This window comes from Macrotis lagotis, chromosome 1 (genome assembly GCF_037893015.1).
Source record: "Macrotis lagotis isolate mMagLag1 chromosome 1, bilby.v1.9.chrom.fasta, whole genome shotgun sequence".
Taxonomy (NCBI): domain Eukaryota; kingdom Metazoa; phylum Chordata; class Mammalia; order Peramelemorphia; family Peramelidae; genus Macrotis; species Macrotis lagotis.
This window is the reverse complement of record NC_133658.1, coordinates 788,369,649-788,513,827: the sequence shown is the minus strand read 5'-3', so window position 1 is coordinate 788,513,827 and position 144,179 is coordinate 788,369,649. Positions and strand designations below refer to the sequence as shown.

Genomic DNA, 144,179 nt, shown 5'->3' with positions numbered 1-144,179 from the left:
TATATATATGTAGCACAAATCTTACTATGTTATGTACTTTCCCTTACTCAATAAATTCCATTAGTTCCTATAACTTCCAGATCAACAACAAAATCTATTTTTTGGCATTCAAAACCTCCCCCCCATATATAATACATACTTTGCCAGTGTCATTATACTTCTATTCCCGATATGTCATACCAATGACATCGACCTCCTTGCTGTTTCCTCAAACAAGACACTCCATCTTCTGATGCTAAGCATTTTCATTTGATAATTCCTGTCCTGGAACTTCCTCAAACTCATCTCCAACTCCTGCCTTCTCTGGCCTCCTTCTAGTCCCAGTAAACATCCCACATTCCACAGGAAGCCTTTCTCAATCCTCCTTAATTCTAGTGCATTCAAGGAGTTGATTATTTCCAATTTATACTATATATAACTTGCTTGCACATATTTATGTATTGTCTTCCCCATTAACTATGAGCTCCTTGAGAACAAGGACTATCTTTTGTCTTTCTCTGTATCTCTACAGTCAAGCACAGTGTAATAAATGTGTATAAACTGACTAGTATTTGTCGGAGGCAAGAGCTGAACTCAGGGTTTCTCACTTCCAAGACCATCCTCTATCCATTATGCCTCTCTATTTATAATATGTCATTACAATAGTAAAAGATGTCCATTAAGTCCTCTTCCATTTCCTCATCTTGGATGGAGATGACCCTACATTCTTAAGGTCATAAATCAGTAGACTATAATCTCCAACCAGTTGTCCTAGATTGGAAAGAATTCATGATGTGATATATAAACAGTTCAAGAGACATAGCTTCTGGTAATTAATCATCTTCTCAACCATGCTAACAGATAATTAATAAAAGGGGTCAGTGGAACTCTTGAATACCAAAGACCCTTGAGGGAACCCTCTCTTTGCTTATATGCCCTTGGAAGAGAGGATGTTCTTTAGGGTGGCAATCAACTCTGAATTGTTAAGAATTAATGAGAAGAATGAATATTATAATGAGAGGTAGACCATTCTAATGAGAGACTGGGGCATACACACTGGGAATTTGGGCAATTTTATCCATCAGTAATGTCCTTCAGAGCTTGATTATCCTACAGGATTCTGAAAAAATCCTGGTCCTAATTCAGTAATTGATTATTAATATGAGAGAAATAATAATTTTTCTCATTGGATTGGTTCCATAATATACTGTATGTCTATTAACTTATGGAAAGAAGAAAGTGGATGAGGAAGGGAGTAAATATTTTATCCACAGAAATTTCTAAAAGACCATCAACTAAGCCAGATCTGCATCAGTGTAGAGAATATTCTGGACTGAGCAAATCCCAGATCCTTGAAAAACTGAAGGTTTAAAGCAAGATAAAAAACTGAATTGAGCATCAGTCAGTCAGCCAGGCCCTGGAGAGCCAGACAGAAGAAAACTGTCTCTGCCCTCAAAGATTAAGTGAAATTGTCTTTCCTTGAGTTCTAAGAGCTCAAAAGAAAAACATCCCACCCCTGGATTCGGTTTGCAGAACACCTCTGTCAATGGCCCTGAGATTTAAAGACTGCTCCCTTCCTAGCATCTGGCAACTGTTCTAAATTAGGCCAGATAGGCTCATTTGACATGAAATGAACATGAAATAAAAGTGGTGCTGACAAGTCGTCTTTCCATTTATCTACAGTCGCAGAGCTAGGCGATAGCCAGCCTCCCAACACCTCTGCATAAGAAGGGCAACTACGACTTGATTAGGGAGTCATAGTCTGTGTGATTATCTCAGCAGCCTCTGCTCCCTTTTCCTTAAACACCAGGTCTGAGATGGGAGATTAATTGAGCTGTGAAGCAAAAGGGCAAAGGGACATCACAGAAAACAAGACAACTAATAGAAATGAAGAGTCAATTAACTTGATGTCCCCACAACCACCAGCTTCCTATCTCTTAAAGACAATGGAATGAGAAGAGGGAAAGAGAGAATCCCTTCCATGCTTCTGCAATTAAGCCTCAAATCAAGTAGGGCTATAAGGAAAGGGAAGAACCCAAAGGTTCCCTAGAGTCTTCTAAGGTCTTTTATGACCCTAAGACACCCCACCACATAAACTATATGGGAACAAAAGACACACCCCCTCCTGAGATCATCCCTATGCTCAAATGGCACAGTGAAAAGCTTGCTGGAATTTGGAATCAAAAAGCCTGGGTTCAAATCTTGATTCTCTAATTTATTCTATGTATAACCTTGGATAGATTCCTTAACTCTATGGGTCTCAGTTATAGAGAATGTGGTACTTGAACTAAATGACCTCCAAGGTCCCTTTCATCTCTAAATTTATGATCCTATGATTCCCTTACTGAAATTACTCTGACTTTTCCTTTCCAGCCAACAAACCAAGAGTTTCTAGGATCTATCTTTTCAGGACCCTTCTTTAGACACCATGATCTTCCATATATCCTTGTTTTACAATGAGCATGAAAATTGAAGTCAGAAAGATATGATCCCCTAGCAATCTTTGAGGTAATATCTATAATGAAGTAGCATCACAATCTTGCACCACCTTACTTTTTCAGCTTTATCTTATATCAGACTCTGTGTGTCTTGAGCAGATTCATTCAGCTAGTATGTGTCAGAATAGGACTTTAATCTATGTTTCAATGTGCTGCCCCTCATGATGCTTTATCTTCAGAAAAGGTTTTTGGATTTTTTTTTTACACTTAAAAGCTATGTGACCCTGGACAAGTCATTTTCCCTGCTTCTCTCAGTTTGCTCATCTGTAAAAATGAGCTGAAAAAAATAATTCCAATTCCTTTGCAATGGGAATTTTCATTTCAATTCAGGACAAAGTAGATCCTTAGGCCACCAAACAAGGGTTCAGGTTATGAACAGTATATGAATATTCCATTACAGACTGATAAATATGCTTCAAGGACTAACTAGGGTAGTTAGATGGTGCAGGGGATAGAGCTCAGACCCTGAAGACAGAAGGACCTGAGTTCTGATACTTACTGACCTCAGATACTTACTGGCTGTGTGACCATGGACAAATCCCTTAAACCTAATTGCCTTCCATACAGTGTCATATCCAGTCACCCTGATTCATATCTGGTCTTTGGACCCAGATGACTCCAGAGGAGAATGTGAGGCTGATGGACTTAGCACACTCCCCCTCACTCAAATTCAGTTCATGTGCATGTCGTGGCCTCACCTCCCAGATGTAATGGTCTTCTTTGAGAATGAAGGGGGGGAAAAAAATCAATAAATACACTTCAAAGGCAAACTCTTTAGTAAAGAACCCAGCTCAAAGAAATGATTAATGATTTGCTGTCGACCTAGAGGAAACTTATTTGTGGAATGGTCTGAGATTTGTCCTCCACCCTGTGTGGTTACATTCAATATTTTTATCAGTGACTGCTCAGACAATATCTGGAGTCTTGTACTCAATTCTGGCCATCACATTTTGGGAAGGACAAAGACAAGCAGTATTGGGTCCAGGAGAGGAAGACCAGAATGATGAAGCAACTAGAGGTTCAAATATTCAAGGGCTTATTGGGAGGAATTGGGGTTGTTTAGCCTAGAGAAGAAAAAATTTATGGGAGACAGGATAACCTCCTTCATGTATTTGAAAGGCTGGCGTGTGAAAAGGAGATTAGATTTAGTTGCTAGGTCTCAAAGAGAAGAACTAAGAGTACTGGACTAAAGTAGTAGAAACACATTTCTATTTCCTGGGAGCAATCCTGCTAATGAGTTTTGCCAAAGCACAGCGGACTGCTTTGGGGGCCCTCCTTCCCTGGAGGAGCTTATGTGGAGTCTGGGTGACCACTGGGATGCTATGGAAGATGGATCTATATGCAGGCACATAGAAATTGGAGCTATCCTAGGGGATTCCTGAAATTCTATAATTCTAAGGGATGGCTGTCGTGAGATGATAATGTGAGATGATGGTAAGCAGAAGAGCAATTTGAAAAGGAAAATAAACATGTTTCACCCACCAAGGTTCACTTCAGAATCAGGAAGCTCTCTCTAGTCTAAGAACTTCGCTGAGGGGTCCCACGGACTCCCCATAGCAGGAGCATATGACTACACAGCTCCAGGAGGTTCTCTCATTTCAGGGCATCAATGAAAATAATATTTGAGTGGATCAAAACAGATCTTGAGAGGGAGGCAAGCATACCGAAATGCACCTATTTGACCACAAGAGGCCAGTATTTCTTCATTCAGCAATACACTATACTCCAAATAAGAGATCAGAAGAAGGGTGTCTTTGGGTTTTGATTAGAGTGGGGGCACTAAATTGTCCCTCTCCCATGTGCTTCACACACATAAAGTAGTGTCATCTCATTTATCCAGTCTAGTCTACTTCTCAGTTCTCTATGCTCCCAATATATGGGACTCCTCTACCTTGTAAGGGGTACCACCCATTTCTTTGTTCACACTATTCGCTGAAACATTATTGCCTGGAACACCCTCTCATATATTCTTTACCTGGCTGAATTACTACCCATCTTTTTTTTTTCTTTCTTTTTTTTTTGCAAGGCAATGGGGTTAAGTGACTTGCCCAGGGTCACACAGCTAGATTATTATCGTGTCTGAGGTTGCATTTGAACTCAGGTCCTCCTGACTCCGAGGCCATTGCTCTATCTACTGCACCACCTAGCTGCCCCTCTACTCATCTTTTGAAATCCATTTAAAGGGGCAGCTAGGTGGCATGGTGAATAGAGTATCGGCCCTGGAGTCAGGAGGACCTGAGTTCAAATGCGACCTCAGACACCTAATAATTACCTAGCTGTGTGGCCCTGGGCAAGCCACTTTTTTTTTTTGCCTTGCAAAAAAACAAAAACAAAATCCAATTAAAACACCACCTTATCCATAAACTGTTTCCTATTCCTCTGATCCACCTTCCTTAGATGTATCATCTCATCATATTTTGTTTTGTAACTAAAGCTTTTTTGTAGCTCAATCATTTCAGTCCTACTCTTTTTGACTTCATTTGAGATTTCCTTGATAAAAGTACTGGAGTGGGGTGTCTTTTCTTTTTCCAGCTCATTTTACAGATGAGGAAACTAAGGCAAATGGATTAAATGTTTTTTTCCCAGGGTCACATAAATTTTAAGTATCTGAAGCCAGATAATAGTTATGAAAAAAAACTTTTCTAAGGATAAATCACCATGAGAGGCAGCAATAACAAAATGATAAGGGTCTAATTTTGGAATCAGAATCATATAGGTTAAAGTTCTGATTCTGTTACATACTAGTTAAATGAATCTGGGCAAGTACACAAGATCTCAGCCCTTCCCCCCTTCCCTAGACAACTCTCTAAGACTATAAGTCACAGATCATTTGCATCAATGGAAGCTATTTCCACACTAGAAATTTCCTATGCAAATAAAAACATAAATTCAGAAGAAATGAAAAGTGTTTTATAAAGGACTCTGTAGAGCCAAGAGGTTTTTTTTTTAATAATGACCCCCCCCTTCTTTCCACTTACACAACCAATAGTCTAGCATGGACCCTCACCATCTAGTACATTTAAGAGACAAAGAATATTGGTCAAGACTTCTTGTAGGAGATGGCACCTGCTCTCCAAACTGAACTACCAGCAATTCTCAAAGCCACATACTAACTCCTGTCTCTAAGCATTCATAAGGACTTTTCTCTAAGCCTCAGACATACGCCTTCCTTGTAACTACCTTTTAGAATTCTCTTTCTTTGAAGCTCATCTCAGGTCCTTTCCATTTAAAGTGTTGTTTTGGGGGTATCTGGAGAATGCTAACTGTATCCTAAGAAAGAATTGTGGAGTTTGAACAGAGACCAAAGACTATTCCTTTAATTTAAAAAAAATTATCTTGTTATGTAATTCTGCTATATCTCATACTTTATGTTTCTTCCTTAAGGATATGATTTCTCTCTCATCACATTCAGCTTAGATCAGTGCATATCATGGAAGCAATGTAAAGGCTAATAGACTGCCTTCTGTGGGGGGGTCAGGGGAGGAAAGCAAAATTGAGGGGAAAATGTAAAATTCAAAATAAATAAAATCTTTTTAAAAAAAATAAAGTAATGTTAAAAAAATAAAGTGATGTTTTCTGCCTCAAATTTTCCTAGGACATGTAGCCTGAATCTCTCCTTCACCCTTACCAATCTCTACCTTGTATTATTAAGGGCAGCTAGGTGGCACAGTGGATAGATTTCCTAGACCTGGAATCATCTTCTTAAGATTTGATCTGTTCTCAGACACTTTGTGTAACCCCCGGCAAGTCACTTTACACTGTTTGCCTCAGTTTCTTAATCTATAAAATGAGATGGAGAAGGAAATGATAAATCATTCCATTATCTCTGCCAAGAAAACCCCAAAAGTGGGTCACAAAGAGTCAGACACAGCTGAAAAAAAAAAAACAACTCAAGCCTCCAGTAACAAGCAAAGGGTAAATCCCATCTGCCCCACCCTTCTCCATAAGTGTTTAGATCTTTTATTTTTAATTTCTGTATCCACAGGATCTGCATTGGGTGAATCTCAGTTTTGATTCTCTAGTAGCTGCTTGATTATAAGCAAGTAATTTCATCTCTTTAAACTTCAATTTCCTTAACTATAAGGAAGGAGATGATTATATTAGTGTTACCTGCTTCATGGGATTGTTGTGAGGAAAATGTTTTGCAAACCAAAAAAACTGCCCTAATGTGACTTGTTACTATTAATCAGCAGCAGGAAACAGTGACTAAACACCCACAGGGCCCATGACTCCCATTGACAGAATTCTACTGCTGCTCCGTTGGTGGGTTTGCCATGCCTGGATGTCTTTAGCTCATCCTGATATATGAAGAGGCCTGAGGCTGGGGTGTATAACTAAGGGATAGGTATGTAGGAGATGATGCAGCATCACACATTAGCTTGTATTTGCTTCCATGTTTAGTACTGGAACACTCATCCCCAAAGAGGAGCAATGTCTCACCTTGGACTCCCTGGATCTCCAGTTGACCATCCTTCCACATCAAAGGCTCCTTTCAGGCTCCTATTGAGGAATCCATCAGGGAGCTGTCCACTGTTAGAGCCACAGCAGCATAATTCCCTCTTTTCATGTTTGTGGAGTCAGTGCCAGATGCCCAGGACACCATGTGTGCTTGGGATTTGATAAAATCAGAGTAACAGCCTCTCCTTGTCCAGCTCTATCATGATAAATTGGGAAATGATGTCAAATGATGTCCTTCCCCTACCCCCAAACTTCAATATTTATTAATACAGTCAACTAGACAGGGTCAACAACTCACACATAGACCCTCTCCCAAGTACAGACAGGGCCTGGCCCTAGAAGATCAAAGACCAGAAGTTCAGCTGCCCTGGAAAAAAAACAGTTTTTCCAGAATTTTCATGTTTTCATTTCTTATTTCTGTGTATGTACATCAATCATTTTTAAAGGTACACTAAAAGAAGGGTGAAATAGAGATGGTAAAATAAAGCAGTTATCTTGGGTCTTGACTGTCATTTGAAAGACAAGGCAAACCCTCTTTATTCATTCTAGCACTTAATCCTATATTGTCAATACAATTCATAAGCTCAGAGATCTAAAGCTAAACAGCCTCTTTGAGGTCATCTTTGCCAACCTCTTCACTTAAGAGATGAGGATGTGAGGCCCAGAGAAGCACGTGATTCACCCAATATCACATATGGAACAAGTGGTAAAATCAGAATGGGCTTCAAGCCAGGGTTTCTGCCTCCAGATCCTGTATTCTTTCCACAGCACCAAAATGTTTCCCAACAAGCATTTGAATGAATAAAGCAATTGTTTTAAATATTATGAAGAGTTTACTGTGTGCTAAGGACTGGGGATACAAAAAGAAAAAGTCAGACAGTCTCTGTCCTGAAGGCCCTTCCATTATTATGACCCTTATGGAAGCTTTTAGTTGCAAGTCAGATGAAAAAGTCCCATGGTCCTTGGAGTACAGTGACAAAGAAGATGTGAATTCCCCATTTTTATATCATTTGTCCTGATAAAATCATATCAGTTCCTGGTATTGAACGACACCAAAGATTTATCCTGAATCTTCAATAGATGTGACTGTGGCAAGTGTACTTCCAGGATGATAGATAGGGGCACTGGCATGGAAGTATTGCGATTCCCAAAGCTCTTTGATTCAGTGTACTGGGTTTTCTCCATAGACATAAGAAGAGAAGATGGAAATTACAAGTCATTCTTCAGTATGGAAGAGGACCACACCAACCAAGTGATTGGTGACATGATTTGCACAATTATCTTGATTATGAAAGGTATGCTGTACAAGGCAGCCTTCTCACTTGCCTTTACCAGAACTGTCCCATCCCATGGTAAGGATCATAGGTAAGGATCTGGCTACTGTAGGATTCTCTTGGCCATTAATTGGTTTCTCCTCCTCCCATATCAGCAGGCACCACAACACACCATCAGCATGAAGATGATCAAGATGATGGTGGTCTGACTTGCCTAGAGCATGCTGTCTATTTCATCTAGGCTGGTTAGCCTCCCCCAGGATTGGCTGTGAGTGGGGATGACTGAGTCCGTCTCCACTTCCCTAGATGACTGTGAAGGTTTAGACTAGAAGCAGGAGTTGCCATTCCTAGGGCTCTGATACTTATCTGCAATTACTGAATACCTACTATTTACCCAGCACTATCATAAGAATATAAAATATAAGAAAAATGTGTGACATGGTCCCTGGTGTCAAAGAACTGAAATATACACACAGAAAACAATTCACTGTTAAATTATATAACGTGTGTATCTGAACAGAAAAGAGGAAATTTGGAGTGAGTGAGAGAACCCATGATACTGGCCCTTCTCCAAGGGAAATTCCCACATTCATAGGTCTTCCTCCCTTCTTGTGTAAAGATAGTGAGTCAGAACTCCAAGACCCACAGGTTCACAGTCTACCAGGCCTATAATAGATATCTCACAAAAGTTAGCATCAGGGTTGAGATTTGGCTGAATGGGAAGGGATTCCATTTCCTTGAGCTTCTCCTCCATATAACAGAAAACCCAGCAGCAAAAAGGTGTGGGGATCATGTTCCCAAGTGCAAATAAAAACAGTGGAAATCTCAACATAAGAATCACAGGTTTTAATCTTTGAGTTTAATATAAAAATGGGAAATTCAACAAGATGAAATTACACATGAATAAATATATTTTCACTAAGAATTCCCTACATAGAATTAGTCCAAAAAAACCAATTACATTGAATCCTAACCTTGCCATTTCCTATTTATTGGGCCTGAGACAAATCATTTAATATCACAGGAACTCAAATCATTTATCTTAGGTGGTCAAGATGAATTAACTACCATGAAATCATGTCATATGAGGATAAAATAAAAGAATTAGAGATATTTATCCTAGAAAAGAAATGTAAAATATGGGGTGTGGTCACCAGATTAAAGCATAATTTGAAAATATTTAACAAAATTAAAATGCTTCAAAAGAGAGATAATATTAATTTGTGGTTTTCTAATTCAATATGCCACCCACAGGGAATCCTTATGGAAAGCTTAGCACCCTGTTTTTATTTAAAATTGAGTCCACTGTTTTAGGGAATAAAAGGTTTAGGGGAAACATGATGAATAAATGAATGAATGAATGAATGAAATGCTTGCTGTATACAAAGTACTTTGGTAAATTCTGGGGATAAAATTAGAAAAGCAAAACAATCTCAAGGAACTCACATTCTCTTGTCAGGCTATATCTAGTTCAAATCTGACCCCAGATATCTACTACTTGTGTGACGCCCTGGCAAGTCACTTAACTCTGTTTGCCTCAGTTTCCTCATTGTTGAATGAGCTGGAGAAGGAAATGGCAAACCACTGATAGCTCTGCCAAGAAAACAGTAAATAGAGTCACAATGAGATGGATATGACTGAAACAACTGCTCAACCAAAAAACCTTCTTGTCAGATAAACTGCACAACAGACTTTCCTTCAGGTACAGGGTAGACCAAATAGCTACTATGGTGCTCTGATATGGAAGTTGATAGATTTGGACTACATGATCTCTAAGATTCTTTCTAGTTCTAACTCCAACCTTTACTTTGTATTCCAAAACAATCAGGTGTAGAAGTATGGGATGGAAATGTGACAAGACAACCATTCCTAAGAATAAGGCTTCAAGATTTTAATGAAGAGCTCATTAGAAATCAGTAGTGTATAATAATGTAACTGAGAATCAAAGAAAAAACCAACAGTTAATTCAAAGTTCAACAATCATAAATATACAGATGATGATCCCTCTGTACTCTGTGCTGATCAGATAGCATCTAGAGTAGTAGGTTTAATTCTGAACATCACATTTCAGGAGTGACATAAACAAGATGGAATGCATCTGTAGGAGGGAGACCAGTTTAGTGAAACCATGAAATCATGTCATGCTAGGGATATTTGAAGAAACCAAGGATACTTATTCTGAAGAAGAGAGAATTATAAAATCAGAGGGTCCTTAGGGGACCATCTGGTCTAACCTCATAATTTTACAATGAAGAATATTGAGGCTCAAAAGTTAGGTGACTTGCCCAAGGTCAAGTCTGAGGAAGGATTTGAACCTAGTCTTTCCTTTCCTCACAGTGGCATGATCAGTTATCAAATAGCTAGAGGGCTATCATTCAGAACAGTGTTCTCAAACTGTCTCAGGTCCCTGAATATCCTAAAAATTGTTACAGATCTTTCCCAAAAAAGTTTTTTTTTATTTATGTGACTTATATATACCAAAATTTACAATATCAGAAATTAAAATGCCTTATTATTATTATTATTATTATTATGGAATTAGTTTTGACCTCATTGACCCCTATAAAGGATTCCAGGAACTCCTGCGGGGGGGGGGGGGTTACCAGACCATATTTTTAGAATGGCTGATTTAAAAGAATTAGATTTATTCTGATTTTGGAGGAGAAAGCTAAAGAGCAAGGAATGGGGATTTTAGAAAGTCAGATTTTAATAATAGTTAGCATTTCCATAGCACTTTACAAATATTATGTCATCATGATCTTTTTTTTTTGGTTTTTGCAAGCAATGGGGTGAAGTGACTTTCCCAAGGTCACACAGCTAGGTAATTATTAAGTGTTTGAGATCATATTTGAACTCAGATCCTTCTGACTCCAGGGCCCGTGCTCTATCCACTGTGCTACTTAGCTGCCCCTATATCATCATAATCTTACCTCCACTCTGGGACAAGTAGAAGGGACAAACTTATTAGCAATTAGAACTCTCTGAAAATGTTGTTTACCTTTAATTTTCAAAGTGGACTTATGATAACACAGGATGATGTCCTGACTTGCAAATTAATTGGATTTAAGTGAGACAGAGTTGTACAAAGTTATCAGCCTCATTCTCTATTCCAGAGTCATTAAAGTACACTGGACAGACAAAGGTCAAGGTAACAGGTGATGACCTGGGATGCAGTGGATGACCTTGATGTCTTCATTGTCTGCTAATGTCTGCCACTCCACAAAGTCTGCTTCAGCTTCCTTGATGGTTGTTAGAACAAATGTTCTCATTTACCCATTCCACAAGAGGAATTCTTCGCACACTTGAGTTAGACACCCCCTAACTCACCCGTGGGTTTGAGGATTATTGGTTACCCTCAACCTAGTTTAGCTTGTCTGCCAAGAAGTTTTGACAGAAGTATGACTGTGCATACTATAGCTGCTTGGAGCCACAGATGAGAATTGAGTAGACACCAAAGATGGATGAGCAGCCCCTGAAAAGGGCTGAAATATATCTGAAAATATAATAAAACTGAAAGAGGTTAGTAAAATCTCATGTTTACCATTATACAGAAGAGCATTCTTTGTGGTAGGAAAATGCTAGAAACAAAATGAGTATATATCAACTGGGGAATGGCTGAACAAATTGTGATATATAAATGTAAAGCCATGCTAAATATCATCCTGATGGAGTTTAGTTTTCAAGTTGAGCAGAATAAAGAATTCTTGGACCCAGAATGGGGGACAGATAAGTTTATTTATGCATGAGAAAAGGTGTAGCTTCTCCAAGCAGACTAAGTTCTAAGAATTAGAAAGGTTCTGAAGGGGAAAACCTTAAGGGAAAAGGCAAGAAAGAAAAGATGAGCTAAGAAATATTGGGGAAGGCTAAGGGAGGATGCTTTCTGCACAAGAATGATTTAAGGGATCACCACAGAAATAGTCAAGGATGGTTTGCTCATTATTTGTATAGCATTGTTATCTCAACACTCTTTGTGTGCCTCAGTGGGCCAGATGGTACATGATAAGTGGAAGTTTCTAATCAGATACACAATAATGACATAGTCTCTATCAGTCCAAGGCCGGTAAGAAAGGCACAAAATAAGTTTTTCAGAGATGTTAGAAAAAAATTACATTATATGAGATGGTAGCTTTGTGAGTATAAAGTCAAACAAGTTAGCTATTTGCTTTCTTCCCAGTATTTTCACTTCATCAATACCATAACAAATGATCAGAATCAGAAATTCAGACAAATATGGGAAGATGTATATGAAATGAAGCAGAGGGAAAACAGTAAAACCAAGAGAATCATATACCCAATTAAAATATCAAATTCAAACTAATTGCAATGCCTAATATAAGACCCAGAGAAAAGTGAGAGGGTTTGGATTCAAATCCTACCTCTGATGCTTACAATCTGTATGGCATTGGTCCTTGTTGGGCTTAAGTTTCCTCATTTGTAAAATGAAGGGGTAGGACTAGATGAGCTCTAAAATTCTTTCCAGGTCTAGCTCAATGATTCTTTCATCCAAAAAGACTGAATGATAAAAATCATATCAGTTAATCACTTTGTGGCTCAAATGTTGATTAATTTTTCTTCTATTAAGAGGGAAGATTCAAAGAAATAGGAAAATATTGAAAAATATTGTGAATTTTTTTCTGATTTTTCTAAAAAAGCACAAATCAAGTTATTAATTGGAGAAAAATAAAACCAAAAATGGAAGTCAACTTCTTTGTGGCTTACAAGTTTCTTGTCACTAGAAGTGTTTAAGTAGAAATTAGATGACTTTTTTCCCCCCAAGGATATTATAGAAGGAAGGGATTCAGTTATTGGGCAGAGAGTTGGAGTAACAAATCTTTAAAGTCCTTTTCAGGACTAGGGTCTATGATTTTATGAGAAGGGAAAGATCAGTATCTGCTTAGGGAAAAAAATACATCATATGGATTTGTCTTTTTTTTTTTCTTTTCTGAATCTATTTGAATTGAATTGGATTTTGAAGAATGCATAAGAGCTAGAAGGAAGTACAGATTAGGCAGGAGTAAGCTAGGATATGAATAATGGCAAAGAGGAGGAATGAACATAATGTTCATGTCACTCTTAGACCCAATCAAAATGCACATTCCAGGAGATACGGTAGCTAGATAAGATATAGGCAGATCCTGGAGGGCCTTAAAAACCACATAGTGGAGTGTGAATTGGGTCCTTGTGAATTTAAGTGGAGGTGGGGAGAGAAGGTAATAATAAGGTAGAGATTTTGGGTATTCTTGCATAATAAAAGCTTCTGTCTAGAACCATGTTCAGGATTTTACATTTACATTGTTTCTTCTCCCTGAATAAGCAGATGTCACCTGTCCCAACACAAATCTTGGGGGAAGTTCCTGGTAGAGATAAAGACATGAAGGCTAAAAAATATATGCTTGTGTGTTTATGTGTATCTTTTTAAGTTATCAAAGGAAAAATAAATATTTGACATTGGAAATGACTATCTTGCCTCCTCTCTTCCCAGTGGTTCAATGTAATCTATGATCTAAACATCATCACTATCATTGAAGAGGTTGGTTAAAAAGGGGGAGAACATTATTCTATAGAAAGAATATTGAGTCTGAAGAAGTCCTGAATTGTAATCTTGCTATCTGTGACCTCAGCTACATTATCTAATCTCTCAACCTTGGTTCTTCATCTGTAATATAGTCTCTAAACTTCCTTCTGACTCTAACTCTTTGATCCTGTGAATTTCACAAACTAATCACCACCAACAATACTGAAGGTATAAAAAATGAGAGAAACCATGATATCATGGATAACAAATCAGAAAAACTCAGGTTCAAGTCTCTCTTTGGACTTGGACTAGTTTTGGAACTATTGTTGTGTGCAGGTTGTGCAAGGAGGACTGGCCCCCTCTGGTGTGAGGGCTGCTGAGTCCTTTTTCAGGGCTGCTCATCCAGTCTTTGGTGTCCACCTGATTCACTCAGATTTCACCTTTGACTCCAAGAAGCTGTCACAGGTACAATGGCCACACTCAGGTATAACTCTCTCTGAAGATGGGCTAAACCAGACTGAGAGTAAATGATAGACCTCAAACTCAGCAGTGAATTAGGGGGATCTCTAATCCGACCACATGAAGACTTTCCCTAGGGAATTGGGTAAATGACAACAATTTGCTCCAATGGCAGAAGACAGCAAAACAGGTTGTGAAGCACTTAGAGCTTTTAATTAGGTCAGATGTTGAAGATGCCAAGTTTATAAGCTACATCCTGGGTCATCACCAGTCATCTTGACTTTTGTCCTGCCACTGAGCTTTGCTAATTCTGGAATAGAGAGTGAGACTAAGGATTTTGTGCATCTCTGCCTCCCTTCAATGCACTCGTAAATTAAGACATCACTCATGAAGTCATTGATCCTCATCAATAATGAAGGATAAACAACAATCTTGGGCAAATCACTTAACCTCTAAGTGTCCCAAGGCAACCCTCAATGACAAAATACTTGCAGAAAATTGCTAATCTGTACTAGTAGCAAGAGTTTTCTTAGAAGGAATTCCCTAAATCAATGAAATGAGAGATGTGAGGAAGGGGGGAAGGGAAGGTAGCTTGGTACAGAAGGAAGTATGTCAGATTTAAAATCTGGATATGACTTCAAGTCCCAGACCTGCCAGTTTTAGCTAGGACAATTGAGCGACAGTGGCTAAAACAATGGTTTTGGAATCAGAAAGACCTGAATTCAAATCCTATCTCAGACACTTAGTCTGTGACTGACCCTGAATAAGTAAACTGACTTCTCTCAACCTCAGTTTCCTCATCTATAAAATGAGAGTAGCAATATTACCATAAGGCTCAAATGAGGTAAAATATGTAAAATTCTTTGCAGACTTTAAAGCAAACTATTTAAGTGCTAGTTATTATCGTTATTGGGTTGCTAGGTGACACAGTGGATAAAGCACTGGGCTTGAAATCAGGAAGATTCATTTTCCTGAGTTCAAATCTAGCTGGGTGACCCTGGGCATGTCATTTAGCCCTTTTTGCCTCTATTCCTCAATTGTAAAATGAGCTGAACAATAAAATGGCAAAACACTCCAGTATCTTTGCCAAGAATATTCCAAATGGGGTCAGAAAGAGATGGGCATGATTGAAAAACAATTGAACAACAATTATTGCTATCAGTTGTGACCTTGAACAAGTTCCTTTGATTCTCTGGGCTTCATTTCCCTTCTCATTAAAAGATGAGGATTGGGGGTGGGGTGGAGGTATCTTTCTGTATTGCCAAACTCAGAAGCTTGCAGAGGATACACAATAAAAGAGAATTTCAGGGTAGGAAACAATCAAAAGTCCCAAGCCACTATGTCCTGTACACCTCTGAATAAGGAAGAACATTTTTTTTTCTTGTAAATGATCCCACAAGGACAAAAGGTTTTGTCCTGTGCAGGCAAAAGGCATCTAAAAATAATGCCCCATGTTTACAAAACAAAGGGAAAAGAAAGAGAGTGTACAGCTAAGAAAAGGAAGAGGCCAGCTTCCCCAATCTTCTCCACTAATCCCAAGGCCAAGCCAAGGAAAGTCCTGGTAAACCTGTGAGACCTTGATTCAAGGCCTCTAGATGTATTGCATCCAATTATCTTCAGATGATCAGATAGGGACCAAGGACAAGTGCTGAGAGGGCAGGGATAAGTCAATGATTTAACCTTCCTCCTCTTCTACCTGCAACCCTCTTTACAGGAAATTTTCATAATACACAAGGGAAAGCTCTACCTGAGATCTGGGAGCTGAACCAAATGATTTCTGGAGGTCAGACTAAGATTGGAATGGCCCTCATCTTCCTGACTTTAAAACCAGTCTCATATCTTTCCATCTGTATGACTCTGGACAAGTCATTTTATACTGTTTTCCTCAGTTTCCTCATCTGTAAAATGAGCTGGAGAATGAAATGGAGTATTTTTGCCAAGTGGAGTCATGACTGAAAAACAACTGAATAAACAATGGTAGTGACATCTCACTAATGTATTTGAAATCACAGATCCAGAAGATAACAGCATGAAACTAGCATGTTCCCTACACAATGTTAAATGAAGCCTCTACACAGACATTAATGTTACAGATCACACACACACACACACACACACACACACACACACACAAAAAACAATGAAACAAGTTTTCAAGTATAGACATCCTGGAGGATCTTCAGTGAAGGTCTGTCTCTTGGGGGGCGGGGTAAAGCCCAGCTAGGCAAGAGAGTAGGAAAGCCAGTGGGAGGTTTCTAGCCACATAGCAGTCCAGGTTCCAGGACCTAGATGGCAGCACAGGTCCCAGACACTACATAGCAGACCAGCAGTAAGTGTTCCAACCCCAGACAAACCCTGGGAACATCAAGGCTAAAGAAAGGACTGGATTGGGAACAAACCACTGCATAGTCAGAAGCTGAATATCAAGAAGGCAATGCCTAGGCTGCATAAGTAACATGCTGGTCAATGACAAGCCAGGGATCACACCCCAGTCCCTGCACAAAAAGCTTGGGACTATGCGCCCTATACCCCAGCAGCAGAGCACAACAATCAAAATGAGCAAAAAAATCAAAAAGAACACTAACCATAGAAAGCTACTATGCAGATAGAGATGATAAAAATGCCAGCTCAGAAAAAGAAAGCACTGACAAATTACCTGCATGGAAAGTCTCAATGGAGCTTATACATTGGACTCAAGTCCAAAACCTCATAGAAGAGTTTAGAAAAGAATTTTAAAAACCAAAGAAGAGAGGAAGAAAAAAAATGGAAAAAAGAAATGAGTCATCCAAGAAAATTATGAAAAGTTGACCAACAAAAATCAACTCCTTTAAAAATAAAAATAACCAACTGGAAAAGGAATGTAACTCATCTAAAACTCAAATTGACCAACTGGCAAGGGAAAGCAACTCAGCAAAAAGTAAAACGAAATCATAGATCCAGACAAAAATCACCACTCAAAAAAGTGGAAAGGGTAGAGTAAAAAGAGTGAGGGATTTGGAGTGAAATGTAATTGCTTTCAGTCCCAGATCTGTCACTTACTAATTAAATACTTGATTGATTAGTTGATAGTATATGTAGCTGAAAGGAAATTCTGAGGAACCTCAGAATTCAACTAACCCAATGCACACTTAATTACAAATTTTCCCCACAGATGATCATCCAGATTATGCTGGAAGGGCTCCAGAGATAAGGAACTCACACCCTCCAGAAGCTCATTCCATTGTTAACAGCTCTTAATTGTTAGGAAAGTTTTCCCTTTATCAAGTCAAAACCTGTCTCTGCAATATCTATGCATCATTTATAACTGTGCCTTCTGATACCCCTTCAAATACTTGGGAACCACCAAATTCTCTTTTTCTCTTTCCAAACCAAACATCCTCACTTTCTTCTAGCTAATCCTCCTCATTTCTAATCTCTTAGTTATCAATAATCCTTCTTAAAATATGGTGGCCCAAAACTAAACAAAGTACAACACCATATGTGATCTGTCTAGGTCAAAGTGTGGTCAGACTTGTCCTTCTCTGGATGCTAAGCCTAAATCCATTTCCCTTTGACTTGCTACTTTAGTAAAAGAAGGGAAAAGGACCTATAAATTAAAGCATTTCTCTTTAATATATTAACTCAACCTAAATTAACTTTCTCTTTTTTGATCACATTGACACTCTGAGGCAAAGATAACTATGTCCCTTTTAGAGATGGGAAAATGGAATCAAGGTGTAATTCTACCATTTGTCACGGGATAGTCCAATTTTTAATTACATTTTGTGGAGGAATGACTATATTTAAGGATCAGATGAAAATTCAGACTTATATCAATAGACTAGAACAAAAATGCTAAATCTAATCATGTAAAACATGATAGGAACAGATGAAAGATTCTATACTCATGCACAAAATAAAGCTGCTCACATGAAAGAAAATAGAAGCATGGTCAGACAGTGGCACCAGTGAAAAAGAAAGACCTGGTGATTTTGTGTATTGCAAAAATAAAAATTATAATAATAATTAATAATAGTATCTAACATTTATAGAGGATCTACTAAGTGCTAGAAACTGTGCTTTATAACTATTAACTCATTTGATACAACAACCATAGGAGGTGGATACTGCTATTATCTCTCTTTTTTCATAGAAGAGAAAACTGAGTCAAATAGAACTGAACCTGACTCTCCCCTTTCCCTCCTGTTTATCTCCCCTCTCCCCTGCATTTTAATGGGTTATTTCATGTTTACTGTGTTAGGAAAAGAGCACATTATCAGAATTAATGTTTTATTAAAAAAAAAAGAAATGAATGCAGAAAATGTATTTTCAACAAACTCAGCAAAAGATTACAGTTTTGGATGGTTGTGGACCTAATCTCCTATTTGCTTTAGATATAATGTATCAATATTTGAGTTTTTGACTTTCATGCCACGTGTAAGAAAGTTACCCCCATAAAAGTAGATTAGCTATTATTATTATTATTAGCTATTTTTAGTTATTCAATAAATGTTCACCTTTAGATCAAAATAAAATTAAATTCTCCAGGTACATTCATCAAATGAAAGGGCCTACCTATGCATTCCTAGCCATGAAACTTGGAACATTCCTTTCTGGAGAAGAGAAAATTATGATAGTAATCACATTGGAAAGAGTCATTCTCTTAATTCTTTCTAGCTTCAGAGAACAGAAGTAAGAGCAATAGATTAAACCAATAAAGGGGGAAATTTCAGCTCAATATAAGGGAAAATATCCTAAAATCAGTGCTGTGCAAAAATAGAATGTGCTGCCTGCCTTTGGAAGGAATAAGGTCCCTATTCCAGGAAGTAAAACTATTAAGATAGAAAAGTAGATTGCTAACCAGGTATAGGATGGATATGATGACCACTGAGATTTCAGGATTCTTTAAATATGTTTAGCTAGCTTATCACATTCTCCCAGACTCTTATGTTGCTGGAAGGAAGAAAAAATTATCTTATCTATATTTATGTACTAAATATATTTTTACTTAAATACTATATTTGTCTTATTTATCTTTATTTATTATATACTTTTAGGTGACACATGGATAAAGTATTGGCTAGAAGCCAGGAAAATCTGAGTTGTATGGACCTAGAAAAGTCACTTAACCTCTATTTGCCTCAGTTTCCTCAAATGTACAATGGAGATAATAATAACAATAATAATAATAATACCTCACAGGGTTACTATTGTAAAGATCAAATGAGGGGCAGCTAGGTGGTGCAATGGATAGAGCACAGGCACTGGAGTTAGATGGACCTAAGGTCAAATCCAGCTTCAGCCACTTAATAATTACCTAGCTGTGTGACCTTGGACAAGTCACTTAACCCCACTGCCTTGCCAAAAAAAATCAAATAAATAATATTTGTGAAACACTTATCATATTGCCTGATTCATTGTAGGAGCTTTATAAATACTTATTCCCTTTGTGTCTGGATAGGTCCAAACTCTGGACTATGCCCTCCACAAAGCTTTTGGCCAAAGAGCCGCACATTGGGAAAGGAGCCAGAGCTATCACCTCCCAGAGGATTGTACATGGAGAACACCACATAGGGACATCTTTCTGATCATAAGAGGTTCTGTACAAAAGAGAATCAGGAAGATTATAACCACCATGTTTAATGCCTTCTAGGACTGGTACAGATGGCAGAAGCTACAATAGTTACAGGGAAGTGAGATGTGTGTCACCCTTCAAGAAGTTTTGTCTCCAGCTTTTTGCCTCTCTTTGTATCCCTAATGCTTACAAAGGGCATGCACATGGTAGGCACTTAAAAACATATATCCATAATGCATATTGGCTTCATGACCTAGTCAAGGCAGATACCTTCTTAGTACCCCAGGAAATCCTCTAATATTATAATTTGCATATAGGTTGCCAATGTGCATTGCTAAGGGAGTTTGCTTACCCAAGAGTACCTTACACTGTTGAAATGAGATCTAGACCCAAAAAATACCAAACATCATAGTTTGACTGATCAACTGAGCATTGTGTAGGCTAGGAGCCTGGGATCTATGGATTTGTGGGGTTGTTAATATTTTGGTAACTGTGCTTCAATAAAGTTGGTTTCTTATGTAACTCTATTGTTATTATACCTTGTTATACAATTAGAATTATTTAAAGAAAGGGTCCATAGACTTCACCAGGCTGCCAAAGGAATCCAGGACACAAAGTTAAACCCTCCTGGACAAGAACACTGTGGTAGAATGTGGTAGAATCAGTGACATAAGGACTTCATCATCAGCTGTAATTCTCATGCACAGGTACCATATTGTTGTAATCAATGTTTGGTATCCCAGTGCTGAGATTTCTAACATACTCCAAGTGCTGAAGCAACTTTTCCTACTGAGCAACTATCCCCTCACTATTTTGAGGTGACAAAAGAACTCTGGGAGCCAGTACAACTGCCTATAACCTACCTAGGTCTCTCTCCTTGCACTATGAAATAGGAAGCAAGAAGATTTGAGAGTAAGCTCATCATTGGTAAGTGGGGATGTGCTTTTTTATGGAAATTTGTGAAAAAATATGTCCTTGTGCATGGCAAGGTTGGTGGGGGAAGGACACTCCTTGTTATTTATTTTGGCATTTTATAAAAGTAATCATCTATTGAGCTGATGAAAGGAACCTCAGCAGGGGCTAATGACCTACAGTTTAATGATGCTACCTCAAAGCATGAAGGAAACATGGCTTTCAAGAATCCTGCAACTGAGGTTAGATCCAGATTACATTTATAATTACAATTTTAAGTACATTGTAATTACTCCCTATATCTAGCACAATTCTTGACATTGAAGAGGAGAAAGTCAACATAGTGGGGAAAAAAAGGTGTGCTGGAATCAAAGGACCAGATAAAATCTTAGTTCTGCTATTTACTACTGTGTGTGTGATCAATCACGTGTGGGTCTCAGTCTTCTCATTTGCAGAATGAAGAAATTGGACTAGATAATCTCTGTTTATTTTCATCTCTAAATCTATGACCAATGAATGAACAATAACCAATCATGTCACCATCTGGCAATAATGTTTGACTCTTAACTGATTAGATTCCAGTCTTATCATCTGGAAAGATAAGATACTGAAGGGCCTGAGGCCTTGTCCAAAGAATTCAAAAAGTAAGTTAAAAATCTCTTCAGAGCATTTGTTGATAAAATAGCCTACACCCAAGATTGAAGGATGGACCTTGGACAAATCTTTTGTCAAATTTAATTCTTCTGTTCTGTTTAAAAATACAAGACATTTAGGGAAAATTAAATAAAACCACAAAGGAATAGCTGCTTACTACCCATTCCATCATAGACAGATCTTTTTGATTCTCTGGACTGTTCCTTTATCTTCAAAATTAAGATGCTTTCTGAGGTCTCTTCAGACTGCAAATTTTAGGAATCACAGCTTGTAATCTTAACTCTACTGTGTCTAAATCCGATTTCTCTTCTACACATATAGAGAAGTCCTATAACTTACCCAAGGGAGTTGGAATAAAATTTCCCTACTGAGGTCCTCAAAGTCATAGGGAAGAACATAAGACCTAAGTACCTTCTCTCCATCCTAGACAACCATCATTCACACACACAAACACAAACACACACACACACACACATGCATAACATATAATACACACACATAGATATACATACATTTATCAACAGAAGCCTCTCCACCAGCTTAATGTATTTAATTTATATCACAAAGAATAGAGAAGCACCATGTCACAGTGGATGGCTAGCTGCTCTTAAAATCCCTTTGGGTTCAAGTCTCAGATCTGTGAGAAATCTATGTAATTCATTTATCCTTAGTGATCCAGACAATCCTCTAAAATTAAAATGGAAGACGAATTTCCAACTTGCATTGGCTCAGGGAATTTCCTTATCTAAGAGTTCTACTAAATTGATAAAAATCACCGGTCTAGGCCAAAAGTCTAGACATTTTTCATTAAGGAAGGTTTATTTGTTGTTCATATTCTCATTTGTTGATGATCAATAAGTTTTTCCCTTTTCAGAGTAAAAAATATCCTACATGTATGGAGAGAGAAAGAGAGAACACTATTATATATCCATATCTACATAGTTATACAGAGATATAACTTTGCTGTTCCAAAGTGTTTTACATACATCATCTCATTTGATTCTCCCAAACAACTCTATAAGGTAGCATATTTTATCTTCCATTTGCTCGATCAGAAAACCTCAGGCTTAATTTCAACTCAGCTGGACAATTTATTCAGTGCCTAAGGTGGCTAAGTGACTTGTCTAAGGTTATCCTGCTAATAAACAATAATCTAGCTGAGGGCCTAGCACATAGCTTAGTAAATGTTTATTGATGAATGAATTAAACCTGCTCTCAGAACTCAGATCTTCCACTTCTTATCTATATGACAATAGTTTCTGTCTCTCTAGTTTCCTGGTTATTCTCCCACAGCTTCATAGCAAAACCACTCACCAAAATTCTCAGAAAAAGGGAATACAACTCTGAGCATCCTTTTCATGGCTCCCTGCAAGATAAAGGCAAAATTCTTCTCTGGTTGCCATCACTTCACTCCAGACTTTTTTTCTTTTTCCTCCTGTCATCAGTTCCATTTATTATCATGCATTCCCAAACACTCTAATAGGGAAGAGAGGGAAAAGGGTAAACTTCCAGCTCTTACTGCTCATAATAGTGTTTCTAAGCACCTTTAGTCAAAATTAATCTCAGAAACCAATAGCATTTGAGATGTTAAATAAATGGTGAGTGCCCATTGCTTATCTCAGTTAAGAATATCAACAAGGTGGGGCGGCTAGGTGGCATAGTGGATAAAGCACAGGCCCTGAAGTCAGGAGTACCTGGGTTCAAATGCGGCCTCAGACAACAAGGTGGGGCGGCTAGGTGGCATAGTGGATAAAGCACAGGCCCTGAAGTCAGGAGTACCTGGGTTCAAATGCGGCCTCAGACACTTAATAATTACCTAGCTGAGTGGCCTTGGGCAAGCCACTTAACCCCGTTTGCCTTGCAAAAACCTAAAAAAAAAAAAAAAGAATGTCAACAAGGAGTGAAGACTTCTGATCTGTTTCCAAGAGCCAGGTAATGAAGAATGTTCTCAAGTTATCTGAGACAAGACTAGACCTGTGGTTTCATTGATAAAAATAATTCCTTGTGAGGAGCTTCCTCTAACCCTGCAAGGAAGCAGATCTTTGCAGTATATATATATATATATATGGCTTGGTTGCTGTTGAATTGATTTTTTTGTTGATTATTTTGTTTGTTTGTTTTGTTTTATTTACTTCCTAGCCACCTAGATATACCTCCTTCTCTGGCCAAGAATCTATTTCACTATCCTTCTGTCTTGCTAAACTGGAGTTTTCTGAGTCATGAAACTCTAACCAAAGCTCATTCTTGGTATTTCCTGTTCCACTGATTATCTTGACCTAGGATATCTTCATAATTAATTCTCCAGTTGAAGAATAAGAAAGCATTAGTCTTTGCTAGGTAATTGCAGGATTCTCCAAAGAAGACAAAGAACAATGGCTTACACTTATTTGCACACTTTTTTAAAGATTTGCCAAGTGCTTTCATCATAACCATTCTGTGAGAGTTGTGTTAAGTATTATGATCCCGATTTTACAGATTAGGAAACTATGGTTCAGAAAAGGACAATATCTTGCCCAGGATTATCCAGAGAGAAGCGGTCAGAATTGGGTCTCAGCACCTCTTGCCTCTAGAGTCAGTACACCCTTCTCCTGCCATCACACTGCTTTTTTGTCCTAGGGTGTGTGTGGGGGGGAGGGGAGGGGAGGATGTTTGTGTGTGTGTTTGTGTGTGTGTGTGTGTGTGTGTGTGTGTGTGTTTGTGTGTGTGTGTGTGTGTGTGTGTGTGGTGTGCATGTGTGTGTGTATATGTGGATTTGCTGTGACTTCATTAACCATTAACTTCATTAACAACCTCCAGTTGCAGAAACTTTGTCCTTCAACACAGATACTAACAATTTCCAACCATGGCTCCTATTCAGATGTGGAACCAAATCCCTCTTATACATAGAAATCCTTCCCAATGCTTGAAGTCAGCCCTAAGTCTTCTTTTTCCAGGTTAAACATTATCATCTTTTTCTTCCAAAATCTCTCACTCTTGAAAAGAAGTTAATTATCCACAACTTAGTAAACATAGGAATGTCGAATTTTTTTAATTAAAAGGGAAATCTGAGGACACCTAATTTAAATTCCCACTCTCCTATAAGCTCCCCCAAAAGGATATCCAAACTCTCTTTAAATAAAGAGAGTCTGGGGAGACTACGTGGTATAGTGGATAAAGCACCGGCCTTGGAGTCAGGAGTACCTGGGTTCAAATCTGGTCTCAGACACTTAATAATTGCCTAGCTGTGTGGCCTTGGGCAAGCCACTTAACCCCATTTGCTTTGCTAAAAAAAAATAAATAAATAAACCTAGAAAAAAATAAAGAGAGTCTACTTGTCAAGACAATGTATTTCTGGAAACCATGCTGTAAAGTAGATATGTTTGAAATAGCATAGTATTTTCTTATAAGGAAAGTACTTTGATTGATTGCTTTCCTGTTCAAGGGCAGAGACTGAAAATCATCCAAAAGAGAAGTCTCAAAAAATGTTTTCAGTATTTTTGAAGATTACAGAATCCTTAGTTGATTTCTGTGAAGAATGAAGATATGGATTTAAAATAATAGTAGATTATAAGTTTCATGTAGCTATCAGTTACCTTTCTACCTGCAAGTCATTTTATTTTATTATTTTTGAGGAAGTTAGGGTTAAGTGACCTGTCCAGGGCCATACAGCCAATAGGTATCTGATGTTGGATTTGAACTCAGGTCCTCCTAACTTCAGTACTAGTGTTCTATCCATTGTACCCCCTAGTTGGTCCAAAAGAACTTTACTCCTTGTGAGGACCGCTAAATGGTGGAGTGGATAGAGTACAGACCCTAGAATCAGAAAGACCTGAGTTCAAATTTGACCTTAGACATTTAAAACAAGCACTGTGATTTTGGATATCATTTAATCAAGACTGCCTCTTATCCAAGTCCTTCTTCAATCACCCTTATTCATAGCAGGCCACAGGATCCAGATGACTCCAGAAGAGAAAAATGAGGTTTATGACTTAGCACAGCTCCCCCCAACACACACTCAAATTTAATTCATGTGTTTGTCATGGCATTACCTCCCTGATGTTATGATCTTCTTTAGGAATGAAGGAAAAACATCATCATCATCACTTTTCTATCTCCCATAGCAGCAAAGACAATCCTTTGTCCCGTGGTAGGCACTTAATAATGATTGAATGAAAGGAGGCATAAATGGTTTGTTTGTTGGTTGGTCTGTTTAAAGGAATCAATATGGTGAAATAGAGGGAAACTGGAAAATAAGTCAGAAAACTAGACTGTCACCTTGACTCTTCCATTCTGAACATTGTAACTCTCTAAGTCTATTTCTTCTTCTGTAAAAGATCTAAGAATACTCTCAGTTCAAACATTCTATGAGATAAAATATATAAATTGCAGACCCATATAAATATGAGCTATAATGATGTCAATGACTATGATGACAACAATGATGATGATGGTGGTAATAATGATTACAGTGATAGTGATGATTATGTGGTTCTATGATTTTCCTATGATTCTATTTGCAGACTTACCCATCTACTTTTATCCTCTCTTGGCTGCCAAAATGGAGTCTTACTACAGACACTGACAAATAACTGGACAAACCTTGAGCAAAGTTAAGTAAAAATAATCATTTTTTCATGTTCAATGAGCTGAAGGATAACATTCAAAGAATGAACCTCTAAAGACAGAGCACTTATTTCCTAGGGAAGCAGTTTATCCCATTGAATAGATTCATTTGTTAGCAAGGTAAATCAAACATTATTATTTTATACCTTCCATCCACTGTTTCAAAATTTTAAAATCTTATATCATCTATTATGTAGATACTTCCCCTACTTCTCTTCACTATTATTTCCCCATCTACTCAGCACAGTAGAAAGATCATTGATTCTGGAGCTAAAATATCTGAGTTCAAACCTTGCCTCTGATACTACCTACATGACTTAGTCACTTCACCACCTGGGACCTCAGTTTCCACATCTGTAAAATAAGAGAGTTAGACTAGATTGGTCTTTGAGGTCCCTTTCAGTTCTATTAATCAATTATCTCCTTCTTCCTCCCTCCCAAACTCTATCATTTGTGGTCATGGAATGCAGAAAAGGTTACTGGTAAGCCACAACCTTGACATCAGCCCATTAGACCAACCAACAGAAAGAATCAAACACAAAGCCTAAAGACATCATTCCATAACCTAAGGAAGTATTTTACAGATTATGTGAATAGAAACTCTGTAGGAAAATCCCAATCCCTTTGACCCATCAATAAAGGACCATCCTTCTTCCAACTCCACATAGAAGAGCCTCTATAATTTCTGTACTAGGTCCCACTCCAAATGTTCACAAAAGGGTGGCCATGAGAGAGAGTTGTGACTGGAGAAAGAGACAACCATTCCCAACATTGTCATTCTGTTGAAGCCTTGCAACTTCTCCCTGTATCTTTCCTATGAATTTTTTAAAAAATAAAACATATTTGCTTTCTCAAAAAAAAGAATGAAATATATTATATATAATATAAGATGAGGAAGAGAGAATTTGTGGTTTAGTTTCACAAATTCTTGCTATTCATTCATGTCCTAACTCTGGCCCTACCCAACATGCATGCCTCCAGTCACAACCACCAATAACCAGAAGTAAGTAACTTTGACCATGGAGTTTTGTTTTTGTAAGACCCAGAAGCACATTTTATTCCTCAAAAAGGTCTGTACCAAACTACTTTGGGAAAAGCCAACTTCAGATGTCATTTGTTTTGTTTGATCAAATTTAATGAATCAATCAATAAACAAAGACATAAGACAGAAAAAATTCACTTTGCCCTTGCCTAGCCTAGACTAGTTTCTTTCACTGTAAGAACTAAGACCTGCTGTCTATGAATGTTGGAGAGTGGCAAAACTATCAGAAATAGTCCCAGAGAAACTGAATTCCCCAGAGGTCATATCCACTACTTCCAGTCAAGGAATTAAAGAAAAGGGTTTTTTAATTATTATTTCATTTTAACAATATTTTTTTTCCAATTACATGTAAAGACAACTTTAACATTTATTTTTTATTTCTAATTTTCTCTCTCCTTTCCCAACTCTTTTATGATCTTCCTCCAGCAATCATTTCATATTTCTTAAATGAATTCAATTTCTGTCCATTCCCCTCTTATTTAAAAATTTAATTCTTCCTAATCCTCTAAAAAGAAAAAAGAAAAGAAATATCTTTCATTGCCATTTTTAGCAACTGTTACATCTCTCCTCCCATTCATTATATTAGACTGTATGGGTGCTTCCTTCCCACTCTTTCTACCACCTCTACTTTCTTACGACTCTTTCTTCTCAAATACTTGAAATCTGGCTTTTACATCCATCACTCTAAAGAAATTGCCTTCTCAATAGTTATCAATGATTTTCCCACTACATATTGTAGGAGCCCTTTCTCAGTCCCATGCTCTTTGACTTGGGCAACTAGATGGTACAGTGGATGGAATACTGGGTCTAGAGTTAGAAATACCCAAGTTTGCCACCTAGTCTCAGGTATCTTAGAAAAGTTGCTTAACCTCCATTTGCCTCAGCTTCCTTCACTATAAACCCTACCACCAGGGTAATTGAAAAGGCCAAATGTAAAGTGAACTATTTCTAGTAGTATTACAGTATCTAATTACTTCGGAATATTTTTGCTTCCAAAGACATTGGTCCTTTGTTGTTTCTGGACTGTCTCCATTCATGCTCACAGCTTCAAAGATCACCTCTATGCAAATGTGTCCCAAATTTAATCTATCTTCCAAGCTTCAGACAAACATCTTCAACTGCCTATGATCTGTCTCTATTTGGATGATTCATCAGCAATTCAACATCAGCAATTTAACTTATCCAGAGTCAAGCTTATTCCCTTTCCACATGAACCTGATTCTTACTCTGACTTTATTCTATCTGTCACCATTCAAAAGGATAAGCATTCCATGACTCTCCCACATTAGACACTTTAATGTTACCTTTGACTCTTTCATCTCTTATAGGGATGAATATCAGACTCTATTGATGCTACAATTTTTTTTGCATCTGTGTAGAACCAGAACAATGCTATAGAACCAATTAACTTTTCTAGGCATTCCTCTTGGTTACCTCTGTTGCCATCCTAGTTCCAAACCTGATTATGACCCACAGGGACCATTGCAATATCTTTATAATAGACCATTCTACCTTCCTAATCTCTGCTCCAGTTCCATGTTTCATACTGAATCTAACTAATCTTCTTTACACATAAGTCTGATCATATAACTTATCTGCCCAAAACCATTCATGACTCACAATTATTTACCATAAAGAGTTCAAAAGCCTTACCTCAACATTTACAACCCTTCACAATCTGCACCATTCTCTTTGTGAATTTATTAACACTCTTCCTTTCTGCATATTCTATGAACTCCAGAATATTAAACTATATGTCTTTCTTCATATATACCTCCCCATTGTCCCACTTCCGTGTCTTTGCCCTACCCCTTACCATGTCTTATCTGTTGAAATATACTTTCAAGGTCGGCTCTGATATTACCTTCTCCAAGAAGTCTTCTTTGTCATTTTGTAATAAGTAATGAACTCCCTTCTCTCACCTAACAAAGCATTTGCTTATAACCTTTCCTATTTATCTATTATTTTATTTCACCCGTAGTTATTTGGGTGTGTACAGAGTATATCCCCCCTCCTAGATAGCAAACTCTGTAAAGAAAAATGTAACTAAGTCATATTTAAATCTTGATATGTTATTACCAGCATCTAGTGTTTATAGCTAGTGGGAAGAAAAGAAAGGAAGGAGGGAAAGAAAGAAAGAAAGAAAGAAAGAAAGAAAGAAAGAAAGAAAGAAAGAGAGAAAGAAAGAAAGAAAGAAAGAAAGAAAGAAAGAGAGAGAGAGAGAAAGAAAGAAAGAAAGAAAGAAAGAAAGAAAGAAAGAAAGAAAGAAAGGAAGGAAGGAAGGAAGGAAGGAAGGAAGGAAGGAAGGAAGGAAGGAAGGAAGGAAGGAAGGAAAGGGAAGGGAAGGAGGGAGGAGGGAGGGAGGGAAGGGAAGGAGGGAGGAAGGGAGGAGAGTTGGAGGAGGCATGGAGGAAAGGAGGAAGGAAGCAAGGAAAGGAAGGGGTGGGAGGGAAAGAGGAAGAGGGAGGAAGGGAGGAAGGAAGGGAGGGAGGGAGGGAGGAAGAGAGGAAGGGGAAGAGAGGGAGGGAAGGAGAATAGGAAGCAGAGTAGAAAGAAAAAAGGAAGGAAAACAGGAGAGAAGGAAGGGAAGAGGAAGAAAATGAACTAATTCATGAATTTCAAAATGAGGAAGAAACTGATTCTACAAACCATCCACAAATAATAACTTATAATTATATCACATTTTAAAGGCTTACAAAGCACTTTCCTTACTTCAGTCCTATGAGTAGATAAGGAGTGCAAGTTATCATCCTCATGTTACTGAGGAGTGACTTGAAAGGATTTGTGACTCACTCATGTTCACACTCAAATCTGTGTTAGCACCAAGGTTTAAACCCAAGCTTTCTAACTGCAAGTCCAGAATCTATTCCCTATCCTAAACTGCCCCTAAAGAGCATATCATTTGACTATTTTGCTGAAAATTTGCCTCCTTCTTCCTTCCAATATTTCAAAAAACTTAGAGTGAAAATATAAAAACCTCTTCTGATTTTTAGTATCATCCTAAAGCTGTAAAGCTACTATATATAAATAAGTATAGACCAAACAGACAAATGATAACAATCTCTGTCTCTATCTCTCTGTATGTCTGTCTCTCTCTCTCTCTGTGTCTCTATCTCTTCCTTCCTCCTTTTTCCCCTCTTCTCTCTCTCTCTCTCTCTCTCTCTCTCTCTCTCTCTCTCTCTCTCTCTCTCTTTCTCTCTCCTCATTCCCACCATAAACAAAAGAAAACAAAAAATTGAAATAAGAGCCTGGTAAATAGAACAAGTAGTTATTAATAGAAATTAATTCAATTGAGTTTTTTAATATCTGATGTTTACAGAATGGGAATTGTTACCTTTAAGTTAAGGTTACAAAGTACTTTCACATTTGTTCTATTTAACTCTCATCCAGCTTATTGTATATGATATAGATAGATGATAGATAGATAGAGATAGAGATAGAGATAGATATATAGATATACTATGTGTTTGTGTGTATGTATGTGTATATAGGCAGGGCGAATATTAGCCCAACTTTATAGAAAGCTAAAACTCAAAGAGATTTTATCACTTGTTCAAGGTCACATAACTAACTTGGATTCAGATCTCCTGGGTCCCAAGCTCAGTGTTCTACCCATTGTACCAAGCTGTCTCTACAATCCTGTCACATTAATATAGTTTTGGGGATCTTCTCGCCTCTAAACTTTACCTTTTGGAAAGGGGAAAGAATGGGTGGAAATATAGAGAACTACTAAAGAGGAGAGGAAGAGAATTGAAAGCATATAAGCATGAGAGACTCGTGTTTCTCATTGAAGAAAAAGTTATCTATTGAGAGGGAGATGGATGATGTGTGCAATTGTGACTGAAGGGTGTTGAAAACAGTTTGAATAAACTCTTGTGGAGAAATGTGCCAAGAAGTCAGCTAGAGCTGAAGGGTAGACACTTGCTCTGATTTCATTTCAAATAATACTCATTGAAAGGGAGCTTAAAAGAAAAATCACAAAGAAATTAGACTCTGTGGTGTCTTCTTGATCCGAGTTGGCATTCATTTAAAAGGGGGTGGGGGAGAGACATTGGTGCTTACAAGGAAACTGCTGCTGGTGAAGTCTTGTTCCAGATTCATAAAACAGTCTCCTTTTGGCAAGGGGTGGGAAGACAAAATTTCGATTGCCTGACGTCATCCTCCCAGGAGTGTATAAGTAGGAGGGTGCTGCAGACAGGACAGTTCTCTCTCCTTGCAGGTACAGGTGTTCATCCTATAGAAGCAGAGACAATGGCAACCCTCAGTTCTACCCTGAAGCTGCTGCTGCTGCTGGGCCTCCAGGTGCTACTTTTTTCAGACTTGGCTGTAAGTTCCCCTGAAGATTGCATCTTCCCTGAAACAAGTAATGCAACCAGCAACTTCTCCATCAAGGCAGATTCAAACATTTACAAGATCAACAAAACTTATACAGGTAAGTAAGATCAACTGGTTCTTCAGTCCTGGACTCTGTCCCAGATAGGCATGGCTAGTATTTTGTAACTTTTGTGAGAACAAAATATGCAGAGCTCTATATCTCACTCCTGTCATACGGGAGCTACTAGGGCAGTAACTGGAATTATATTTAAGGAAGAGAAGGAGAAAATGACAGGAACTGTCTCCCTTGCTCTGCAAAGGGGTGGTGGTATAATGAGATAAGCCCTGGATAGGATGTCAGGAAGCATGAGTTCTAATCTTGTCTATGACACAAAAGCAGTGTGATCTGGCATTTCTCTGGGGACTCAGATCTCTAACATAAAGAGAGTGATCTCTGAGGTCTCTTTTATCTCTAACATGCAATAATAATATTAATAGAACTTTTTGTCCTTGCCCAGCCTGACCACAACCACAAGTGATTAATCCTCAATAAACTGAGTAACAGAAACTTCTTTGCTATTGCCAATATAGATAAAGCTTTAGGGGCCTCTTGTAATTCTACAAACAACTTCCTGAACTAGCAGAAACTTCAAGTAGGGATGGTCACTTTCTTGCTATTCTCTTGGGGGTCTTTCAGCTTCTAAGTCCTATAAATTGGTCTAGGTCATAAAATTTTCTCGCCAAAGATATTGGAATCGTTTGCCATTTCCTTCTCCAGTGAGTCCCCCATTTTACAGATGAGGAACCATGGCAAATAGAGGATAAGTGACTTTCCCAATCACACAGTAAGTAAATGTCCAAAGAAGGATTCAAATTCCGATCTTCTAATCTCCAGGCCCAGTGCTGTATCCACTGTACCATCTTGTAGGTGATAGCTATGTCTGTGCTGTTGGTGCTAACAACAATATATCACATTCATATGGCACTGGACAATTTACCAAGTACTTTCTCTCCCAGTCTGGAGGTAGTACCGGTATGATCCACTTTTGACAAGGAAGCCCAGCATCCAATTCCAGTCTGAGTCCAGTACTCTTTCCACCCTATCAGACTGAGGGGAATCAAGGATCATGTACTACTGATCCACAGGGTGCACTGAATAGAATATTATTTGGAATCAGAGAACCTGGGTTCAAATCCTGACTGTACCACCTACTGTCTGTGTGTGTGAAGGTGAGATGGGGGAGCCAATGGAATGTGTTCAGCATGGTCTAAGGTGGAAATCCCCTTGAGGCAGTAGTGGATGACCTCTGAGGTCCCTCCTATCTCTAAATATCTCCAACTTACTTAAAAGTCAAGGCATCACCTCCCTGATGTCATGGTCTGCTTCAAGAACAAAGGACCAAAAGAGAGAGAGAGAGAGAGAGAGAGAGAGAGAGAGAGAGAGAGAGAGAGAGAGAGAGAGAGAAGAGTTTTAATAGTTTAAAGCTACACCAAGACTTTTGGAACAATTTGTATATGGATGGCATTTATAGAGAGCTCTAGGGTTTACAAAGCACATTACAAAGATTCCATTTCTTCTTCACCCTGAGAGGCTATTATTATTTCCATTTTACAGACAAGGAAATTAAGGCAGAAGAGGTTAAGTGATTTACCCAGAGTCACACCATTAGTCATCAGAATTTGAACTCAGGTCTTCTATCTACTGTGCTCCCTCAAGAAGAAAAGAAAAATAGATCATTTTAAAGAAATGAAATGAAATCATTTTAAAGAAAAGAAATGAAATGAAAAGAAAAATAAATCATTTTAAATCCCAGCTCTATATTCAGCTGTATTTTCACAGTAACAGCAATTCACATGCATGCCTTTTTACACAGTGCTTTACTCATGACAAACCTGAGAGGCAGACAGGACAAGCATTATTGTTTCCATTTTATACATGAGGGACTTAAGTCTTAGAGGAGAGAGATGACCTGCTCAGGGTTCACAAAGCTACTAAGTGCTAGGTCTGGGGCTTTGAACTCTATCTCTCCTGGTTCCAAAGCTAAATAAAGATGACTGCTGCCCCTCTGTCAACAGAGCACACACACACTATATATGGCATCTCTCTCCAAGGGAGACTGGCCCTGCACTGTACTGTCCTTGGCTTATACAAAAGTGTATTCCTTGTAGTTGAATCTTTGCAGTAGTCAGAGCAAAGTCAGACTGACCCAGGGGCCTCTGGTCCAGAGTTGGAAGATGATGCTCACTTAATAAATGCTTATTGCCTGGACTAAGAGATGAGCAGGCAGCTAGTAACTTGAGATTGATAGAATTGTTAGAGAAAGGGACAAAAGACACTGATAACATTTGGGAATGAAAGTGGGTAAAATCTTTTGTTTTCAAGTTTTCATATAGTTGTATTTATATATAGTTGTGATGCCTGTGGTTTAAAAGATACAACCAGTAATGCTCCTGGAACAAGCTACAAAATGATGTTGGCAGAGTTACATTTATTTGGATGTCAGCTTCAGCTTCTTTATTGTAAATAAAGGGAGAATAGGAGTTTTTTAGATTCCCTATAGAAACTTAAGCTTCTACACAGTGCTAAATAGGCAGGGAATTCTTTTTCCCATGATCAGCTAATCTTAGTCTGAAACACTGAAAACCTCAGAAGTAAAAGGCATGGTCTCTACCTTCAAGGAGGTTACAAAATAATTATGACTGAAAAGAGAATGAATGTTATAAGCCCATATAATTAGAGTGTTAGACTCAGGAAGAATTGGGTTCAAATCCTGAATCAGGCACCAGCTGGATGTCCTTAGGCAAATCATGGAGCCTCTTGGTTTCCTTGACTACAAAATGAGGATAATAATGGTATCTACCACATAGGGTTGTTCTAAGAATCAAATGAGATAATGTATGTAAATCTTAAAGTACTGTATTAATGGGACTTATTATTGTTGTTGTTGAATAGACTATAAAATACTATGAGAATTCAAAGAAAAGGTAGATGATCAAGAACTGAAATCTTCAAGGAAGGCTTTGTGGAAGAGACCGACCTGGACCTTGAAGGATGGGTCAGATTTGGATAAGCAAGGAGAAAACAACATAAGCAAAGATCTTGAGAGTGAGTGGGAATGGATGAGAAGGGTGTGTGTCATTAGGACCATGGCATGATGAAAGACATTCAGACAGAAGAGTTAACAAGTCCGGGGGACTGATTTGGCAATGGGGATGAGTCAGAGATGACTCCAACACTCATCACCACACCGGAGCAACTGTGATGTACAGATAAAGGACAGATAAGGAGATTTTCCTCAATGAGTCATCCTAGACCCATCAGTTTCAGAATACCTACCTCTTATTTTTCACTTCAAAAGATCTGATTTCATTGGTGAGAGTATTCTCTCTAACTTAAAATTCGATTGTCCCAATAATTTTATAAGATTGCTGTTACTGAATCATTTCAATCATGTCCGACTCTCTGTAATCCCATGTAGAGTTTTCTTGGCAGAGATACCAGAATACTTTGCCATTTCTCATTTCACAGATGAGAAACCAAGGTAAATAAGGTTGAGTGACTTACCCAGGGTCACACAGTTAAGTGTCTGAAGTCAAATTTGAACTCAGGTTTGCCTAACTCTAGGGTCAACACTATCCACCGCAGTTTACTTTAATAATATTGACGATGGTGATGATCATGACGATGATGATGATGATGATGATGATGATGATGATGATGATGATGATGATGATGATGATGTTGATAATGATAATCCTCTTCTAGTGCCTAAACTCTCCATTTTACCAAGATTGAGTCCTCACCAAGTCTATAATAGAATTTCCAGCTTGGCAGCAACAACCCCAGTTTGTAAAGTTCTCACAGTCTTCGGAAACCCAGGGTTATCACTGCTATGAGGAGGCATCAGAGACAGACTTGGCTTTTATCTGTAAGAAAATACTGTGGAAAAGGTTTTTGCTCAGTGGAATTTAAATATAATTGGTTCCTCTTCTTTACATGGAGGAAATGTGAGACATTCTTCAAAAGATTAAAAAGATCCCTGAGGAATAAGAGTTTGAGATTATGTAGTTCATATTGAAGTCTTAAGGACTCCCTTTGCATCTTTTATCTATGGGGCATACAAGCACCAACTATGTACAAAGCCCCAACTAAATAGTTCTTCTCAAAGTACAGAACAGCCTCTGACCCAAGGCTCCTAGACTTAAATCCACAAGAGAACTAGGATATCAAATCCAACTCCATTTTTTTTAACGGATGAAGAAAGTGAGACCCAGAAAGCTTAAGTAGCCCTTAATTTTACAATTGAATGGAACTGAGACCAGAGAGGCTGTGACTTACCCAAGGAACAAAGCTCATAAGAGCATAGCATTATGGAGGATCAAGCCAGAAATCTTGGATTCAAATCCACCTTCTGATATTTATTAGCAATATGATAATGGATGAATCACTAACACTCTAGCTTCTTTTCCTCACCCATAAGGAGATGATTATACCCATTTCATTGGATTATTGGGAGATTCAAAGATATAAACTTAATTAAATTAAGGTCCTAAATTGGGGGGGGTAACAGAATTCTATAGTCACTAACGGGGTGGTTAGATCACACAGAGTCAGATCTGGATGCAGGAAGACTTATCTTCTTGAATTAAAATCCAGCTTCAGAAAATCCAGCTGGTGACCCTGGACAAGTTTCTTAAACCCATTGCCTCAGTTTCCTCTTTTGTAAAATGAACTAGAGAAGGCAATGGCTTATCCACTCTGGTGTCTGTGCCAAGAAAATCTCAAATGTTATCACAAAGTGTCAAACACCACTGAAAGGACTGAACAACAAAAATAACCACTAATAAAAGTGATATTTATATATAACATATAATCACTATAAATATAACTATTATATAATTTATATAAAAATAATCACTAATATAAAAGTTATATTTATGTATTTATGTATAAAACATTTATATTTCACTCTAAGGTTTGCAGAACAATTTAAACTTTTTAACTCATTTGAGATAATCCCCACAACAGCCCTATCAAGTAGGTGCCAATGTGTTCCCATAAAGAAACTGAGACTGAGAATAGTTAAATACCCTCTCCAAGGTCACATAGCTAGTTAATACCTGAGGATTTAAACCCATCTTTCTAATCTCACGTCCAGCACTCTATTGATTTACTGAACAACTTAGCAGCTCTTGCCTATAGCAGATAGAGTATTAAAGCTAGAGTCAGAAAGACCTGAATTGAAATATCTCCTCTGACATTTAACTTACCTGTATTACCAAGGGGAAGTCCCTTCATCCCTAAACTCTAGTCTTTTAATATGTAAAAATAGGGATCAGAATTACTAAGGTAGGAACTGAGTTTAAAGGCTTCCATGAGTTCGTGTGTGTAAAACACTTTGCAGACTTCAGTGTACTATGTAAAATGTCGGTTTATGATTATTGTACTTTAATAAGTATATCTGTGTCTCAAAGCCTTTGACTCTAAATTAAGTACGCCTTCTACCACCACTACCACCACCACTCCCCAAAACACCCCCAATAAGGTTGCAATGTTTTTGCTATTTCCTTCATCTCAAATCAAATTCACAAGTTTTTCCCAATTGTCTTCCTTGAATATATCAAGATCTGTAGAACTGGACAAAACCCCACCCCAGCTTTTGAGCAAGGTGATTCTGCCCCTGTGTGGAAGTGAAAGGACATGGTACTAGGTGAGTCTGAGGGGCAGACTTCTCAAAAGCTGCCCTCATGACCATCCAGCCAAATTACAAAGCCTGGGTCATAGCCCACCTCTCCAGGTGCAGGACATGGTTGTGTTCCTTTGGGTCCTCACAATTCTTGTGACTTAGACAGCTTACTTTTTTTTTCAATTATCTCCTCCTAGTGACTCTTCCTGGGAATGAGAAGCTCTACTCTGTGATCCTCCAAGCTGTGGACAAGGACAACAATCCAGTTGGCCATTGGCAAAATCCTGATCACCTGTGCAATGACTCTGTTCTCTATCAAGTGAAGAATTTCAGTAGCACTATCTTCCAGGCAAACTGGACATCTCCTAATTGCACAGACATCACAGAAGTTGAAATACGGTAAAGAGCTCTTTTGATTCACTTGAAAAATTTTAATTTAGTTGAGTCTTTTAGGGGTGATCCAGAGTTGAGGGGGCAGGATCTGTAGATTTTTTTTTCAATAAAAGCCATTGATAATTTTGAGCAGATCTAAAATGATAATTCATCAGTTTACACTCCAGGAATCAACTGTGATCTAAGCAATATACAGTGATGTTTAGAGACACTGTGTGTACTCAAGACTTCTAGTATAACAAATATTTTCAACATATTTTCTATTTTGTCAAATATATGTATGTATATATGTTATAGACTTAAAACCAGAAGCAACCCAATTTAGCCTACCCCCTTCACCTTATAGATAGGCAGTTGAGGCATGGAGCCCTGAAGTGACATGCCCAAAAGTCAACCAGTTAATGAAAAACTAAGATTTAAACTGAGGGTGTTTTGATTCCAAAGCCAGTTGTGATATATTGTCTTATTTTTCAGTATAACATCTTATTAGAAGATCAGTAGGTGCAATAAATAAATAGAGAAAATATATTCATTTCTTAATTGCTTGGGAACTGGATCAATAATATCATCATCATCATCATCAGGATAAAGTTAATATTCTGGCCTCTTCTAAAAATATTAGAGCCATGCCCTACCTGGAGGTTAACAGGGGCCTCCCATTGCACCTTAAGTCTGTCTCCTTCCCCACTGTCTCCTGGCAGCTAATGATTTTCTTACTAAGAACCACTTCTTGGCAAGGGAGCTTTCCCACACATGGTTAGAGTCTATCTTTTACCCCATGAAAGTGAATATTTGACCACAGAGTCACTATGGGCACCTGATCATTTGCTGGTAGCAAAACAATAAGGACAGTCAAGGACCATGTCTGCTATTCAGTTGAATTAGATAGTTTGAGGGGAGGGTTGGATATTTTCAAGGGGAGTGAGTTGTCTCCAGAATGATTCTGGGGAGAAGAATCTCAAGGGAAACTGGCCTGTCAGTCTAAGGATGGCAGCAACAGTTCAGGAGCCAGACAAGACCAGAAAGATAACATATCCCCTTTCATTTCAGATCATTAGTACCTCCACCCCACTCACCACCAGCCCCTCCCCCACCACTAAGACAAAAATGGAAGAAAACTGGGACTGGAAGCAAAGCAATCAGTTCTCATTGGTCCTCTTCCAAATAAGCAGCTCAAATTCTCAGAAATTTCTGATAACTCAAATATCCCTCCGAAGAAACTATCCTTTCCTGGTGCTGTAGAATATGGGTATTTAGAATAATCATTCTTCAATTTGGGTTGGTTTAGAGCTGGCAAGGATTTTAGAGATTGTCATTTTTCATTTGTGTCCAACTTCTTCATGACCCCATGTGGGATTTTCTTAGCAGAGATAATGGAGTAGTTTGCCATTTCCTTCTCCACTTCATTTTATAGATGAGAAAACTAAGGCAAACAGGGTTAAGGGACTTGCCCAAGATCACCCAGCTAGGAAGTGTCTGAGGCCAAATTTGAATACAGGAAGATGAATCTTCCTGAATCTAGGCCCAGCATTCTATCTACCATACTATCTAACTGCCCAAGCTGCCATTTTAAGAGATTATAGCATATCAAAGTTAGCAGGGACCTCTCAGAGATCATCAAATTCAATCCATACCTGAACAAGAATCTTTACTTAGTCTCCAATAAGCCAACTTTTGCTTTAAAACCTTTATCAAAGAGAACATTCTTCCCATTCTTCTCCTAGAATACTCTAATTGTTAGGGCGTTTTTTCCTTACATAAACCTAAGCTAACTTCTTTGCAATTTCTAGCCATTACTTGTTTCTTCTGCTTTCTGAGGCTAAATGGCAGTCTAATCCTTCTTCCACTTAGCAATGTTTTAAATATTTGAAGACTGTCCTGTTCCCTACTCTTCCCCCCAATACAACACATAAGTCTTTTCTCCCTTTTAAGTATCCCTAGTCTTTTGGTCAACTTTATCATACAGCATAAACTTAAGACTATTTACCATTATGGTTATAGTCTTCTGGACATTTTCTACCTTATGAGTCTCCTTCCCAAAATGCAGTACCCTGAAATGAACAAAATACTCCTTTGTAGTCTAACTGGGGCAGAATACTCCAGAGTTATCACCTCATAGTCCTAAACACTATTACTGTTAATTCCATTAGCTTTTTTTCAGTCTGCCATATCATATTGATAGGGCAGCTATGTGGCAAAAGGATAGAGTGCCAGACCTAGAATCTGGAAGATTCTAGAATCTGAAGATTCTTACTAGCTGTGTGACCTTGGGCAAGTCACTTAACCCTGTTTGCCTAAGTTTCCTTATCTGTAAAATGAACTAGAGAAGGAAATGACAAACCACCTCCCGTATCTCTGCCAAGAGACCCCAAATGGGTCAAAAATAGTTTGACACAACTGAACAACAAAAACCATACTGCTGATTTTTATTAAGCTTTAAGTTTAATCCACTAAGACTCCTATTTTTTTTTTCATTAACTGCTCTCTGGCTAAACCTCCCCATCTAATACAACATCCTTATTTCACAAATAGTTATAAACAAAAGTTACTAAATGCTTCCTATGAACAGATATTAGTAGAAGAAAAATATTTTTGTGCTGAAATATAAATTCAAATATTTTATGAGGCTGGCTTGATTTTCACACTAATTGAAGGTTAAAATTGGAAGTGAGGAGGAGGCAGCATGGAATTGATCAATCATAAAGAATTGAAAAGTGGTTATTGAGCTTATTGTAGGTATACTTAGCACTTTCTTAGGCACTATGGACCACAAAAGAATGAAAAAACACTGTACCTGACCACAAGGATTTTATGATCTAGTTGAAGGAGACAAGATATAACTGGGAAACAATGTGTGATGAATCACTGCTTATCACTGATGTTTGACAGCTGGTGAACCTCAGCATTCTATACTGCCAAAATAAAAGGATATGCCTTCTTCACCATGTCTCACAAACAACCAAAAAAATAAAATAGTATAGAAAGTAATATGATATGTCATAAGAAACTGATTGTGTTCTACTATAGGCAAATTTATTAAAGGGAAATATCAAAGTGGACTTGGACCAGGAGAGATTTCCCTAAAGAAGTCATTTTGAAGATTAGTTTCAGGATTAAGATGCCAATGGAAGGCAGACCCAGAGTTACTTTTCTGTGGGTCTGATCAAAATGATAGCTCCCTAGTTAACACAGCTCTTTATGGGCTCTTCTATCTACCGGATGTCTCAGATGAACCCTTTTCTCCATGATGGGGGGCATGAAATAAGTTTAGTTCTTCATCCATCTCCTGTTGTTGACCTTTCCACAGGGCCTTTACCTTCTATTTCAACAATGGCACCACCTTCTCTTCATTCAAACTGGAAAGGAAAGGTAAGTGTTTTGGAAGGTCTTAATTATAGTGGATTGGGAAAAACCTTAAAGCCAGGAAGACCTAGGTTCAAATCCTACTTCTGACAACCACTGGTTGAAATGACCTCAGCAATGAATCCTTAATTGTCAGAGTTGTATGTAAATCTCTTTGATTATAAATTGTAATGAAAGTGTTAACCTATAGTGAGAGAAGTTCCCTCATCTGGGAAGTTCCTTTGCCAATGAACTCAAAATCTCTTTGCTTTCAAAGATTAGTTTAGGGTTTAGATGGCTTCAAATGAGGAAGTGGGGGGTGTGATTTCTTTTGTTTTAGAAAGCAAGAGTTAGAAGGAACCTTAAAAATTATCTAGTCCAACATCCTCATTTTACAGATGAGAAAGTTAAGGTTCATAGAAAACAAATTACCTTCCAGGTTATTCAGAGTAGCAGTGGCAAAGACAGGATAGACTTCTGACTCCCAGCCCTTTCCAGTATGTCACACTTCATCTGCTCATCTCTAGTAGGAATGACTACTTGGAATCCCTGGAGGGTCCCAGGGAGACATATCAATTATTCCTACTTTACAACCCTAGCCTCCTTCTAGCTTGGGAAATGAGTTTTTCCTTCTAAATCCTATCCAAACAGCTAGATTCTAAAGCAACTTCCCTGGCCTCCTATATCTTAGGAAGCTGACCCTTCCTCTTCTAGAGAATTTGCTTATGGGGTGGTCACCAATGCAACATGCAGGTCATTTTTTTTAATTAAATTTTTAATTAAAAGGTTCACCCAGAAACAGGAAACTGATTGGATCTGATTCAATAGCATGCCCTCCTCATTGGTAACCAATAGCACAGAATTCAAAGTTAACAATAAAAAATGCAGTGAATAGTTGGTAGTCCTGCCAACCGCTTGTCATAAAACATGTTAAAGGGAAAATCCATTTTCAACAACAAATTCAGAAGTGGTTAGAGCTCATGCAACCCGGAACGTTCCTGAGGGGCTTTAACCGCATGCAATTACATTTCACAAGCTCTTTTTAGTGTTTTCTCTAGCTGGCAAGGTTTGGTATTTGCTGTTTTCCTTCCTCTTAACTGTAGCTTATTTTCCTGTAAATTCCATAGATATAAAGGGCTAAAAAAGAAAATAGTTTTGTTCCCAGTCACTACCTCTCAGCTTCCAAGTCAATAAAATCCTTCATTGAAAAGAGGATTGGAACCTCTTGCTCAAACCCACCTGCTCCAGGAGATAGCCAGAAAACATTTGTCATGAGGAAATGTTGAATAAGGTATTGTAGCATGACAAGAGTGGAAAGCACAAAATTCTAGAATGTTACAATACTCCAATGTATGTCCAGAGCCAAAGAAGGCTAAGGAATAGGAACAGGCCTGTCATTTCATTGGCATATGAATATCCCAAGTAAAGACATCCCCCTCCACAAAAGAGTCATGAAGAGTTCTCTAGAGACAGGAAGCCAAAGGAGAAGGGGGGGTATGAGAAAAGCCACTAAACCTTCAGAAGGATCCTTGAGAGCACATACTGTCTTAGAAAATTGCATGTTAATTAATATTATCCATATTTTTTTGCATTTTATGTATATTATTAAATATTTCCCAATTACATTTTAATCTGGTTCAGAATGTGTCTGGAGTACTGTAGGTCACTCATATTTGATGTTTCTGGCCTAAAGCACTGAGATATTAAGTGACCAGTATCACACAGTCAGTGTATGTCATATTCAAAATTTGAACTCAAGTCTTTCTGACTCTAAGGTTAGCTCTCTTTCCAATGTACTGTTACTTCTCAAAAGAAAGCATAGCCTAATTAAACCACTAGAAGTACCCCACCCCATACACCTTATTCTGTAAACTCACACTATTTTTGTTGCTATATAGTCATGAAAGACTCTTTTGTAAGGTTTTCTTGAAAAAGATACTGGAATGGTTTACTACTGCCTTCTCCAGCTCATTTTACAGATAAGGAAACTGAGGAAAATAGGATTAAAAGACTTGTCCAGGGTCATACAATTAGTTTCTGAAGCCAGATTTGAACTCAGAAAGATGAGTCTTCCTGATGCCAGACCCTCATTTTATCTCCTGTGCCACCTGGCTGCCCTCAAACTCCCTTATACACACACACATAAACATTGTGAAGCAGTCATTGCCTTGTTCCTTTTAAATAAAAGTTCTAATGACAAGATGACCCAGATCAAATTATTCCATAGGCCTTGGTCATAGATGCCTTGATTATTCCAAAATTCCAGGTACAGAGAATCAATTATAATTTGGTTCACTATATTTGGGAATGTCTAATACTAGCCTATGGATCCCTGATCCTATGAAGGTCTAGAAATATAGTTTCCTTAATATTAAAAGAGAGTCTCACCCTCTTGATCATAGAAGTGATCAACCTTTAGTCCTAGGTTTACATTCATTGCTCTTGAATCCTTTGAAACAAGCTGAAAGGGAGAAATACCATTACAAATGCCATTACCAATACAAAATTGATACTAGATTAAAAATAAGGACATGTCCTTTGAAAAATTTATAATATTAAATGATGATAAATAGCTAGAATTTAAAGTCATTTTTACTCTCACAATTCTGGGAGGTAGGTCCCATTTTATTGTTTAAGAAACTAAAATGTCTAAAGCTTAATTTGAACTTGGGGACTTCCTGACTTCAGGTTTAGGTGATAAAAAGATCCATGGTGCCATTAAGCCACCTCCACTATTAAAACAAAGACACATGAGGTATGGAGTCTGAGACAGCTATGTGATGTTTAACAAGTCACCTGCCTTTTCTGTACCTCAGTTTCCTCATCTGCAGAATGAGCATATTAATATACTACATATCTAATAGGCTTTTGGAAGAGTATCTGTGCATCATAAAGCAACATGGACATGTCAACTGTTAATATTAGCATCAATAATAACAACCAATCTGAATTAACATTTTGAAGCCAGAGATCTCTACAATAAATTATCCTTTCCAAAACACTTGCAGTCCTGCTCGGTTATTATTATTATTATTAATATAAAAAAGTTAACCATCAGTTTATATTCCTATAGTAACATTACATGTAGTTTTATATATAGTTATATATGTAGTTATAATAATACATTAATTTATATTACTATATTACTTTATGGTACATAGAATGATCTCACAAGCCAGCATGATAGAACTCGGATAGATCTATTTCTCTTTTAATGACACTTACATGCACTTGCCTAGCAGTAATCCTAACATTTGGTCTTTCTTTTCCAACAGCAACCCCATCACTAACCACCCCCAAAAGTTCTTCCCAGAAAGCCTACACCAGTCCAATCACTGACATCATTCAGCTCTTGTTCATCTATGTCACCAGTAAACTGATCTCCTAAGGAAGCATGTGCTCTGGCACCACTGGCCTTCTTTCCCTCTTGAACTAAGATGTGAAGACCCATGTGAATGAAGGTTCCACAATGTATGACTGTTACAACAACGTGAATCTGTTCACAGCAGAGACAGAGGATTCATTCTGCACTCAGAGCTTGAAGGTTTGACAGTCAACTAGCTGGTGAAATTAAGCTATGTAAGAGGGCCAAATAGATCTCTGGAACTGTAGGTTTTTTCTTTTTCTTTCCAGGCAAGCCAGGTGAAAAAGGAATGGATGATAGCAGTAGCAATTTGGCCAGAGCGTAAATTAGGGTTGGTCCTGAATTATCACTTTGATGGCCAATTCCACGCTTATTCAAACCTCACTTGGTGCCAAATGATTCCCCTGTACCCCTGAAAGATATGGAAAGAATGGCCAGAGAGATCAGATTCCTGGTCCAAATAAATCCAGATAATTTAAATTGTTTGCATTTGATAACATTTTTAATTTCTCAAAGAAGAAAGGAGATGAACTGAAATCAATCCTTCTGCTACTAGAAAACTCTTTTCAATCAAACTGGAAGATTTGTGAAGGGAAAAATAGGAAAAAAAACAATATTTGGTCAACCAGTTTTGTAGGATAGGAGAGGCAGAGAGTGAGGATTTTAAAAACAAATTTCCTTTAATTTCCAACAAAAATGTTTTCAATATTGCACCCCCTCATGAATTATAAGGAGAAGTTAGATAAATTGATATGGTAAAAATCCTAGTATAATCCCATCCATTTTCACTTAAAACAGAGAATATGACACCCATTTATTATTTATAAAACAGGATATTAGAAAAGTATAATTACATATTTTTTGGTTTTGGTGATTTATTGTTTTGGGGTTTTTTTTTAAATTCAAGGCCAGACACAATGGTTGAAAAAAAATGTCAATATCCTTTAACCTATAGACCAGTCTGACCATTTCCCCTTCCAGATAAATTTATTTTTAGGTAAACTGGTATAATTTACATATGTCTATATGTATACATATAAAATTTGTCACAAGCAAAAAACTTCTATGCCATGTATTAAATAAGATTTTTATTTTCATTTAACAAATGCTACAAATGGTCAAGTTTCTTTAATAAGTCAATAAACCAACATTCTTTTCCAGCTGCCTCAGAGTCTTGGAGAGGGGGAAGGGAGGAGAAATTAATTCTACCTATAAAACAAATTAAAAAGATCTTTTTTTATTTCCTAATAATTGTGTGGTTTTTCCAATTTTCTCATTTTTCTCATTTTCTCTGTATCTCTTTCTTCACTAATGCTACTCCCCATCTCTTCATATTAAGGTTTTCCTTGTGCAAATTGGTGTTATCTGTATTCATGTAAGATTGGACAGACTGGCTACCATGGAAACTGAGGGAACCTAGCAATGACTTTTAATAATCCAGAAAGCTTTGCCTTCAAAACAAAGAAATAGATTAGTAAATCTGCAGATTCTTTGTCTGGAACTACTCTTCAACATTTGTCAAATGACCACCAGGCTGGGTATCTTTTCAGGGATCCTATATTCCATCCCACAAATATTCTCTTCCTTTGGTAGAAGCCTGTAGTCCCATAATGGCACACTGTCCCTTTTACATAAAGTTCTCACCCTTATCATCCTGCATCAATACTTTGAAAAATTAAGAAATGTGTGGCACCTCATGTCCTAAATCTTTTTTCACATGTAACCCTGGCCCCCATTCTCTCTCTCTCTCTGTCTCTCTCTCTGTCTCTCTCTCTGTGTCTCTCTCTCTCTCTCTCTCTCTCTCTCTCTCTCTCTCTCTCTCTCATACACACACAATGATTTTATTTTTTTCTTAATAATATTTATTTTTTTAAATGATGTTTTTTATACATTACTAAAATATTCTTGTTTAAGAGTAAACATAATACCCCTCCCCCAAAAAATATAGAACCTCATGAGCAATAAAGGAAAGGAAAGAGGAAAAAAATTAAAATTAGAAAATAATAATAATAATAATAATAATAATAATAATAATAATAATAATAAGGGCAGCTAGGTGGCACAGTGGACAGAGCACCGGCCCTGGAGTCAGGAGCACCAGAGCTCAAATCAAGCCCCAGAAACCCAACAATCACCCAGCTGTGCGACCCTGGGCAAACCACCCCAACTCCATTGCACTGCAAAAAACAAAAGAAATTTAATTTAATAATAATAATAATAATAATAGGGAGGTCAGTTGGCGCAGTGGACAGAGCATTGGCCCTGGAGTCAGGAGCACCCAGATTCAAATCCAGCCCCAGGCACTCAACAATCACCCAGCTGTGTGGCCCTGGACAAGCCAGTCAACCCCATCTGGCCTGCAAACCTCATCCCCCCAAAATAATAATAATAATAAATGTGCTTCAGTCTATGTTCCAACACCACCAGCTCTATCGCAGGTGGATCACATTCTTTAGGATAAGTCCTTCACAAAAGCTACTTCCATATTTTTCCATTGTTGCCATTGCTGATCACAGCTCCCTCCATTCATACTTCCCCACAACCATACACTATATTTTCTCTCTCCTTTCACTCTGTGCCTCCTCTTAAATGTGCTGTAGGGTAGCTGAGTGGCAGAGCAGACTGATCACTGACCCTGGGGCCAAGAGGCCCCAAGCCCACATACCACCCCTAAGGCCCAGCAACCACCTGGCCCTGTGGTCCCAGACAGGCCATCCAATTCCAGCCCTTTAAAAGAAGTGAAAAAGAAAATGTGTTGTATCTGACCACCCTCCCCCACAGTCCACCCTCTCCTCTATCACTTACATCCCCCCTTCCCCCTTCTCTCCTTCTTATTCTAGATGTCTATACCCCATTGAGTATTTGCTGTTTCCTCTCCCAGCCACCTCTGATGAGAGTGAAGCTTCCCTCAATCCCCCTCCCCTCCCCCTTTCATATCATCGCAATAGCTCACCATAATAAAAAAATTATTATATGAAATATCTTAGTCTATTCCACCTCTCCTTTCTCTTACTCCCATTACATTTCCCTTTTAGCCATTTACTCCATTTTTACACTAAATTATATCTTCAAATTCAGCTCTCTCTTGTGCTTCATCTATAAAAGCTCCTTCTACCTGCTCTATTAAATGAGAAGTTTCTTATGAATATTACCAGTATCATTTTTCTATGCAGGAATATATATAGTTCATCATCATTAAGTTCCTCATATTTTACCCTTCTCCTCCACTCTCTATGCTTCACCTGAGTCCTGTACTTGAAGATCAAACCTTCTGTTCAGCTCTGGCCATTTTAACAGGAACATTTGAAATGCCCCTGGTTCATTGAAAGTCCATCTTTTTTCCCTGGAAGAGGATGTCCAGTTTTGCTGGGTAGTTGATTCTCAGTTGCATTCTGAGCTCTTTTGCTTTCTGGAATATTATATTCCAAGCCCTACGAACCTTTAATGTAATTGCTGCTAAGTCCTGTGTGATCTTGACTGTAGCTCCATGATATTTGAATTGTGCCCTTCTAGCTGCTTGTAATATTTTCTCTTTGACTTGGGACTTCTGGAACTTGGTTATAATATTCCTTGGGGGTTGTTTTTTTGGATCTCTTTCCAGGGGAGATCAGTGTATTCTCTCAATTTCTATTTTGTCCTCTGCTTCTAGGATATCTGGGCAATTTTCCTGTAGAAATTCTTTAAAAATGATGTCAAGGCTCTTTTCCTGATCATGACTTTCAGGTATCCCAATAATTTTTAAATTATCTTTCCTGAATCTGTTTTCCAGATCAGTTGTTTTTTTCAATGAGATGTTTCACATTTTCTTCTAATTTTTCATTCTTTTGTTGTTGAAATATTGTGTCTTGACTTCTCATAAAGTCAGCAGCTTCCTTTAGTTCCATTCTATTTCTGAAGGATTTGTTTTCCTCAGAGAGCTTTCTTATCTCTTTTTCCATCTGGCCAATTCTGTTTTTTAAAGCATTCTTCTCCTCAATAACTTTTTTTTTTTAGTTTTTGCAAGTCAATGGGGTTAAGTGGCTTGCCCAAGGCCACACAGCTAGGTAATTATTAGGTGTCTGAGGCCATATTTGAACTCAGGTACTCCTGACTCCAGGGCCGATGCTCTGTCCACTGCACCACCTAGCTGCCCCTCAATAACTTTTTGAACTGTTTTATCCATTTTACCTAAGCTGGTTTTTAACATGTTACTTTCTTCAGCAATTTTGTGGATCTCCCTGACTAAGCTGCTGACTTCATTTTCATGTTTTTCCTGCATCTTCCTCACTTCTTTTCCCAATTTTTCTTGTTGATTTTCAAAATCTTTTTTGAGCTCTGCCATAGCCTGAACCCAATTTCCATTTTTCTTGGAGTCTTTAGATTCAGGAGCTTGTACTTCCTCATCTTCAGATTGAGTATTTTGATCCTTCTTGGGATCATAGACAATGTATTTCTCAATAGTGTTCCTCTTTTTTTCTTTGTTTACTCATTTCCCCAGCCAGTGCCTGGTTTTGTGGTGTTTCCTGAGCTTTTGAGTATTATTGGAACACACACTCACACAAGGATCTCTGTGTGTGAGGCTCTCTTTCTTCCTGGTCTGTGAATGGCCACAAGCACACCCCTCTGCCACAGGGCTAAGGTGGGGGGGGGGGCTCTGCTGTTCTATGGGGGGCCTATACTGTGATCAGGATCTGAATGTGGTCAGAGCCCCAGAGTCCTGTTCCAGGTACAGAGGACAGACCTTGGAAGTCTCTCTCCACTGCCCTCCTATTGGTAGGCTGAGCACTCAAGGCTCAGTTGCCTGGGGGACTCCTGCTTACAGGCTCTGCCTCCTTCCATTTCCTGCAGCTGAGCTGGCAAAGCCAAGCTGCTCACTGAGTGCCCTGAGGGCTGGGCTTCACATGCTTGCTCTGGCAGAGCACCCCCCCATCTTCCAAGTTATGCCCAGTGCTTCCTGGAGTGTAGGTCAGGAAACAGTCCCCGCTGCCATGAACCACAGCTCCTAGGCACCCTGGGGTGGGCCACCCCTCTAACCCCATGGAGCCGCTTTCACTGAACTTGAAGATAACCATACACAATGATTTTAAAGGTCAATCAGTCTGACTTTTTAAACCAGCTCCTCTAACTCCAAAGCAATTTGGTTTCCATTATACCACACTATCTCCTTCTGTGTGATTTCTCTAAAGCTCTTGTCACTTCTTTCACCTCCTTCTTCTGACTTCTTTTTCTTCATTTGGCTTCAGCCATAGGACAGTGGAAATGGAACTAATCTGGAATGTGTTATGTTGCAAAAACACATAATATGTTTGGATAGAGGTTTAAACCCAGTTCTGCCACCTACTATCTATGTGATTAACTCCTCCAGATTTCAGTTTCCTCATCTGTAAAATAAGTTGACTCCTAAGATTGCTTCCAAAAATAAATTTATGATCCTAAGACATTTCCTCCTGGTACCTACCTCTATAGTTCTGCCTTCTCTTGGTATCCATATCCTTTTCCCAATCTTTTAATGTGGTTATTCCTATATTAAAGTCCTATTCTCAGCTCCTCATCTTTCTTTAAACTCTTTCCCATTGGTGATATTTTAATTCCTATGGCTTAGAACCTCTCTCTCCAAACTTCACATCCTCCCTAAGCTCCAGACTCACATCTCTAACTACAGAACATGAACTTGTCTCAAACTAATGTTTTTTGTGTATTCAAAACCTTGGTGTAATTTTGATTCTTGTACTCCCTTACATCTTACACTCCATTAGTTACCAACTCTTCCCCCATAGTATCTTTCATATTTGTATCTTCCTCTCTAATACCATAGCCAGGGCTAATAAGTCCCTGCTTACTGTTGCACTGATCTCCAAGAAAATCTCCTTCCCTCTATTTTCTTCCTTCTTTTAATTCACCTTTCAAAGCAATGCCAGTTTAAGCTTCTTTATCAAAGGATTTGGTGATGACATTGTTTAGTTCAAAATTCTTCACTGGTTCCCTACTCCCAGCTTAGGGGCAGCTAGGTGGCACAATGGATAAAGGACTGGGCTTGAAATCAGAAAGTTTCATGTTCATGAGTTCAAATCTGAATTAAGATATTATTTGTGTGACCCTGGGCAAGTCACTTAAAACCCTGTTGACCTTAGTTTCCTAATTTGTAAAATGATTTGGAGAAGGAAATGGCAAACCACTCCAATATTTTTGCTAAGAAAACCCCAAAATTGGGTCAAAGAGAGTCAAATATGATTGAAAGACCTGAACAACAACAAAAAATTGCCAATTTAAGAAGGTTAAAACTCATTTATATTGAGGACATTCAAAACCCTCAAAATTCAAGGATCATGCTACATCCTAATCTGTCTTTCTTGCAACATTCCAACCAAACAAGACTATTCTTTATCTATGAACATGACCCATACTTTTGTGCTTCTTTTAACATGCTATTCTCCAGACTTAGAATGTTTTCTCTCTTTTTCCCCATCTTTTACATGATTAGCTGGTTGGGGGAAGAAGGGGAAATATCAGTATTTATTAAGCACCTAGCCAGGCACTGTGTTAAGTGTTTACAAAGATAACATTTGATCTTCACACCAACTCCTATCCCCATTTTACAGATGAGGAAACTGAGACTGACAGAGGTGAAGTAACTTTCCCAGAACCCTACATCTAGTAAGTGTATTTCAACTCAGATCTGACTACCTCTAGAGCCACTGTCCCATCTAGCTCCTTTTGAAAACCCAACCAAAATCACAGATTTTCCAAGCTCTCTTGGGTCCAACTTCTCTCTATTCCCACAGCCCTCCAAGATGGTACTTTAGGCTGTCATAATCTCTCAAAAATCATGTGGAAACAGACTTTTTTTTAATTGATAAATTATTTTATTTTTCCAATTACATGTTATGAAAGTTTTCAGCATTCATCCACATGCATATGTATATTTTTAAGTTACATAATTTTCTTACACCCTCCCTTCCCACCCCCCTCCTCTCAACAGCAGACAGTATGGTGAATGTTGTATATACACACATTTGTGTTTAACATGTTTACAGATTAGTCATTTTCTGTCTGAGGAATTAGGATCAAGAGAAAGATATATGAGAGAAATTTTTTATAAAGTGTTTATCAGATTTTGAAGGATTTTTTAAAAAGTTTTGTTTTGTTTTTCTTCCTCTGGATATGGATAGCATTGTCCACATCAGGTCCTCCAGGATTGTCCTAGGTCTCTGAACTGCTAGGGAGTTGCATCCATCAAGGTTGATCAACTCACAATGTTGTGGTTAATGTGTACAATGCTCTCTTGGTTCTGCTCTCTTCACTCAACATCAGTTCCTGTAATTCATTCCATCCTTCTCTAGAGTCCTCCATTCATGATTTCTTATAGAACAATAGTACTCCATTTAGCATAACTTGTTCAGTCATTTCCCAGTTAATGGACATCCCTTCAATTCCCAACTCTTGTTGAGACATTTTATCCTCTCTAGAATTCTGAAATTCAGCCAAATTGGGCTTCTCTTTCTTTTTCACATATGACATGCTCTTGCCCATGTCTTTGTCCTGACCGTTCCCCTAGCATGGAATGGATCTCTTTCTCATCTCTGCCTTTAATACACATCTCAAGCACCATATTCTCCATGGATCCTTTCCTTATTCCCTCAACTGTTAGTACCTTCTTCTTCTCAAACTATCTTATATTTAACTACTGTGTATATATTTACATTCATTCCATTTATATATATAATATATATATATATATATATATGTATCTATACCTCCTACCTCACCATAATAGAATATAAGCTCCCTACTAAGAGGGATCATTTTATTCTTTTTATTAATATCCCAAGGTCCTATCTAAAACTTGGAACCTACTAGGAGTTTAATAGGTGCTTGTTGATGGTTGATTGATTGATAGTTGTTATAGGTAATGTCTTATTTCAATCTTGATGAATAGAGGATGAAAGCCATTTCCCTTCTCAGCAGTGGTAGAGTACAAGGGAGGTAGACTACGCAATGGGATCCATCAGTTTTTATGTTTCTAAATGTATTTCTTAATTTCATGAGACAATTCAGTGTGAGGAGGGAGGAATGGAGCAGAGGAAGAAGACCAGTGATACAAAAGCAAAAGAAATAATAAAAACTTAATAAATACACAAATAGGCCACGTCTGTCTACTTGGATCACTAAAGGCTTGAGTTCTTATCATCAGGTTCACCAGGAAAACTTTTAAAATACTAGCTGACCAGTAATAACACACCATTTAGAGCAGCATGGAGGTTGATAACTTCAAATATAATTGATACCCCATAGAGCTACAAATTGCTTTGGCCCCATGATGGTTTCTGTGAAATTCAAGTTTATTGTCTTTTGCCTCAGGGGAACAAACATTGCAGCATCTAAATAGAATCTGAGAGGAGTACACCCTTCAGGAGCTGAAACATAACTACACAGTCTAATATAAACTAGTAGAGAGATTGCTACAACTAATAATGGTGATGATAATTTAAGTGAATCTTTTTCATGGAAAGAGATAACATCTTTCATGTTTCATAAGATTTAGAACTGGAAGTGATTTTAAAAATCATTTTTATCCAACTCTGTTATGGTTCACATATGGAAACTGAGTCCAGGGAGATGAAATGATTTGCCCAGGAGTTAGAAGCCAGATTTAGAGCATCTCATTCCTATTGAAGTACTCTTTCAATTGCCTCCATCTACTCCATCATGTCATGAGTCCAGCACATTCCTAGGAAATCAGAAGAAGGTAGGGATTTTTCTTCCCCACTTAACAAAGAGAAACCGAAACAGGAGAGGATATTTCTGATTTCTCTATTACTTCATTATAAAGAGCTTTTTGAAAGTGAGGACTGTTTTAGTTTTTGTTTGTCTTGTTCTTGAGTTTTCTTTGTAACCCAGAAACAGTGTCTGCCTGTTCATGATGATTAACTGATCTGAGAGTCAATAAATGATAGTTGGAATACTAGATCTGTCTTCTGACTAATACTTCCTATTCATGTGTTCCTGGATAAGTCATTTAACTTTTTAATATTTAATCATTTAAAATTTTTAATATATAAGATCAGTATTAATTACACACCTCACAAGATAATTGTGAAAAATGTACTTAACAAGATGCTTGCATATCACAGTACATAGTACATATTAATTGAATTGACAAGTATATTTATTATAAGCAGATCTTTTGGAGGAGTCTGGCAAGGTTTGTTATAGTCATTTTCAGTCATGTCTGATTCTTCGTGACTCTATTTTTGGGGTATTCTTGGCAAAAATGCTGAAGTGGTTTGCTATTTTCTTTCTCCAGCTCTTTTTAAAAGTGAGGAAACTGAGGCATACAGGTTAAGCGACTAGCTCAGAGTCGCACAGCTACTAAGTGTCTGAGATCAGATTTGAATTTAGGAAAACAAGTGTTTCTGATTCCTGGCTAGCAATCTGTTCACATCAACGCCTAACTGCCCCCTAGTGGTTAAAATAGTATTATTTCTTTCAAGAAATTATTAAGAGAAAAAGAGTTTCCCTGATTGGAAAGGTTTCATACCCTAACAGCAATTCAGCCTAATTATTAAATGCAAACATAGGCAGCCTGGTAGAAGGGAAAGAGTCATGGTTCTATAGTCATAGAGACTGTGGATTCAAAAATCACCCCAATGAATATGTGACCATCTGCCAATCCCTTAACCTCCCTCGACCTCACTTCTGTATCTGACCTTTAACAAAGTGCCAGTGATTGAATGCTGTCTCAACCTTCTCAATAACCTAAGTCCATCTCCCCACACTGCATCCATGCTACCTATGTAGCACCTTTATTTCCCAGGAACACCCTATGTTAACTGACCACTCCTGTGGGTCATGTTACAAGGACAGAGTCTGATTGTCCCAGGTTTACACAACAAATGATTTGGGGACAGAGAGGGAGTTCGGTGAGTCTCCTTTCTGATGTCATCTTGAAATAAAACACAACTAGTTCATTCCTGCCAGTCCCAGAATCATACTTTTCAAAGAAATCACACAACCATCACCTAGGTCCTATGTGAAAGGTTTGACCAGTAAGAACTTGGCTGCAAAACAAGACCCTTGGAGTATTGCTTGCTTCTCTTTGAAATTAGGCATTTTTAGGAGGCTAAAGAGAACTGGGTGTTTCATTGGATACAAAGTAGAGAGGTAGAATGTTTAGGATAAAAACAACTGGATTAGGAATTAGAAAAAATGGGTATATCACTAGTTAGCTCTGTGATTTTGACCAAGTTACTTTTAGTTTTTCAGGTTTTTACTTCAGTTTTACCTTTTACATGGTTCACTGAAGAAAGTTGGATTTGAAGGGGATCTGAGCCATTGTGGGCAATTAGCCCCATGAGTCTCAGTTTCCTCATCTTTAAAATGAGGAAGTTGGATGAGATGACACCCAAGGTCCCTTACAATTCATCTTATGAATCCAAAGCATTCAAGAGAAATTCCTTGAGAAGTAGAGAGGCAATAACAAATATAGAGTTGGACTTAAAAGACCTGAGTTCAAATACTGACTGACATTTATCAGCTATGGGCAAATCACCTCATCATTATGTGCATTTTTCTCCTCAACTGTAAAATGGGGTTATTGTTTACAGTACCTTCCTTATAGGTTTGTAAGGTTCTGACATAAATGCCAACTCTTACTAAATAGAAGCCTTTTGGGATTAGCTGGGTGTCAAAATGGATAGAGCACTGGCCCTGAAGCTAGGAGGACTGAATTCAAATCCATCCTCAGACACTTGGTAGCTGTGTGAGTCTGTCACTTAACCTTGATTGTTTTAAAATAAATGAATAAATAGATGGAAGCCTTTTCATAAACTGCTCTTCATCTGATAAACAATAGAAAAGCAGTTTTCAATTCCCACACAACCATTCTTCTTTTTCTAATCCATCATTTGCAACTTTTGGTTAACATTCATATAGAATATATTGTTTCTTCACTGAAGGTGGGGGCTATTTATACCTGGAAAGTAGAAAGGGAAATTGATTTTTTTTAGGTTTTTGCTAGGCAATGGGGTTAAGTAGCTTGCCCAAGGCCACACAGCTAGGTAATTATTAAGTGTCTGAGGTCAGATTTGAACTCAGGTACTCCTGACTCCAGGAGTATCCACTGCATCACCTAGCTGCCCCCTGGAAATTGATTTCTTAAGGGGTTAAATCTTTTTTTAACAAAAATATCTCCATATAATATTTTAAAACTCTAATTTATTGCTTAGCTATTTCAAAACAATATGCATCATACAGAAAAGTTCAATACAACCAAGGACCTTGGAATAGGCTTTCTTGGATCTCTTTTCCCTCTTAAGTAGTAGGAGAGATAGGAATATAACATTTATATTTATATATATATATAAAACATTTATAATATATATATATATATATAGAGAGAGAGAGAGAGAGAGAAAGAGAGAGAGAGAGAGAGAGAGAGAGAGAGAGAGAGAGAGAGAGACTGGAATCTGATGTCATTTAAATGAAGACCTCTAGAGATGACCATAACTTGGGGAATAGCTGAAGTATTGTGTTATGATGATGTTATGATATTACTGTGCTATAAGAATCAATGATTTTGATGATTTTAGAAAACCTTGGAAAGACTTGCTTGAAATAATGAATAGCAAAATGAACAGAATGTTGTATCCAGGAACAGCAATAGTTTTAAGAATGACTTTGTGAGAATATGGCATTTTGACTAGTATTAAAAAAAACCCAGATTAACAATAAAGGATGTATATATATATATATTATATATAATATATATATGCTATCTGCATCCAGAGAAAGAACTGACAAATAGAAGCATGTAAAGAATAATTTTATGTATATATATATATTTATATATAAATGTATATTTGAATCTATATATGTGTGAATATATTTGTGTTTAATGGTATCTAGAGCTTGGGATGAGGGAGAAAGGAAAGAAAAAATTTACATAGTAATTTTATTATATATTTAAAAGGAATAGCAAGTTATACATAATAGATTTCCAATTTCATGTTCAAGCATCTTCTTTTATTATACTATGTTATGGAAATGCTTGTTTTATTCCTTAAATTAAAAATAAAATAAAATTTTTAAAAACCTCTCTGATAAGGAAATTTCCTCTACCAATGTAGGGCAGCATCTCTCTGAAACTTAATAGTCCTAAAGAGTTGCTGCTCTATTTGGCCTCACAACTTGGGTTAAAGCAAAGACTTGGTTTTGAGAATTTACAGAAAGCTAGAACTTGGGAAGTTAGCACAGGTGCAGCCTCTAGGAGAAAACAAAAGCACATTCACATGCTAGATGGCAGTCACACAAGGCCACAGGCACTCATAATAAAAATAGCTAACATTTTTAAAGTGCTTACACTTCTGTGCTAAGGATTTATCAATTATTAATCTCATTCACTCCTTAACAATCCTGGGAGATTAGGTGATACTACTATCTTCATTTTTAAGAAGAGGAAACTGAGGCAGTCAGAAGTTAAGTGACTTGCCCAGGATCACACAGATAATAAGTATCCGAGACTGGATTTCTGAGTGGTGAAATTTTATACCTTAAAGATAAACTTGATTGAGAACAATCTATGGATGACAGATACAAAGGGGGGGGATTAGTGATGAGGAAATTTCCCAAGTAACTTCTCAAAACCACACTCAGGTGATGGAGTTTCCTACTCAGGACCATAAATCGAGTGGAAGTCTAAATCTAATACCAGAACTGGTTATCTGTCAACACATAGAGACTGCAGTTATCTGGGACTCTCATCCAGTCAGAAGCCACTTGTTGATATGCTTGACATAGGATCAGAAGCAATTGGGACAGTGGAAAAGGACAGGCTGTCTGCCATTGCTTCTGTGTTTATGGTTATTAGGGATCATTTTGCCTAAATGACTCCATATTGGAGTCTTATCACTTGTAATTATAACATCAAACAAATCAAGATAACAATTATCACAACTTTCTGGAATATTCAGAGGTCCCACAAAACTGTCAGAGACTGGGTTTGAACTTTGACCTTCCTAGCTCCAAGGTCAGCTCTCTCCCTACTTGGTTACTTTTGATAATTTACAAAGCAATTTTATATAGAATAGCAAGTTTGAACCTTACAATAACTTCTCTTTTTTGGTTTTTGCAAGGCAATAAAGTTAAGTGACTCAGCGAAAGTCACACAGCTAGGTAATTGTTAAGTGTCTTAAGACTGGATTTGAAATCAGGTTCTTCTGACTCTAGGGCTGGTGTTCTATCCACTGTGCCACCTAGCAGCCCCCTCCAATAACTTTTAAGGAGGTTACTCAGAGACTGTTAGTCCTCATTTTACCCAGAGGTACAGAAAGATTAATGACAACTGAAAAGTGACAGGACCAGCATAGACTTGGTTCTTCTGCCTCTCAATTTTGTTTTCATGGGATGATAGATTAAGACCTGAAAATCCATCAGGTCCAACCTCTTTCTTTCCAAAACCATCAATAATGTGAAATTATGTACCATGTTGGAAGTACCCTTTTTTCCCTTTCAACAAACTTTTTTTCTTCGAATTTCAATCACCTAAGTCCTTCCTTTCTTATATATGAGATGAGTGGAGGACTTCTTTTCTTCAGAAAGTAGTGCCAAGAAAGAAAATAGAACAAAAAACTCCTTCCTTCTTTCCATCTTTTTCTTCCTTCTTTCTTTTTCTTTCCTCATTTCTTTCTTTCTTCTACTTCATCTCTTTCCATCTCTGTCCCTTTCTCTCTGTCTCTCTGAGTCTGTCTCTGTGTCAGTCTCTGTCTCTCTCTTTCTCTCTTATTCTCTGTGTCTGTGTCTCTCTCTGTCTCTGTCTCTCTCCCCCTCCCTCCTTTCCACACCCCCATCTTCTGTATTCAGTTTCTTGGTACTAATATCTCCTTCAGGAAAAGGAGTTCTTCCATCATTCCTCCCACATCTCAACCACTAGTGAGAAATATTTTGGGAATAAATCTGTCCAAATCCATGTTTGCTGAATAACTTGTGTTAGTTCAGAGTTAGTGCTGATCAGCCCTGTTATTCTGTCCACAAGGTATACTGTTCAGGGGAACCAAACAAATGGGAATGGTTTAAAAAAAACAACACATATTCTTTGTAACTCCTACTGAAACCCTATCTGGTCTGGACCCTCTAATGGAAATCAGTAGATGGAAGGAGGAAGTAAATTTCAAACACAGAGCAGTGCTTATGGTTGCAGATGGGCATCTGGTCAGTAAGATAACCTGAAAACAGGTGATTTGTTAGGCAGGTTCAGCAAATAAGAAGCAACCACCTGGTGCTTTTATAATGGGGCATTTGTCTATACAGGAGATAAGGGAGCAGAGTCCTAGCTTCTCATTCTTAATTAGATTAGCCCCCCCGCAGTCTATACAGAATGCAAACTCATTTAATTATGAAAATGGAAAACAGGCTCTCCAAACTAGAAGAGATCTTAGAGTTTAGACTGAGGTATCTAAACTAGGCTCTGTAAACTTGGTTTTTAAAATTATTTCAATAATATTGCTTTCCATTGTAATCCTATGTATTTTTATGCACTTAAAAACATTTTCAGAAGGGGTTCATGACATGAAAATGTTAAGAACTTCAGCAGAAATTATCTAAGGGTTGTCTCATTTTTGGGGGCAACTAGGTGGCACCATGAAGTCCTAAAGTCAGGAAAACCTGAGTTCAAATTTGGCCTTGTATATTTACAAGCTATGTGCCCCTGAGCAAGTCACTTAACTCTATTTGCTTCAGTTTCTATAAAATAAATGGAGAAGGAAATAGCAAACCAAGAAAATGGGATCATGATGTGTTGGACATGACAAAAAATGATTAATAACTAAAGCTTTCTCATTTTATAGATAAGGAAACTGGGGCTCAGAATGCTTAAGTGATTTGCACAAATTCACAAAACTAGGATTAGAACCCAGGTTTCCTGACTCTTAGACCAATAGTCCTTTTCAGTTAGAGTATGTTACAAATAATCATTCCAGGGCTTCTCCAGACTTCTCCAGAGCATTAGCTCCATTCTCTCCACCTAAGAATGAAATCCACCACTATAGAGCTACCCTCAGCTTTGATAGTTCACCTAATCTTGTACCATTCTAGGATTCCACTGAATTTCTTGGATTTCTCCAGTCATTAGCCTTCTTCCCCAACTACCTTTTATCTATTGTCTTTTTTCCTTTCTTAGATCCTTGAGGGTAGAGACTACAGCTTGCTTCTATTTATGCTCCCAGTCCCTAACATAGGGTCCTGGCATGTATTAAGTGATGAATAAAGGAATTATCTATCTATCTATCTATCTATCTATCTATCTATCTGTCTGTCTGTCTGTCTGTCTGTCTATCGATTTTTCTTTCTTTCTTTCTCTCTATCCATCAATATGCCCATTCCTGTTAGTGTAGGTGGAAAGAAATTCGGTGTTTTTCTGAATAATTTAAGAGTTTGCCAGTTTCATTTTGCTAGATAATTTGGAGAAGCAACATCTAATAGATAGAGATCCAGTCTTCTAGTCAAGAGAGACATGGCTTAAGTCCTTTCTCTGACCCATCCTAGTTAAAGTATTTAACTTTCCTCCATGTAATTCTATGAGACAAAAGAATTATTCACCAATATTGGGGGGGGGGGGATCCAGTAAAGAAAGAATTCTTAACCTGGCATCTTGAACATGTCCAAAAATATATAAATAATATAATCATAAAACATTTTTATATTTTCTAATATTTCAAAATTATTGGTTTCCTTGTAATCTTATATATTTACTTTATTCATATAAAAACAATATTCTTTTTTTTATTTAGGTTTGGTTTTTTTTTTCAAGGCAAATGGGGTTAAGTGGCTTGTCCAAGGCCACACAGCTAGGTAATTATTAAGTGTGTGAAACGGGATTTGAACCCAGGTACTACTGAGTCCAAGGCTGGTGCTTTATCCACTGCGCCACCTAGCCACCCCTAAAAACAATATTCTTAAAAGCTTCAGCAGACTTAAAAAAGTAAAGAGTTGATTCTTTTGAAAGAATTGTTCCCACATCAAAGAACAACTGATCAGTGTTTGAGTAGTTTTTCACTTTGAATCTCATCAGATTTACAGAGCTAGGTTCAAACTAGGTTAGGTAGCCCATTGATCTCAATCAATGATTCCTTCAGTAATGAGACTGCAGGCAACCCTAACACTGTCAGTTCTCTGTCAGCTTGCTCCCTGCCAGTAGACTTCTGAACAAAAGTGAAAGTGAAAAATGCAAGAAAACATTTTACAGACTATTGCTCAAGTTCAAGTGAGATTCTAGACCAGCACTATGTAAATAAATGGAAGAATGAGACTAAAACTTTCAGAGATGAGACACCCTAACACAAAGACACCACAAAGTTATGCTCATAGATCAAGAAAGCATTTCTTACTATATATTAATGAATTCTAATTTTGTATCCTCAATACTGAGCACAGAAGTATGCACAGAAAAGATGCTTGTTGATTAATGGAATAAGAAAGAAATGGAGGAGTCATTTAAAGGGACTAATGTGATTTCAGAAGGATTGCTCCATAAACTCAGATTTTTAAACAAAAAAAATGTAATAATAGAAATAGAGTCACATAAACAAAGGCAATTATGAAAAGGTGACAAGGATCCATAAGAAATGTGTCTTTTTATATTGTATTCCACAAAAGAAACAAAAAAATGGGATAATCCCAGTGCTTAGGACAGATACTATAATTCAACAGACAAGAGAGAAAATAGAATTTAATTAGTTCTTTACTATATCTACCTTCTATATAAGAATGTATTTCAGACTGGAAAAAGTAGAAGAAATCTACCCATGGGTGTTAAGCATATCAAGTGAGAAAAAAATGAACAAGAAAGAGGAGATAAAAATAAGAAACAATGGTTAGTTACTTTTGAGTTAATTTTTCCTGGTACCAAATGATTTATATCCCAGGGGAATAGTAGCAAATAATAAATGATAAATACATATGTGTATGTGGGGGGGTAGGTGTATGAGTGCACACACACACACACACACACACACACACACAGCATAGTGAATAGAGAATTGACCTCAAAGCCAGGAAGGCACAAGTTCAAGCCACACCTCTTGACAGATACTGGCTATGTATGTGACTCTGGGCAACTCAATTAATCACTCAATGCTCTAGTCAATTATCTAAGACAATAAATTGTCTTAGAGAAGGCATTTGCATTGGTAAGAGGAGTTTCCTCTTATAAGAGGCAAATCTTACACACCTCATCCCCAATTAATGTAATTAACAAGATGTTCTGCATACCTTTCTCAAGTGAGAACATGTCTTTAATTGAATTATATAATCATCAAAGACACAATTTAGTGTGAGCATTTCCTGGATACCTCTACTGACTCAATCAATCAAAAGTATAAACTAGATACAGATTGAATGAAACCGGGTGAGCCCACACAGAAACTATTTTGTGTTTGAGAGAAGAGAATGAAGCATGGTGACCTGAGAGGCTTAAATAAAAGAATAAGCCATTTTACTTTTTTTTAGATAAGCAGGGTTAAGTGACTTGTCCAGGACCACACAGGTAGTAGGTATCTGAGGCTTGATTGGAACTCAGGTCCTCTTGACTCCAGGGCTGGTGGTGCTCTATCAACTGCACCATCTAGCTACCCCTGTAAGCTGTTCTAGAATATTATATTCAAGTATCAGGCCAAACCCCAGAAAGAGACTTCCTTGCGGGGGGAGGAAGAAAAATGTGAGTCTGTCTTCCACCCACCTTGAAAGATCTCCATCAAAGTAGGACTTCATATCAGTGTTGGTAGCAGTGTCCCCAGAAAAGCACAGGATAATAGCAACAACTTCTTCAGGAACCAAGGACAAGTCAGAAGAAAGACAACTTCAGAACTCTCTAAAGGTACTGTCCCTCAGGTTTCCTTAAGAGAACTACCAAAAAGGAACTTCATGATGACTCCATAAAGAGAGAAAAGGACTTCCAGAAATCAGTAGCCAGTTACCTATTTGTCTCATGTTCTGTCTCAGCTTTAGCCCATTTCCCCCCATGACCTTGAATGTACAAGTGGAGAATATGCCCCAGATTTTAGGGAGAAAACAGTTTGGTTTTCTCTACCACCTTAGTAAATAACTTCCAAAAAGCTAATTAACTCAGATTGACTAATTGATAATTAGTGGAGAGCATAATGGATGGGGGCTCAGTAACAAAAATAAACCTCCCTACTTCTGCTTGATTCCTCAGGGTTAGTCCTTAAACCTTCAGAGGAAAAATAATTAGCTACCTTCTGGGACTCAGTCTGAATGATGGCTGGGAATTACATATATATATATATATATACATATATATATGTATATATATATGTATATATTCCCATTTTATCCTCAGAACCCTGTGATACTGTGATACAGGGATAAAAATATTGGCCATGTGAGAGGAATAATGGGGTGAGGGTAAATCTAGCAAGATGTGAGACATTATGTAGTAAGTGTAGGGCTAGATTTGAAGTCAGAAGGCTGGGTTGAAATTCCACCACTGACACTTACCAGCTATGTGACCATGGGTAAGTTATTTCAATTTTCTATATCTTAGCTTCCTCATCCATAAAATAGACATAATATTTATGATATTTACCTCAAGAGGTTGTACAATATTCTATTGAAAAATATGTGCTGATCTTTTTGTAAATTTCTATTATTATTGCATGACCAATGCTCACTATTGGTGTTCTTTGTGGAATGAAGGTCTTGAGAACAAAGAAATGTCTGGATTTTCAAAAGTAGTTTATAAGAACTTTAAAAAAAAAGAAAGTGGTGATCACTAGGATCAGAAGGGATTCCTTAAGATGTCATGACAAAGCAACTTCATTTTCTCCTTTGATACAGTTACTAGGTTGAAAGATTGAGAATTTTCTCATTTTAAATAATTTTCAATCATATCTAACTCTTGATGATCCCATTTGAGGTTTTCTTGGCACAGACACTGGAGTGCTTTACCATTTCCTTTTCTAGAAAAGGAATAAAGAATACAGATAAAGAAACTGAGGCAGGAAGTTAAATGACTTGCCCAGGATCACACAGCTAATTAAATGTCTAAGAATTAGATTTGAACTCAGAAGATGAGTCAATATGAGTCTAGACCTGACATTCTTTCTACTTTGCACCTAGATGTCCTAGATTGAGAATGTGTATACTCTATCCAGGTTTCAGTCATAGCACACATCTGGCAGTCTCTAACTCTTGCAGACAAAATCTAAGCTCTCCTCCTTCCAGTTAGAAACTTCAGTATATATTCCACTACTTTTGCTAGTAGTCAAAGCAGAGGCAAATCAAGGCAAGGCGGTGTCTCTGTTCTTTTCATAGAGCTTAATTCTCTAATAAGAAACTGCAAACCTCCAAAATCACCTCATCTAGTTCTTCAATACTTCCAAAGGTTAACCTTTACTGGAAAAGTATACTCTTTGTATATCTACCTATGATGGCATCAGATCACTGTGCATATCTATAGAGACTTTAATGGTGTTTATCTGGGAAATCTTCCAAAAGTGCTTTGCAACAGGATCTTTCTATAAAATTAAATTATGTGAAACTAACGACTTTACTACATGCAAAGGAGAGAAATATTCTAGAAAGCACAGAAAAGAGATGAACAACTTGTCTCTGTTCCACCTTTAAAATTATTAAAATGCTCATGACATTGTGGAATATGAGCGGATTACTTCAGTCATCTTTTTATTTGGCATATGGTAAGCCACCACATTGAAAAGTCAATAGGAACCCAAATGACCAAATGAACTATGCTGTACCCCCAAGGTATATGAGTTATAAAGATATGGTTATAGTCACCTTCTCCCCTCATTACCTAAGAGTGAGGCAAAGCTTTAATTATTAAAATTGGAATTTAATGATTTGCATATATTTTCCATAGGAGCTAGCCAGTCATTATTACTCTGATATTTTTATCCCCCAGCACAATTAAATGTGGTTGGATCCTTTGGGGACTCAAAGTCATATAAAATTTGCAAATATATGCAAAGCTGCCATGCTACCAGTCTACAAACCCCCAACGTAAGATTTTTATGCTGTTTTCAGCCACTTAAAGAAAAACAGTTTCTAATCACTTGAAAAATGGAGTAAGAAAAAATAAATTTCATTTTTTCAGATTTTGTTAACTGATTGGTGACAATCCAAACCTTTGATTCTCTCCCATTCTTCCAAGATGAAGCATTTTCTGTATAGCTCATCCATTCTCATAGGATAACCCATTTTTTCTATTTTTGTTGTTGTTGAGTCATTTCAGTTATTCCAAATCTTCATGATCCCATTTGGAGTTGTCTTGGCAAAGATACTGCAGCAGTTTACCATTTTCTTATCCAGTTCACTTTTCAGATAAGGAAACTGAGGCAAAGAGGGTTAAGTGACTTAGACAGTTTTCACAAAGCTAGTTTTTGTCACCATATCTGAACTCAGGTCTTCCTGATTCCAGGTGTAGCACTCTAACCTTTTCACCACCCAGTGACCCTTCTGATAGAGTTAAGTTCATTATTTCTAATATGCTTGCACCTGATAGCCTCTAAAGATAATCCTTCCATAAAAGCATGAGATTTAAAGCTGAAAGGAATCTTAGAAATCATCTACTTCAATATGCTCCTCTTATGGATGAGGAAACTCAGTTTCAGAATAAGTACATAACTTATTCAAGGAGATATAGATAGATAGATAGATAGATAGATAGATAGATAGATAGATAGATAGATAGATAGATAGATAGATAGATGATAGATATAGATACATAATATATTTCAGATAATAAGTAGCAAAGCAAGGATGTAAATTCAAGATTTATTGTACTAAAGTCAGGGTTCTTTATACTACACCATACTGCCTCATATTAATTGTATGGACAGTTCACTGATCAAATCAGACTGATAAAATATTCACAAAAATCACTTTTTCCATGAGATTTGTTTCAAAACTGCCAGCTCCAACTGACACAAATAATCAAGCCCTTCTATATTTATTCAAGCTGAACTAAATTGCTGAATAATCTAAAACTGCTGTTTCCATGTATTTTCATTAGACTTAAATAATCTCTCCCTCAAAAAACAAAAAGAAAACCTTTCTATGAGAGACTTATGGATGGAAAATCATGGAATCATACAATTTTAGAGCCAAAAATGACCTGAGATCTAATCTAGCCCCCCCCCCCCCCCGATATTTTACAGATAAAGTAATTGAAGTCCAGAAATATATTTGGGCAAGGTTCAAATTAAAACCCAGTTCTTCTGATTCTTTGGCCAGTACTCTCAAGTAGACCACACATCTCTCTCCTATCCCAATCCCACAAGTCAAATAAAATTAGTATAGGATGGAATGATCTTTCTTAATCCAGGTCCCTATCAAAACATTGGTTTGGTTTGGTTTTAAGGAGAAACAAGATGGGAGAAACTCTTAAACTGAAGAAATGTTACAACCAGTTGTAACAGTTTCAAAAGTATCATATCAGTTGCATTTCACACCAGAATTCCTAAAATTTCAGTGCTATATGATACAAAGGTTATAACCTTTGCATTAAGTCCTTCTAGCCTTTCTGTTCTGCTCCTCAACTGTATGTCTCACTTGCTCTCTCTTCAATTATCTCTCTCTGGCTCCCTTCTTCACCTCTCTGTATCTATCTTCCTCCCCCTGTTTCTGTCACTCATCCATATGTCTGTCTGTCTGTCTGTCTGTTTGTCTGTCTCTCTCTCTCTCTCTCTCTCTTTCTCTCTCTCTCTCTCACACACACACACACACACACACACACACACACATACACACGGTTTCCTTTAAGAACACTAAGAAGCAAAAATAAGAGATATTGTTCTCTTGAAGCAATTCTGAGCAACTAGAGTTTCACTAATGCTAATTCTTCCTAAAAGTAATTCTTTATAATCTATGCATTAGTCTTCTATCAGAACTTGGCATACAGCTCTTTTCAGCCACCATTGGTTATGGCATCATTTATCAAATAAATGACTCAGCCAAAAACTGTATGTAATACATACAGATTTATCCTCAAATTTAAAGTATGCAATTCATCACCATCACACATTTCAAAATTTAAAGAATAACTGATATTTATAATCATGTTTCCCATTTTCAAAGCCCTGTATAAATAAGAGACCAGTTCTTTCATTCATAGGAGGAACTGCCAGCTATGCAAGTTCCCATCAATCCAGAGCACCACCTTCTCTGCAACTTGAGTTCTAGTGTCCTAGAACACAGAGCATGTGTGGCTTACCTAAGGTGGCAGTCATAAAGGTCTGAGGTGAGTTCTGAACTCAGGTCTTCTTGGACCCAATGTCAGCTCACTTTTCACTATACCACACTGCCTCTCCACATGATTTACAGAATCTATCTGATTTTTCACAGCATCCCTATGGGATGTCACAAAATAATTATCACCTCTCTTTTAAAGACAGAAAATTGAAATGGAAAAAGACTAATAATTTACTCATGGTCCCATGGCTAATAAAGTAACAGATGTGGACCTTGAAACTAGAATTTCTGATCCCAAATCTCAAGCTCTTAAATTTTTTAAATTTTTTAAAAATTTTATTTTCAATTCACAAAACAAAACAAACATTTCCATACACAGTACAATAACAAAGATGATTGCATTAAAGTTAACAAAACTTTAAGACACATTCTGACCTTACATCTCTTGGATTGTTTGATTTTTCCACTGGATACAAATTTTTGAGGGTTTATGGAAAAAAGAAGCTCCTTCCCCTCCCCAGTCCCAGCAATGCAAATGAGAAGCCAAGAAAGAAACAGAGCATAGTCCTGCTGATTTTCATTCATTTAATTTAATACGAATTAACATAGTGGAAAAATGTTTGGGACCAAAGAAAAAGTGATTTTTATGAAAAGGTAGTCATAACAGAATAGGAACTCCCTTTTCTGTTATATTATTTTAACAAGGTACAAAATGATAAATTATTATTTGTGGTCTTTAAAATCAACTATATTGTCACCCAAGCTTGATGCTGTAAAGTTCTCTACATATTTTAATATTTCTAATAGCCTATAAGACATTCTTTACCTTCAGTTATACTCTGGCAAACTTAACATGTTCATGTCCAGAATCCCTACCTTTGGACCCTCAGGAATTGTGTGGTTGCCTTAGTAACCCACTAAATCTAAGCTCTGTCTCTATTTTTGCTTCACTTTACAACTCTCAGACTCCTCCACACTACACACCCCAGTTCTTACCCCACCCTTCCTATCCTGGAACCGTAATGAAATCAATTCCACCATTGTTCCTGGAAAGGGTATGTCAATCTACCTTCTCCTACCACTCCATTCAGCTACCTCTAACTTTCCAAACCAAAGTCTTCACTGGCCACCTTTGTGATTTGTGTGCAAGCTCACTGAAAGGAGTGGTTGTCTTCATTTATTTTTATCCTCATAGGAATTGATGTATATGGAATGCTTTTTAATTCATTCTTTTCTTATTCATGCCTAGAGACTTTCCTAATTAGGAAAATTAGATAACCAGGACAAAATAATATGAAGAGATTTTTTTCGTGATCCACCAAAGCACCTAAGCAACAATTTTTTTTTAAATTGAAAAGTACAATCCTCTAGATTTAAATGAAAAAGTCAGCTCATTTGAATATTTTTACATACAGATATGCAAGGACACAACTGTAGTATCTACATGGCAGCTTATTAATACTTCAATAGATAAGTTCCTTTCCAAAAAGATTACGATGCTAAATAGTGATACTAATTCCCAAGGGCTGATCTCTCTCCCTTGTAGACCACGACATTTTTGTCAGTTTCATGCACTTTGACTTTATAAAGGACTCCCAAAGGAAGAACTTTCTGAAGATTTTCCCAGATATATACAGCTACATTTTCTGTTGTGCTGTGGATAGAGATAAAAGTTTTACAAGTTCAACATGAAAATGATTAGTAATAGTCTCAAACTTATCAATAATATCAAAGAAATAAAATAATCAAAGAAATAAATACTTCTTGTGGTTTTAAATGTTACATTCTCAGGTAAACTTTAGCATTTATACTAACAACCAGATAAGGAAAATTACTTATTCAATAGCTACCCCAAACAGGGGATACTTCTCTAAAATCAAATCTTTTGGTGTCATTTTAGAGCTAGAAAAGAACAGACTCCCCAATTTGGAAAGGTTTTTTTTACCACCTACAAAGCCATGGGCAGTGAGGTTTATTTATCTGAACATGGAAATCAAATGAGAAACAAATGTGTAATTATCCTACAAAAATGACCTATTTAGGAGAAATTGTTTTCAAAGTAAACAACTCTGCTATATCTATCATATCAAAGACAGCATATTACCTTAAAGAATTTTTTAACTTCCACAAATATTTGACAAAGCTTCAAGCATTATGCAACAGCTACCAACCACTATACTATAGATTGGAACCTTGGTCTATACTAGCAAACAGATGGCAATCTTTCAGCTTCTCAAATTCCTTTTATGTTTTTTTTTGTACAATAGTATGTACATTTGTATGTATATTGGTGTGGCATTCAAACAATAGTAAAATAAAAAATGAGAAAGGAAAATAAAACATATCTATGAAATGAAGCCAATTTGTCCAAACCCAGAAATTTTTTAGAACTAAGTTTGGGGGGGAGCTAGGTGACGTGATGGATAAAGCACCGGCCCTGGAGTCAGGAGTACCTGAGTTCAAATCTGACCTCAGTCACTTAATAATTGCCTAGTTGTGTGACCTTGGGCAAGCCACTTAACCCCATTGCCTTGCAAAAACCAAAAAAAAAAGAACTAATTTTTATCTGATATTGTTTTTATAGAGATCCTTATTACCCACTTTTCTGCAGGCCATATTTTTAATGAATTCTTAATGATATGTTGCCATATCAAATGAAGGGGACAAGAACTAAGGAATATGCCTTGGGGAAAAAATTCCATTAGAGGTCTCATTTACCACTGATGGTCTCTGAACATAACAGTATTGAGACAAATGTAACTGCTCTTCCCTCCCCTCTCCCAGAATCCTCCCACTCTCCATTTACCCCCTTCATTCAACATCACTAACAGAAGTCTGACAAGAAGTTTCAGAGCTTCCAACATGTACAGTTCTTTTTTTCATCCTCCCTTTCTTGCCCTCATTTTCAACTCAGATCTATCCTCTCTAGGGACTCTCAGTTAAAGGGGCCACTTTTCTACCACACCTGGACCAATTAACAGAAGCCCCAATCCCCCCACACACACACTCCCCCAACTGGTAATTTTAGAACTAGAGAAGACCATGTTCCATAACTTGGAGAGAATTTTTACCACTTACAAAGCCATGAGCAGTGGGGTTTATTTATCTAACACAGAAACCAAAACATAACTTCTGGGAAGAGGAGAACTATAATCTGAAATCCCTTCCTACCGTAACTCACTCCTGGTGGGTTTTTTCCCCAAGTCTGAAAGATATAGCAAAGGTCATTAAATGGATGCTTGAATATTACGTCCTTTTCTAAAGATTGTCCTCCCTTAACTCTTGTAGTAACAGCAGCTTGGTTGACCCTAGTTCTTCCCACTTTAGTGAAGAAAGTCCCCCCCAGAGAATGCTATGGCTACTGTTTCTGCTCTTGCTGCTACAGAAGCAAATTTTGGGCTATGCCCATGATTCTAACATAACTTTTTTAAGTTACACTGAGGTCTTATACAAGCCACCTTAGGGAGAAGGTGGGGGGGGGGGAACGGAGACTGCATTCTATTTGAACCAATATGAAAATTCATCCTCATTTTATTATCTGTTATGACACAAGAGTGGGAGCCAGTACCTACCTCACGACATCTGCGAAGTAAGGTACATCCTGGTCCAGGTTCTTATGATCAAGGGGTTTCATAATTGCCTCCTGGAGCCAAAATAGAATAGAAAAAAAAAAATAATCTTGGCTCTATTTGTAATTCAGATTTGGATGGGCACTGCTTGTCTTCTTAGACCTTGGCCCTGTTCCTTAGAGTTTGGGCTCTTATGTGCTATGACTCTATCCAACCAAACTTCCAGGCAGCTTAATGTTATCAGTGGAAAATAGGACCTCTTTCTCCAACCAAAGAGTTGTCCTTCATATGTAAAGACCAGCTAGCAAAACCACAGTGATAAACCCACAATTACTATCCAATAATGAACGTATGCCAGTCTTCATATCAGAGTGAAAATGAATACATTAGAATTTCCCTATAATATGACCCAAGACAATTGAGAACATAGATGATGATTTTTGCATGATCTCCAAGAGGATTTATTTCAAACAACACAACTAATCAAAACTCTCATCTATCAGTGCCACAACAAGGAATCCGAGGTTAGCAAAAGGACATGCAACAAGAATACTGAGGTTTTCTCAGAGTTATTTATGCACTGCTTAATTGCAAAGTTAATTCAAATTTTGTTAAAAATCAAGTAATTTAATTATCTATATCTTCTAGAAGGAAAAAATATTTTATAAATGCAAAGTAGATTATTTCCAAGTGTTCAAACACATTCATATCATTTTTCTTCCTTTATCATCATCACAAGCTATTAATTGTCCTTTTTTCTGACATTAGCAGTCACATTCAGCTACCCTAAAAAACCTTGATATCAAGGAAGCAATCATTTTTAAAATCTTAAGAGGCATCATGATGTAGTCAGTAAAAAAAGAACATTGGTTTTAGAGCTTAGACTCAAATCTGCCTCTGACACTTACAAGTTGAGTGATTGTGGGCAAGTCCACTACACCAGTAAGCCTTTTTCATCTGCTATAAGGGGGTGATAATATTTGTTATACTGAGTTTACCATATTTTGATGAAATTAAATGAGGCAATGTTTGCAAAGTACTTGTAAACTTTAAAGCACTCTACAAAAGTCATCTATTGCTATGAATTATGGTTTCAATAATTGGAAAAGATTGTCCTATATGGGAAAAAGATAAATAGAAATTCATTTTTAAAAAAGGCCACACTAGACTAACCTCAATTCATTTTCTAAAAGAGTTACTATCCTGACAGATCGAGGGAAAGATACACATAAGTTAGCCTAAATTTTAGCAAAGAATTTAACATAATTTCTCACACTATGCTTGTAGACAGGAAAGAGCAATATTTGCTAGTTAATGGCAGTTAGATGGATTTGGAGCTTATTGAATGGATACAAAAGGCAGTCATTAATGGTTCAAGGTCAATATAGCCCAGGGAGCAATATTTGGTATTGTACTATTACATATTTTTATCAATGACTTCAATAGAAGCTTAAGTGGCATGATTATCAAATCTGCAGGTTATACTAAGCTAGGAGAGCCAGCAGATATCTGGCACTTTTCAGGAATGTTGTGGAGGAGGTTTTTTGTTTCAGTAAAAGGTAGTCTTAGAGGGTCCCTGCAGCTCATAGGATCTATGACTTTCAGGCTCAGGACAATGTCCAGCTCTTCCATGAAGTCTTCTCTTAAATACTGTACTCCATAAGAATCTCTTCTTTCTCTGAATCCAAAGCAATTCAACCTTTTTAGTAAAAAACATTGGCATGCTGATTTGTGTCTCTTAGGGCTCTTAGGTATACTTTAATGCATTCTCCACAGTGCAAAATAAATAGCTGTTTTTTATGTCATGGGGGAAAAAAGGGTAACATATAGAGACATATACAGTGTAATGTTATTTTCTTTTAGAATTGAAGTTTCAGAAAAAATGCTGAGTAACCTATGTCTAATATACTTAATGACATACTAGGAGTTGAGGAGAATACAGAAATATTGGCAGCCCCTACCCAGGGAAAAATATGAGGTAATTCAGTGCTAAATTTGGTGGTAACAATTGTAGAATAAAGGAGCTCAGAGAATGGGAAGATCTATGTGGGCAGGAATGGAATAGCAGCTTTCAAAAATGTAAGTGAGATTCTTTAAGGATGAGAATTTAAACAGATAAAGCAGAAAAGTAAGATGTAGCTCAAATAAATGACATAAATAGCTCTCTTGAGCACCATACAATATTTCTGATAAGTTTCCATTCCATGAACATACAAACAGCAGTAAAATAGGCAACATTAAAACCCTTGGTAAAAAAGGAGTTTCTTAGGGCCCACAGCAAAAACAACTCTAGCTTAGTTTGTAAGAGGAAGCCTTTGAAAATTTGTATTTAAGAACCTGAATTTTAAATATACACCACTGAGTTCTGCAGTACTGAATAATATTATTACCTCCATATAGTCTTTCAGATCTGTCAGATTCATAACCATTCCAGTAACAGGATCAATCTAAGGGATTAAAGTTAAAAATTTAAATTAAATTAAAGTTTAAAATTAAAATAATAAAATTAAAAATTAGATTTGGACAACTCATTATAATTAACCCTTAGGAAATGAAGAAAGTCAGCATGAAGCAGAGAGAACAGGCCAAAATATTTCCACAACCTCTTTCCCACAGAATCAATACCAAGACAATCCTCTAACTCTGAGACCCACTCTACTACAGTGACTACTTGTGCTTCAATATTAAAGTCAAGTCCTCAGAAACCAGTTTGAAGAAGAGTTCTTTGAAAGTAGAAAGTAGGAAAAAAAGCAGCAATTCACCAGATACAAAAATACTAATAAATAAACAACACTAAAAGAAATAAATTTTAAGCATAGGGTGCACAATGACAAGAATCCACCACATATGAAGGAAAAGGCCTTAAAAAGAGCAGCACAAACCATAGAAACAAAAGAAATATTTTCTGCACATACCTCTCCATGTACTGTCACCACAACTATGGGGGGGTGGGGTGGAAAACAAAACACCAAAAATAGGCATGACTTTCAACAAACTTACATATGGGCATAGATTGGCAACATAAGTTGTAGTAGACAGGGAACCTTCTAATATTTTCAAACAAAACAACTACCCAATTTTGAAGCCAGTTCCTTTATCACCAAATCACAGCTAAACTGAGATGGTAAGGCCCAGGCCAGCAAAGTGTGTTGCAGTTTGGCAGGAAAACTACCAGAACTGGTGTCCAATTGTGAGTAACACCTCTCTGAGTAAGGTCACACAGCAAATTAAGCATACTTGATGACTTAAATTCTTAGTAGAGACAAAAGAGAAATATGAATCTTCCTACCTCATTCACATAAATACACATATAAGCTGGCAGCAATAATTTGAGAAAAAACAGGTGCTTTTATAAAGTAAGGGGTAATTTAGGAGAAAACTGCTTCACAAATGGATGTTTATCTGAAGGTAGGCAACTTGTTTATAGATCAGCACTTGGAAGCATCTGTTATATCTTAATAGAATAAACTCTCAAGTACGAAACTCAAAAGATTTGATTCTATCAGAATAGAAAATGCCTTCTACCTGACTTCATAAATAAGACCTAGGAAGCTGACTGGAACTTAAACATTAAGTGAGATGCCCATGGTCACAGAGACCTACAAGTACTCTAGAGGTGGGGTTCGAAAACAGGTTTTCTATACTCAAAAGCCTGCACTTTACCTACTATACCATGCCTGGCTCACTCTTCTAAGAGGTAACTCTCAATTATCCAGACATATATTACTCTTTGTGGTTTATCACAAGTAAATATTTAAACTAGTAGTTTCCCTACTAGGTAGCATGCTCCTTAACCACCTCCTTCTCTCAATGAGTATATACTTAAGGGAATATAAATTCATTTTAATGTTAACCTTTGTGGGATCTAGTTAGATGAATATGTACTGCCACAAAAAAATCTTATTATGAATTCCTAAGCCAAATAAAAATGATTTTAAACCACTGATTATTTTGGACTAGCTGTAACACTGCTTCACTCCATTAGAGCGGATAATTGAGAGTATTTCTCTTCTCTTTCTCCTATGAATACATCAAAACTACTAAAATTTATTCAACTAAGGGAGTGATATTTTACATTTGAAATTAATTTAACTTCTCCTTTTTGTCTAAAATCATGGGAATTAAAGCTTACAATGTTTTTCCCTTATTAAGTCCACAATGATGACATACACTTGACACTCAAATTTATATAATGTTAGACCTGGAAGAGACCTTAAGGATCATTGTAGTCTAACTCTGCTATTTTACAAGTATAGAAATAGAAGCTGAGAGAGTAACTTGTACAAGATAACTAGGAGAATTGGATCTAGACAGAACACAAATTTCCTAACTCCCAAACCATTGATTTCTCTGTAAAATCTATCCTCTCATTCCTGTGAAAGAGCTAAAATTCTTATATTCCCTTTCTTACCTTTATAGTTATGCCCATGGCCATTGGGATTATTACATTTCCCAAACAGCTTCAGATTCATTTCATCACTGAGAGATTTGCTGCCAAAGAAAAAAAATAAACAGTATACAAATAATAAATGCAAACCCCTATATGCTTAAAAATCATTAACCTTTGAAAATCAGTTGGTATTTGCTCATGTACCCCAACATGAACTCCCCTGTCAGATTTATTACTTTTTCTTTTTTAATTACAAGACTTACTTGTGTTACTATCATCCCAGATCAGAACACTATACCATTGAGACTAGTAATTCACAGTTTTTAAATTCAACAACATTAAGGTCACACAGACCCTTTTAAAAGGAAATCACCAGTGCCCATTTCTATCTACTGTGAAATATTCCAAAGTCACAAATTTCCAGTATTCTCTTTAAGAGACTATCATACAACCTAGCCACATATCCTTAAAAGTTTCTCTTTTTCCTATATCCAGTTGTGCCTATATGTAATACTTTCCTCCCTCAACTAGTTAGGCAAAAGTCAACACATATTTATTAAGCATGGACTATTTGGGGACCACTGTGCTAAGGCCACAGGGATACAAAGAAAGGTGAAATAATTCCCGCTCTCAGAAAGCTCATAGCCTATGAGCCAGACAAGCAAACAAAGCTACAAACAAGCTATAGATGAGATATAGCAGAGATAATCAATAGAAGAGAGGCACTAGAATTAAAGGGAATTATAGGCTTCTTGTAGAAGGTAAGATTTTAGCTAAAGGAGGTCAGTTTTGAATAAGGCCAGGAAAGGAAGTCAGGATGAGGGTATGAAGGGTAAGGGAATTCTGGGGAGAGAAAAGCTGACCCAATGAAAATGTCTGATCTCTGGGTATAGATTTTCTAGTGTGAGAAATAGCAAAGCAGTGAGCAAGTACTACTGGGTCAAGAAAAGTAGAAAAACAACAGATTTTGGAGATCTTTAAAAGCCAAACAGCAGATTTGATATTTGATTCTGAAGTCGATCAATTAAAGCCTTTCAAATTATTTACACACTGTTTTTTGTTTCTTGTTCTCCAAGAGCACCAATGACATCAGGAGGGTGACATCTTAACTTACAAATGAAGTGGATTTAAGTGAGGCGGGGGGCTGTGCAAGTCAACAGCCTCACTCTCTCCTCTGGAGTCATGCAGTCCAGTGGCAAGACCTTAAGCCAAGATGACTGGCAAAGGATGAAGTAGGAGACATAGTCCTTTTTTAAACTAAGGTCTTTCCCAGGTCTAAGTTGGTTTGAGGCAATGCCCTTCAGTGATTAAAGGCTAGGTAAAAATCAAGACAAAAGATGGCATCCAGAGTTTCTAGCCAAAAAAAAGAAACAAATGCTATTTATGTGCACTGTGAGCCATCTAAACTCAAACTATGAGCAAGTAAGGCTTGGACTGAGGCCTATTACTATGCAATCAAAGAAAGCCAAGTGATTTGGGTTTAAAGACATTGTCAATTTTAAACACAATGGATTTTTCAAAGTCTGTTTTTCAGAGCTATATTTCAAGAAATCATAACTAAAAACTACATGAGACAAAATAATTGTTCCAGCTTTTAAAAAAAAAGGTAGAAAAAATCAATAAGGAAAGGCTGAGATGAATGACCTTTTTTGTATCCCCAGTGCCTGCACAGTAGGCACTTCATAAATGTTTCCTGATTGGGTGTCTAAAGTTCTCATCATTCTGTGTCCCCCACCTCAAAAAGAAGGGATTCAGCGTCTCCAATACATTCGCTAATAGTAGCATCACTTCTCTCTCTAGCTTCACCTCTTTTCTCTGTTCCCATTTCTTCCCCAATTTAACCTATAGTATTCCACAGCTACACCTATACCTTATATATCCATCTTTCCTTCTTTTGTTGATGAATCCAAACTCTGTCTATCTCTGGGCCTTACACCAAGAGTTCTGCCCAGCCCCCTTGTGAAGTGACCTGCCTCTTTCCCCTTACTCCAGGAGGAGGGGGAGGGGGAGGGGGAGGAGGGGGAGGGGGGAGGGGAGGGGGGGAGGGGGAGGGGGGAGGGGGAGGATCTCCCCGAGCGACCTATTGGAGCCCCTGGAGGGAGAGGGCGTGGCCGGCAGCCCCGCCCCCTGCCCGGTAGGCGCAGTCCTGGCCCCGCCCCGCCCGGCCCCGCCCCGCCCGGCCCCGCCCCTTGCCTCCCAGCACCCCTCCCCCCGTCACCTGTGGAGCCGGTGGCTCGCGCTAAAGGTGACGCTCCGCGAGAACCGCGCGTAGTGCGGCGCGCGGCGCCAGCCTGAGGCGCTCATCGTGTGGCCGGCCGGCGCGCCGCGGGCCTCTCGGGTGACCTCCGGAAGGAGACGTCCGCCTTTCCGGAAGGCCCCGCCCGCGAGGAGCGGCCGCGGGAGAGGCGCCCCTGCCGGCGGCGGGGGAGCTCCCTCCGGAGGCCCGGAAGGTCAAGGTCGCCCCGGCCGCTTAACCCTGGAATAACATTCCAACCCTCCGGGGACGGAGGCATTCCGTCCGGCGCTCCAAATTGTGTTTTCTGCACTCAAGAGGAAGCTTAAGATCATCCCTCTCTTGGGTCCATAACCAGACCGAGGCTCTCCAAAGTAAAAGCAATTATAACTTTTTTCAAAAAGCACGGACCTTATATACTCGCATGTTTCCTTATTGAGCAGTTATAAGCACCGTTCCCATGGTGTTACAGCATAACACAAACCAAAAATGAAAATTAAAAGATGAAATAATATTTGGCCCAAGTAGGGAGCCAATGAGAATCTATTGCGTAGGGAAGTGACAAGGTCCGATCTGAAACTTAGGAAAAATAAAAACAACTTTGAGAAAAATGATCAAAAGCGCTTGGCAGCTGTGTGGAGGAGGTGCCAAGAGAGGAGAGATCTGAGGCAGGATCCGGGCAAAGGAGAGGTGAGACCCTGAGCTCGCTGGTGACTGCGTCATTAGCGACATGGGGGTTGTGAGGAAAGAGAACATTGGGCCGTTCATTTGAAGATCTAGGAGGACTGTGAAGACTCAAGGATGACAGAAGTCACTGGAGTGACTGAAAAGATAGGACTATCATTAGTAACGAGCAAGTCTGAAAGAAGAGTGGAACCGGAGAGAGATTATTTAATATAAAGAAAGTTATAAACTATCACGGGCCACCTCCTCCCACATAGTAAAATTCACTCAGTTGGAAAGGAGAGGAAAGGGGGCTCATGTTCTCAGGTCAGCGACCCCTGAGGGGCATCCACCACAGCCACCAGGTTATTCAAGAAATAGGGGTTTCATCCGCTGGGATGGGTGGGATTTTCCTCATTCAACTGCTACAGGTGAGAAGATGCCTGGGTAGCAGGTAGGTACAATTACCCCGAGGAGCCAAGGCCTATCCGAGGGGGTAGAGTGGGGAGGGACTCGTGAAGTAGAGAGAGGGAGGGAGAATGGAGAAGTGTTGGAGCTTATATGTTTAGTTATGTTGGAGGCAGGTGTTAAGACTATGACAACAAGAATGGAATGTAATCTATCTTTCTTTCTATTGTGCAATTAATCACACACCTCTCGGGATCAGGTCCCAGTCAGCGCCAGATACAATCTGGGGTAGAGTTAGGATGCAAAGTGGTTTCTGAGTTTGGACCTTCCCTCCCAGTGCAAGGTCATACTCTAGGTCCTTGGGAGCTCCTGAAAAACTTCTGTTCTCTACCTAGCTGTGTGGCCTCAGGCAAGCCCCTTAACCCCATCTGCCTAGCAAAAAAAAAAAGAAACCAACTTCTGTTCTCTCCAAGTTGTCCATACTGTGAGGAGCCTAGGGTAACAATTTATTTTCCCCTCCAAAAAAGGGCCTGACATTTTGGATAGAATAATTCACAAGATAGCTTTCCGGTGAGACTATACCGAGCTAAAATGTAATCACCGCAAGTCATTATCACCATCAACAAATAAGCTAATATTCTTCCAAAGGTGTATTTGAGTGTGGCCACCCAGGATGATAGTCAACACATTTATACAAAATAGAAATTCCTTTGGGATACATAGAAACCTGGAATTCCATCTACCTCCCAGGGATTTCAGAACCCAAGCTTGAAACACTGGTATTCACTGTTAACTTATGTAATTCTTTCTGTGAGTAAGGAAAAGTGGTTAGAGCCAAATTTATGGAGATTTCTAGAAAATGGAGTCCCAGTCAAATATTTTTTCCCTCATCTTTGGAAAGGTTAAAGCTATCTAGAGCCAAGTTGGGTGAGGCTATGAGAGTTGCAGTAGTGAGAGCTGCAGAGATGAGATGTAGGGTTGCACCTGCATACAGGGAGTTTTTTAATTTGAGAGCACTGTGGCAGTGGACAGGCACCATTTATTTTGGCATTATCAGATTTTATAAAAGCAGGAGTAGTTAACTATAAGAATGGTGGGAACACCTGGTGGTGATTACAACAGCAGCATGATTCAAGGGAGCAAGGTGATAAAAATGGCAGGTGGAGCAAGATTCTAGAGACTAGGGAGCTGAGCAATTGAGGTCAGTGTCATTTTGCAAGGGTGTAGTCGAGGGTGGTGACTAGTAAGTCAATTAGCATTTATTAAGAATCTACTGTCACTTGCATGTCATGGCATCAAATGCCTGATGTCATGGTCTTCTTTGAGAACCAAGGACAATAACAACAGACACTGTGGTAAGTGTTAGAAATAGAAGGAAAGGCAAAAGACAGTTCTCAAGAAATTCACAGTATAATGAAGTATGAGCACCTAGTCATAGGGAAAAAGACATGGCCAGTTTGAACTGGGATTCTACACTTTCATTCCAAAAACTGAAGGCCAGAGAAGCCTTAGGAGCTTAAGAAATGGTGCCCCATATGCTCTCTGATCACACAATTCTCCTCATCAGTCCTTAAAAGTTCATTTTTGTCCTAAAATTAAATAGGTAAAGTTTCACATATAACATTATAAACAACCTATTATTAAGGAAATTTTCTTGTAGGACATATAGAAATATGGTACTCTCTTTGAATTTATCATATTTAACAGAGGATTGGAAATGAGGCTCCTTTTGAACAATCCTCAATTATACTTAAATATTAGCAAATTAGCCTTGCATAGGGTAATCCTAGCTTTTAGAAAAACTCTCATAGTGACATCTGGAATTGACTTCAGTTCCATTATTAACTTTACTGAAAGTAAACTCTTCCAAACCTATAAAGTCCTTACTTCTAATGTCAAAAAATGATTAAACTAGATGCTATTGACAAATGAAGGAAAGATGTACCATTGATTAGTGAAAGAATAGGGAATGTTTTCCTGTTGATTTCAAAATGAAATGGAAATCAGAAGCTCACTCCTCCTTTCTTTGCTAACGCATTCATCAGGCTACCCTTTTATGACTCATTTTCCTTCCAAGTTAGTCCTTGTTATTTCCTTAAATCTAATTTCTTTACTGTAAAAATGTATCAGGGAAGTACAGAATAAACAGTCAAGTTTGACCAGGATAATATTACTTATGAAAGACCCTGGTTTCATAATTTTATTGGTTGTTATAGAAGTAGGGAGGCTGAACATTGAGTGAAGAAGAAAAAGGTTTGAAAACTGGCCTAATAAGAAAGGGTGGGTATCATTCTGAATATCAGTTGGGTGCAACAAGGGAAATCTAAATAGGGCTTTTCTATTTTTTCTGAAACAGATATAATTATAAAATAATAACAACAACAATGCTAACAATATAACTAACATTTATATGGCATATATTATGGGTCAGATACTGTGCTAAATGTTTTACAATGATTTCATTCAATCATCACAACAACCCTGGTAGGTAGGTAGGCATTATTATTATCTCCATTTTACAGATGAGAAAACTGAGGTAAACAGAGATAAATGACTTGCCCAAAGTCAAATAGCTAGTAAGTACCTGAGGAAGGATTTTAATTTCAGATTCCTGACTCCAGACCCACATTCTATTCACTGCACCATCCAATTGCCCCACTGTTATATTAATAATACATAATTTTAATAGATGCATTAATATTATTAAGGCAGCTAGGTGGCACAGTGGCTAGATTGCCGGGTCTGAGGTAAGGAAGACTCCTTTTCCTGAATTCAAATTTGACCTCCATCACTTGTGACTCTGGGCAAGTCATTTCACCCTATTTGCTTCAGTTTCCTCATCTGTAAAATGAAGAAGGAAATGGCAAACTGCTCTATTATCTTTGCCAAGAAAATCCCAAAAGGGGTCAAAAAGAATTAGACAAAATTTGAAAAAAACAATTAAAATTATTTCAGTCCCTACTGCCTCTTAAAGTTGCTATTCTTCTTTCTTTTAATCCCACCCAAGAGCCAGTGGTACCCCAGAGATGGTGATATTGTATAATAGAAAGATACCTGAATCTGGAATTTCAAATCTTGAGTTTCTTCATTTGTAATAGACTAGATGATCTCTAGGATCAAATGATTTCCAAATTCCCTTTCAGTTCTAAATCCTATGATGCAAGAGTTTTTGAGTTTGCACACAGGTTCAACAAAGAACATAACTGAAAGGATTTTGGGGGGGTATTGTTTTTTCATGCATTCCATTCAAATATGAAATGTTTGACACATGAGAAGGTGAGGGGGTTCCCAAAGATAATTGGCACCATCAACTAGGTGTTCTGACTGCTCTCAAGTCAAAGAGAAATACGTAGTTTAAAAAAAAAAAAAAAGGAAATTCGGGAATTATGTGACCTGTGGTGCCACCTGGTGTCCAATTCTATCAAGATGTAACTATAGTTGGAAAAGCTGTTACTGAAACCTAGTTTCCAGTTTGTGAGGAAATTAAGAGATTCTCAGAGGTGGGTTAATTTTAAAGATGCCTACCTCACTTCTGGTGTGGTGCACTGCAGCATATCAAAATTCAGTTGGAAAAGTGCTGTATGTGATTGATGGGAAGGGGTAGAATCAATAAATTCACAGCTCACCTATTTTGGATTTCTTTGTCTTCTTATATCCTTTATAAATTAAGGTCTCTTTTGGAATCCCTTCTATTGTTTTTATCTTTATTGGCTTCTGGTCCCTATGAAACCAAGAAACCAGGTCCTAGGGGACAATAGCGATGTTCTCTCAGTGAATTTACAGACACCAGATATATAGTACATTGTATAGACTTAGACATTTGTTTAAAAGAGATAGCAAAGATGGGAAGTAGAAATTAATTTTCAAATGTATAATAATAATCATAATAATGTGTATTTCTTCTCCCTCTTCTTCCCAACACCAATCCACAGAGTCATCATCCTTTCTTTATTCATGGAGATAGCAATATGGTTTAGTTTTGCTTGCACTATTTGTATGGCCTAGGGGTTTTATGTATATATATATATATATATATATATATATATATATATATATATATATATATATATGGCTAATGAAAAAGTGGGGTAACTTGGTATGATGGAAAGACAAATAGAAGCATTTGGAAACAGAAAAAGTAGACTTCAGGTCTTATTAGAAAACATGTATTTTGAATCCTATCTGATAACTTGTAGCTTTCAAAGGGAAGTATAATCTTACCAATTTAGGAGTCTCCTCTCCTCCCCCAAACAACATAGTTTGGAACCTATCCATGCCTTCCTGTCCTGAGGAACTCATCTATGTGAGCCACTGTTTATAGTCAGGAAGACTTAAGTTCAAATCCTATTTTAAATACTTACTAGCTGTATGATCTGGGCAAATCATTCTCTCTCTCTCTCTCTCTCTCTCTCTCTCTCTCTCTCTCTCTCTGTCTTTTCCTCATTTCTAAAATGAGGGAGTTGAAGACAATGGCTTCTAAAACTCTTTCTAGCTCTACAGTTATGCTCTTATAATCATATGTCCTTGCATAATTTCACTACAAGTGTTCTATACAAAATAGTGGACGCTTTTGAAGAATTTATGAAATCATGTTTGGTGACATGGAGTGAGCACAGAACTCAGAATAAGAGGACCCAGATTTAGATCCAAGTTTTGCTTATAAAAATATGAGGGACTGTTGTTGTCTTTCCTTAATTCTCAAAGAGAACCATGGACACCAGGGATGTGATGCTATGACAAGCAAGTGAACTGGATTTAAGTGAGGGAAGGCTGTTCAGTATTGTCAGCCTTACTTTCTCCTCCGCACCTGGGTCCAGGGTTCAGATAGGACTCATGATAACTAGAAATGGTCCTGGATGTAATGGGAGACCTTGACCTTTTTAAGCTAAGGTCTTTAACAGGTTTGACTAAGGTAATCCCATTCAGTGACTGAGACAGGCAAGAATGTAATGAAGCAAAGAATGACCTCTTTTACATAATCATAAAAAATTAAGCTGAGAGGGGAAGCTCCTCAGAGTTGTATGAGAGAACATATAATGAGATAGTGTAGTATGGTAGGAAGAGTCCTGAATATAGAGTTAGAAAGATGTGAGTTCATATCTAGACTAGGAAACTTGATTTTGTGATTAATGACCGACAAAGCATTTAATATCTCAAAATTCTTTTCCTCTTCCTCTTTCCTATTCCTATAAGATAGCAATACTTATAATACTTATACTACCTCAAGGCCTTTGTGAGAATAAACACTTTAGAAACTTTAAAGCTTTATATAAATTTAAATTATTATTATTATTATTATGGCCTATTAAAATGCTACATAAACAGTAAAATGGTCTATTTTCAGACATATTCAATGTGGGAATTTATTTTTCTTAACTATATTTGTCATAAAGACTATCTCTGGGGCAGCTAGGTGGCACAGGGTATAGAATAGTGGCCTTGGAGTCAGGAGAACCTGAGTTCATATCTGGCCTTGGACACTTAATACTTACTTAGCTATGTGACCTTGAGCAAATCACTTAGCCCCATTGCCTTGCAAAAACTTAAAAAAAAACTTTATTTCTATTTATTTTTCCCCAAATGGGGAAAAAAGAATAAGATATGTATAAAGAAGGGGGGGGTGAAGAAAAAAAGGGGTCAATGAGGAGTCCTTTAGGCAATAAATGGAGGAAGAACAAATAAGTAGGATAGTTTTGAAAGTATCCTTTAGTCATGTTTAATTGTGTTCAAATCTTTATGACCCCCTTTGCGGTTTTCTTGGCAAAAAATATGAAGTGGTTTGCCATTTCCTTCCCTGCTCAGTTTATAAATAAGGAAATTGAGGCCTGTTAAAAAAAACTTGCCCAGAGTCACACAGTTAATAACTGTCTGAGGTCATACATGAATTCAAGTCTTCCTGACTCCAGGCCCAGTCATGAAAACTGTAAGTTGGTTTTATTAACACTTAAATAGAAAAGTAAGCTTGCTAAAGAGACAGAGAGTTGTACATATGTATGTACATATGTTGTATATGTATATACAAAAAGATGATCGCAACAGAACAAGAGAACAAACAAGGAAAAAGAAGCCACATGGGGCCCACTAAAAACCGTTCCAGCATAAGGCCTTCCCCCAGGTGCCCGAGAGTCTTGCCAACATCTCTTTGGTCTCTCACACTCTCCTTCAGATAGGGCCACAGATGCCACTGCCTCACTTCCCTCAGAGGGCAAGTCCCACCCCAGAGTCCAGAGGGAGAAGGTAGCAGGCCAGGAGGGCAGCTAGGTGGTGCAGTGGAGTCAGGAGGACATGAGTTCAAATGTAAATTAAGAAACTTGACTGTTACTAGCAGTGTGACCTTGGGCAGGTCATTTGATCCTAATTGCCTCAAGTTCTGGGCTATCTCCAGTCATCCTGGCCACTGGACACAGATGGCTCTGGAGGAGAAAGTGAGACTGGTGACTTAGCATAGCACCACCCCTCATTCAAATCCAATTCAAGTGCTTGTCAAGGCATCATCTCCTTGATGTCCTGGTATTCTCAGAATTTGAAGGACAAAAACATTCATATATATATATATATATATATATATATATATATATATATATACACACACACACACACACACACACACACACACACATATATAAGCTGGATAGGTATTTACTCATATTACACAATATGTAAGCACGTCATTTATGAAATCTAGTTATATATACAATCTTTCTTCCTATATGCAAATATTCATTTTATTTGGTATTAAGTTCAGAAAAAATAAAAATTAATTTTAAAAACTAAAATGCTATAAAATGTGAACTATTGATGTTCAGCTTAATATTTCCAACCAAAAGCACTCTGAGAATACAAAAGTATTCCAGTATCACAAGTTTTACTTCTATTTTCAAAGTTACTCTCCAGGGTCCATAGTATAGATGGTCAAGACAACAGACTACTTTCATAGCTGCAGTGCATGGTACTTGGAGAAGATTAAAATCCCCTTGAGGGAAAGAACTGGTTTTTGCCTTTTTTTAAAATCTATCTCTAGTCTGGCACAGAAGGTCTTTAATAAATTTTTACTGACTGATGATTGTATGAGGAAGAAATAAGATGTCTCTCTGGATGTTGATGTATCAGGGTATTTCCATTTCCCACTTAGTCATCCTGGCCTTCACAGTTTTCCTATTTCCTGGGAACAAAGGTGCCATGAAAGCCATAGGGTATTTGCACAGGCACTTCTGCTCGGCCCAGTTCTTCAAAGGTCTTGGCATCCAGAACCAGTAGAAAGGCACTTTCATTCTGGAAAAGAAAACAGCACTCTTGCTCTCTTTAAAAGTTAAGAGGGACTAAGGAAAAGGAACTTATAGTCAGCTCATATCAAGAGATAAAAACCCCCAAATTTTTTTTTAGGGTTTTTTTGCAAGGCAAATGGGGTTAAGTGGCTTGCCCAAGGCCACATAGCTAGTTTTCCTAGTGTCTGAGACCACATTTGAACCCAGGTCCTCCTGACTCCAGGGCTGGTGCTTTATCCACTGCACCACCTAGCTGGCCCATCCCCCCAAATGTTTTTAATCTTGACCAACAATAAGGGAATATGGTTACCGGGTTGGGTGTGATCACTACAGAAAGAATAATCCCTCCATCTTCTTCAATGGCTCCTGGTATTGGAACAAAAACAGGTTCTGAGGGATAAAATCCATCCTTTCTCCATACCTAGGATATATGATAAAGAGATTTAGTGGCCAGTTAGAATCTATATGTATTCCAATGAGATTTCATGCCTCCCAAATATAGTAGGTGATATGACTGCTTAAACAATAAAGCATCTTAGAAGCTATCTTTTTTTTTTGTAATGCCAAATAGCAGGATATGTCTTAAGGGCTTTAAGGAAATGGAGATTTCCATTTTTTTCACCTTCAGTTTTTTGGTCTCAACATCAACCTTGATCAGGGAATCTCCCACCAAGTGCCGAAAGCCACAGCCATAAAAGAATCTATACTTCATGCCATTATATTGGGCATAATTGATTTGGGGAAATTCTAGGCCCCCTTCCTCTTCCAGATCCTTGTGATGGAGATTTTCATGAGAGCACCAGATCTAGAAGAGACACCAAAGGAAACATAAAGGACTATAACAATACTACCAAAGTGTGTTTACAGATATAATTCCAAGTCAAACTACTTTCACAGGGATTCTTTACAAACTAGATTAAAAAAATGACAAAATTCATTTAGAGGGAAAACAAATCTTAGGGAAGTACTTAAAAGAGAATAAGGAGGGAATTGTATTTCCAAACCTCAAACTTTATCAAGCAATAGGAACCAAAACCACCTGGTACTGGCTAAAAATAGAATAGCATATCAATGTGACAGACAAAATAAGGAAGAATAAAAAAATAACATATTAAATCAGTGTTTTCCAAGTCCAAAGATATAAATTACCTAGGAAAGGCTTCTCTATTTGATCAGAATAATTAGGAAAATTGAGAAACAGTCTGAAAGAAATTAAACTTAGATATCTGACACCATATTTCACATTAAGTTCACAAAAGAAACAAATCATAAGCTTTTCATAGTTATGGATAAGGGATGGATTCTTAACCAGACAAGGGACAGAGGTCATTATGAAAGATAAAATAGATAACATAGATTACAGTAAACTGACACAAGCAAAATTAATGTATTTATGATAAAAAAGAGAAACAGTTAACTGAAGAAAAATCTTTATATCAAAAATCTTTTATAAGGGTTAAACATCTATGATATTGAAATAGCTAATAGAAATAAATAAGATCAAAATATTTTCCTCAATAGAAAAATGACCAAGACTATCCAATAATCTAATAAGTATTTATAAAGTATCTCCTATGTGCCAAGCATTGGGTACATAAGAACAAAGAAAGAAACAGTCCTTATTCACAAGAAGTTTATATTTAATGGGAGAGACAAATGTGTGTATGTTGGTTGATTGGTTGGTTAGTTGGTCGGTTGGTTGGTTGGTGGGATGAGTTGGCAGGTGTGTAGCAGAAGCATATAATAAATAATCACAGATATATGCAAAATAGTTATTATAAGGTACTTTGGAAGGAGGAACACCAGCAATTGGTAGAAATCATGAAAAACTTCTTACAGAAGGTTGTGCTTGTCTGCCAAGGTATAGAAATGGAAGGAGGCATAGAAATGTGTGAGGAAGAGTAAGTCAGTTGGGAGTAATGTCTAATGAAACTGGAAAGACAGACTGGGGTCAAGTTACTAGGATTGTAAAAGTTAAACAGAGAAGGTCATAGTTTATCCAAGAAAAAGCTGGCTTTGACTGAATAGGAGAGGAAGAGTCACATGGTCAGACCTGGGCTTAAGGGAAATTGTTTTGATTTGGGGTGGTGTTTTATACTTAAAATTCTTGATATTGAGGGAGGCTGAGGCTGGTAGATTCTTTGAGTTCAGGAATTCTGAACTGAAGTAGGGCTACAGCCTTATGAGGTACTGGAAACTGGCATCAACATTTGTGAGTACTTTGGAGATAAACAGATTGCCCAGGTCAAAAAAAAAGGTTTAAATTTTTGTGCTTATCAATATCAGGATTGACCCATAAATGACCACTGTCCTTCTGATTTAGATGATAAAGGGAGAGAAGAAAGGTATAGGAAGGGAAGAAAGGGGGAAGGAAAAAAGGAAGGAGAAAAAAGAAGGAAGAAAAAGGAAGAGGGAAGAAAGGAAGGAAGGAGTAAATTACTTTGGCAGCAGTATATAACAGTATATAAGAAATAGATAGGAATGACTTGAAGTATGAAAATCAATTAGGAGCTGTTGCAATAGAGGTGATGACAAGAGATAATAATAAAGATCAGACCTAACTATAAATGGAAAGAAAGGATCAAATACAAGAGATGTAAAGGAAAAAAATGGCAAGATTCAGCAACAGACTGGATATATGAGATAAGAGAGAGTGAGGAAGCCAGATTAAAGCCCAGGTTACAATGAAAGGAGACTAGTGATAGTGACTTTGACAGAAATAGGGAAGTTGGGAAAAGGAAAGAATGGTGAAAATGAGTTCAATTTTGAACAAGTATGAGTTAAATTTTGAACATCTAGTATGAAATATCAATAGTCAATTGATAATGAAAGCTTGAAATTCAGCAGAAAGACCAGATTTGGATATATAGATGTGGGAGTCATCTACCAATTAGATGATCATTAAATCCATAGCATCTAATGATAGAGAGTGTAGAGAGTGAAGAAAAAAGGGCTTAGGAGAAAATTCAGCAAAGGAGATTGAAAAGAATTGGTCAGGCAGATAGAAAAAGAACCAGGAAAGAATAAAGTCACTAAAACCCAGAGAGGAGAGACTATCCAGAAGAAGAATATGTTAAGTGGAGCAGAGGAGAGACTATCCAGAAGAATATGTTAAGAGTAGCATACAAGTCAAGGAGGATCTGGACTAAGAAAAGACCATCAGCTGTTAAGAAATCACTGATAATTTAGGAGTTTTAATAGAGAAATGAGGTTGAAAACCAGATTATAAAGGATTGAAATGTGAATGAGAGAAAAGGAAGCAGAGGCAGTGAGGATATGCAGCTTTTTCAAGGAGACTGACTGAGAAAAGGAGGAGAAATATTGGGGAAATAGGGGGATGACAGAGCTTAACTAGGGAAGATTTTTTTTAAGAATGGGAAAGACTTGGGAATTCAAGAGAGAAGAAAACAGATAAGGAGCTTTTGAAAGACAGCTGAGAGACTTAGTTGATAGACTGCTGGACTTGGAGTGTGGAAGACATGAGTTTGAACACTGTTTTAGTCAGTACTACCTAGCTATGTAATGCTGGGCAAGGCGTTCAACTTTTGCACCTCTTTCAGAACTTTTGCACTTTTAGAAGATCTAAGGAGGGAAGAGAAAATTTGGAATAGCTACTGTGGGGAATGAGATAAGAAATCAATTATGAGAGATTAAAAGGCCTACCTTGCTGCAACAAGGTTAGGTAAAATGAATTTTTATGTTTTTATGAACAAATAATTCTCCAAAGAATTGCACATTGTTAACTACCATGTATGAAAGAATACTTCAAATCAGCAATAAGAGAAATACAAGTCAAAATAACCTTGAGGCTTTACCTCATTCCCCATAAATTGGCAAAGCTGATAAAAAGTAAGGTCAGTGTTGGAGGGGTTGTAGAAAGACTAGCACGCTAATGCTTTGATGGTGGAACTATAGATTGATATAACATACTGGAAAAACAATTTGGAATTATGCGAATAAAATAATTAAAATGTCCACAAACTTTCACAGAGTTTCCACTACAAAGTGTTTAACACAAGGAGGGCATTAACAAAGAACTGAAACAATGTAGAAGCCCACTGATTGAGGAATGGCTAAACACATCCTTGTACATAAATTCAATGGGATATTCCTATGATGTAAGAAACAATAAACATGAGGAAAGGACAATTGTGAAAGGATTTACATAAACTGTTGGAAAAGAGAAGTAAGCAGAATCAGGAAAGCAAAGTGACTCTAACAATGGAAATGAAAAAGAGCAACTACAAAAAACCGAAACAATGTTGCAGAATTACAAAGAACAAGCTTGGACCCTAAGAAGAAATTAGAGACCATTTCTTTTTCTTTCTTTCCTTTGCAGAGGTGGAAAATGGGGGAGTTCGTGAGTATGGAATATTGCATATAACAGCAGATCTTTTAATGTGTTGATTGGGTTTGCTAATTATTTTTGTTTTACTTTTTAGAAAAAAATTAGGAAGAAGTTGGGGGAGGGGAGGATAAATGTTAAATATTTTTACAAATGATTGGCTGAACCAGGCTTCTGTCTTCCAGCACACAAATTTTTAGATTTGAAATACTTCAGAGTTTAAGAAAATGAATTGGTCACATTTTATCAGAAGGTCATACATAGTTTTAGACCTAGAAGGAGCCTTAGAGGTAATTTAGGTCAGAGAAGTCAAACTCATGGCTAAAGTAGCAAATTTCTATAGTATGGTGAACCAGATTAAAATAAAATACAGTTGGGAAATATTTAACAAAAGAAATTAAAAATACAATATATCATAATATTCATGTGATTTTCTAAGTCAATCTGTGTCTCACAAGAATCTCTTTCCATTTGAGTTAGACCCCAATGATCTTGATCAACACCTTCATTTTATAGATGGGGAAATTGGGGCCCAAAATGATTAAATAGTTTTCCCAAAGTCACACAAGTAGTAAGTGACAAAGGTGGACATTGAACCCTGGTCCATTAAGTTGCAAGCCCCTTGAGGACAAGGACTGCCTTGTGCCTCTTTTTCCATCTCCTGAGCTAAGTAAGCACAGTGCCACGTACATAGTAGAGGCTGAATAAATATTTATTGCTTGTTTGTTTGAGTAATTGATTGGTCTTCTGAATCCAAACTGAACCCTCTTTCCCTATACCTCGTTGGCACTCAACTATAATTACTTCTAGAATTTATATAAAAGCCATGATAGATGTAAGAAAACTGAAAAATTATATAACTTTTAAAGGCCAATCTGTTAACTGATTGTGATGGTGGTAGTGGTGAGGAGATAAAAGTTCTGAATATATAAATTCAAAGAAATTGGAGCAATCCCATCATAATGGTGTTGATCAGTATCATTCTCAGGTCTTAGACACATCACAGACATAAGACTATTTTATGTGAGTTCTACACTGTTTTTATCCTGTGACATCAGCTATATGTGTTGAGTTGAAGATGAGCTCTGTTACATTACATGGATCAACAAACATCTGGAGTTCAACCCAACCTTGACCACATGAGACTGGGAGTAGAATTATTTTCAAGAGAATGATCTTATTCTTCTAAGCTTCATTTTTGAAAACTACTAGGCACCAAGCACCAGTCAATTAATGTATGTGTAGATGTATGTGTATGTGTGTAAGTATATGTATATGGTATATTATATCATATTAATATATTATATATTAATATATTGTATTAGCATAGATTACATTAGCATATACTAATATAACATATGTGATATAACATATACCAGTCACACACATATGTACATATTAGTATATATATTATATTAGTATATGTATTATATTATATTATATTAATATATATTAGTATGTATATATATATATGTGTGTGTGTGTGTGTGTGTGTGTGTGTGTGTGTGTTTGTGTAAGTGTATGTATTTTTGTGTATGTCCCAAAGACCAAATTTTTAATTGATAAGCCTTCACAGAATACCGTCCCATCTGCCTGTTTCACAACAGTAGCTGATGAATAGGTCAATGGACTGAGGTTCTCTCCCACGGAGGCCTTTGTGCTCATACCCAATGGCAAAACAAATCTTCGGGGGAAAGCTTTAAATGAGTTGTGGACCTGTTAAGGAAAAGGGAAGTTCTCATTAAAGAAATGAAATAACACTTTGCTACCTCATGGAAAAATGTTATGGTCTAATGCCTATCTATTCATCAATTACAAAAATGAATGTCTACTATGCATATACAGAGTATTAGACATATCCTTTCTATTGACCTCTAAGATATTCATCTGGGAAAAGGGAAAAAAGAGAGAGACAAGGCAATTAAATTACAGTTGTATATCCAAGCTATTTGGTGTTTGATTCCTAGAGATTTTAATTTTCTCTCTGTAAAGAAATCCAACTTCATTTCTTTAATTGTCTTGTTATACTCTTAAAAATTACAAAGAACTCCCCAAAAAGATTTTTGTGGAATATATGTATGTATACATATATATCAGTATATATATATATATATATATATATATATATACATATATATATATCAGTATTAGCCATATTGAAAATTAAAGCATATAAGTATTATGATGAAAATAATATGGACCCCCTGAAAGGTTTTCAGGGACCCACCCACCCATACCCCTTCCAGGACTACACTTTGAGAATCTGCATTTTAGGACATAGATTTTAGCCACTTTAGAGAGAGGATCTTGTTGGACCATTAGTAGTCCTAGTAATCTTTTCAGAATTTCTACTTTATTATCATTGTTAGCTTTTCATTGAATCTTATTTCCTTTTAGTTATTTACATTATAAAGTTGGTCGGTTTTTTAATACAGGAAGCTTGAAGTTAACAAACTAAATCATTAGAACTAAGATCTCTTAGAGATCATCCAGTTCACTCTTACTGTGCTGATGAAGAAACTATTTCCTTACAAAGGATACCCCAAATCTAACAGATCCAGGTTCTCTGATTCCAGATGCAGTGATATTGTTCATAAATGGTTCATTTAGCATCCAGGAATAAATCTCCTTCTCCATCTTCAATCCTAAATGCTGCTCATTGCTACCCTCTGAAGGAGGTATCCATTCCCACATCTAACATCACAAAGCTCTTGAGAACTCTGAAAAATTACAGATTACAGATCCCCATCTCAATTCACATCTCTAGAAATCAGTAAGCCCAGCTCCATAAATAGCTTTCTATTTCTATCTAGACTACTAGAATAGAGTTGTTTAGTTCTAACTCCAAATATTCAGTCTCTGCAGGGAAATATTCACAAACTAAAATCATGGTCTCCAACCTGCCTAACTTTCTGACAGCAACCAGGACTCCTAAACAGCCCTTAGCATGGATTGATCTAGATCTGGAAATCATATCCAGGAAGAGCCCTCCCAAGGCAATCTCTCTATAAGTTTAATTTTAGAAAATAATTAGATAGTTATGAACCTTTCTTTTTTTTTTAGGTTTTTGCAAGGCAAAATGGGGTTAAATGGCTTGCCCAAGGCTACACAGGTAGGTAATTATTAAGTGTCTGAGACCGGATTTGAACCCAGGTACTTCTTGACTCCAAGGCCGGTGCTTTATCCACTACGCCACCTAACCACCCCGTTATGAATCTTTCTATGAGGATTTTTGGTGAGACAGAATAAAGGATCTTTCACTAAGGTATTAGCCTATTAAAATATAAATAAAGTGATCTACCTCTCAAAATGACAAAAAGAATTCTCTTGAAAGCCAGTATAGATAGTACTTAGAGACAAAGAAATAATAAAAAAAATATAAGGAATGAAAAAATAAAATAGAATGTGAAAACTCATGAGGAAAAAAAAACAATCAAAAAGGAAAAACAAGAATAATCAGACTTCTTGAAAGCTATAATCAAAAAAGAATCTTGAAACAATAGTACAAGAAATAATTTAAAAAACTTTTCCTAAAGTGTTAGAACAAGAGGAGAAATTAGAAATAGAAAAAAAAATCAATCACCACTTAAAAGGGATCCTAGAAGGAAAACTAACAGGAATATCCTAGTCAAATTCCAAAACCCCCAGGTTAAGGGAAAAAATATTAAAAGCAACAAGAAAAAAACAGTTCAAATACAGTAGAGCCACAATTAGAATTATACAAGACCAAGTTGCAACTACATTAAAAGATCATAGGTCTTAGAACACTACATATTGAAGGGCAAAAAAACCTGGGTTGGTAGTCAACAATTATATTGCCCAGCAAAGTTAAGCATAATCCTTAATTTTAAAAAAATGAACACTCAATGAATTGCCAAACTTTCAGCATTTTGTTGCAAAAAGACCTGAACTTAAAGAAAATCTGACATAAAAATAACTGAGAAATATAAGATAAATATCAAAGATTAATTACAAGGGACTCAATAAGGATAAATTGTTGACTATATGTGGAAAGGTAAACCATATGTCTAAGATTGTTCTTAGTCTTCAGGTAGTTCAGAGAATAGATTGAGGTCAAGTTAAGTAGGATGGGATTCTAAAAAGCAAAACAGCGTAAAATAAAAAAAAAGTTATCATCTTCTACAAATGACATGTAAGAGGAAGAACAAAGGAATTAGATGGAGGAGGGCTGGCCATTCTGTAAACCTCTTGTCATCAAGAATGCATTAAAGCGGCGGCTAGGTGGCGTAGTGGATAAAGCACTGGCCTTGGAGTCAGGAGTACCTGGGTTCAAATTCGTTCTCAGACATTTAATAATTACCTAGCTCGTGGCCTTGGGCAAGCCACTTAACCCCATTTGCCTTGTAAAATAAAAACAACCTAAAAAAAAAGAATACATTAAAGAGGAAACAATATATACATATATATATATGTATATATATATATATATATATATATATATATATATGTGTGTGTGTGTGTGTGTGTGTGTGTGTGTACAAAAACCTTTTGAATTCAGAAAGAAATAAGAAGAGGGGATCGGGAGAACACTCAGAAACCAAGGGAATAGAATAAGGGAGAATGTAGAAGGTTGTGTATATATCAATGGAAAGGGAAATTTAGAAGAGTATGTAGATCAGTGGGGAGGGGGGCATAGAAGGGTGTATAAAGGAGGTATTCTTAGAAGGGCAGTAGGTTAAGGAATTGGAAGGCAAGGTAGTGAGTAGAAATAAAGTAGAGGAGTAAGGAGAGTTTTGTTGCTTTCAACAAATGTTACAAAAATGAGAGATACAAACCAAATATATAGATATCTATGAATGTATATGTAGCTAAGTGTATGTATGTGGGTGTGTATATATGTATATGTATGTAAATATATGAGCATGCATAAATGTAAAAGTATGTTTGCATATGTATATGAATGGATATATCCCCATTGAATTGTAGCCTTCTGGGAGGGGGAAGGGGAAGAAAAAAATAAAAAGTGCACATCAGAAAACAGAAGAAAATCTCCATAGAAGCAAAGAAAAAATGGACAATTTTGAACATAATATATAGTATTTATTATATAGGCTTTCTTGAAATGGAAATTTTTGCTTTATGAATCTACTCATGCTTTGCTGTGCACATGACTATATCTTTTAATTTGGTATTTATGCTTAAAAAAATTAAAAATCTTTTAAAAAAAGAATTCTCTCATTCTTTTCAACTCCCTTCTCTGAACATAAAAGTCATAAAAACCAACTAAAGTAGAGATTCTTCTTCATAAGAATTTTAGAATAAAGCTAACAATAACCCTGTTGGACTGCCTCCATATCTGTCCCCAGATTCTCAAACTGTTCAACCCCAAGCAATAGAACTAGAAGCAATGAGTGGAAGCTGGCAAGAGGCAGATTTAGTCTCCATTTAAGGAAAAAAACCTTTCTAATATTTAGAACTCTTCAAAATGAAATGGGCTGCCTCAGGAGGTAAAAATTTCCTTTTCAAGCCAGATCTTCAAGTAATTGCTAGATGACAACTTCTCAAGTAGATTATGAAGGGAATTCTTGTTCAAGTATGAAAAAGATTCTTTTGAAGTCCTGTCTCTAAGGTCCCTTGCAGCTTAGAGGTTCTGGGATTCTGATCTTCAGTCTCATTCTTTCTTGAGAACAATACCTGATCAAGACCCTAATCCCATAGTGGAGCCTAGTTTATGACAGTTTTCATCAATCTTTCCTTTTCCTCAAGATTTCTTCCCAGGTGATTTTTCAGTCTCTCAGGGTGACTCCTCACTCTCCCCAATCCCATTCGCTGTAGGCATATTCTATAATAGCATTGTAGAAACATTATAGTAACATTAACTTCTTTTCAACTTCTCATCCTTGCTTAGTCTAGTCTTGAAAACGCTACAGTACAAGGAACAGGATTGCTATGGTTCTCAAATACTCAACTTGTTTCCTTAGCTCAGATGAATAAAGTCCTTCTACTCCTAGGGAGTAGCACTATTTCAATTTTTGTGGAAGCACATCCCTAAAAGACAGAGATGCAGAGATGATTTTTTTTAACCCTGAAGTTGACTCCTAACCCTTCTTAATAACTAAAATCTTGATCTGGAATATGGAAATTTGAGGAAGAAAATAGCCAGAATCCTGACTTTCTTCTCATACTTGAATTTATTTAAGAGAGTTGTATATTAAAAGTCTAGAATTTTTAAAAGAATTTTTATAAGCAATTCCTTTTCTTAAATTTAATATGGCAAAGGAAGACTGATCACACTGAATTCAGTTCACATTAGTGAATAAGCTTCTAAACTACCTTATACAAATAGGAAGAATGGACTCCTAATTCAGCTTCCTGACAAGACCAATCTGGAAGACCTGAGCATCTCTAGCTCCCCTGATCGTGTATACATGGAGGCTTCAGGTGTCTGGAACACAGTGGATAGCAATTTTTTTCTAAATAAAGCTACCAATTATTTTAGCAAAGTTGAGCACCAGAACTGGAAGTATTCTGCCAAAGTTTTACCTACCAAAACATTCAGGATTGGGAAGACTGTTTCCCTCTGGGATATTTTTCATGCCTGATCCAGAGAAGAAAATGCTTATCAAGTTTAGTTATCCTCACAATCTCATAATAGCTTACAGAGTAATTCTACGGGAAATTTCACTTACAGCTTTAACCAAGTAGACAGAATTATTGATGATTTAATTGCTTGAGATGTATATATCTTATTGAGTTCCCCAATTATTGGCACAGATTCCCCTTTAGGGTAGGCAATGGTTCAGAGTATATATTCTTAGGGACATAATATTCACTACTGACTAGTGTGCTCTCTCTCTCTCTCTCTCTCTCTCTCTCTCTCTCTCTCTCTCTCTCTCTCTCTCTCTCTCTGAAGCAAAGTCCTTCTGTTCCCAGAGATATCAATATTTCATTTCATTCATTGTAGAAATACATAATCCTCATCTCCAAAAGACAGAGATGAATATTTTATTAACTTTTATCACTTCTCAATAATAAAATATTGAACTGAAATTTGGTAATATGAGGAAGGAAAAAAGGTAAAGAATCTGACTGTCTAACCTCATGCTTTAATAACAACTACTTAAGAGACTTAGATATTGGGAACTTAAAATTTTTTAAGAGAAATTTTTTTGTAAACTATCTTTGCTTAAATTTGTAGTTTTGTCTCATTATCTCTCTCTCTCTCTATATATATATATATATACACATATATACTTATATACTACATGCATACATACTTATATATACATATATGCACCTATGTGCACACATACACAAATTTCTGAACAGGATACATATATGTGATATTACGGGGAATCAAGTACAGCTACTTTGGTTGCTATTCCCAATGGGAGGGAAATCAACCCAGCATATAGATACACACACACACACACACACACACACACACACACACACACACACACCTATGCAGCATACCCACAATCTTCCAGTCATTACACCAATGCTGACTTGCCACACCCACAAGATTTATCAAACCTCCATGAGCATTGTGTAGTCTAACTATTTTCCTTAAATTTTATCTAAGTCATCTGATAAATTGATGCATGTCCTTTAGCCATAGCAAATGGAAAAATAAGCATCTGCCTCTATGCTGTTTACATAGCTTTATTATCTCTGCAGCTCTGGGCAAATATAAGAGTGTACTCAGCCAGCCTCATCCCAGGGGTGCTCATTCAGCAATATAGTAGTCTCTAGAGGGCAGGCTCTAGCCTGTGCATCATGTGGTCACACCTACTCCCCATCTCTGTCCTTTGTTGCTTTTCTTTTATCCCTCAACAATGCTGACAGCTTCTATAGGGTACCATCTAAACACAAATTCTATAATTCTCTAATCTTGGTTAAAAGGGATCATTTTTCTCTGAAATGTTTTTTCTGACCCTGAATTTCATTGTTTCTGAGCCTGAATCTGGAAAACAGAGATAATCAAAGGATTTAGAGCTGGAAGGAATCATATATTCAGAGCAGGGAGGATTTTTATAAATAATCCAGTTTGATCCCTTTGCAGATAAGTAATCTGAAATCTAAAGTTTTATCCAAGGTCACATAGGTATTAAATAACAGAGACTGGGCTTTAACCTACATCCTCTGACCTCAAGTTCAGTGTTCTTTTAACTATACCATGCTAACTACAATGGATTCTGCAAGTCCAGAATATTTTCCTCACCTAAAGTGGTGGTGCCTTTCCTATAGCAATCAAGTTCAGTCATAGCCCTACACATGACAGACAACAGCACTGTCTAAGAAACAAATAATTTAATCTTGATATACATAAAATGAGTCAAATAGGTAATACAGATAGAACACTTATGCTAAAAGCAGGAAAATCGGAGTTCAGGTCTGATCCCAGATACTTAATATATGTGGGACCTGGGCAAGTCATTGAATCTCTCTGCTAGAGTTTCCTAATCTGTAAATATCTGTCATATAGATTCTCAATGGGAGGGAAATCAACCCAGCACATGGATACACACACACACACACACACACACACACACACACACACACACACACAGGATAATAATAACAGTTAGCTACCTTCTAGAGTTATTATAAGGATAATAATATTTGAAAGACATTTGCAAACTTCATAGAGCTATATAATTTCAAGCTATTATTATTAATCCTAATCTATTAATTTTATTTAAAATTTACATCATAACATTACTGATAAACTCAGGGAAGGGTAGAACAATTTTAATATAAATGAACTGCTAATCCAAAATGCCATAAGACAGGGTTCTGACCCAGTCCACACCCAGTTGCAATCTATATTTGAATAACTGAGACAGGGCGTTTGATAAATTGGATGTATGTCCTTTAGCCACAACAAATGGAAAAACAAGCATCTGCCTCTGTGCTGATTACATAGTTTTATTATCTCTAATTAGGAGTAGACTTAAGAAGCAGCTGAGCCTGTTGGCTAATTATTGTTAGAAGGAGTAGCTTAACAACAACTACAACAAAATGAAAATCATTCTATATGACAGACTTCCTCCTATATTTAAAAGGAAGATACTTGATAATCCCATCTGTCAAGTCAGTCCATTCAACTATATGAGAAGTTGTTGACAGCTAAACTCAATCTGGCAGACCAGTCTGGATATAGTTCTATTCACATTGGGACCAATCCAAGGTCTTTTGAGAGTTCAAAAACTCATGTTTATCATTCAAAATGTACTTTATGTTATATGGTACAGTACTATAGAAATTCAAGAAAATATAGGCCTTCCCCTTCAAATGCCCCTCCATGGAGAAGTGGGTTGGCATATGAACTGGTTATAGGTTCAAGGCTAATGGGATTAAGTGGCTTGCCCAAGGCCACACAGCTAGGTAATTATTAAGTGTCTGAGGCAAGACTTGAACTCAAGTACTCCTGACTCCAGGGCCAGTATTCTATCCATTGCACCACCTAGCCTCCCCTCTATGTTTTCTTTTCTAAAGAAGTAGGTTCTTAACTTGAGGTCTGAAAATAGTCAAGGGGTCCATGGATAGATTTCAGGGGGCAGTGACATTAAATGAGGAAAATATTATATCTTTATTTTCACTAAACTCTCATTAAAATTTAGTATTTCTACTATGAATGTAGGCAAGTCACATTATTTTAAGAAGTCCATAGACCACATTAGGCTGCCTAAAGGGTCCACAATCAAAAAAAAAAAAGATTAAGAATCCCTTTTTTAAAGTATATGAATCACTTTTTAACAATATGCAATATTAACATATCAAAATTTATCAGAAAAATTCACCTTGAATTTATTGTGTAATCAGACTTCCAATCAAGCTTGGAGCAGTTTTGAGGAAATTTAACATCATAGTAAGCAGTGGAAAAGATGACTCCTGATTATCCAGGGCAATTTTGAGCATATTCTCTATAAGGGACTTATTTCAGTTGATTTCAGACATTTCAAGAGCACACAAGATCAGAAAATCTCCAACGAGGTAAACATGAGAAACAGAACTTTGAATGACAGACTGGAATCCCACCTTCTCCCTGCAACCTTGTAACCTTGCCCCCAACCTGTAGACAAAAATGGGAGCTAACCTATCATGTTCTTTAATATCTAGGCAATTCTAGAGATTACTGAGAAAGAACTTCCTAGTGTCCAAGAGAAAGATAATTTTCTCTCTTCTGGTTTAAACTGAAATCTTATCTTAATCCCAAGTGAATATTCCCTAGTATGTATTTGGAATTGTAGAACACAGATTTCCATGTGCTGCTTCCCTTGGATTTATAGATTTGATTGCTATTCACTGTTGGGGGGTGGGGTTGTGCGTGTGTGTGTGTGTGTGATGAAGTTAGGCTAAGGGCTAAAGCAATTTTCCTACTAAACCTACTGTACTCCCAGAACAGAAATATTTGAGGAATGGCAGATAAATATGTTCCTAGACTAATGTCTCTCTTAGAAACTAGAGAAGGGATTGGTTAGTAAGTACATTGAGGATCCAAGTGTGGCCTTTCTCCTGAGTGCAAAGGTTGGCCAGACCCCAGATCATATCAGTCCATGCCACCCATAAGCAATATCTATAAATTTAGACAATCTATCCATATATATCTTAGAAGTATGATCCAACAATTCAGGCAGCAAATTACACTGGAAGGGCATGGGTGTTATGGCAAAGAATCATTGTGCTCTAGTGGAGTTCTAGACTTGGAGCCAGGAGACCTGGGTTCTAGTTCCAGTTCTTCCATGGATTTTGTATAACCTTGAGCAAGTCACTTATCTTTGGGTTTTAGTTTATTTCTCTTTACTTGGAGGTTCCTAATAACACTAAGATTCTGTAATTTTTAACTTTTGAAAGCTCCTTTGAAACTGCTGAATTAAGGAGTACAAATTGCTCTTAAGTACCAGGAAAAAAGACCAACACTGTAAGTAACATCAAAGTGACCCTGAGTTGCCAAAACTTCTGTACCACCTGACTATATAATCTATATGCCCTACTAAACTGTAAAGAATTTATGAAGAGGGTTGGCAATGCTCTACATACCTGTCATATAAGGACTAGTCTACATAAGTTTAGATAGGCTCATCTTTAGAGAGTTAATCACTCGTTCATGAATTTTGGGGGATCATAGTAAAATCCCTAAACCAAAAACCCTATTTACAAATCAAGAAAGGATTATGATTTGCATCAATGGATGAATTACCAACAAATTGCAACAATGAATCAGAAACATGTATGTTAATCAATTTATCTCATGTGTCTAGTAATATTTAATTCTCTGATCCTTTTAATTAATTTTGTTGTTTTTATTTGTAGTTAGCCTAGTTTGTGTTGTGTTTGATTTTATTAACAAACATACAAAAGAAGGATCTATAATTTCAATCCAGTGAGGAATCCCTTCCACTACTACAGAACAAGTTCTATCTGCAAATTATTAAAAAAAAAAAGGTCTTATGGAACAGTCAAAAACTTAGACATGGAAGTGACCTGCCTAAAGTCATAAAGTAAATGTCAGAAGTGAACCCAGGTCTTCTTGATCCCATTTTATTCCCCATTCCATTTCACTTTTTGATTTCTTCATATTCATTTGAGGGAGTAAATGGAATGTAAATCTTAAATAAACAAAAGAAGTAATTCTAAGTTCAATGCTATAAAACTATTTCAAATCCTTGTAAGGGCTATAATTCCCCCAAAAAAGAGACAAGCAGTTTTATACCTTATGCCTGGCAGTAGCAGATTTAATGCTACTAAAATATAACCTCTATCCTACAGCCCATTAGTATAAGACACTGTCCTTAATGGTAGAGATGAATGCTCCATCCCTCAAGAAAGGCAAGGCATTCAAGCTCTTAAAAAAAGAATACAGCCATCAAAAATTAGTTGGAAATTGATCATACCCCCTAGATGAAAAATCTTTGATGGAATAAGTAGATATACTTCTAGTCCACTCTCCTGCTTTCCCTTCTGGCAGGAATTAGTCTTCATTGGACAAAGGTGAAAAGAGAAGAATCTAGAGATATCAGTTCTGCCTCCCTTCAAGCAACACACACACACACACACACACACACACACACACACACACACACACACAAACAGTTATTGTCCCTACTTGATTTCCTCCTTCTTACATATATAATAATAAAAGTTTACCTGGTCCAGTCTTTCTCCTGCTTTCTGAAGATTCTGTAACCTGTAAGTGTTCAGGATTCTACCATCATCCTGGCAACAAAGATCCAATACAACACAGTCCCGGTCCTCAAAGGCATTGATTTGATGGAAACTAATAAAAGGTTTACTGTAAAATACTTCTGGAAGAATCTACAAGAAAGAAAACAAAAAATGAGGGGTTTTTTCTTCTTCTAGATGACAAAATTATATATACATATGTATATATATGTACATATATATGGGAAGATTATATATGGGAAAATCAAAAGTTAAGTTTCTATTGATATAATTATATGGCAGATCTGACAAATTTAGGTATAGCATAAACTGACATCAGTCTTGGGCCTTCACTCTGTGGTATATCATATCTTCACCAAAGACATGAAAGCAATAGGGTTAGAAAATTACCACAAAGAGTTTGAAGTTTCTATTCAGAAAAGTGGCATTACTGGGTCAGTGTATCCCACAGAAACATATCCAGGTCATGTAAGAAACAGCTACGGTCTGTATATTCAATATTTTCATCAATGAACCAGATGATCAGCTAGAGAACATCTTCAATAAAGATGTAGAAAATAACAAATTAGGCCAAGCTATAAGCTTGAGATAGGGTCAGAAAAATAGGAGACCTTGACAAACTAAAGAAATATCAGTAGTTGATATCAGGAAGACTCAAATTAAAATGATCCATAAATTTTATTCTTCACCATTCCCTAGTTGATAAAATTGAAGGAAGTAAAGAGCAAAAATAGGTAATTAAGCATTTATAGGTATAAGGATGTGTTAATAACATAGATTTATCCCTTTTGAAGTGAGTTCTGCCTGATAAAATTAGAAGTGGTCCTGCTCATTGGATAAGTAAAAGAATATATATTAAAATACAGTAAAGCAGTTCCAGATAGTTCCAGACGCAGTTGGGACACAAACAACAGAGTGATAACACTCTCTATGGAGGCATGGACATAGAGAGGAACATTAGTTCAGGAAGGAAGCAGCTTCAAAGAAGTTCTGGCAAGAGAGAAGAGAGCTGACTATGGATTCAAGTAAGAATTAGATCTAGCAGTTGAGAGTTGATCTCTTTAGAGCATCCCTAGAGATCCCAAAGGATAGATTCACGCAAAAGACTCACCAACAAGTTGAACCCATGAAGAAATGGCATGAGGACAGCACAGAAAGAATAAAGATAGTTATGAAATACCAGAGATATGTGTTGCTTTGGCCATTTGCCCCCCACATAGTATCACACCACCAGGTCTGTGTTCCTTTCCCATTGACATTTTCTGTTATTGATGGAAAAGTATGTTCCAGGTTTGGGGTGGGGGGAGAAGAGATGTTTTGTAACCACATTATGCCATCTTAGTATATGCCTTTACTTTAAACAAATTGTATCAACTACCTGGCTACTAAAGGACACCTCCCTGATAGGGACACATGAACTATAATTTTTTTATGAACTCTAATTTTAAGAATAAAGAACCATGGACTAATACTCTTAAATCCTAGAGATAATGGTCAGTACCCTAAGAGAGTTCAACCTTCAAACCCATAAGTGTTAAGTTGGGAAGGTACCTCAGAAGCAGTACTTTACTAAATCAAAAATTCAAGATATTCTAACTAGAAAGAAAAGAAAAGCACAAACATATACAGGGGAGGAAGGCATTAATCAAGGACCAAAAGATTTATAAAACATTTCATATACATCCTTTCATTTGATTCTCACAATAACTCAAATTATCTCCATTTTAAAGATCAGAAAATGGAAACTGAGAAGGTAAATTATTTCCATAAACTTCTGTAGCTATTTAAGTGGCAGACTAGAAATTCTAACCCAGGCCTTTTGACTCTTTTTCTACAGCATGGTTGAGTTACATGGTTTAAATTGCTTTCAACTTGAAAAAAAATTGCTTTACTTTAATAAATACTTGATCGCATTTGCATTAAAGAACCACCGATTAATAAAATTAGCCTTAAGTCTAAATGTGACTATCCAACCATCTATATATCATGTAGGGATAGGGCCTAGACCTTGATTTCATGGATACAGGAAACATCTAGGTAAGGAAATCAAGGTAGTCAACACTTACTTGACAACTGATGCTAAGTGTTAGAATTGTCAAGATCAGAGTTATCAAAACTCAAATAAGGGCAGCTAGGTGGCACAGTGGATAGAGCATGGGCCCTGGAGTCAGGAGTACCTGAGTTCAAATCCAGCCTCAGACACCTAATAATTACCTAGCTCTGTGGTCTTGGGCAAGCCACTTAACCCCATTGCCTTGCAAAAACCTAAAAATAAAAAACTCAAATAGAAATGGGACTACTAATGCATACATAAGGATCTGTATGGGCAGCATACCAAGTTTTAAAATATAATGTTATCTATGTTTTATTATATATGTATTTAAATTGTTAAATATTTCCCAATTACATTTTAATCTTGTTCATGATACCAGCTGTGTCTTTGATATCTCTGATCAAAGGCCCTCAGGTGTCTTTCCTAAGGTCACACAGTCAGTATGTATGAGAAGTAGGATTAGGTCTTCCTATCTCCAGTGCCAATTCCCAGTCTGTTATTCTACATGCTAAAGGAAAACAACCTCTTAGAATAAGTTTTAGTTTGGGGAATCAAGTTCCCTTTTTTGATGCTAGTTTATTAAGTGCAGGTGATTTCCCCCAGAAGCTATATCATCTACAATAACTTCCCGATTTATCAGTCTCTTACAGGTACTTGGATCAAATAGCCTCTATCCTCATAATTGTTCCCCACCCTACAGGTTCTTTGCTCTAGAAATCTCTGAGTATATATACAATGCAGATCTATGCTTATAAGAGAAAAAAAATCCCATTCCTATTATCCAAAGTGTTCCCAGAAACTTTTCGTTTTTAATGACCCACTGGGGCAGAAACCACATGGACCTGATCATCAGCCAGTTCTTTGAAACAAGAGGATGAAACCTCAGACTTTGTAAGCATTATTGTAACCATACCAAGGATTTAGGAGAACTTATAATTAAATAATGGATAAGTGAAGGAAATTATGAGACACTACACATGCCATACCTACATCAGCATTACTGCCATGTGGAAGAGGCATTCCTAGGATAATGTTCACAGATGTCCTTTTAATTGATTCAGCTGGTTAATGTAATCGTTTCTTAAAGTAATTCAAATATGCAGAACCTGCTGTATTAAGTGCAAATAGCTAACCCAGGCCATGAAGGAGGATAATATCCATGATTTCAAAGAAGATAAGATTAGCAAATCTTAGGAGATGAATGGTCCCAGTGGTCCAGTGAATATCTGATAAGCATAGAATAAACACCAACTATATGTCAACCACTATGCTAATTGCTTTATAAATATTATTTAATTTGATCTTTACAACCTCCCTGCCATTATTGTGCCCATTTTACAGTTGAGGAAACTGAGGAAGCTGGAGGGTAAGTGACCTGTATAGAGTCACATAGCTAGTAACAGGTCAGGTCTGGGTTTGAACTCAGGTTTTCTTGATTCTAGGTCAGAGCTCTAACCACTGTACCACTGAGGTTTCTCCAATACCACACTATCATCAGTGTGGGAATTCCTTCCAAAATATTATGACTCATTCTTTGTATCCTGTGTCACTCTAGAGAATTCAAGTAAGTCATTTAACCTTACTGGGCTTCAGTTTTCTAGTCTTTTAAAAGAGGAAGCTGATCCTTTTCAGCTCTACAACTATGATTCTATGTCCTCCCATCAATCTGCCCCAAGAGTTCCAACCAATATGATATGAGCAAATCTTGAGTTTTTTGACACAAATTAAGGGATCCTCATCAATGCTGAGAAATTAATAAAAAGCAAACAGAGCTTTATGGAAATTCATCTCTGAACAACTTTTCTAAAGCAAAAAAAAATTTTTTTAAGGTCTTACACTGTGAAAAGCACTGCTGACATATAATCAAAATACCTACTCGTCCTGTATGTTTATCCACCACATGAAATCGTGTATTGTACTGGGGTTCCCAACTGATCCCATCCAAAAAGGCCTTCCCCCGAACTTTGGAAGTGATGATTTTCCACAGGTTTATCTTTAGGGGCTGCTCAATGAAGATGACATAGTTTTTTGTCATTCCTGAAAGGTTCAGAAGAACAATCTTGTTTATTGAGTTTTCATTCAATGATCTTTTAATAAGGATCAGGAGATTCAAAGGCAAAAATGAAATAATCCCTCACTTCATGGAGCTTACATTTTGGTGGAGAACCTTAGAGGCAGAGAAAAATAAACTCTGAGTTATAGATAACAGCTTGAGTGAGAAAAAAACCATGTCTGGGCAGATAATCAGCCTCAATTAAGACTACTTAGCAGTAATTCTTCATCTGCTCTGTCAGCTCTGCTGTGCATAGCATTTCCCATCTCTCCAAGATGAAGGGAAGTGCCAGGAAATACTGACATGAATCCTCTGTTGGCTCATCTCTTGATCCAGATATACTATATATAAAAAAGCAGGTGTCACATAAAGTGTCACATGTGATTGGGGAATCTTATGCTGAGTCAAAGCAAAAGAATTGCCTTCATCTGTGGTATTATATGCACAGGAATCCAGAAGAAAAAACATCTTTACTCTTCAGATCTCTTCTTTCTCAGTGTGGGTCAGCAATGCAGGAACATTTTGAACAATATACTTTAAGAAGAAGACACGTTTTTGTAGCAATCCTGAAAAAATCTACAGAGGGTGTTTCCTAAAGATTTAAACAACTTCTACTTCTCATGCTTTCAAATTAGTAAAGTAAAATTAAGGGCATCTTAATCATATACCAAGATAATGTCACATTACTGTCCCAGCTACGCTCTGGATTCTAACATGTCCCAGAAATGTTTTCATCCTGAAAGCTTACTCTAGCCCTGGAATTCGAACATTGAAAGTATCTTCAGTACCTGCAGTCTTTCTCTTTCCAATTAAATAGATCCTTGCAGAATATCTGTTCAAGGAGGGCACCCCAGACCAACTATGCTTCATTCTTCTCCAGATTGCACTTCATATTTTCTCTATCATGCTCCCCCCCACCCCATTCTGTCTTCCTCTTTCTTCTTTTTTCTACTTTCTTGTCTGCTATCTTCACCCAGTAGAAGATAATCTCCTTGAGAAGAGGAATGATCTTGCTGTTTACATTTTGTATTTCCATTACATAGCACAGTTCTTGGCACATGATAAGTGCTTTTGAAATGCTTGATTCATTACTAGCAGTTATGTGCTTGATGTGTGGGATTTTCCCCCATATAATATAATAACTTGAACTGAGTCTCACATATCCATTCAATCTTCTTTATGAATAGATCATAGAGGGCAAAGAGTCACAGTGAGAACTGTCTGAAATGTTAATGGTAGAATGGAACTTGGGAATTTTGCCTTATTAACCCTCTGCTCCAATCTACTATGCTAACCAAGTTACCTATGCTACAGTAACAAATGAGGACCAAAAAGTCCATTTGCTTTTTATTGATTTTTCTTTGGACTCACCAAAGCTGTGGTAATAAGAAGGCTTCATCTTTTGGCTAAAAGGAATGGAACAAATCACTTGAGCTCCATGGATTGTCTCCTCAAGGTTCACTTTCTGAGGAGGAACCTGGATAATATTATAGCAGGAACCTGGAAAATAAGAAGAGTCATCTAAAGAACAATGCTCAGACCAAAAGCTTCAACATTCCCTTGAACCCTGGGCAAGCAGTCAGAGTGGAACTGTAATAACTGAAACATTCATGTTTCACAAAGATAAGATTTCATATAACAGATTTGGAAATGGAAGATTGAACACAAACTCAAGAAAATCAGCCAACTTGATAATTGTAACTCAGAATTCTTTTATAATGCTGTATAATAAACACAAACACTAAATATGTGTTCTCAAATTGTCTCTTTGGCATTAGAGCAATAAAAGCAGGTTGAGAAAGAATTATGTTAACTGGTTGGAACATTTTTCATCTCTCTTCCTTGATAGCAACAGATGTCTGAACATGAAAACAAGAGCTGAATATTCAATTCAATCTATTCCAATTCAATGGTCATTTCCCAAAAACATACTATATCACTCAATCAGTCAATATGTATGCCTTAAATGTCAGATACTATGTTAAATGCTGGGAATACAAAGAAAGGTAAAAAAAATCAAAATTAAAACAGTACCTTTTCTTAAGGAGCTCTCAATCCAATAGGAAGGGTAACAACATGCAAACTATTAGGTACAAACTATACACAAGATAAATTGGAAGTAATCTACAGAGAGGAAATACTAGCATTAAGAAGGATTAGGATGTTTTAAAATGTAATAAGGGAGATTTATATAAATATATATACACATCTATATATATATATACATGTATATATCTGTATATACAAATATGTATATAACATACAAAAATTTTTAGTTAAGTGAAAGAAAGAAGAAAGAAGGAAGGAAGGAAGGAAGGAAGGAAGGAAGGAAGGAAGGAAGGAAGGAAGGAAGGAAGGAAGGAAGGAAGGATGGAAGGAAGGAAGGAAGGAAGAGATAAGAAGTGACAGAATACCAAACATGGAAGACAAGCCAGTAGAAATGCATGGACTCATTTGAAAGAAGGTCTTTTTTTAATCCAATTGTATTTTATTTTCAGTTTCAAATTATCTCCTTTCCTGTATCCCTATCCCATCCATTAAGAAAGTAAGAAATACAAAATCTATTACAAATATGAAGTCATGCAAAACACATTTCCACATTAGCCATGTTTTGAAATAAAAATCAAATAAAAGGAATAAAGAGGAAAAACTGTCCTTCGGTCTGCTCTCTTGATCCATTGGTTTTCTATTAGGAAACAGACATTAGTTTTCATCATGAGTCTTTTGGAATCATAGTCATTGTGTTGGTCAGTTATTAAGTATTGTTCTATAACTTTTCTTTATCTAATATATATTCATATATTAATTACCTTTACAATACTGCTGATATTGTACAAATTATTCTGATAGAGTATCTTATTTGAGGAACAGTAAGGAGACCAGTGTTACTGTATTTCAGATCTGGGAGGAGGAACAGAGAAAAAGAGGGAAGGAAAGAGAATAGAAAATAAGAATATTGCAAAGGTGGGGGGGAAGAGCCATTTTGAAAAATTTGGAATGATAAAGGATTTTCTCTTTGGTCTAAGAGAGTTATTGAAGACAAGAGTGACATGGTCAGATCTGCTCTTTAGGAAAATAGTTGGGTGGAAGATAGCTTGAAGTGAGGAAAAACTTGAAATAGGAAGACCATATAACAGGCTATGGGAGTGGTCCAGGAGTGAGATGATGATAGTCTTCACTAGAGTGGTAAGTGTTAGAGGAGAGAAGGGTATGTTTACAGGAAATGTTACAAGCTAAAATTAGCAAGAGCTGACAACAGTCCAACCATGACGTAAGAGGAAGGTTAAGGGAGAGAGTGAGAAGTAAAATTTTATACCGAGATTGCAAATCTAGGGAGGGTTGTAGCACCCTCAACTGTCATAGAAACACTAGGAAGATAATGAATTCAGTAGTTCACTTTGGGACAAGCTTGAATGTAAGATGTTTATGACGGGGCAGCCAGGTAGCGCAATGGATAGAGCACCGACCCTGGAGTCAGGAGTACCTGAGTTCAAATCCAGCCTCAGACACTTAATAATTACCAGCTGTGTGGCCTTGGGCAAGCCACTTAACCCCATTTCCTTGCAAAAGAAAAAAATGTTTGTAAGACAATCAGTGTGAGATGTCCAACAGGCAAGGTTTAAGAGGAAAATAAGGGCTTCTTTCACAACATGATTAAAATGGAAATATGTTTAACATAGTTATATATGTACAACCTATATTAAATTGCTCTCTGTTAAAAGGAGGGGGGGAAAGGGGGGAGGGAGGAAAATGTCAAACTCAAAACCTTACAAAAATGATAAATATACTTTGGAATGTTGAAGTGGAACTAATAAAAAACATCACTTGTTTGAAAAAAAAAAAGAAAATAAATGAAAGGCACCATGTGCTAGGCAGGGATGATACCAGGACAAAAAAGGAACAATCCCAAGAAGAAGACAGGGAATAACACGTGTAGTAAACAATAAACAGGCCAGTATAACTGAAATGTAGAATTCAAGAGGGAAAGGAATATAAATGCACCTGAGAAAAATAGATTAAAACCAGAGAGTAAAAAGGCTTTAAGAGACGGGGAGAAATTTGTAATTTATCCTAGAAGTAGCAGAAGATTGACTTAAGCAGAAGATTGACATGGGAAGATCTACAACTTTAGGAATATCACTTTGAAGACTGTGTACTGGATGATTCAGAGAGAGGAGAGCCTGGAGACAGAGAAACTAATGAGGAGTCTATTGCAATAGTCCACACAAGGATCAATGAGTACATGAGTTAGGGTTGTAGTTGAATGGAGAGAAGGGGATGGATGCAGGAGTGGTGGAAGTAAGGAAAGATCTTGGCAACTGACTGGATATAGAGTGAAGAGGATAAGAGTAAAAATTCAAAGATGACGTCTGGGTTATGAACTGAGGAGACTGGAAGCATGACAGTGTCCCTGACCAAAAGGGGGAAGTGATGAAGAAGGGTAAGTCTGAAAGCAAAGACGGTGAACTCCATTTTGAACATGGAGAGTTTGAAATACCTATCCAATTCAAAAAATCTATGGGCAGTTGGTGCGGAAGGGTTGGAGGTTGGGAGGGACAATTAGACACATAGATTTGAGAGTCCTCATCCAGAGAGTTGATAATTAAACATTTGAGAGTTGATTATTAAATATTCACTGAAAAGTGGTTACAAAAACAAAAGGAGAACCAAGTGAGAACAGTGTCATGAAAACCCAGAGAGGAGCCAGTATCCAAAAAAAAAGGGTGATCAACAATATCAAATGCTGGCGAGATATTAAAAAAGGATGAAAAGTGAAAGGTCATTGGAAAAAATTGATATTTAAATAGAACTTTAGCCAGTCAATCAACAATTATTAAGTGCTTACTGTATGCCAGGATGTGAGGATAATACCAGGGAACTTAAATAAAGCTGGGATTTAGAGATGGGAAAAGGATTTAAGATGCCACATAGATCTCATTTTGAAACCCACTATGGGATACCACACAAAATAATCCTGCAAACATTGAGTCTCACATTTACCGACCTCTAATAAGTAGATGTATATACCCACACTTCCACATTTACAACCCATCCCACAGGCATTAACAATATGGAAACTGGCACTGATTGGTAGACAGAAAACATCCATCAGAGATATACCATACACACACACACACACACACACACACACACACACACACACACACACACACACCTGATGTACAGAAATACAATATATAGACCTCAAGGTTCTATGTCTCTCTCCTTGAGTAACGGGATTATGTTATTTTTGTAGTCCTAGCATCCATAGTAAGAATTAATAAATACTTATTGAACTGAATTCACAGGAAAAAATGCTTTCATTGGTAAGGATTGTTGTTTAGTCTTCTTTCAGTAGTGTCTGATTCTTGGTGACCCCAAGATACTAGAGTGATTTGACATTTTCTTTTTCCAGTTCATTTTACAAATAAGGTGGGGCTGCTAGGTGGCATAGTGGATAAAGCACCGGCCTTGGAGTCAGGAGTACCTGGGTTCAAATCCGGTCTCAGACACTTAATAATTACCTAGCTGTGTGGCCTTGGGCAAGCCACTTAACCCCATTTGCCTTGCAAAAAAAATCTAAAAAAACATTTTACAAATAAGGAAACTGAGGTAAAGATGGTGAAGGGTTATACCGCTACTAAGTGTCTGAGGCCAGACTTGAACTCAGTCAAATGAGTCTCCCTGATTCCAGGTCTGGTACCCTATCTACTGCATTACCTACAGTGAGGGACAAAGTCACAAATATAAAGTGTGCCATAAGTTTTAGTGCAGTTTTAAGTTTTAATAGCTTAAAATTACATTAAGCCTTATGGGACAATCACAATACCCAATGAGGTAGATGCTATTATTTTTCCATTTTACATGTAAAAAAGAAGAGTTCAGAAAAATCCAATAACAAGCCCAGGGACACATGACTGGTATATATCTGAGAAGGAATTCTCACAGCATTCTTCTGGCACCAGGTCCTGAATGCCTTAGAGGGCTTAGCTTGTTAGGTGAAAAAGAGAATGAGCAAGTAGATGGATAACTGGCAGAAAGTGGGCAGTAAAGATGCCAATAGAAGGTTCAGCAAATAACTGTAGCTCAGTAAATAATGAGTAAATTTCCTGAAATAGTGAATAAATATATGGTCACAAGAGAAAAATGTGTGCTTAAGTAAGAAAGTGGTAAGTCAAATAATCACAGTTGTAACTTTCTTTATAATTTGTAGTTGCAGGTCATCTCAAACTTTATTTCCACCTAAACATCCATACCTAAAACACAAGTCCTGAGAAGCTCTAATCCATATATGTGGGTCATCAAAGCTGAAGGAAGAGAGGCAAAAAATTGATCCAGAAGCAAATGCTGCATTCAAGAAGGGAAGAGGATGGGAAAGAAGAGAATGTATATGTTGGTGCTTTAAGAAATGTGCAAAGGGATCACAGATTGGTTCTGAGGAACACCTGTCTACTGAGAAGTGACATCCTTTAAGTAGAGGGACTATGGAAAGTCCCTTCAGATTCTTCTCCATGGGGGATGTACAACTGAAAATAGTCTCTTTTCCCAAAGCACAAAGCAATTCACCAACATATTGGAGGAGGGAAGGAAGCCCTGGGAGTCAATTAGGTCAAGTAATTTCTGAAAATGCTCCTACTCCCACTTACCATGTGGCCCATAGGAGCTTCCCATGTTATAAGTAGTCCCATCAGGGTCATAATGGGGATGTGCAGTTGCTCCATTCACTGCAATAAATTTGCTCCAATCCACCTGAAAAATAAAATTTATCAGAGATTTGCTTTTAATGTTTTGGCAAAAAAATCACCAAAAACTAGTAAAAGGTCTTTAGAGAGGTCTTTATATAGAGCATTGCAAACAGCAAGGGGTGTGTGTGTGTGTGTGTGTGTGTGTGTGTGTGTGTGTGTGTGTGTGTGTGTGTGATAGGGGAGCAGTACAAGAAAAAAGGTTATTCTCTTGCTGCCCCAAGTCCTGCCAGCTCCCTCCTGTGGTCTTTGAAACTGTGGTTTCTGGGAGACCTAGAGGCAAAAACGTGGGGGACCTGGGGCAGGGACATGGGAGTTTGTTAGAGCTACCTTTTACAAGCTCATGATTGTTACATTTTCAATGTGTACATATATGCTTCAGAATTCCACAAATGCTACACATTAGGGCTTGACTTATTGTTTAGTAATTGTCTAGATTTAAGAGAGTGATAGAGAAAATAAGAATAGTGTATATTCAACTTAAAAGTATGTTCTTTATACCCTTCCCCATCCCACGAGAAATAGATTACTTTTATGTCCTCCAGACTTAATAAATGCTTATCATCCTGGATCATAATCATGCTGACCAGCACAGGAAGGCTTGGCATGGTGGGACTAAAGATAAGTCAAGTTTAAATCTTATTCAGTTGGTTGCTGCCTCCAAAGCTATTTTTGAAGGAAGGAAATGCCAGCCTCTCTTTTCTCACTCATGACTGATATTTCACCTTTTCTGTTTTTTCCAGGGTTTCAGGATCCACTTTATTCATGTAGTTGGTCTCAGTGCTGAGGTAGTAATCACCCTTGTACGTCACATAGTTGACATTGGTGTTGTCTGTCATGACTGAAAATAAACCCAAGATCTTCTTAATATAGATAACTTCCCCATTTCTTTGCAGTGGATTCCAAATATAGAGGTAAAGGGTCCAAAAAACCCACCAACACAGTTTCAAGGACTCATGAAAATCATCTTTGAAGTCTGTAACTGCACTGAACTTTATAAAGAATAACAGTTAAAATAAAAATTAAAAACAATTAAAATAATAATTAAAATAAATAACACCAAACACTTGAACATTTTGAATGTAGAATTTTACTTACTAGAGGGCTCAAATTTTGACATGAAGCGTCCCAAAACACTCTTGCATGGATCAGGCAGGGCCAGGGTCCCAAATTCTGAGACCACAATCCGGTTGTGAATGCTGTTGGCCATATATGTGTCACTCTGCAGAAACTTGCTCTTGTATGTCACGGTGCCCTTCTCCAACCTGAACTGGTGAAGCAGAGCCATGCCATCGAACCAGTGATTGTACCTTCAACCAGGAGCAGATTACATTTTCAGTAACATCAATAAACTGCGTGTGCTTAAAGGAGGGGGAAAAGAAATGAGTGCAGGGGTTGCATAGAGTTTCAAACTAGAAAAACAAGGGTTGGAGATTTAAAATAGGAAAAGACCTATTCTGTAATAACAATAAAAATGACTTTCCATTTTCCAATCAGGACATACTTTTCCTTTCCAAATTCAAACTTCCCAGGTCCTATACGAATCAGACAACCATTGAGCCACTCGGGAAAATGACCTTGGGTCCTGGCAGGGATGGGTTGAGGGGTCTCCTCTACAGTGGCTATTAATGAGGCAATGCATTGCAGACTCTTTTGGTCACTGAAGGTCACATGCTTCTGTTGAATATCTGGCAGAAAGTTCTTCAGAACTATGGGAAAAAAATAAAAGGACAGAAAGTCTTTGTGAACCAACTGTGGATTATCCTTTCCTGAGAAAACAGTTATGATATAAGAAAAATGAAAATATTCAAACTTCAATCCTGTCAAATATACCCTTCTAAATTCTGTTTCTCTCTCTCCCTTCCACTCCATTCTAATATCATAAACAACTCAATATAATAAGCATTTATTAAATGCTTACTATGTTTCAGACATTAGGCCAATTTCTGAGCATACAAAGACAAAACATGGAACAGTCCCCACCCACATGGCATTTACATTCTTTTTGGCTGAGAGGAGAGTAACAGAAACAAATCCAGTAAATACAAATTAAAGATAGAGAGAATAATAGAAACTAGGGATATCAGGAAAGGTTTCCTACAAGGGTGAGGTGAAGCAAGATGGAAGCTGAAGATTCAAAGGGGTAGAGGTGAGAAGGGAGAGTATCCCAATCTTGGGGAAAAGGCTATACAAAGGCATTTGGGGAGGGGGAGAGGTATGTTGCTGAATAGGAAATGGAAAGTCAAATTTGGAGACCAGTAACAAATAGGCCTGTTTGACTAGAACATTAATTAAGTAAAGAAGAAGTGTATTAAGATAGAGCAGAACCAGATTTTGAAGAGTTTCAAATAACCACAGAATTCTTTTTCCTTCTCTCCTTAATGGCAAGGGACTATTGGTGATCTTTTGACTTTGGAGAATTTATTGTTTATTAATGAATTCAGGGTTTTACTGAATGATCTTTTCTCAATTCTTATCTGATTTTCTTGGCCAGTCTGCAGTTTTGAACATTATTGTTGACTAACCCCTACTATAAGATCAGGATTTCTTAACCCAGGATCTATATAGACCTTAAGGACCTTAAGGAATTTGTGAACTTGAATAGGAAAAATTACGCCTTTAGTTTCACTAACTTCTAGCTGAAATTTAGAATATCTTTCCATTAATATTTTTTTAAAAATATTATTTTAAGAAGAGAATCTTTGGTTTCATTTGTCAATAGAGTCCTTGACAGTAAGAAAAATATATTAAGAAGCCCAGATTTGGATACTCTGAATTCTCAAGGTTTTTAAGACATTGTTTTCTCCTTTCTCTTTTAACATGTCAGACTGATCCTTCCCGGTTTTCTTCATAAAATCATCATTCATGCCTCCTCACCCCTTATGCATTAATATATACCAATATTATGTCTTGAGCCTTCTCTTCTCTCTTCACAAGTAATCTCAGAGGCCTTATCAGTTCCCATGGATCCAACTATCATATCTATAAAAATGAACTTCCAAATCTCCTTCATTGAATTTTTAAACTCCCAATTCTATTCCTTCATTTCTCACCTGAGCTCCAAATAACACACCTATTATTTCTTATAGGACATCTCCAACTGGATACCCCAAAGACACCTAAAATTTCCAAAAAAACTCACTCTCTTGCTCTTCACACCCAGTCCTCTTCCTAAGTCCCCTATTCTTATCAAAGGTACTATCATTCTTCCAGTCACTAAGGTTTAAATATTAAGGTATTCTCAATTCTTCACTCACTTCACCCTACCCCACCCCTATATCTAATTAGCTATCGGGTCTTATTATTATTTCTATCTTGCAATTTTTCTCACATTCATCACTTCTTTTCACTCATAGCACAACCACCCTAGTACTGGCCTTCACCACCTCTCATATGGCCTCCTTTAGCCACTTTCTCTCTCATCTGAATCATACTTCAAATCTGTTAAACTGATACTTTTAAATCATAAGTCAGATTATGTCATTCCTCTACTCAGGATGATGCAAAACTGACTATTTCTTCTCAGATAAAATATATATTTCTATTTGGCATTAGCCTTTCACAATCTGACAATGTTTCTAGGCTTTGATTTATCATACCCCTTCACACTCTTTGCTCCAGCCCATCTGGACTACTTTATCCCTATAGACATTTTCCTCCCCTCTTCCAAAGCATAGATTGTTTCCCATGTGTAGAATGCTCTCGTCATCTCTGCCTCTTGAAATCCTTACTCCTTTCAAGGTGTGCCACCTCCTTCAGGTGACCTTTCCTGATTCCTCTCCAATTGGTAATGCCCTCCAACATCTGTTTGTACTTCTGTGTGTTTTTATATGTGTGTGTATTGTATATGCATATATATATGTGTGTGTGTGTGTGTGTGTGTGTATATACTATATATATGTGTATACATATATATATATGTATATATATATATATATATATATATATATATATATAGAGAGAGAGAGAGAGAGAGAGAGAGAGAGAGAGAGAGAGAGAATTGTCTAGAAGAAATTTGCTTAAGGTCAAGGAGTATCTCATTTTTTATATTGTTAGACCCATTGCCTAGTACCGATAGCTGTTTAATAAATGATTGTGATAGAAAATAAGATTGAATGTCTAGCAAGGTGGCCTAGAGACACATAAGGTCATTTTAATATGGCAGGCTAGGGACATTGTATATTATGCCAGAGATAGTAGGGAGATACTAAAGATTCTTCAGCAAAGAAATGATGAACTTGTATCCTATGCTTCATTAGGTTGCATTGAGCATTTTGTGTTTAATTTAGTTTTGTTTGGAAGTTGTACAGAGTATGGATTGGAGAGTTTTAGTGGCCTACACTCTTTTTTATTTTATTTATTTATTTATTTTGAATTTTACAATTTTTCCCCTAATCTCACTACTCTCCCCCCCACCCCCCACAGAAGGCAGTCTGTTAGTCTTTACATTGTTTCCATGGTATACATTGATCTAAATTGAATGTGATGAGAGAGACATTATAGCCTTAAAGAAAAAAAAAGTATAAGATATAGAAACATTACATAATAAGATAATGTTTTTTTTTTCCCTAAATTGAAGGTAATAGTCTTTGGTCTTTGTTCAGACTCCACAATTCTTTCTTTGGACACAAATGGTATTCTTCACCACAATCACTCCAAAATTATCCCTGATTGTTGCACTGATGGAATGAGCAAGTCCATTAATACTGATCATCACCCCCATGTTAGGGTGTACAATGTTCTTCTGGTTCTGCTCATCTCACTCAGCAACAGTTCATGCAAATCCCTCCAGGCTTCCCTGAATTCCCATCCCTCCTGATTTCTAATAGAACAATGATATTCCATAACATACATATAATGACCTACAATCTTAACTAGGGTCAACAGTGTGATATAATGCTCCCCAAAAGTTAGTATGATCTCTGTGATTAATGCTAAAATGTTTTACATGATTGCATATATGTATATATACATATAGATGTATATATATATATATATATATATATACATGTATACGTATATATAACCTATGTCAAATTGCTTGTGATTTTGGGAAAAGGGGAGAGGGGAAAATTTGGAATACAAAATCCGGTAAAAATGGATGTTAAATATTGTCTTTATATATAATTGGGAAAATAGTGTAATCTATCTTCTTTAAAAGAGCTAGAGAAGCTAAAGATTAAGAGTGACTGTGATAGGATGAAAAGGTCCTGAAATAAGTCTTTCCAGGCTCACTTGAAGGAAGCGGTAATATTTAGTCTGGAAAAGAGAAGACTTGTAGGAGGCAAGATGACTACCTCCCTGTATTCCATGGACAAGGGTTTGACATGTTTTGATTGGCCATGTAAGACAGAAATAAGAGCAGAGGGCAGAAATTTAGTGTTAAAGCACAACTGGTCAAAAGGAAAATGACTACCTTGAAAGTTGGGATGTGACCTCTCACCAGAAATATTCCAACAAAAGCTGGCAGGTGAGTTAGAGAAGAGATTCTTGTCTAGGTAGAGGTTGGTCAACAAAGTCTGAGGTCCCTTTCAATTCTGAGATAGAGGGATCCTGCTAAAAAAAATCTTCAGAGGCTCCTGATTGTCTCTCAACAAGCTAAATTCAGTATTGTAGCATTGAGGGCCTTCTACTCTCTGACCCCAATCTACCAACCCTCCTATGCATTGGTGTATTGTGCTGGACCTTCTCCTCTCTCCACACCTCATTTCAATGGTTTTAGCAACTTCTGAGGATCTCCTAGTCTTTTTCCCCCACAATTCCCCAATACATAAATTATAATCCAGTCAAACCAACATGTCTGTCATTCCAGGAAAATGCCTTATACCTTTGTGGGCCCTCCCCTTTGATTTCTTTTCCCAGAATCTTTTCCTTTAATCTCCATAGCTAGAAACTCTATTTGTCCTTTAAAACCCTCTTCAAATATCTTCTCTTCTTTAGAGCATTCCCTGATCTCTTAAGAGCTCCCAACTTTGTATCCCCCACAGCTCTAGTACAGTGCCTTGAATACAGAGGAAGCTCTCAAAAACATTGTGTGTATGTGTGTATGGAAGTTTGTATGCATGCATATATATACATATATATAATATATATACATTATACAGTGTTTATCCCTATAATTTCTAAATGTTCGATGTCTGCCATTCACTTCTGTAACAGGATGCTTTCACAGTCCTCCAATTATTATTGATGGATCCTTCACCTTACTTGTGTATGTTCTCCAAGGTTATTTATTTACTTGACCCTCTTCTCTTCTCTCTATAATCTCTTCCTGGGCAATCACATCTACTCTCATGGCTTCAATTTTATCTGTGCAATTCTTCATAATCTTCATGTAGTCTCCCCTACCCTCCAGTTAGCTCTTGCTAACTGCTTACTGGACATTTCCACCTGGCTGTCACACTAGCACCTCCTGCTCAATTTGTACAAAAGCTGACCTCATCATTTCTCTTCAATCCTGCTTCCTCCCTCTGACATATCTATTTCAGTCCATTGATTCCCCATCTGTTCAGTACACACAGGATCAAAAATCAGTCATCTCTTAATATTCCTTCTTCCCTACCTAGCTGGGTCCCAGTAAGTTGGCAAATACTGTCGGTTCTATTTTTGGAATAGGTTTAGCACCTAGGCAGCCCCCCCCATTTATACAGTCACCTCCTTTGTTGGTCTTCATCCCTTCTCCCCTCAAGTGGTCACCCTAACTTCAATAATAAAGGGGCACGGAGTGGCTAGGTCGCCCAGTGGATAGAGCACCAGCCCTGGAGTCAGGAGTACCTGAGTTCAAATGCCGCCTCAGACATTTAATAATTACCTAATTGTGTGGCCTTGGGCAAGCCACTTAACCCCATGGCCTTGCAAAAAAAACTAATAATAATAATAATAATAATAATAATGGGGCAGCTCAGTGGTGCAATGGATATACCATTTTTCCTATAATCAGAAGTATCTGAGTTTAAATCCAGCTTCCAACGTTTGATTCTTACTAGCTGTGTGACCTGGGGCAAATCACTTAACCCCATTGCCTCACCAAAAAAAAAAAAAAATCTCCTTTTAAAAGCTGTCAAAATTAGCCTCCTAATGCCCTTTTCTGATCTTATCACTCCTTCACTAAAAATAAAAACCTTCAGTAATTTCCCAGCGTCTCCTGAATAAAATATTCCCTTATCTTGCCATTAAAGACCCTCCCGCATTTGGCTCGCGACCTGTTTTCCTTCTAATCTCACATCGTTCTTAAATCGGACTGTCTCTTCTCATTCCTCCTTTCTGTTTCGCTCCTCAACTCCCACTGTTCTGGTCTGGCTCCCATTGTCTCCTCTCGTGTCCTGTGCCTACTGGTCTCCGCCGCTTGGCTCACACTCCTCTGGCCCTTTTGAAATCCCTTTCCAGGGCCCAGTTCAGGGGCTCCGCGTCTTACAATCCTCCTTCTCCAGCCCCCCGCCCAACTCCATTGCCCCCTGCTGTACTCTCTCTGGCATTTTCAGTCTGCTCTTCTCCTGGGCCCTTGAATGCCTCTTTATCCTTCTGGAATCTCCGTTTTATGCTCCACCTCCACCTCTCCACTCCTTCTCCGCCCCCCCCCCCCGCCTCCATTCCAAGCCCCCCAGGCGGCAGTTTTATTTCATCTTTGTGTTCTTAGCCCTGTGCTTAATGGTATATAGAATGCCTGGCACATTGTCGGCGCTTAATAAATGTCAATTGATTACAAATTCAGAGTAGAGTGGGAATTAATAAAAATGTGTCGAGCTTCCTCAGTGGCAATGCGGATGAACAGCTGAAACAAAAACATCGCACGGTGACTGCATCTCAGGTTCTGTGCTTGCCACTCGCCATTAGCCCTAAAACAATCGTGCTGCTTCTTTTTTTAATTATAAAACATCGGTGCCATCTGATTATCAAGAAAGCTTTAGCCCCATGGGAAGCTAGAGAAGACCACTTGCAGCCCGTTAAGAATGACCTTAAGGGGGTGGCTAGGTAGCGCAGTGAATAGAGCACCGGCCTTGAAGTCAGAAGTACCTGGGTTCAAATCCGACCTCAGACACTTAATAATTACCTAGCCGTGTAGCCTTGGGCAAGCCACTTAACCCCATTGCTTTGAAAAATCTAAAACAAAAACAAAACAAAGCCCCCAAAAAATGACCTTAAGAACGCAGTTAGCTGAGGATGCCTATTCCTGGAGGAAAGAATAGAACATTTGGCTCTATTAGCAGTACCCCAAGACCTTCCTCCCCCTCCCCTTCTCCCTCTCCCTCCCCCCACCCCTTCAGCCACCAGTCTCTTCTCCAGTCCCGCCCATTGACCCCAATCTGGGGCCAGGCCGGACTCTGGAGTAGGAGCGAAGCGGTGAGGGTGACCCCCACACACCCATTCCCCAGAGGACAGGACGGAGGGGAGGAGCTCCTACCTGGAATCCGGCTGGTTAGAGAGGCGAGGAAACGCCCCAGGGTGGCAAACACGCCCGGGAAAGCGGAGAAGTTTTGGGGAAACATGTTGCATTTGCTCCTGACGCTAGCCCCAGCACCCTTGGCGGCCGAAACTGCGTCCCGCGGAGCCCACCTCCGGGCCCGACTGCATCCAGGGGCAGGCAGCCCAGAGGCAGGGCTGCGGGCGGAGCGCTGCGTGGCCTTTAATCTCTATTATCAAGTTCACCATCAAACATCCAAAAGTCTTCAACTGAAAACTGAAAGTGTTCCACAGGCTTTGTGTCTGAGCTCGCTGATCAAAGTGTTTATTTTAAAATATCTAACTAGTAAACCCTAAAGCAAGCTTTTCTTTACTTTAATAATAATGATTGTCCTTCCTTTTCGAGGAAGACCACGATATCAGGAAGGTGATGCCATGACAAGCGTATGAATTGCATTTGAATGAGGGGGGGCTGTGCGAGGTCACCAACTTCCCTTGCTGCTCCAGAGCCTTCTGGGTCCAGGGACCAGATAGGCATTAGGACCACTGGTTTCTCTGCATTAGGACAGATCTTAAAATTCCACTCAATTTAATTCTTTCATTGAGTTTTTGCAGGTTAAATATTGTAGTTTCTTTGAGAATTTTACAATTGGGTCATCAACAAGGCATTTACAGGCCACATTAAGATTATTTAAGTAATTTAATCACTGAAATAAAACTGTGATCACTCAGGTTACAATGAACAGGAAACCAGAGTATTTTGAGGCTCCATGAGAAAATGGAGTACTTTGCAAAGCATTTTACAAACCTTAAAGCACTAAATATGGCCTTATTATCATCATCATCATTATATTAATATAAATTTATTATTACCTTATACTCATGAGATGATAACTTCTTTTCTTTCTAATGACCTGTTGAACTCAAACAAAGTTTATAGAGCAATACTTGGGGTGGTTTGGTAAATGTTTAACAGACAAGTTGGGGGAAAAAGAGGGGAGTGGAAGGAAATGTATGCAAACACTTTTTAAAAGTTTAATCTGCATTATTAATGCTTTCTTAAGTCTGGAAAATCAGACAACTTATAAATTAAGCCTTGATTTGTAAGGACTGCTGATTTCTGAGGTGTAAATAAATATTCACATAGAAAATTTAACAAATGGGCACTTGCCAACTGGTTAGAACTGGCTCCCCCATGTGGTAATCTAAGAGGAAGTCTCCTTATGATCAGCACTTTTTTATATACTATCCTCATAATCTTGATCAAGTTACTTCTCTCTGAGACTCAGTTTCCTCAGCCATAAAATGAGGGAAGGGTGGATATTAGATGATTTCTAAGGGTCTACTCCAACTCCATCTGGACCATAGTTCTAGAAAAGAGTCAGCTTAGTTTAGTCATAGATTGAATATGTTTCTCTTTGTATATCTACAGTTTTCTTTACCTGATTCATTTTCCTTCCATTCAAATTTGGGTAAGTCACTTTTCATGGGAGCTAGAGCTGCAGATGATCTTAGAGATCATCTTATGGGCTAGTCACTTGATCTACACCCACTCAATTATACCTTCCTAGAAGACAGGGCCCATATCTTATTTAAAATAATTTGAATCTCCTTCAGAATGCCCATCATTTTACAGATAGGAAAATCAAGACCCAGAGATAAAAGGACACCCAGCTAGTACTTAGCATAACTGGAATTCAACTAGCTTGCATCGATCACAATCCAACTTTTTCTATTACATCATATTATATCATATATCTGCCTGACATTATAAAAATCTTAGAAGGATAGGACAGCCTCCTTCTTATTCTTTGGATCTCCCAAAGCAGAAAATATGGGTCCTACAACACTCCTGAGTGTAGTCAATCCTAACTAAAATGTAGTTTCTATCTAATTTTAATCTATTGATATAATAACATATAATAAAATAATAGTTTATTCTGTACCAGGCCTTATGATAAGCACTTTATGCATATCGTTTCATTTGATTTTCACAACAACCCTGTGAAACAGATGCTTTTATTATCTTCATTTTACAGATGAGGAAACTGAGGCAAATAGGTTAAGTAACTTTTGCCAAGGGTCATCTCTAGTAAGTGTCTGAGACCAGGAATCAGAGCTTCTTGACTCCAGGTGCTCATTGCTCAATGATACCACCTAGCTGTCTATCCATTTGGTTACTTTAGATATACTTAGAGTTTGACAATAACTCTGGTTGTTTCTTTAATAATTATTCAGTTTCTCTTCTTTCCTCTACCCTTGTAAATCAATCACTTTTATTCAGCAACTTAGTTTTGTCCCATAAATAATATTGTTCTGACTCTTCCCTTACACATTCACAAGCTTCTTTTCTTTATACATGAGTATATTGGATACAAAATTTTGATAAAATGACATATTTACAGTTGAGCTTTCAGCAAGACAAATTACAATCCACATTAATATTATTACGTTAATATAGTTCTATCTACACATATATTCAATGAGAAAAAAATAGCTTCTTGTTCAGTCATGTCCAACCCTTCATGATCCCATTTTGGATTTACTTGGCAAAGATACCGGTATGGTTTGCCATTTCCTTCTCTAGTTCATTTTGCCAATGAGGAAACTGAGGCAAATTGGGTGAAGTGACTTGCCCAGGGTCACCCAGCTAGTGTCTGAGACCAGATTTGAATTCAGGAAGATGATTTTTCCTAATTTCAATCCCACGACTTTATTTGCTTTGGCCTAGCTTGCTTGTGATAGAATTAACTAAGATATTTACAACAAATTCACTGTTATCTGATATATTTAGAGAATGCAATGTTTAGATCAATCAATATTTATATAAAACCAAATATACAGAATATATAAACAATAAAATCAATTTATGCTGAAAACATTCAATACAGGATGGTCTTTATTTAATGATTCAAAAGATCTCCCCAGATCCCCTGGGTTAGATCAGGATCTCTCTGAAGATTACTCATAGATCTATCTATTTGTGAATTGATTTACAGACATTATGTCATTTATTTTTCCCAACTATCTCTTGAGGTAGTTCCTATTATTATTATCCCTATTCTATAGCTTAGGAAACTGAGACTCAGAGCCCCAGGCTCCCCCTTCCTTAAACTTCAGTTTTGCTTCACCAGGACATTTTGACATTTCAAAGACCTCTCATACCCAACTTATTCTCAAACCCATTCCTCCTCCAGGCTTTTCTCTGTCAAAAGCAATACCATTCTGCCACCCTGTGTGTGTGTGTGTGACTCTAGGCTAGTAACCCTTTTCCCTCATCTTCTCATATGTAAAATGAGCTGGAGAAGAAAATGGTATCTTTGTCAAGAAAACCCCAAAATGGGGTTGGGGAGAGTCTTATACCACTGAACAGATGAACAACAAAAGATTGTTGTAACAGTCTCTTGATTGGCCCTTTGAAGTGACATCTCACACTAGTCTATCCTTCACACAGCTGCTAAAATGATATTCCTATTGCATAAGTCTGATCAGTTTGCTTCTTTTTTCAATAAGTTCCAGTGGCTCCAGTTGCCTCTAAGATTAAAAAAAAAAAAAAAAAATTCTTCTGCTTAGCCTTATTAAATTCCTTCACAATCTCTCCCCAGTCTATCTTTCTGGCCTCTGTTGAACATTACTCTCTTTCCTGGACTGTTAATACAGCCAGTGAACCTTTTCTCTGCTCCTCATATACAACATTATCCATGTCCTCCCTCTGACCATTTGCATTGGCCATCCCTTACACCTGTAATTCCCTCCTTGCTTATCTCTATCTCAGAGAAGCCCTCTCTTTTAATCTACAGCTCAAACATCCCCTTCACCATGAAACTTTTTCCTAAGATCCTCAACTGCTAGATTTCTCCTCAAACTAATTTATGTATATGTATAGATATTCTCCTTATATTTCTACTGTATATTCATATGTACTGATTTTCTCCCCATTTGAATGTAAATTTCTTAGAAATAAAGATTACTTCATTCTTTGTCCTTAGCACAGTGCATATAGAATTTATTAAAAATGCTTTTTTGATTGATGAGTTCATTGACTAAGAATCTTTCAGCCCTTCAATGTCACCATCACAAACATTAAGAATAAATTTGAGGGGTAGCTGGGTGGCACAGTGAATAGAGTCCCAGCCCTGGAGTCAGGAGGACCTTAGTTCAAATCCAGTTCAGACACTTAATAATTAGCTGTGTGGCCTCAGGCAAGTCACTTAACCCCCTTGCCTTGCAAAAAACGTAAAATAAATGAATAAATATATAAATAAATAAATTTGAACTCAAAAACCAGTCTGACATTTACTAGCTGGGTAACCCTAGAATACTCATTAAGTCATTTAACATCTGTTTGTCTCAGTTTCTTCATTTGTACCATGGGGATAATCATAGCACCTATTTCTAAGAGTTGTTTTGAGGATCAAATGAGGTAATAATTTAGCACAGTGCCCAGTACATAGTAAGCCTATATAATTGTTATTCATCATCATCATCATCATCATCATTATTATTATTATTATTGTTATTTTTACTCATTAAGACTGTAGCTATGTGGAAGGGCACATTTACATAGAGTTCTAATTAAAAGATATTTTGCATCAGAGTATGCAGGAATACAAAAAGGTTAATGTTCATAGGAATTCCCATTCAAAGAAGCCTTTATATTCTAATATTTTTCATTGCAATAAAATCATCAATTTTAAATGAAGAAATTATTGGAAATCCTGTTCTAATCTAATCACTTGGTGAAGGCAAGTGGCTATCCCAAATAGCAACAAAACAAAACTATATTTTATAACAGGCAAGAAGCTGTCTAGAGTGACCCTAAGGGAGACAAATGACAATGAGAAAGCAAATAATGAAAATATGAAATTTTTTTAAATCATGTAACTAAATATTAACAAGATTAATTTTCAAGGAGAAGAATATCAGTTTAACCTTTATTCTGAAGTTTCTACCAACGAGGCAGCTCATGGGACCTCCACATCACCCCATTTGTGCCACTCTTGTCCATGGTCCTTCTGTAAGTTCCCCATAGAGAAACCACAAATGTTATTGGACTTCCTCACTTTCTCCTAATATTGAGAGGGTATCAGTGGATCTAGTGGGCATTTTTGAGCTTGCCACATAACCAGCCCATCTTTTTTTTTTCTTACCATTCAATTCTTTGATAAGTTTTTATTCCTGGCCTTCAGAATTCCTCCTTGCCTCCTGCTTACATACACCATGAATGAATGAATGAATGACTGAACAAACAAACATTTATTAGGCACTTGCTACTTAATCAATAACTTTTAAATACTGAAGAGCCAAAGACCCAAGCAAGATAGTCTCTAATCTCTAGGATTCCCACTCTAATTGGAGATGAAGAATATAAATGAAAGTTCAGCACAGGACAGGTAGAAATTTCCATAGTACAGCCCTCAGGGCATTATTCCTTTTTTTTCTTGGGAAACACATCTTCCTTATCTCACTGCCTTACAGTAGTACTTGTAGGATGTTGGAATTAAAACAAACCAAGTACACACAGACAAACACAATCTGTACTCCTTGCTGTCCTTCAGAAAAGACACACTATCTCCCAGATCTGCATGTTCAATGATTGTGCCTCTTCCCTGGAATTTTCTCCTTCCTTGTCTCCATCTCCTTCAAGTCTTGGCTAAAATCCCTTCTTCAAGAAACCTTTCTGATCTCTCAATGCCAGTAGCCCTCCCTCTAATTTATCTTGTGCATACTATTTGAATAGAGTTGCTTGCATGCTTTCTTCCCATTGGACTCTGAGCTCCTTGAGAGCAGGGACTGTCTCTCAGTTTTCTGTGTATCCTCATGATCTTAGCCCAGGAGCTGACACACAGTAGGTGCTTAATAAATGAACATTTACTTTACTGGCATACAGTAGGCTTAATAAATAATCGTTTACTTTGCTACCAAACAGTAGGTATTTAATAAATGATCACTGACTTTACCAGCACATAGTAGATGCTTAATTAATGATCATTGACTTTACCAGACATGAAAAGTACTAAAGATCAGTTTTTAAAGCACTGATATAGCAAAGATATAGCAAAAAGAGTTTATCAAACCACTAGAAAAAGATAGCAGACTGTGTTATTGACAGAATAGTGGTTAAATAAAACTAAGCCATATTAAAGACTTTTATTTTTAAAAGACCAAGGTGTCCCACTGCATCCAGGGGCATCACCAGTTGTCCTGATCCATATCAGGCCAATGGACCCAGATGGCTCAGGAGGAGAAAGTAAGGCTGGTGATTGCACAGGGCCCTCCTCAACCTAAATCCGATTCACTTGCTTGTCACAGCATCACCTCCCTGAGGTCTTCAAAAACAAAGGTCAAACAACAAGTAGCCCATCCTAGTGAGTAGCTTCAAATAAGTTAAAGGAGGAGTTGAGGAAATGGGAATAGGAAAAGGGGATGGAGAATGTAGTTTGAACAATAACCCTTCAGAATCACTGGAATAGAATGAACATGACAGGATTTGTTAATCAATGAAGGATGAGTTCACATAGGTTATTATTATTATTATCATTGTTCATAGGGGTTCAACCTAAATCATGGGTATGACAGGGTAGAAATATGTTAATCATCGAAGGCGGAGTTCAGGTGCTTATCATTGTTATCATTGTTCGCCATGGTTTAACCCAGGGTAAACAAGCATGTTGCTGGAAGAAGCATAGGGAGCAAGCCCTGTGGAGCAGTAGATGACCAGAGAGGGTGCCTATCTGGCATGGTCAGCATACCTAGATCCTTAGTTAAGGATCTCTAAGCAGCAGTCAGAGACCACCAACTTTCCCTTCCACACAGGCCTAGGATTAAATAATACAATAGGTCTTCCAATTACCAAAATTGAATAAAGTTTTCTTACAAAACAGAATTTGGACTAGATCTGTATAATTGAATAGAAAAGGGACTGAGATAACTCCGGAATTGAGTCACAACATAAAGTCAGTATGGTTCACTCAATCACTACAATTAACCACTTGTTCTCCTAATCTCCACGATTCTCTTGAAGGGAAAGGGAAAGAAAGATGAGAAAAAAACATTTCCCAAATCTGTACAGAGTCCCAGGTACTATGCTTTATAAATAGTATCACTTTTATGTCTGTTGGTTGGTGTCCTGCCTGGAGTCCCTCTTCAGTCTAACTTCCATTCATTTATCATATTAATTTTTCTTTAAACACAAATCTGGAAATTTCAAATACAAAAAATTCAGAAATTAGCAATACATTTCAAGGATGAAGATACAAGGAGTATTTTGTATACCTCCCTTACAGCCCTGAGAAATTTTTTAATTGAGCCAAATTGTGGTCCCTATTTTCTTTGGAAATAAAACTGAATCACCTAGACTTCCTTGACTTCCCCTTATCAATCTCAAATATGGCAAGGAGAACAAAACTTTTAATGAATAAAACTTTTAATGAATAAAACTTTAAAACTTTTAAGATTAGGCCAATTAATTCATTTTTTTGCTGAAAATGTTGTCCAGGGCATCTAGGTGGCAAAGCAGATAGAGCACCAGCCCTGGAGTCAGGATGACCTGAATTCAAATCTTTCTTCAGATGATTAATACTTACCTAGCTGTGTGACCTTGGGCAAGTTACTTAACCCCATTGCCTTGCAAAAACCAAAAAAAAAATGTCCAACAATTTCTATAGTAAGCAATTTTATATGTCTTATTCCCTCTGAACTACCTCTTTGGAAGCTGACTACTACTCTAAAAGAATCAAAGATTACTTCTGTGGCCCTATACTCAAATCCATAGCTGAGTTTTCTCCCCCAAAAAATTATTAAGAATTTTTTCTCATTCCCTCCACTAGAAAAAAAGTAAAAGAAAAAATTCTTATAACAAATTCATAATCAAGCAAAACAAATACCTTTATTGTTCATATCTAAATATGTATGTCTCATTCTTTGCCTTGAATAAATCATCTTTCTGTCAGAAAGTATCTAGCATCAGTCCTCAGGAATTGTGGTTGATCATCTAATAAATCATGTTTATCTTTACAATGTGTTATTACTGTGTAAATCATTCTCTTGCTTATACTCACTTCACTCTGCATCCGTTTATATGTCTTCCCAGATTTCTCTGAAATCACTATTTTCACCATTTCTTATAACAACTCTGTAAAATTCCTACAGTATGTTATGACACATAAATATACCATGATTTATTCAGTCATTCCCTTATTTCCAGTCACTTCCATTGCAAAAAGAGTTGCTAAATTTTTGTATATTTGTGGGGTTTTTCCCTACTTCTTTAATCTTGATAATAAGTCTAAAAGGATATCACTGGATCAGAGTATATTGGGATATAGATCCAAATTATTTTCTAGAATGGCTGGACCAATTCATAACTTCACCAACAATAGCTTACTATACCTGTTTTCCCACTGTCTTTACAACATTTGTCATTTTCCTTGTTTGTCATCTTTTCCAATCATGCCTGTGAAGAGGAAATTCAGAGTTGCTTTAATTTAATTTGTTTTAAATTTCCCTATTCCTGAGTTGAAGCATTTTTACATATGACTGTCAATAGTTTGGATTTCTCCCTTTGAAGACTGCCTATTTATATTCTTTGACCATTTATCCATTATCTAATGGCTCTTTTCATCAATTTGAATTAATTTTATTTTAGAAAAAAATCCATATCAAAGAAAGATGGTGCTAAAATTTTCCTCTGTTAACTTTTTTCCTTCTAATATTAGCTTCATTTGCTTTATTTAAGCAAAAACTTTTCAATTGTATGTAATTAAATTATCTATTTATCTTCTATGAACTTCTCTACTGTTGCTTGGTTATCTATCCATTTAAAAGGAAATTTCTTCTTTATTCCTCTAATTTGTTTGTGATGTGACCTGTTCATTAGTGTAAATCATGTATATATTTGGAGATTTTACTAGTACATGCTGTGATTTGATCTAAATTTAAAAACCAGACTGGTTTTTGTCAATGAGTGAGCCTTTACCCTAGTATCTAGAGTCTTTGGTTTTATCAAATACTACATGACTAGGTTCATTTGTTCCCAGTCCTTCTACCTTTTTTAAAAAACAGTAAAAGTCATTTTGATGATTTAATTTTCCCTTAACAGTCAGAAAGTAGATATCATTAGCTCAAGCAAAGGCATTTATTTATTAAAATATTAGAACAGTAGCTCCCAATCCTGGGTCACAAGCCCCCACAAATATACATAGTATATAAGTGGCAATATAAACAAATTTAGAGTACACTTAAGAATTGTTGGAAAAACATGTGGTCAAAATAAATCACACTTCTGGTACTACAGGTCCTCAAGATCCTTTATGTTCTTATGGAATTCCTTATGAGGCTCCTTTAAGAATCATTGTCTACTGGTGAGTTATCCCCTCACCTCCAAATGAACATGCCTTTCTTGTAACTCTGCTCTCCATGGCAGAACTAGTTCTCCTTTGAATAAAGGGTGACCTCTTTTCTGCTGTCAGGGGGTGTGTTTCATAAAGCTGCTACTTCCTTTGAGGAATTGTCTCCTTGTGTTCACATCTTTCTGAAGATTATGTCTCTGCTCAAATGCTTGCTTCTGTTTGAACTATCCTCAAACAACAAACTCTTGTGCTGATGGATAGGATGTCTCCTACCAGAGGAGATGTTCCAATGTAGGACACCATGGTTGATAGAGAATGAAGAAAGAGAAATTCCTTCCTCTCTCCTCCAATGCCCTCTGGTACAAGAATTATACTTTACAAAATCACGTTCAATTTAAATGAACTATCAAATTATTTGACTGTCTTTTAAGGGCCTCCTAATGGCATAGCCTATCTTTTCCCCAACTGACGGCCAGGATCCTTTTCTTGTTCAATAAAAGAACTCATCAGGATGGCTAGGTGGCGCAGTGGATAGAGCACCAGCCCTGGAGTCAGGAGTACCTGAGTTCAAATCTGACCTCAGACACTTAATAATTACCTAGTTGTGTGGCCTTGGGCAAGCCACTTAACCCCATTGCCTTGCAAAAAATAAAAAAATAAAATAAAAGAACTCATTTCATAAAGGCATTATAGGGTATGACCAACTCTTTAGACTTAATCTAACATCTGTTTTGTACTTTCTGTGATTAGATCCTGGGCTTTCTTGGCTGGGAACTTGAAAAAGGGACTGAGATAGCTCCAGAATTGAGTCACCATATAAAGTCAGCATGGTTCACTCAATCACCACAATTAACCACTTGCTCTCCTAATCTCCCCAATTCCCTTGAAGGGAAAGGAAAGGAAAGATGAGAAAAAAACATTTCCTAAGCATGTACAAAATCCCAGGTACTATGCTTTACAAATAGTATCACTTTTACACCTGCTGGTTGGTGTCCTGCCTGGAATCCCTCCCACATCAGTCTATCTCCCATTCAGTTGTCATATTAATTTTTCTTTAAATGCAAATCTGGAAGTTTCAAGTAAAAAATATTCAGAAATTAGTCATACATTTCCCTACCTATATAAAATAATTTTTAAAACCAATAATACCATTTCCTAACATAAAAGCCAACAGTATTCCATTATGGAAATGTATAGTTATCCACATAATGGAGAAAGTTACTGGGGGAACTGCTTTTGTTGACTGATTTTAATAACAAGAAAGAAATGACTGTTGAAGCTAGAGATTTGGGTAAATGTTGATTTCAGTGTTTCTTGGTAGCATGATATAATAAATAAAAACCATCATTTATGTAGCACTATTTGCCAAACCATATACTAAGCTCTTTATAATTATAATCTCATGTGATCCTCACAACAACCCTGAAAGGTAGGTACTATTATTATCTCCATTTTACAGATGAGGAAACTAAGACAAACTGAGATCAACTGACTTACCCAGGACTGCTAATAAGTGTCTGAGACTGGATTTTGAACTCAAAAAACTCTAAGCCTAGACTGTGTCTTCTTATGTGTCATCTTGATGCATTAAAAAAAAAAAAAACAATTTTCAGAGCTAGGAAGATCTGAGTTCAAATCTTATCTCTGAAACAAATTGCCTACATATTCCTAGGCAAGTATTTAACCTCTTAGACTAGGCAATTCTCTAAGACTATAAAATGGAAGAAAAGGCACCACTATGCTCTAATGAAGGGAATTTTCTTCATTCGTTTCTCATTCCTACCAGGAAATCCCAGATTTATCCATGCTGTCCTTTGTTGGCAGTTATTATGTTTTTAATTAAAAAAACAATTTTTTTTTTCTCAAAGACAAGAATAATCTATAAGAATGTGATCAAGAGTTGTTAACAATGCACTAACTCTCTAAGAATAAACTGAGGCTAGAGAGAACTGTTAAAGATAACAAGAAGAGCAGTGAAGGTCATAATGGGAGCCATAAGTGGAAGATCAAGGAAGGAAGGAGATCAGAGCTTGGGCTGGATGGGAAGATGAAAGAAGAGAATGGAGAGAAGGCATAACCAAAACAATGAATCTTTGGCCATGGATGATAGAAGAAAAATAATTGACAAAGAAATAAGTATCTCAGATAAAAGTCTAATGTCCAAGATAGAGAAGGAACTAAAAACAAATATAATCAAAATGTATTCTAAATGGTCAAAATAATTGAGAATCATTTTGAAAAACATTGCAAATTATTAACAACCATTTTTAAAAGTGCTCTAAATAATTAATAATTCAAGAAATAGAAATTAGGTTCTACCTCACACCCAAAGAAATTGGGAAAAAATGATAAAAGATAAAAATTGTCAGTGTTAGAAAGGTTGTAGAAAGTCAGACTTCCTAATGGATGGAACTATGAATGGGCCAGCTCATTCTGGAAGCCCATTTAGAACTATATTAACAAAAGGGACTGATAAAAACCTTTTGACCCAAAGACCCTGATCCCAAAGAATGTATCCAAAAAAGATCAATTATAAAAATAAAGGTTTTATACATATATATGTATATATCAAAATATTTACATAGCAACATTTTTTTGTAATAACAAAAAAACAGAAAACAAAGAAAATAATGCCCATCAATCAAGGAACGGGCTAAACAAATTGAGAAACACGAATGTATAAATGTAATAAAATAGATGTGCAGAAACACTTAAAAATAGTGAATATAAATACAGAGATGCAAGGAAAGATATGGCAAGTTAAACTCATTTACTTTTTTGCTGGTCACCATACAGGTACATTTGACAGTCTTGTAATTCTCATGGAGGAAATGGAGAAAAGGTGAGTTTGAAATTAGTCACTACAAGGAATCAGAGATGTATTGATACTAGTTTGAAGGGAAGAGTGTAGAGTTTATTGGCTCTGTTATCTTCACTGTCTTAACCAATAACATAGATGAAACAAAGATCAATTAAAATATCTATAATGCAGGCATACTATATTTGTAGGTAACACCCAGTTGGATACATAGCTAAAATAGTGTCTAAGTAAGGTTCCAAAATGATTTCATCATACTAAAATGAGTTAAATCTAATAAGGTGAAATTTCCTAGGATAAATGTGAAATCTGGCTCTCAATTTCACAAGAACAGGGTGATAGAAATATGATTACTAAGTAGTTAAACTATGAGTCAACAATGCAATATGGCAGCCAAAGAAAGAAATAAAAAGCTAATGAAAATTTAGGCTGAAGTAAAATAGGAATAGTATCCAGACCCCAAGAAGAAAGGATTGGGCAATAATCTATATTCATCAGATTAAATATACATATTTCTTTACATCTGCTCTCTAGTCTTGAATAAAATGAACAAACTGGAAGGCATTTTGGGAGAAAATACAGGGAACTCACAATCAGACCATACCAACATTAAAAGGACTAGGGATATTTAACCTGAAATACAAAAAGATTTGAAGGGAATAAAATATCTGTCTTCAGGAACTTTAAGGACTGTCAGGTGCAATAGAGATTAAATTTGATCTATTGAACCCTAAAGAGAAGAAGCAGAAAATAGTTGGTTATATATGGAGGTAGTTTTTGTTCATTATAAAGAAAAACTCCCTTAACAGAAGCAGATGAAACTGAAATGGCTTGTGTCCAGAAGCAATTAGTTCCCTGACATGTTTCAGTTGGAATTGTACTGAGTGATTTCTGAGGTTTTGACTCTACCTGAAAAATTCCATGTCTTGGTCAATATAATAATGATTTTTAATATGAAAAGAAGTATCAAAGAACCTCCAAAAGATTTTTCTCTCTTTTCTCTTGGTGTTCTTTTATGATATCTTCTCTCTTAAGGGTTAGAAGTAAGGCAAGTTTATATCATTTTTGAATGCTATTCTCACCCACTTTACCTTTTTAGTCTCCTCCTACTGGGCCAACTAATATAAGACTCTCCACAGAAGTCAGTTCATCATTTGTAAAGAATCTTCCACACAGGTAGGAGCACTGTCTACACTACAACCTGGCAGAAGGTAGGAACAAAACATACAATACTCAGTGGGTCTCAGTGGGAAGGTACAGGTGCTAGAATACTGGACTATAGATCTTGGGATCACAGAAGTCCATGAACTCTACAGTCAGATAGATGCAGAAAGCCTAGTTTTCTCTGCTTAATTTGCAAATGGTTGCAGGATTATCCATAGTTCCCTCAATATCCTTGTCCTACTCTGTTTTGTAACAAATCCTTAGAAGTATCATCAAACTCTTATCTTCTTCCAGAAACACTGAGATAAACAAGAGGAACCTGGATTCGTAGAATATTAGAAGAGAAGAGACCTTAGACATAGTCTGGTTCAAAATTCTAATTTGATTGATGGCCAAGTAGATTAGAAAGACCATGAAATATTTAACTTAGAGCTGGAAGATATTTGAATGATTATCCAGTCCTGGTCCTTTTTATAGATGAGGATATTAAGACCCAAGAGGTGAAGTATCTTTGGCTACAATTAATTAGCCTAAGCTAATTAGAGGAAGAAACAGGAGTAGAACCCATGTTTTCTGAGTCCATTGTCCCTCCCACCAAAGTCATCTAGAAAAAGTTATCAGGTAAGAAAGAAATGTGAACTATAGAGAAGTGTATTTGTGGTTTCATTGTTGGAGCTCATGCCCTGTACCTACATGAGAGGCATAACAGAGTTGGAAAAGGCAAGAGGGAAGAGAGATCCTGACTTTTGGGTTTCTAGTGGGCTCTTCTGGCTTCCAGTTTTAAAAGAGAAGATGGCAATTCCAACCTCTCCAGGTCACTGAAGGGAGAAAAAGGTTCTGAAAAGAAGACAACATCAAAGGAGCTGGCAATTTCTATCATGTCCTTTCCCCCAGTTTGTTATTCTAAAGACTTCAGGGAATTTTCCACCTGGATGAAATCTAGGACTCTCTGTCTTTCTCTCTGTGTCTCTCTCTGTGTCTCTTTCTCTCTCTGTGTCTCTTTCTCTTTCTCTCTCTCTCTCTCTCTCTCTCTCTCTCTCTCTCTCTCTCTCTCTGTTGAACTGAAATATCTCTCAATAGGAGAGGTCTTTCAATTTATATTATCTGGATATATTTTCATACACATTTATTTCCCTGATTTTGTTTAACAGCTTATGAATTTTACTATTTGCTAGGGATGTTCATTGTAGAACTGGTATTTGGTAGAAAGAGCATCAAGCCTTGTAAATAAAGCCTTTTCTCCCTTAACTAACTGAGATCAAGAATTTAATGTAAACCTTAAAGCTACTTCCCCCAAATTAATAATATTTAAGGGAACAGATAGATATCATTCTAGTCTAGTACCCTCTCTTTCTATAGACAGAAGAGTGTCCAGTCTCTGACCCTCTCTTGTTTCCCCTCCCCTCCTGGTAGGAATTAAACTTTTCCTTAGAGATATCTATTCTTGCATCTGAGAACCACACATAGAATACTCTGTTTTTATACTTATTTAGGTACAGATTGGAAGTCCCTTCCAACTTTGAGTTTGTATAATAATTGTGAAATTTTTGAAGTCTATGATTGGTGCTTTCTTTTTTCATTCTTGGAATCTTCTTCATTCATGGAATCTAATCTACCCCCTTCAGGTCCTCCCTCAGTACTTCCTGTTTACTAACTTCTTTGCCTTATTTAAACTGGAAAAACTTACAGTAGCATTTTCACATCGATGGAAATGCATTCACACTATTGTTTTTGGTTCATTATTCTGATCATTTAACAAATATCTACCGAATGAATAGTATGTTCAAAATATAATGATAATGCCTGAATGTCAAGCATTCAAAAAATGAATGAGACATATGATCTTGTTCTGCCCTAGAAGAATTGATAAGCTTCTAAGAGGGATGACACAAGTAGATACCTATCTTGGACATGATGAGTTTAACTTCTAAGAATGGAACAAGACTGTCCATATGATTAAGAGAAATCCACCAGATAGCCAAGAAATTAGTCAATAGATTACAGCATTCAACAAATGCACATTAAATATTCAGGGTTCTAACTGAAGTATTGACTTCAGTTTTTAAAATATTTAAATTAACTACCTGCATTCTATATACAGAGCACAGTACAGAATGCTGGGAATACAAACAGAAAAAAAAAGCAATCCAGCCCTCAAGAAGTTTACAATATAACAAAGAATAAAAAATATCCCAAAAGAAGAAAAGTAGACTGCAAAGCAGACAAAATGTCAACAGAAAAAAATGCTCTAAGAAATGAGTTGGGAAAACAATTGGTAGACAATATAAGATGTCAAAAGTACTTTGGTTGTCTTTCAACAGTATGGTCTCTACTCTCCTTAGGTATAAAATGGCAGCTGTAGATGATGACTGTCAAGAAGTGGGCTGTGCCCCACAAGTGGACTGTAAATTTAATCCCAATTTTGCCAACAGTATGGAGCCAGAACTTAAGGAGAATACGTGCTGCTTAAGGGGTAAGTAGCCATATGCATATAGTCATAAGCAATTTTGGGCATCCCAGCATGTGGATTTTGCCTGACATTACTAATTTGTTCTAAAGATTGATATATTGATATGATTTTGTTTTTTAAGATGGGGGAGGAGAGAGAGAGAATAATAATGATGAACAAGGGGAAAGAAAGAAAGAAAAGAAGCAATGGAAGGAAGGAAGGAAGGAAGGAAGGAAGGAAGGAAGGAAGGAAGGAAGGAAGGAAGGAAGGAAGGAAGGAAGGAAGGAAGGAAGACTGGTCATAGTGATACTATTATTAATGCACAGAAGAGATTAAGAGGTTCATATAAATAGGGAATGTTTGAAACAAATAATAAATATTACATATACAAACACACACATACATTTTTAATGTAAGTAACCCCTACAACTATTTTAAATCTTAACAAAAGAATTTTTTTAGAATTCACTCACAATTCTTTTTGATGGTTTTGTAGCTTTTTTTTGAGATTATACTACCCAATTCACAGAGTTGTGATAAGGAAGATGTTTGATAAACTGTAGTATGATATAAAATAGGAAAAGAAGAAAGGAGACAAGCAATTATTATCATGCCTATGAGGCAGGAAATTATCTTATTTGATCCTCACAACAACTCTCACAGTTTGGAGCTATTATTATCTCCATTTGAGGAAACTGAGGCAAACAGAAGTTAATTGACAAGCTCAGGGTCACACAGCCTATAAATGTCTGAATTCAGATTTGAACTTAGGTCTTTCTGACTCTACTCCATGCTAGTGTTCTATCCACTGTTCTTTATAATATATATATATATGTATATATATATATATATGATTATATTACAAGATTGTACATTGTTAAATATGCAATATTGTAATCAATTATAATTATTCTCTTAAGTTAATCTCATTTTTTCCACATCAACTTCTATAATAATATAGGAGACATAATCTGCTTGAAAAAGTTTGGGCCCCAGAGACTAATACACACACACACATATACACCCACACCCACACCCACACACACACACACACACACACACACATGCAGACAATAGAGGGAGGAGATAGGAATTCCTAGTGACACCATCATCTAACTATATAGGAGGTCTTCATCCTTAATGGACCTCCTACAGTTCTAGAAAGTTTGAGGTGTGTTGCTCCTTAGCAAATGGATGACATACCATGAGTTCTTTGGTTCAGAATTCTCATAAATAAACTGCTATAAAAATTGAAGAATATCTATATTTTGAACTATTAGCAAGTAAATGCAGCAGAGAAGCCACTACCATTGAAGACTGTATAGAAAGTTTTTCATTCCCCACAATCCTCTATCCCTGCATTGAGTTATTTAAAGAATTAAGTCATTATCTCATAGAGATTTCCATTCACCTACAAGAAATCTGAAAATTATAATTTACAAAATCTGATTTTTTAAATTGTATATCTCAGTTTCCCAAGATGGCAGACCTTAATGTCTCTTTTGTTGGAATATATTTGGTTCTCTAGACAAATTTTCCTAAGACAAGTTGAATATAAATATAGAAGTTAAAGGAAATGGGACAGGATGGGGAGACAAAACAAGGGGAAACAAGAAAAAAGGAAAAAATGAGAGTAAATAAAAATGTATTTCTTTTAGTTCAGGATTTAACTTTTCCTTCCTAAACTGAAAGAAAAATATGACTTAATTTATCTAAACATCATCTCTAGACTGGAGGAGGAGAGGAGAAGATGCCTAAAAATACATACCTATATGGTCTTATCAACTTGCTCAGTCTTGAGAAAAATTAGGGTCCCCATGGAACAGATCTGGTTTGAAAGGTTGGATTCTTTCCATGAAAGGGATATGGGCTCAGTGTCACTCCCAGTGAATGGAAACAATAGTACTACAAGGGAAAAGAAAAGAGGAGACTGCGGCCAAGTTTTCTTTGTTGCTCTGGAAATTCTCCTATTCTCAAAATCCATCCTATTTACATTGAACTTGTGCTGCTAATCAGGGCATACTTCAAATAGGAAATCTCAGGCTCTCTGGAATGTACAGAAAAAGTCAGGTATATATTATTTGTCTTTGGGGCAGGACATCAACATAGGAAGGAATATATAGATGAGAGAACCTGATCAAACACAATTTTTTCTCATTCCACCTTCAGGACTGCCTGTGCTTGGGAATATACCCCATTGGAATAAGAGGTTTCCATTGATGGGTTTTGATTCTTTAGGCAGTCAGTGAGCAACCATTTATTAAATACTGACTTTGCATGGTGACATGGATAGAGCCCTGGCCCCAAAGTCAGGAAGACCTGAGTTCAAATACAGCTTCAGCCACTTACTATCTCTGTGACCTTGAGCATGTCACTTAACTCTGATTGCCTCAGTTTATGGCAAACCATTACAATATCTTTACCAAGAAAACCTGAAATGGGGTCATGAAGAATTGGACACAACTGAAATAACCAAACCACTCTGGGCTAGATACTGTCCTAAGCCTAGGGATACAAAGAAAGGCAAAAGACAATCCCTGCTCTCAAAGACCTCACATTATAATCAGGGACACTTTATAATGATTATCTCATTTGATCCTCATAACAACTCTGGAGGTAGGTGCTGTTATTATCATCATTTTATAGATGAAAAAAACAAAGACAGAGGTGACAGCTTGGGATCACAAAGCTGAGAAGTATCTGAGGCCACATTTGAACTTTGTTCCTTCTGACTCCAGGCCCAGATCTATCCACAGTGGCACCTAATTGCCCCTGTGGACTCTAAAAATATACGAAGTAAATACTAGGTAATCTCAGAGGGATGCCATTGCAAGAGCCAATACATCTCTGCAAGAGAGGGAAGGTATTCTTTCCACTCTCCATGAGTTCCTGCAGGCTCTTGAGTAGTGGTGGTTTCTTCAGTTTTTTAGGAGCCTTTTACTTCAAGTAGCAATCCTTCAATTCAATTTTTCATTTATTAAAAATCCTCTAAGTAGAAAATATTTTGCTGGGAATTGAGAATATAAAGACAAAACTGAAAATTAGTTCATACCTTCAATGTGGTAAAAAAAACTTCTCCTCTTCCTCCCTTTGGTATTGTTGGTATAGTCACATGCATTGTTTAAAGAATTTGCTTTTATTTTCATATCTGTGTTTTTCATCAAGGAGTTAAAAAATAAGCAATTTTGCAATCAATCCTTTGGTAACTAAAGGTTGTCATCAATCACTATGAAAAAAACTAAGCTTAAGGTCTGTTGGTAAATATGAAAATCTCCCATTTCTATGTTGTATTTTTAAAGCAGGTGAAACAACACTCAAAAAGGCTGGATTTCCTATTTGTATCATGTTAAAGAATTCAAAAAACAAAGTTCTCTTCTTTTCAAAAAAGGAGGACATGGCTATATTTGAAGAGATGTCTGATGAGGAGATGGAAGGTATGGTTTTCATTTTGTAGAAATAAAAAAAATCATAACATTGGAAAGGATAATAGAAAGGGTGAATCCAGATGTTCATTTTACAAATGCAAAAAAAAAATGGTTTTCCTGAAAGAAATGTAAGATTATAAGTCTTAAAGAAGTTAAAAGACCTGCCAAATGTCAAATGACAGAACCCTCAGTTACAACCTAATTGTGCTATCATTTTAAGGATCTTTCACCTTGCCACCCAAGATCCTTGTTCTTCACACTCTACTTTGTCATTTAAGTTCCTAAGCCTTGCTGGAACAAATTCTATGTGGATATCTATTCATCCTTGTAGGATTTGATTATTGCACACACTGCTGGGAAGTTCAAGAATCCAAAGCCCTTAAACATTTCTCTTCTTCCCTGTGGAGAGTACCTGCAGCATGACTCAAAGTATATATTGCTATTTATTTCACAGAACAACTTGTAATAATTATCCCCTTAAAATCAACAAACTTCAAATTGGAAGAAATTTAAATGTTTATTTAGTTCCACCCCACCCACTCTCTTACCTAATATGGGAAGTCATTCTATTAGCATTACTTACCCTTCATGATTTCTGAAAGATAGGCAGTGATGCTACTGATTAGATTTGCAATAATTTCAGCATTTTAGCTTAGAATTTTTTAAGAGCCTAGAGATTTGAATTCCTCTTCTGGATCCAGACTATGCTGACTGACAAGAGCCCACTTAATTCTACTCAGTTTTGGTGGCTTAATCCCTGATCAGTCTTCATTGTAACTATCTTCCTGCCAAGTTGTAGCCTGCAAATCCCTCCCACACCCCCCCCCCCCACACCCCCACACCCCCACACCCCCACACCCCCACACCCCCTGGAAAGAATAATAAATCAACATTATCACTGATTCTGGTATTCACATGTCAAATTAACCACCAAGTGGTTCTACTTGCCATCCCTGTAACTTCCCAGCCCAACTGTTACCACTACCTCATATGTGCTATCTCTCTCTATTAGAATATAAACTCCTTGAGGGTCATGGTCATTTTGCTTTTGTATTTTTATTTCCAATGCTAACCACAGTGACTAGCACATAGTATAAACACTACAGAAATGTTTTCTCATTCATTTATTCATTCTACAATAGCTAAATATTCTCATAACAATATCTTCACCTATCTTAAGCTTCAATTCCAACTTTATTATTTTTGTACTATTAGTTATCTGAAAATCAGTCTCCTTTTTAGAGAAGACATAAAATCAAATTCACTATGTCAAGATCTTACCTGTGGTTTCTTACCAGGTCCCTAATTCCCTTTGGGTCTGTATCAGTATAGCTGCTAATACAGAATTTTCCATAGAAATTTCTAAACAAAGCCAAAGGAAAACCAAAAAATATCTCAGATGATTTTTGCTTCCAACTATATCCTTAAAATGTCTCAAAATTAAGTCTCAAGCTTTCCACTGCACAGATTCTGATCCACAAAGTGATAGAGTGACTGATTTTACTTCAGAAATACTTCAGATTGTGTTTCAAGAAGAAAGATTAAGAAATGGAAGTGTCACATAGAAGTTCTGACTTCTTAAATAAAGCAAAGGTCCAAATTGGACTTTAAGGTTAGAAAGCATCTTGACATCTAAATTTTTTTACATGCAAAGTGAATGACATATTAAGAAGTGTGAAGCAGCCATGAAAAGAAAAATACATTTTTCTAGTTACCTCAGTTGTATGGAAATGGTATAAGGTCAAGAAGAGAGGTCTGTTAAAAAGGACTTAGTAACTATCTTTAAATGTTCAAATTTTAAGGGAGGGGGAAAAAACTTTTCTATGCAAAATAATTTCAGTACATAAACATTTAATCTCAGGCAATGAACTCTGGACTCAATTTATGCTACAGTATTATGGTTGTGGTGGCCCAAAGTTCTTAGTAGCTATTTCTGTAAAGGATGAAAACAAGAGTTATCTTCTATCCTGCAAAAGTGATGAAGAACTTCAATTCAAGGTAAGACTGAGTCTCCTAAGGTCTTAGTTTCATTTCTAGGAAAATATTAGAAAATATTAGAAATAACAGTTCCAGAGTCTAAAACCATTACCCAGAGAATAAAGAGAAAGAAACAAAAATTATAATAATGGAAGACCACTCATATTTGCCAAAATCAGTGAATAACAATTGGCCTTTTGCTCATGTGTGGGTCAAGCATTAATATTAAAGCCCATCATCATGACAATTAATTGGCATATCAATCATAGATTATAACCTATTAAGTGAGTTGCCATATTAGTCTAAAGAAAGAATGAAAGTATACTTTTTTGGGTTTCTTTTCAGGAATGAATCTTGTTTTTAAGCTAATTCTCAATGAACTCACTTAAATAAGTCTAAATAAAAAATAATTAGCGAGGTAAAAGTGCCAAAGGAAAAAAATGATATATAGTATCTCAAATATCAGTGTTTTTCAGTCATATATGACTCTCTGTGACCTAGGGTATTCTTTGTATAGATACTGGGGTGGTGTGTCATATCTTTCTCCAGTTCACTTTACAGGTAAGGAAACTGAGACAAATGGGGTTAAGTGACTTGCCCAGGATGACACAACTAGTAAGTGACTGAGGCCTGATTTGAACTCAGGAAAAATGAGTCTTCCTGATTCCAGGTCCAGTATTCTATCAACTGCGCCACCTAGATGTTCCAAGGTATCTCAAAGATAATTATAAGGGTTTTTTTAATCCCCTCTTCCAGATTAGTAGAAGCATAAGGACTGAGTTTAGGGGATGAAGGGGTCATGAGCAAATCTCACTATATACTTCTTTGTATCCTTTTAATAAGAGGGAAGTCCAGTAAAGTAAACATCCAGATCAAGTGTGAAGGATGAGAATAACATATGTATATGTATATATATATATTAGTTAAAATAATTTATATATATATATATATACATATATATATATAGGTCTTGATGTTTAAAAAACACTTTTTAGATATTATTTCATTTGAACCTTACCAAAAAAAAAAAAAAAACCTGTGGAAGAAGCAGTGTCAGATAACACAGAGGAAAAAATATAGACTTTTAGATCTGAAATGGAACTGGGATCTCATCTTGTCCATTTCCTCATTTTACATGTGAGAAACTAATAATCAATCAATCAATAATCTTTATTAAGTATCTACTTTGTGCTAAAACAATGCTAAGTAACAGGAATATAAATACAAAGTTTTTGTATTTGTTTCCACAAAACAACACTCACCCTTAGGGAAAATGCATTTTATCAGGTAAAACAACATGAAGTCATATAAATGCATGTGAAGGTTATATACAAAGTTAGGACAAGATCTTCCTGAGGAGGAAACATGAGTAGTTGGGAGAGTGAGGAAAAGCATCACTTAGGTGGAACTGTGAAGGAGGCCTGAGATTCTTTGGTGGAGAGGGTGAGCAATGGGCTTGGAATCAGGAAGACCTGAGTTCAAATCTATCCTTAGATACTTAGTAGCTGAGTGATCCTGCACAAATCTCATAACTCCTAATTGCCTTAGATCCTGATCTGTAAAATGAGAGCACACTGGCAAAGGACATGCCTACTCAGTATCTTTGCCAAGAAAACCCCATGGACAAGTTCATGGAGTCATGAAGAGTCAGATACAAATGAATAACTAAACAACAACAAAAGACCCTAATAATTCTGGACATACATTCTAGATCTTGGAGGACAACCTGTGCAAAGTCAAACAGACAGGAGATGAATGTTTTGTGTGAGGAACAATGACACCAGATTGTTGTAACAGAGATTGAATGAAAGGGAATGAGAAAGAATAAGCATGGAAAGGTAGGCTAAACACAGTTTTAGAAAGGCTTTAAATGTTGGAAGAGTTTATATTATATTCTTAAATATAATAGAAAGCAACCAGAATTCATCGAGGAGGAGAGTAACATGGTCAGATTCATGCTTTTGGAAAAGCTCTTTAGGCATCTATGTGAAGAATGGATTGGAATGGAGAAAAACTGGAGGCAGGGAGACCAATTAGGAGACCTTTGTAATTGTCTGGAAAAGAGGTGACTTGGGTTTGAATAATACTAGTAATTCTGAGTTTTTAAAAAAAAAGCAGTAATGTTGACGAACTAGAAAAAAGATTAATCAAAGAATTGTATATTGAGGCTATCCTTGAGAAGTCAAGAATAACAGGTTTCAACCCTGGATGATTGGATGAATCATAGTGTCCTTGAAAGAATTAAGAGATAGCTAGATAATTTAATTCATAGAAGAATTAAATACATAAATAGGTGAATGAATAAATACATAAATAAATAACTACAGAATATCTCTATTCTATGGAGAGATAGAATTTAGAATTAGAAGAGATCTTTAAAAATATCCCAGTTCAACCCCATCATTAGTTAGACAGGAAACTGAGACCCAGAAAGGGGAAGGAACTTTGCCAACATTCCTGCAAAAGTCAATGGCAAAGGA

General features: G+C 37.0%; 4 protein-coding genes across 4 annotated transcripts in view; 2 read left to right on the top strand and 2 right to left on the bottom strand.

The window, feature by feature from the left end:
- The first annotated feature begins 31,170 nt into the window (after positions 1-31,170).
- Positions 31,171-45,250, top strand: PLET1 (placenta expressed transcript 1). The gene is made up of 4 exons (XM_074216688.1): positions 31,171-31,379; positions 37,146-37,347; positions 40,649-40,710; positions 43,959-45,250. The coding sequence occupies exons 1-4, from the start codon at positions 31,199-31,201 to the stop codon at positions 44,069-44,071; spliced, it is 558 nt and encodes a 185-aa protein (XP_074072789.1). The 5' UTR covers positions 31,171-31,198; the 3' UTR covers positions 44,072-45,250.
- A 21,323-nt stretch (positions 45,251-66,573) lies between these two features.
- Positions 66,574-76,597, bottom strand: PTS (6-pyruvoyltetrahydropterin synthase). The gene is made up of 6 exons (XM_074216687.1): positions 76,422-76,597; positions 74,225-74,304; positions 72,729-72,751; positions 72,204-72,260; positions 69,817-69,887; positions 66,574-67,898 (listed from the first exon to the last, which is right to left on the bottom strand). The coding sequence occupies exons 1-6, from the start codon at positions 76,505-76,507 to the stop codon at positions 67,757-67,759; spliced, it is 459 nt and encodes a 152-aa protein (XP_074072788.1). The 5' UTR covers positions 76,508-76,597; the 3' UTR covers positions 66,574-67,756.
- Positions 76,598-84,121: 7,524 nt separating this feature from the next.
- Positions 84,122-120,696, bottom strand: BCO2 (beta-carotene oxygenase 2). The gene is made up of 12 exons (XM_074216686.1): positions 120,518-120,696; positions 113,621-113,825; positions 113,215-113,426; positions 112,842-112,957; positions 112,021-112,123; positions 106,745-106,873; positions 105,197-105,357; positions 101,232-101,399; positions 90,699-90,833; positions 85,395-85,577; positions 85,083-85,193; positions 84,122-84,779 (listed from the first exon to the last, which is right to left on the bottom strand). Exons 1-12 carry the CDS (start codon positions 120,600-120,602, stop codon positions 84,663-84,665), a joined length of 1,725 nt encoding a protein of 574 aa, XP_074072787.1. The 5' UTR covers positions 120,603-120,696; the 3' UTR covers positions 84,122-84,662.
- Positions 120,697-133,850: 13,154 nt separating this feature from the next.
- Positions 133,851-144,179, top strand: part of LOC141488410 (interleukin-18-like) — a 12,223-nt gene continuing 1,894 nt past the window's right edge. The window contains exons 1-4 of the mRNA XM_074188457.1: positions 133,851-133,895; positions 136,191-136,321; positions 139,600-139,731; positions 141,584-141,720. Coding sequence (XP_074044558.1) covers positions 136,198-136,321; positions 139,600-139,731; positions 141,584-141,720 — 393 coding nt within the window. The 5' untranslated portion in view covers positions 133,851-133,895; positions 136,191-136,197. The remainder of the gene's footprint in view (positions 133,896-136,190; positions 136,322-139,599; positions 139,732-141,583; positions 141,721-144,179) is intronic.

What these genes read in the sequence shown, in the direction of transcription:
- PLET1 (XM_074216688.1), top strand. Translation starts at nt 31,199, where the DNA reads ATGGCAACCCTCAGTTCTACCCTGAAGCTGCTGCTGCTGCTGGGCCTC. An exon ending in ATCACAGAAGTTGAAATACG is followed by an intron (nt 37,348 to 40,648) that starts GTAAAGAGCTCT and finishes ACCTTTCCACAG; the next exon opens with GGCCTTTACCTTCTATTTCA. An exon ending in ATTCAAACTGGAAAGGAAAG is followed by an intron (nt 40,711 to 43,958) that starts GTAAGTGTTTTG and finishes CTTTTCCAACAG; the next exon opens with CAACCCCATCACTAACCACC.
- PTS (XM_074216687.1), bottom strand. Translation starts at nt 76,507, where the DNA reads ATGAGCGCCTCAGGCTGGCGCCGCGCGCCGCACTACGCGCGGTTCTCG. An exon ending in CCATGGGCATAACTATAAAG is followed by an intron (nt 72,752 to 74,224) that starts GTAAGAAAGGGA and finishes ACCCCCCCATAG; the next exon opens with TTGTGGTGACAGTACATGGA. An exon ending in TACTTCGCAGATGTCGTGAG is followed by an intron (nt 67,899 to 69,816) that starts GTAGGTACTGGC and finishes CTCTATCCACAG; the next exon opens with CACAACAGAAAATGTAGCTG.
- BCO2 (XM_074216686.1), bottom strand. Translation starts at nt 120,602, where the DNA reads ATGTTTCCCCAAAACTTCTCCGCTTTCCCGGGCGTGTTTGCCACCCTG. An exon ending in TTTGAATTTGGAAAGGAAAA is followed by an intron (nt 113,427 to 113,620) that starts GTATGTCCTGAT and finishes TCCTGGTTGAAG; the next exon opens with GTACAATCACTGGTTCGATG. An exon ending in AAGCTCCTATGGGCCACATG is followed by an intron (nt 106,874 to 112,020) that starts GTAAGTGGGAGT and finishes CTTATTTTCCAG; the next exon opens with GTTCCTGCTATAATATTATC.